Source organism: Amblyomma americanum, chromosome 4 (assembly GCF_052857255.1).
Source record: "Amblyomma americanum isolate KBUSLIRL-KWMA chromosome 4, ASM5285725v1, whole genome shotgun sequence".
Taxonomy (NCBI): Eukaryota; Metazoa; Arthropoda; class Arachnida; order Ixodida; family Ixodidae; genus Amblyomma; species Amblyomma americanum.
The window spans coordinates 220,943,175-221,071,280 of NC_135500.1; the positions used below are offsets into that span (position 1 = coordinate 220,943,175).

The window sequence follows — 128,106 nt, forward strand, 5'->3', positions numbered from 1 at the left end:
ATAGCCGACATGTTTCACTCTGCTTCCAGTGCTTTCTTCGTCGGTGCAGTCCCGCCGACCCGCACAAGCAGCGACGGCTGACTGAGCGGGCAAGCGGCGTGCCCTGAACTGAGGGCTGCACACCGAGGAAGCTACCTATATTAGAAGTCTCTTCTCTCGGTGCAGTCTTCGCAAGGAACCGCATGAGAGGAGGAGCTTTATTTACGGACTCATCGATTAGACATATTCAGCGCGCGGACCTCAGGGGCTGACCTGGCCGACCCTCTGGTGCATGGATGGGGAGAGGATTGCTTTGGATACCACGTGGTTCTATGTGGTTCCCCGCAGTGAAGGCATTCTGGAGGGGTTGCAGTGAGGGCAACACGCTTGTCTAAAAGCCGCTTCCTCAGGACGCGTTCCGGTGTGCTTGCGAGCCATCTAGTGAGGTTGCAATCGATCATGCGCAGCCCTGCACCCACGTAGTCGCATCATCCTTTCTTGCCTTGCTGGCCGCCGCGGCTTCTGCAGACCGAAGCTCGGGCGTACGTCTAAGGACAGCGTATACCATCAGCCTCATGCGCATAGACGCCTTCTCGGTTCCTTGCAGACGTATCCTTGACCTGCACATCGAGTCCTCGTCAAGCATTGTGGCCTCTCGCTCCTGCTCTCGGCATGGAAGGCCTCTCTATCGCCTGGCACGCTCCTCGGTTCCACACGATAACCGCGTTTGGCAGATCAGACTGCATTACAAGGCACCGAGATCAGTGCACGAGTGAGCCGTCTGTAAATATTTGTGACAAAGAGTACATCTTTAGAGATGTAATATCTATATTAATATTTATTAAAAGGGCTGTGAAGGGGGCTCTAATAAAGTTGCGGCATGCCTGGGATATTGAAGCACGCCGCTTCACGAATAGTGTCCGGCAAGGATTGTTTAAATGCGCTTTGTAGAAGCTGAGTCATCTGTAGTCAAAATTTGAATTTCAGCGTCTTCGCGCCTTTCCCTCTCCTCTCGTCACTTTTTGCACGCTGGAAGGTAGGCGCTCCATCGCCGACCCCCCTCTGGAAGCGATGCTTCCCGACCCGCCGGAGCTAAGCGGCTTATTGGCCGCGGCCACGGTAGCTGCCTGACGTCTGAAAGAATCTAACCAATGACCACCTCTCACCTTGTCTACGCAGATGAGGGGGACGGAGGAGGATCCGAGCATGAAAAAGTGGCCGGGAAGGGCTCGCCAACTTCGACGCGTGATAGTGGGTCGTCTGCTGTGTGTAGAAGAGTATTATTTGGCTCTGGTTTGCATGGCAACAGTGCAGTGATTAACTGAGTTAATGGGCTCTCCTCGGAAGGAATTTAACGTTTAGTGCGCTAGCACTTACAGTGGCCATTCCCCGAATTTAGCCGTTCGTTGTGTTTGTCTGAAGCCAGTTTTGTGGCAGTTACACACACACACACACACACACACACACACACACACACACACACACACACACACACACACACACACACACACACACACACACACACACACACACACACACACACACACACACACACACACACACACACACACACACACACACACACACACACACACACACATATATATATATATATATATATATATATATATATATATATATATATATACATATATAAAACCTGCCCAGATTCTCACACGGCAGCCGCGCACAGCCGCGAAACACCAAAATATACCTAAATCCGGTTGGCCGCCTGTCGAGCCAACTACGGACAGCGTTAAGGTTGCCTTTTTTTTCGTCGCTTTTCAACCCACAGTGGTCCCCTCGCTGTATTTCATCTCGATTGCGCTACGTGCATGCATACCGAAAAATCTGTTGCGCACTTTTTCCTTCCTCGCCGTGTGTTTCTTCAAGATTTGCCCCCAATACCGGCCGACACAGCGACGAAATTGTTCCGCGTTGACAGCGCGAAACAGATGCGCGCTTGGAAAGTGGCAGATGGAATATATAGTTAAACGCTCGTCCCCGCCTGTAATACCCCTGTCCCACTAGCAATTTAATGTCATTCGTTTCGAATGGCATTCGCACCCAATGCGATTAATCTGCTGCTACACGGGAACATTTAATGTCATTAGGTTCGAATGACATTCGCTATCGAATGAGTTCACGAAACTCATTCGCATTCGATGTCGAACCGAATCTGTACTCTGCACACCATACGCGCAGCAGAAACAAGCGACGCGAAAAAATCGTGTGCGCACTGTCAAGTTTAGAAATTCTATTTATTTAGTTCTGCTAAAAAATGTTAATTTTGGTGCGAACTTCTTCACACTTGTAGCTGTCGTGGATAGCTATTACTCTCGGTCCCAGCAGCGGCCGACCGTGAAGCAGGGCATTTCCCGCGACCGCCGATCATTTTGGGTTGCGTGTTTCTTGCTGGTTGGCGTTACATGTTCGTTTAGCTCGGAAGTACTTAAAGATGTCACTGAGCACTTCCCCTTTCAGAAGTCATTTCCACGCTCCACGCGTCGCCGCGCGCCACCGTGTCAGCCATTTTGTTTGTTTACAGTTTTCGGATTTTTGGTTGAATTTGTACTTGGCTTGGCTTTTGATGGCTGAAGTGCCTCAGAATGGCCAGAAATAATATTTTAAGCTTATAATATTGCACAGAAATGTTCTCACCTGCTTTTAAAACACTACACAACAATTTGTAACATATTTTATGCGCGTTGATGTGTTTGAATTGTACTATATTTTTTTTCACTGATCGTCACTGCCATCATTTTCGAATGACATTATTTTTTACCGTGTAGCACCGAAAGACAGCGATTGACATTCGAGGCATCGAATGACATTCGATTGGAATGACATTAAATTTGCTAGTGTGGCAGAGGTATAACTGGCACGCGTAATTTTCGCCTAAAGTTCTTTTCCGAACCGGACGTCAAATCACGAGGCACTTACGCAGGCCTCCGGTTCGTGTCTCAGTTGGGCTGCTGACACACGGCAAACATGCATGCACACATACGCAGGCTTTGCGAAACGTGAAGAATGGACGAGGAAACAGAGCACACGCAACGCCTCTCGAAAGAAGACCTTTGGTGAAATTTATTCGCGTATACGCTCACTGACCAGTGCTGCCCAGATGAACTTTTCTGAGGCTGCTTCATCCGTTCACGCATCCGCACACCTCGGTTGCGTCGAAACGGAATGCTAATGCAGAAATGCACTTGACGGCTGCACCCCTGCTTTTGTCCGTAGACGTTTGTGCACAATACGAGAAGGTGGGCATCTCCGCCACTATCTCTGCCGCGTGCAGACACAAAATATTGATGATGGCTTAGCTCTGTTAGGTCAGGATCTACGTAGCGAAAGCGCGGCGACATCTGGTTCGGAAGAGTTAATATATGAAAGGCGCGCATTCACTACGTGCGCATTTATTCATGATCAAACCTTGGGCCGTCGTGGCAGTGTGAAAAAACAGTGGGGTCAAGGAACCCCAGAAAAAGTTGCCGATACAGGGAACAATTGCTATGTAAGTGCCTGAGTCATCTGCCTTCTGGAGAGGCTATACAGGTAGTCTAAAGAAAAGAGCACATTGGAGAAATTAAAGGTGTCAGCAACTTCCTTACGGAATCCCCATAAAGGTTCCTCACGAGTGTGTCCCGTCGGTGCGAATAGGAAATGCATGTTAGGCGAATGTGCACTCCTTCTGCCGCAAAACATTCTTCTTGAAACTGCACACATCCACGCTGCCTGTGAAGGCATGGCTTCATGCTAAGGAGATGCTTGCGCCATGGACGGTGAATTATCGCCTGTGCAATACCCCAGAGACAATTGACCATTGTTTTATTCTGTGCACTGATGCTATATTCTTCTGGGACATTTTACAAAACTACAATTAAGAAGGACATTGACATCACACCCTACAGTATCCGTTTTTTGCCTGTAGAGAAAAACTGTGTTGTGCCATATGGTCTATTTATGTTGCTGGGTCTATTTAGTCTCTGGAAGAGGCGCATGATGGACCGCCATGCCGAATCACCACGGTCGTCGAAATCTTTCTTTCGCGAACACTGTGATTTGGTGCGGGGAGTATATGCTGCCCTGCAAGAGCCGCCTAGCTGGCTCCCAGACTTTTGATGTTTTGGAAGGTGGGTTCGCGCAGGGATATGGTGGCGTGGTGTTTTGTGGCGCAAGCGTGATTAGACTTTTCTTTTCGGCACTGTTTCCATGCGATAAAGAAAAAAAAGAGCCGTCGTGGCGCAGTGGTAGTGTCTCCGCCCCAAGCGCCAAATGCCGTGGTTCGATTCCCAGCCAAGACGCAAGGTTTTTTTTTTCTTTTTACACGTGAGTGTGCGAGGGCCTCAGTGACTCCCGCCACCGACCACGTGTTGGTCACGTGGTGCGGAGAAGCTGTCGGTGGTACAGTGCCGGCGGCGTGGTTCGTCACGCGGTTGGTCACGTGACCAGTCACGTGGTTGGCCACGTGGTGCGGTGCGACCACGGTGGGAATGCGAGCACGGCGAAACTGCGAGTTCGTGGCCATGTAGCTTTCGCTACAAAAGGGAGTTGAAAGAAACAGATGCGAAGGGAGAGACTGAGAGACGCCTCACTGCAGGAATTCATGCGTGCTGCCCAATGTTTTGGTCTCGTGTGCACAACGTGTCTGCTTAGAATCACGGGCGGAGGGATCGAATGCCTGCGGCAGCAGCGAGGGTAAGTGCCGCGGATTTATACTCCTTTTCATACATCAGGTGCAATGCTGTCAAAGCCAGCGCTCTTGTTTGCGCTGCCTGCATCCGCGACCAAAAAGTAGTGGGTCCTTGTGGCGAGCGAAACATATTAAAGGCTTTGCCTGCAGGCTTATTACATGACACATTTGTCATCAGCTTGATTAAATGCACTCTTACTGCTGACGACAAGCTGTCGCTTTCTCGTGCCTTAGAGCACTCGGCCACAGAACAGGCGCGGAGTAACACTGCTCCCTTTATTTTTCCACGCGGACTACTTCCTTACCTTTCACAGCGTTGCACCTGATGAATGAAATGGATTATAGAAAGCGTGGGGAAACAAAGTCGGCTCCAACCGCGCATGACGTAAAAAAATCACGTGAACTATGACGTCACGTGTTACGACACATACGACGTTCCATTTTTGGACCAGTCAACGTTTTCAGCCGAGCTGCCGCTAAACGCCTGTCTGAAAATGGCTGCTCGACCCATTCGTTCTGCGGCTGATAAACCTACCGCCGGCAGCGCTCCGCGCGACGTTTTCCGCTAGTGTGTCCGTATCTTTAGAAGCCATGCATTAGCATTACGAACGCCCTCCCCCCCAGACAGGTGCACACATGAGTGGACCACGTCGCGGAGCTGATTAGTCACTGCCGATCGCGTCGAGGTGTGAGCTGCTTTTGGAACAGTTGTCAAATACGACGGGCCTCGTTCAAACCTCGTGCCAATTATTCGAAAAGTATTCAAACAGCCGTCGCCGTTGCTCAGTTGGTAAGAGCACAGGACGCGATATTCGGAGGTCGTGGGTTCGGATCCCACCGGCTGGCATGGTTGTTTTTTCTACTGCTTGATAAGTAATTTTCTTTAAAAACTAATTGATTGGCACTAGATATTAAAAAAAAAAGAAAACATTCCCCTATGCACCTTGGTTTCGGTGACTGTTGGCTTCCTTAATATGTTTGTCAAACGAGCCCCTCACTTCATTTGCCTTATCTGCTAATAGCTTAATGGGGGTCTCGGTTCTGGCAGTCTTGATGCCATAGGTAGCATAAGAGGGTTCTCGCACAGTTTCCGCCCTCGCCGTTAGATGACGTTCTACGTCACACTTGCGGTATTACAGGACGTGCTACGTCCACCGCTATGGACGAGGGTGGCGCTGGTGAACACTCTCAAAGTTCGCTTACATGCTAAACACAAATAGCCACGAAAGCAGCAGATTGGACAGCCGTCGCCGTAGCTCAGTTGGTAAGAGCACCGGACGCGATATTCGGAGGTCGTGGGTTCGGATCCCACCGCGGCGGCATGGTTGTTTTTTTTTTCTGCTGCTTGATAAGTAATTTTCTTTAAAAACTAATTGATTGGCACTAGATATTAAAAAAAATAGAAATATTCCCCTATGCACCTTGGTTTCGGTGACTGTTGGCTTATTTGATATATATATATATATATATATATATATATATATATATATATATATATATATATATATATATATATATATATATATATATATATATCACCGAAACGAAGGTACATAGGGGAACGTTTATTATCAGTACTTTTTTCATTTGTGGTGCTGATAGATGGGAGAGTAATACTTTAATTAATCTGTTGCCTAAAGGAAATTAATTATAAAGCAGCAGAAAAATAACCATGTTACCGGTGGGACCCGAACCCACGACCTCAGCATTCGGAGGTCACCTAAGATTCACTTAAGATTTGCAATTTTAAAGATAGGCTTCTTGAATAAATATATATTATCACGACCTGAGGAGCCGTGCAGGTAGGCGTCGAGGAGAACCCAAGACTGAGGGCTTTTTAATTAGAGAGCCAGGGTCCAGGTCACAGAGTCAGAGCGCCTCGACAGCAACCACCGCTTCGTCTTCGTTTCGACTAAGCGTGGATGCCGCGCGGCGCGTTAGGCACGTGACATTATTCCCCCGCGAAAACAAACATCGTCTCGATGTGGAATGGGTTATGTACAGGAAGAGAACAAAAAACGAGAAATAGGGGTGAGGTGAACTATACGTCGGGCGCTAGTTGAGAGGTGAGGAGAGTCAAGTTCGCATGTGCATGGGGTAAGAAGATAAAGGTACAAAACGCAGCTTGCACACAGCGCTCAGTAACGCGAAAAGTACGGTTTTAGGCGCACTACATGGACTTCAGGCCGTCGACGCTGACGGCAGGCGACCACAGTTCCATCGAGAACAACTCCGTAGTTGACGCTGTTCAGGCGGCGTAGCACTTCGTACGGGCCGAAATACCTATTGATAAGCTTTTCGCACAACCCCTTGCGGCGCACAGGTGTCCACACCCATACCTGGTCACCCGGCTCGTAGTGCACGCCCCTGTGCCAAAGGTCATAGTGTCGAGCATCGACGGACTGCTAGTCCTTGATGTTCAAGTGATCCAGCTGACGGGCTTGCTCTGCTTGTATTCCACGAAGTGGCCTGCTTCAGGGGGTAGCTCTGCATCGCCGTACGGGAGCATCGCATCCAACATCATGCGGACTTCCCTGCCATAGGCGAGACGGACCGGGGTAAACTGGGTGGTTTCCTGCGTCGCTGTATTATATGCGAAGTTGACGTACGGCAAGATCTCATCCCACGTATCATGTTCAACGTCAACTTACATCGAGATAATGTCCGCTAATGTTTTGTTGAGTCGTTCCGTTAGACCATTGGTTTGGGGACGATACGCTATTGTTGGTCGATGAGCTGTATGGCTAACCGTTGAGACGTCACGTAAGAACCGGGCTGTAAACGCCTTGCCTCGGTCAGTAATGATGGTCGATGAGACGCCGTGTCTAAGCACGATGTCGTGCATAAAGAAGTGGACAACTTCGGCGGCAGTACCTCGCGCAAGGGCCTTCGTTTCAGCGTAACGGGTCAAGTAGTCTGTGGCGACTACGATCCACTTGTGGCCGGTCAACGAGAGAGAGAATGGCCCCAGAAGGTCCATGCCGACTTTGTCGAATGGTATTTGTGGCAGCTGGATGCACTGAAGCAGCCCGGGAGGCTTGAGCACCGGTTTTTTTCCGCCGCTGGCATTGCCGGCATGTCCGGACATAAAGCTTGACGCTTGAAGTGAGATGGGGCTAGTAGTAGTTCTGCCGGATTCGGGACAAGGTGCGTGTAGCATCAAAGTGGCCGGAAGTCGGTTCATCATGGCAGGCAAGGAGAACTTCATCCCGTAAATCAGACGGTATGACGAGCAGGTAAGTTGTCGGACTGGAAATAGAGTTCTTTTTATAAAGCACCCCACCCTGGAGGCAGAACGATGATAGTCCACGAGCCAGGTACCGTGGTATCTCAGGGTGCCCACCTTCGAGATGTTCTATATATGAGCAGGCGCAGCTCGGCGTCGGCACGCTGTCTGGAAACGAGCTGAGATGTGCTGACCGCTTCAAGCAAGCTATCGTCGTCGATGGTGTCTTGTGGAGGAGGTTCGGCGGGAGCGCGTGACAGGCTATCAGCGTCGGTGTGTTTCCGGCCGGACTTATAGGTGACGGTGAAATCTAATTGCTGCAGGCGTAATGCCCAACGTGCGAGGAGGCCGCAAGGGTCCTTTAAGTTTTTCAGCCAGCACAGCGAGTGGTGGTCGGTGACTACGCAAAACGGTCTGCCATACAGGTATGGACGGAACTTAGCTGCTGCCCAGACTACCGCTAAACATTCTTTTTCGGCGGTACAGTAGTTCAACTCAGCGCGCGGCGACAGTGCGCGGCTGGCGTAGACAATTTGTCGACACCGTCTTGCCGCTGGACGAGAACGGCACCAAGACCGATGTTGCTCTCATCCGTATGTATATGTACATACGTACCTCCGTGTCGGCATCTTCGTCGAAATGTGCTAGGATTGGCGGCGATTGAAGTCGGCGTCGAAGACACATTGCTGTTCGTTTCCACAGGAAAATGATGCATCGTCCCGGGTTAGGAGCGTAAGAGGGCTGGCAAGCTGGGCGAAGTTTCTAATGAAGCGACGATAGTAGGAGCACAGGCACAGGAAACGTCGGACTGCTTTTTTTGTGAACGGGGACCGGAAAGGCAGCAACGGCAGTGTCATATATATTAAGGAACCTAAATTAAATTTTAAAGGAAAAAGGTGTGAAGAAGACGACGCGAATTAACCGAAGAATAAAGAAGAGGAAGAAGAGCATTCGGTGAGGTGGAGGGAGATGATTGGTGGAGAAGCATTCGGTGAAATGGAGAGAGATGATTGGTGGAGAGGAGAAGACGACGACGACAAGGCATACGTGGACTAACACCGAGGCTATAAAAGGGCGAGTGAGAGCGAGGCCCGGGGGGGGGGGGGGGGGGGGCAGCAGGGAAGCGGAGGCTCCGGCGGGTTAGGGACACATCGGCTGGAAGAGAGCGACGCCGGCTACTGCTCCGGTGAGCTCGCGTTCTACGACTCCGCATCGTGGACTTCCTGCCGTGCCTGAGCCCGTTCCGTGGAGTCAACGGAGGACGCTACCACCTGCTACGGCCAGGGGTGTCTCCAGCGCTGTTGCCACCCATCCGGGTGGTGCCCCCACGCCAACGACACCGGCATCACCTCCACCGGCGCTTGGACCGGGAGCTTGTACGACGCAGCCAGCGACGCCAGCCCAAGAGCGTCGAACGCCGCCAGCGACGCCAGCTCAAGCACGGCGAACGCCGCCTCGACGCCGCCTTCTGGATCCATACAACGCCGCAGCCACACCGAACCAACCGTGAGCACGAACGCCGACCGCTAATAGTAGAACACTAGTAGTAGACGCTAGTAACAGTGTGACCGGGTCGTGTGGATTTATAGTCTGTGTTTTGTGTTAGTTTTGTTAGTTTTGTGTGCTAGTGTGTGTGTCACGTAGGGTGTATTAAATATGCGTTTGTGTGGGTACACCCGTCGCCTAGTCCATTCTTTCGGTCCGAGTGTTCTCCGGGGAGATCCGTGACAGGCAGCAAGCATCTCTTGGTCAGCTCGGATTCCATCAGCACTAATGACGTGCCCGAGAAACTTGGCTTCGGCGAACCCAAAGTGACATTTTTGTGGTTTGAGGGAGAGTTTGGCGGACCGAACGGCTTCGAGGGCACTTCTGAAACGGTGCAGATGCTCCGTGAAAGTTATGGAAAAAATAATGACATCGTCAAGATAAACAAGACATGTCTGCCACTTCAGACCTGTGAGGACGGTGTCCATCACTCTTTGGAAAGTGGCCGGAGCGCAGCAGAGCCCGAAAGGGAGGACGCGAAATTCGTTGAGCCCGTCCGGTGTGATGAAGGCGGTTTTCTCAAGGTCCCTCGCATCGACTTCTATCTTCCAATAACCGCTCCTGAGGTCTACCGAAGAGAATTACTTGGCTTGGCGAGGACGGTCGAGGGAGTCGTCGATACGCGGCAGCGGATACACGACTTTCTTTGTCGCACTGTTCAGTTTCCTGTAGTCGACGCAGAATCGCAGTGTTCCGTCTTTCTTCTTCACGAGGACGACAGGACTCGACTACGGGCTGCTTGACGCTTGGATGACCCCGTCCGTGAGCATTTCTTTGACCTGTGTCTGTATAGTACTCGCCCCCGAGGGGCACACGATAGGGCTGTTGATGGATGGGTCGAGCTCCTTCATGCGTGATGATGCGGTGTTCAACTATCAACGTTTGTCGCACCTTAGACGACGACGTGAAACACACACGAAACTCCCGCAAGATGTCCTGGAGTTGCCCCCTTTCAGCGGATGAAAGGCCCGGATTTATGTTGATGTCGTTGAGCGCTTCTGTGTCACCTCCAGGTGTGCCCTCCTCGCAAGCAAAACATTCGGCCACTTCCTGAACATGGTCGACGTAAGCGATGGCTGTACCACGGAATAGATGTCGATGATCATTGCAAAAGTTGGTAACAAGGACCTCTGTCCAAGCGTCATGAAGGCAGCCAAGGCCTGGTGGCACCGCAATCCCCTTAGTGAGTACGAGAGAGACATTAGGCTCGACAACCCGGAGTCCCCGATGTGGCTCGTCACAGGTAACTCTAGCGAGAATGCTGGCACGTGGGGACAGCGTAACGTTATCGTCGGCGACTCGCAGGGCGCACCGAGAATCCTTGTGCGTCGGCTTTGCTGAGGCCATTTTGGTAGAAAACGTCACCAAGCGATTCGGGAGGTCCATTATAGCACCGTGCTTGCGAAGAAGTCGATGCCAAGGATGGCATCGCGAGGACATTCGCGCAGAACAAGAAAAATGGCGACGAAGGTGGAGCCTCTAACCGTAACCTGGGCCGCACACGTACCGAGCGCTGCGACAACATGTCCGCCGGCCGTACGTATGTCGGGGCCTTCTCACGGTGTCGTCGCTTTTTTCAGGGCAGTCGCAAGCCGTCCGCTAAGGATGGAGTAATCTGCGCCCGTATCGACCAACGCGCTGACCTCGTTAGGGTCGACGAGAACAGGGATGCCCAAGGAGATCCTGCCTTCAGCGCGGCCTGTCGATGGCTGTTGGGAGTGACTCAATCGGTGTGGCGGCGGAAGCTGGTCGGCGACTGGGGTGGCGGCGTCGGGGCGATTCGGGTGGCGTGTACGGGAAAACTGTGCGGCGATGTGGCGTTCGACGTCAGGGCGAGTCAGTCGGTGCGGCGGTGGAAGCTTTGCGGCAGATCGGCGTTAGGCGGCCTCGCCTCCAAAGGTCTCCGGAGCTAGTTTTCCCGATGAGGGCTCGAGGAACCACGTTGTGCTGAGGCATAACGGGACTCAGAAGGCGAAGACCGGCGTGGTGAAGGCGAGCTCGACTCGCGGCGGGGAGACGGGCGGCGGGGAGGAAGCAGGGAACTACGCTGGCGGGCGACATACTCGGCGATGTCCTGAGGGTGCTCTCCAGGTCGTGGACGGGGACTGTCCAGAGAAAATCCGCGCAGACCCATTTCGCCATATGGGCACCGCCGGTAGAGATGGCCAGCTTCACCACAATGGTTGCAGAGCGGGCGTTGATCCGGAGTGCGCCAGAGATCAGTCTCCGCGCAATCCCGATCCGACTTATGAGCGCTGGGAGGCAACCCTTCATAGCCACAGCCCCCTCGACCAGAAATCGCTGGTTGAGAGGGGCCGGATTATGATGGCGACCAATGGGTTCTCGTACTGAACCCACCCAGTTTTTATGCTCTGAATAAATGTTTTTCCTCCTCCTCCTCCGCGGTGCCTGGCGTCGATCAGCTCAGTAAGGAAGCGGTTGAACAGCATGTACCGCGACCACTGGAGGGGTGTAAGGCGAAGGCCCAGGAAATGGGGCTGGGCGGTGCACGACGTCCGCGTACGTGACTGGCTGAACAGGGGCCGGGTACGGCGCAGGAACGGATGGGGCCGGTTGCGGCGCCGGCACGACCGGAGCGGCTTGTGCACTGCGCGCCTGCTGAACTTCATCGCGGATGACGCTGGTAACGGAATCGATGCGAGGGGAAAATGTTCCTTGAAGGTGGTGCAGCTCTTCGCGGACCACGGAACGGATCAGTTCGCGAAGGGAGCTCGGATTCATCCCGGGATCGGGGTCGAACCGGTCCAAAGTGGACAGCGTCAGAATAGACGCAGTTGCCGGGCGTACTGATTGGACCTCTGCTGCAGCAATTGATCCACGTGCACGGCGTCGGCCAGAAACTCCGCGACTGTGTTGGGCGGGTTCCGTACGAGGCCGGAAAAGAGCTGGTCTTTTACGCGCATCAGGTGCCGCAGTTTTTTTTCTTCACTCATGGCCGGATCGGCGCGATGGCAAAGACGTGTCACATACTTTACATACATTGAAAAAACCTCATTTGGAAGTTGAATTCGAGAGGTCAGGGCACACTCCGCGCTTTCCCGGCGGTCGCTGTTGGCGTACGTGGTCAGGAGCTGACGTCGGAAGTCCGGCCACGTAGACAAGGTAGCCTCACTGTTCTCGAACCACGTGCGGGCAGAGTCTTCAAGGCTGAAATACACGTTACGCATCTTGGTCACGTCGTTCCAGCAGTTGAAGGTCGCAACGCGTTCGTAGGGGTCCAACTAGTCCTCGGCATCCTCGAACTGGCCACCGTGAAAGGGCTTAGGAGTTCGTGGAGTCTGAAGGGTCAGACAGGTGGGGCTGGCTGAAAGTACCGTCAGAGTCATGGCGTGCAGTGGCGTCGCCATGAGCGGAGTGAAAGTCGAGGGTGCGCCGTCACGAGAGAAGACCTCGGGGGACAGGCCTCGGGTCCTCCGGCTGGCACGATGGGCCACAAGAGGCGGGCGCGTCGAGTCTTCCGCAGGAGAAGGGAGCATCGGTCGCACCTCCGCCGGTGTCACGACCTGAGGAGCCGTGCAGGTAGGCGTCGGAGAGAACCCAAGACTGAGAGCTTTTAATTAGAGAGCCAGAGTCCAGGTCACAGATGTAGGTAGGTAGGCCTCAGACGTTGCTGGCACATATCCACTGAGGGGGAGTGGCCAAGACACAGGCGGTTAATTGCTGGAGACAGGAAAGTTTTGACGGGAAAAGGAGTGGTAATAGTATGTAGGCTGATAGATTGGAAAACGCAAGGACAGGGGTCCTGTTAACTTAAAGATCGAAGACGGGACAATGGCTTAATGTGCATAATAGAATTCAATGCATGTAATGTGTCAATGTCAGAGACAGAGCGCCTCGAGAGCCAACCACCGCTTCGTCGTCGTTTCGACTAAGCGTGGAGGCCAAGCGGCGCGTTAGGAACGTGGCAATATATATTTTTTCTGCTGCTTTAAAGAATTTCTCTGTAAGCGACAGATTTTATCGAATTGTTATTCTCCCATTGATCAGCATTATAAATTAAAAAAAAAGGAAACATTCCTCTCTGCACCTTGGTTTCGTAACTGTTGGCTTCCTTCTCTCTCTCTCTCTCTCACACACACACACACGCACACACGCACGCACGCACACTTATGAAGTCAACAGTCACCGAAACTAAGGTACATAGGGGAATGTTTATTATTATTACTTTTTTAATTTGTGGTGCTTAACGATGGGAGAATAATACTTCAATTAATCTATTGCCTTAAGGAAATTATAAAGCAGCAGGAAAGCAACAATGCCAGAAGTGGGATCCGAACCCACGACCTCTGCATTCGGAGGTCACCTAAGATTCACTTCAGATTTTCTGCAATTTTTAAAGATAGGCTTATTGAGTTGCATCGCTTTTTACGACACATCATTGTCGGCGGTGTAGCACATCAGTATAGTAGGCAAGTTACCTAATACTGAGTAGTTACCTTTTAACTATTTCTGTTAGCTTCTTCACTGATGCGGATGCAGCTCACCGTAAGTGATATCCATATAAGTTATTTAGATTTCGAAAACGCAGTTGCCCTTAAAGCTGCGGCCAAACAAATAGTCTATTTCGGCGAATTACGTGCACTGGAGCGGGCTGCTTTGCTTGCAAGCTTCTCGAAAGCGCACGTGTTTCGGCGCGATGTAGACAGATTTTGTTGGGCCACAGCGCCGAGGGTAACTGCGTTTTCGTGGTTCTAAGAGCTGGTATTATGGCTGTTACTGTCTAATTGCAGCAGGCTGCCTAACTCTGATAGTTAAAATCATAATTATCAGGAGTTAGTTAACCGGCTAACTTTGATCCCTTATATGCGGTGTCCGCCGACGCTGGAGTTATTCTGCCGCTGCAGTCGTCTTCATACCTCGAAAAGCCCATTTTTGAATATTAGCGGATGGCTTCCCTGAAACGCTTGGCACATTATCCCGCTGGCGATTATTGCCAACGCTCAGCTCGACATTTCGCAGGCTCTGCACTCTCTGACCTGAAGACGTGTGAGAAGAATACGTCTCCGTAGTTTAAATGACATCATTTAAACTCCGTAGAACCTGACATTCAGTTCACGCTAGAGGTGGAACAAGAAAACTTCCTGCCGTTTTTGGACGTCCTCGTGTCCCGAAACAATACCCTTCAATTCTCCGTACACCCCAAACCAACCCACTCAGGCCGGTATCTCCACTTCTCTTGGAACCACCCGGCAGTCCATAAAGCATCAGTGGTGAAGGCGCTGTTCAGAAGAGTTGAGACACAGTGCAGCACAGAACATTACAGAAAAAAAAGAACAACGCACGATATTCAAAGAACTCATCATGAACGGCTACCCAAAAGGCTTTCTTCAAAAAACCATTCGACGTCAAAAACACAACATTCGTCAAGAAATCAACGCACAAAGACCAACGCCACCACCAAAATACGTCACTCTATCTTATGTCGGAGGTGTCAGCGAAACCATCGCCCGAATCCTGAAAAAATCGGGTCTCCAGGTTGCGCACAAGCCCACAAACACTATTGCGCTTTGCCTATCTGTTCCAAAAGACCGGCCGCCGAGAGAAAGAGCCCAAGGTATTGTCTACAAAATTCCATGCGCCGACTGCGACGCAAGCTACATCGGCGAAGCCAAAAATTTCAAAGAAAGAATTCGGCAACATAAGAACGACGTCCGCAAATTCGCAAGAGAGCGCAATCCAGTAGCCGAACATTCCGAGGACTCCGACCATAGAATCAACTTTGAAGAGACCCGCATCCTCGGAACCGAAACAAATTACCACAAGAGGCTCCTTCTGGAACCCTGGCATATCCAAACCACCCCGAACAACATCAACTGCACAAAAGGAAACCTGCCCCCAGTATATGCCCAGGGACTTCGCTCTTCAACGCAACGAAAAAAAGTCGCCATTGAGCACCTCCCTGCAGTGCGCCAGCGTGACTAACAGCCTAAACCCCCCTCCCCCGCGCCTTTCGCGTCACAGCTGTCGTTCCTTTGACCCCTTCCCCCTCCCCTCCATACTTAAAAGACGCTAGCTACTGCCCTCAGTCACCCCTGATGAAGGAGCCGAGTAGGCTTCAAAACGTTGGGTTAAATTTAAAATTTGGGTTGGAGATGTGCAGTTTATTATAAATAGGAGCCTTTCATTTAAAGTTATGAAAAAATAACACCCAGGTATCTGAACTCGCTGACATAGGTCAAGCAGTTACCGTTATTACTGTAAGAGAAGATTCTTTTTGTTACCGAAGGTCATCGCAACTGTTTTAGTGAAATTAATTTTCATTTGACATGCGTTACTCCATTCACAGAACAGTGAAAACACCTTGTTCAGTTCCTGTTGATCATGGGCGTTAGAAACGTTTCGATAAAGCACGCAGTCATCGTCATATAGGCGTAACCTCACTGCGGTGTCATTAATTACATTTGCTACATCATTACTGAAAGTTATGAATAATAAAGGCCCAAGCACCGATCCTTGGGTCACACCTGAAGTTAGAGTGACTGATGATGACTGTGCATGCTTGAAAGTGACGAACTGGGATCTCAAGTATAAGTAGTCGTGTATCCAGTCGGGTAACTTACTGCCGTTAAATATGGTACGTAGTATACGAAGAAGCTTGTTATGGCAGACCATGTCAAATGCTTTGGAATAATCTATAAATATTGCATCGATTTGATCGCGGTTATTTAATGCGCAAGCTATGTCGTGAGTAAATTCAATGAGCTAAGTGACAATGGAAAAACCGGATCGAAAACCGTGCTGACAGTGTGACAGTAGATTACGACAAGTACTGAATAATGTGCTCAAGAAGCTTGCAGCAAGTGGAAACTAGAGAAATCGGTCTGTAATTACTAATTTGTTGTTTTTTGCCCGATTTAAACACCGGTATGACGTTGGCAATTTCCCAAGCCTGGGTAGGGGAGGATGTGTGCAGTGATTTATTGAAAATGACTAAGATAACGGGCACTCCATTCCGAGTGCCTCTTTAAGAACATATTAGGTATGGCGACTGGTCCCGCACTTTTAGTTGTGTAAATTTTTAATAACAGATTGGGAACAACAGCGTAACTTACTTCGAGGCTTGGTACCTGGTGTTCCGAGCTATGAATGAAAGGAGGATTGGTACTATCATCAAGATGAAAGGCAGAGTGAAAGTAGCTATTAAAGGCTTCAGAAACTGTTACGGTATCAGCGCAAGGCGGATGGTGATGGTTGATAATTAAGGATACAGATTCATAAGAAGAGGGTAATATTGTTTCCCAAAATTTCGATTGGTTCTCTTTCATGAAACTTGGAAGTGTTGTGTTGAAGTAAAACTGTTTAGCTTCTGTCATTTTTGTTTTTAGCTCAGACTTGAGTGAAAGAAGTAGTGAATCGCGGTTTTCGTTTCGTGACCGGCTGCGCTTGCGCATACGCTTGATGCGTCTTATGAGATGAATTATGTCTTTTGTTGTGACGATTCCCCAAGGCTGCAGACGCCAAGGACACCACAGGCGCCTTCTCAGCAGCACCCAGCTGCACGGGGGAAAGGGAAAAGATAATAAACGCTCCCCCGCTTTTCAAGGAGAGGGGCCAGTCTGACTCCCGCCACCAACGTGTACTGTCGGTTTACGGGGCGCTCTTCCCGTGCCTAAGGCACGTCGGTGACCCGTTTCGGCGTTCGCTTCTAAGCTCACCCCTTTACAATACTATAACAATTCTGGCGACGAGGTAAAAGTTTTCCGGCATCGCATCATCTGCAACCATGCCGACCTACGGAGCATTGGAGCCATTCCACGGGGAAGGAGGAGCCTGGACGGAGTACCTTGAGCGAGTCAAGCTGTTCTTCAACACCAACAGCGTTCCAGAGGAGAAGAAAAGGTCCGTGTTCCTGACATGATGCGGGTCCAGTACCTACTCCTTACTACGGAGCCTGCTGACGCCTAAAACTCCAGATCAAGTCTCCATCGACGAGATATTCTCCGTGCTTTCGGGCCGCTACATTCCGCAGCCTTCCGTGGTGGTCTGCCGCTTCAGATTCAATAGTCGCTCTCGCCAACCGGAGGAGTCTGTCAGCGACTACACCGCATCACTGAAAAAGCTTTCAGCAAGTTGTGAGTACGGTACCTTCCTTCCTGACATGCTGCGGGACAGACTCGTTTGCGGCATTAATGACGCGTCAATGCAACGACGCCTGCTTGAAGAGCCAAACCTGACGTTCGAGTCAGCAGTCAAGCTTCTAATTGCAATGGAGACGGCTAAAAGAGACTCAAGCATGTTGATGCAAGCTTAGGGCATGACCGAAGCGCAGACAGTTCACAGTGTGATGAGCAAGCAAATGAAGCAGACGATAAGTTGTTATCGCTGTGGAGAGCCGCACTACGCAACAGTATGCCAGCACGCCAAATCCCGGTGCAACGCATGCAGTAAGATCAGGCATCTGGCCAGAGTATGCCGCTCAAAGGCTGCCGACACGAAGCAAAAGAACGTGCCAAGGAGGCACAGTACGCAAAGGCAAACAAAGCAGCCAGTTCGCAGCCTTGAGGACACTGGAAATCTTCCTGAAATCCAGTCACAGGTCTACGAGACGTGGCAGATGAACAGCGAGAAAACAATTCCTCCGTTTGTAGCAGTTTTGCAAGTCGCAGGCAGGCCTCTTAGAATGGAGCTAGACACGGGGGCCAGTGTCTCCGTAACAGGGGAGACCGCATTCCAACAGCGGTTTCCCGAGCTCTCAGTAGACCCATCAGACGTAATTCTGAAGAGTATTGCGGAAGACTGACAGCCGTTAGGGGCAAGGTTACCGTTTCAGTCCAGTTCGGACGAAGAGAGGCAACACTGCCTTTGTTTGTAGCTCCGGACCAGTGTCCAACCCTTCTCGGACGAAACTGGATCAGTGTGCTTCAGCTCGACCTAAATGACGTCAGATCCGTTGACTCACTTACGAGCGTTGACGAGCTACTTACTTGCTACAAAGAAATATTTTCGGACGGACTAGGAACATTCAAAGGTGTGAAAGCCAAAATTATTGTCAAGGAAGATTCACCTCCAAAATTCTTCAAACCATGAACGATTCCTTTTGCATTGCAAGACAAAGTTGCAGAAGAATTGCAAAGAATGCAACGAGAAGGGGTACTTACACCCGTCAGAACGTCTGATTGGGCAGCCCCAATTGTTCCTGTGCTCAAGCAAGAAACAGGGCCGCGTGCGCATATGTGGCGACTTCAAAGTCACAATTAACGGTGCCACAGTGCTGGAAAAATATCCTGTGCCGCGAGTCGAGGACCTCTGGGCGAAACTTTCAGGTGGAAAAAAGTTTACGAGGCTGGACCTGAAAAACGCTTACCAGCAGGTAGAACTTGACACGAGCTCACAGAAGCTAGTGACCATCAATACGCCTCAGGGCCTCTTCCAGTACACCAGACTACCTTTCGGAGTAGCTTCAGCGCCGGCCATATTCCAGAGAGAAATGGAAAATTTGCTACAAGACATGCGCCATGTCACTGTGTACTTTGATGACATCTTGGTAACGGGATTGGACGACGCAGATCACTTGAGCAACGTAGCCAGTGTACTACAGCGTCTACAGGAAGCAGGCCTCAAGCTCAAGCTAGAGAAGTGTTCATTTCTAGCGACAGAAGTTGAGTACCTGGGCCATGTCATAAACGCGGACGGACTGAGGCCAACGCCAAAGAAAATAGAAACTGTCGTGAATGCTCCACGTCCCAAGGACGTCAAGCAACTTCAAAGCTACCTTGGACTCATTTATCTTTACAGGCGTTTTCTGCCTAACCTTTCGACAGTTCTCCGGCCCATGAATCTGCTGCTTACAAAAGAAACTCCTTGGAAGTGGACAAGCGTAGAGGAACAAGCTTTCAGAGAAAGTAAAGTTCTCCTGACTTCTGCGCCGGTACTACATCATTTCGATTCTCCCAAGCAAATCGTCCTCAGTTGCGACGCTTCACCATACCACCCAGCATCGAACGGAGCAGCGGAACGCGTCGTGCAAACAATTAAGGGGAAACTCAAGAAGGCGGCGCCTGGAGATTTCCAAACAAACATCGACAGGATCCTGCTTTCCTACAGAACAACGCCGCACGCGTTTACTGGGTCCCCTCCGGCTGAGCTCCTCATGGGCAGGCAGCTGCAAACGCCCATTCAGCGAATGCTCCCCAGCCTAAGGGCGCATGCGGACTTCAAGCAATTGAAGCAAAAGATGCGCTGCGACAGAACGCACGCAAAAGCTGTTTGCCTTCGCCCGGCGAGCCCGTCTTAGTTCGAAACTTCCGACCAGGCCCAGCTTGGATTGCCGGAACGGTTCGCCATCCCACAAGTTCTTCGTCGCTTCAAATAGAACTCGAACGCTGTGGAACAGGCACGCGGACCACGTGCGACCGCGAAGGACGCCCGGCGTTCTCTCAGACGACGAGGAGCCTCCTCCTGCACTGGCAGCGACAACGGACACGGAACAGCTGTCCCCACCTCGCTGCTCATTAAGCACCGAGCCGTCTACAACAGCGTCGGCGCGGCAACAGCAGTCAAGTGCGGCCCCTTTGCACCGCCAGCTTCGTCGGTCTACCCGGGTCCGGAAGCCTGTTATCTACTACGGACTGTAGATGCGTAAACAAGACACTGCTCGTTCCCAGTGCAGTGCAGCAGGCTTCACAACAAAGGGAGGGGTGTGACGATTCCCCAAGGCATCAGACGCCAAGGGCACCACAGGCGCCTTCTCAGCGGCACCCAGCTGCACGGAGGAAAGGGAAAAGATAATAGACGCTCCCCCGCTTTTCAAGGAGAGGGGCCAGTCTGACTCCCGCCAGCAAAGTGTACTGTCGGTTTACGGGGCGCTCTTCTCGCGCCCTCCTTAAAAGGCACGTCGGTCTATTTGTATGTGAAATTTTTGTTTTTAAATTTTATTTTAACCTCTTTTCATGTTTAATATTCATCTTTTTTAATGTTTTTTGTTTTTTATTATTATGACGTCAACAGTTTCACAGCTATTGTGTGACACTTTTCTGCGAACATCCCTGCTGGCGAGTCATGAGCCTACAGAGGCTTTCGCCTTAAAATTTAAAAGATAGCCGCCGCGATGGCTCAGTTGTTTAAGCGTGCTCGGCTACTGATTCCGAGTACTCGGGTTCGAACCCGACCACGCCGTAAGGGACGCGGTTCAGGTGTCTGCCGAGATGCAAGACAGACTGCGCCATTTCCTTTCCCTTTTCTTTGCGGCAGGCTTGGAAAGATGGGAAAGCATTTCACAGTGTTTTTCATCGGGTCCTGGAGCGGTTTTCTTGCCGGCAGACAATCCAGCATTGGTTTATTGGAGTGCAATAAGACTATTATATTTTTTATTTGCACCTCCACTTGTTGGGAGTCTGTTTTTCGGCTATGTTTTCGCATTTTAAAAATGATTGGCTATAATGTGAAGAACTTGAAACCGCTGTGAAGTGCTCCCCCAATATGTCCGCCTGTACCATGTGTTGTTAAAAGAGGAATTGTCAAAGGTGAGTAGCTGCCATTTAGTTTTCGACCTTGCTCCAACATTTTTTTCGATGTGGTTTACCTGTTTATAGAAGACAAATAAGCTTTCCATGATGCTTTGTCTGCATTGCGCCGAATATACCGTACTTGTGCTGTCGCATTTTTGAAAAGGATAAGGTTCTTCTGTATTGGGTGTCTGCAAAAGATTCCCCAGGCTTTATTTTGTTGTTATTTTTGCCTGCTTGCATTCTCGTGTGTACCACACTTTGTGGTTATTGGCGGACCACTCTAGCAGATTTTGGAATTGATAGGTGTACTGCAGTAAGAATGCACGTTATGAACATTTCATTTATTTCGTTTGTGCCGAGATTTTCTAAAACAATATTCTCTAAACTGGCTTTTTCTCTAAACAATGCCCAGACAGCTAAATGTAGCTTCCTACGCCATGGTCTGATCACTTCCATATGGATCGTCTGAAATGTGCCATTTAACACAGCTAAAAACAGCGGGGAAATAAAACAAAAAAATCAGAAGGCCGCATTTTCTCCAACGTTCTGGAACTGTATGAGGTTTTACCAGTGTTCAGCAAACAAACATTGCTCTATAGAATAAAATACTCTATCATCTGACCTCTGGTATCTGTTTTCTCACCTCCCCAAATAGATTAATGTGCACTGAAGTCTTCAACTACCAGATAACGCTCTGGCAGTTGCTCTACAAGGTTTTCTAACTCCATGCGAGTTACCTTCAGGCGTGGCTCGAGGTATACAGAGCACACTGTTGTGGTTTTATACGCACAAGCGGACTGGCTGCTGCGGCCTCTAGTTCAGTATTAAGCTGTACCCCACGAGCCGCGACTCAACTCTGTGGCACAATGCCGACTCCGCCCGGTATACGCTGCACGCCTGCTGTCGGTCGCGGCAGAAAACAGTACATGTGTGTGCTGGGGACCTAGGTTCATTTCTTGTGTGCGAACGGCGACGGCGACAGTGTAACAGATTTTTATCACATCGTTTAGCTTGCTTAAAAGTACCCTGCAGTTCCAAAGCGCTATGAAAGCCATTTTTTGCTTACATGTGCATAGTGAAAAAACTAGACTAGGTTTCTGTTGGCCCCGTGGCTCGGAGTCTGTCTTTTTTTGACCGATCCAAGGAATGCCGCCGTCTGTCCGACGTGGATGGCACAGGGCTGCCTTGGGTCGTGTCCATTGCCTCCGCAGAGGCGTTGGACGACGGTGCAGTAGGCACGTAGACGTTCGAGTGAGACCGACCTGTGGGAAGAGGTCTCTAGGCCCGCCGACCTGGGGGTCTGCGCAACCTGCTTTGGGATCGGCGGCTACTCCAACCATGGGCTCTGATGGTCCTGCCATAGGCTCACTCACCGCGTGTGTCCTGGACAGGTGACGAAGCCTAGTGTGGTGTGCCGCGACCACGCACCACACCGGCGAACTTTGTTTTGCAGTGAAAGAGAATGTTCCTGTGGCGTGCGAAAGTCGCATATGCGCTTCTTTGTACGATTTGTTTTCTTCTGTTTTCATGACCAAACTTTCGAAAGTTGAAACATTGACGCGGCTTTGGAATATAATGGCGTGCATTTATCTTCAGGTATCCTACGTTTATTCAATTTGGAACGGGGCTGTAGTTAAACGTGAGGACTAGGTGAGATTTCTTTATTGAAATTTCCGGATTTTAATTCTCTGGACGTCGGTGACCCCCTGAGCACTCAGATTTTCCAACAATTCCTTCTCTGTCAGATGTGAAAAAATTGCTCTCCAAGATAACACCACGGACGATGTCCTGTGAACAGTTAGGGTGACAGGGATGTCCCCTACGGATACTGTAAGTTCGGGAGCTTTGCATGGTGGGCATTATCTTTGAGTTCAGTCAAAAGGTCCCCACCTGTCATTTTGGTTATTTTATATCTTGAGCCCAAGGCTTCTGTCAGACACTTAATAGAGATAACATCCTGTGAACGACGTGGAATCTGGCAAAGGATACTTTTTTCCGAAGAATCTCGCTGTCGCACCAGTCCGCACTCCTTTTTTCTGAGGTTGATCATTTGTGGAGGAAAGAGAAGCCATAAAAATTGTCTTTCGGCCACAGCGCTAGCCACCCACCACGGAGCCCAACGAGGGGACGGGACAGGAAGTTGGAAGCAAGCCCTGCACACGGCAGCTGTACGCCCCAGCTATAACCCAATGTGAAGTAACGCAGGGGAGTTACTCACACGCGGTTAACCCTCGCTGCCTGGAAAAAGTTTGTGAGAGGAGAAGAGAGGACAGTTGTGAGAAAGAAGATAGGAAAGTGAAAGATGGAGGGGAGGACAGGAAATGGCGACTGCCTATTTCCCCCGGTCGGGTCAGCTGGGACGGATGTGCCGTGTTGCCTCTGCCGAGGGGCCTCAAAGGTCAAAACGCTCGGCACTGTGCTATAAGCGCGGATGCTCGGTTTCGTGGTGGCGCACTGCTCACCATCATCCTCTGCGGATGCTCGGGAACCAGTGGTGTCGCAACTCACCAACACCTGTATGTTGCAGACACCCCTGCGGGGTTCGCATAACTTGGCGGCTCATATACTGACCGTGTCTTTTGGCAGGTGTATCTCCGTAAGTTACAGCGTGTCGCCGCTAGAGCGCTTCGCTATTTGGCACGAGTGCTCGTTTTGGACGGTTATTCATAATCACTTGTAGAAATATTCGACTCGGTAGCACAGCTATAAACTATTACGGGTGTCCTGCTTAGCGCCTTTCATGCTTCGGCGTACGCGCTCGTCACGTTCTTTGCTGGACGTCTTCCAATGCTCGAAAGCAGCTAGCGCAATTTTCAATTTTATCGCATCTTTTGTCCCAGCGTAGTTTTTGTATGCTTTATTTTGTGCTCCTTTTTGGGACCTGCCTTCTCTCCCCTTCTAGGAAGAGATAAGTAGAAATTTGAGCGCCGGTCTTGTTTCTGCGTGCGCCCTGCTTAGTACAATGCATATTGAAACCGCGCAAAAAAGACAACGGACGAGCAAGGAACCAACAGTACAGAGCGCGGAACTTCAACTCATTTATTACAGCAGGTTTATCTTTCGTCAGGTTTTATCTTTCACGACCATTGTCAATTTTGAAGGAAAGAACTTCATTCAAAAGCGTGCCGTTTGCACTGGCTCTTGCATAGTTCCTTTTTTGAGTGACATATTTTTGTCATACTGTGACAAGCGAATTGCTGAGCGCCTTGACAAAGCCTAGTCGGCTAAGGTTTTTAGATACGTGGATGATTACGCTATTTTCCTGAAAGGGGTTACGAATGAGCGTGGTACGACTGCGGTTCACCGGGTTCTAAAAATCTTCTCCGAGCGCTCTTTTGGTCTTGGCTACACCCATGAAGTGCCAGCGCAAGGATCCTTGCAATTCCTTGATATCTGTATTGTTGTCCACGAAACCCAAGCGTGTTGGAGGTATCAGCCTCGCTCAAAAAAAGCTATTTTAAGCCACCAGTCCGCCAGGGATATCGCAAAAAACTGCCTGCGTGCTGCTCTGGACAAGTCCTGCAATCGTGAAATGGCACACTGCGTGGGTTTCCAGCTAAAAGGGCTGGCCAGTGCTGGTTTCCCCGGGGAGTTAATCACCTCTGGGCTGCAGGCCCCTGCCAGTGAAGCCAGGGGCGTACCTGAGCACCGCCGCAGCGAAGGAGCGCAACGCAAGAGACCCGTTGCCATCCCACACTACCACCAGGTCTCGCATCGCTTGAAGAAAGTGGCTCAGAAGGGTGACGTGCCGGTGGTCTCACCGCACCCCAAAAAGTGGCCGGCCTGTGCAACAAGGTGCAGGGAGAGCACAAGGAAGAATGCGGTATCAAGCACGCAGACAGATTTGTCCCGTGCAAAAAGGGGGGTCGTTTACCCTATACCCCTGTCCTGTGGCAAAAGCTACATCGGACAAACTGGACATTGTAGAAACGTAAGACTTCAGGAGCACTACGCAGGAGTAGGCGCGCATTGGCGGGGGGGGGGTGGGGGTGCCGCTGCCGTGGTTGCACGCCTCGGTTCCGCGATACCACAATACTGAATAAGTTCGGGTCTAAACTAAGTAGAGAAGTGTATGAGGCCTTCTGTATTAAGAAGGAATCCGGCTCGTGTGTCAGCAAAACCTCGGTAAACCTGTTCGATAAAGAGTATTCATATCTGGATAGCATGATGTCCCGCACACGCCTGCGCACCAGTGTTACGTGATGATCGAGTGTCATGTTACAATGTGATTACGATGATTGCACAATTGTGACGCACTGTTGTAATAAACCAGATGAATTTCCGCGCTCTGTCCTGTTGGTTTCTTCCTCGTCCCTTGCCTTTTTTCGCGGTTTCATTAGCCAACGGGGGAACACCTTTCTGGTTAACATCCCTGTCTTTCCCTCCTCCTCTTTATCTATCTATCTCTCAAGATGCATTCTAATAATAGTCACCAAATAGCCCGCCTCTCTCTATTATACTGTTTAGTACAGCGCTAAAAACCACGCGCACTTGAAATTCTCAGCTCCCCATACCAGCAGCCGGCTGCCCCTAGCACGTGTCAGCTTTTTTCTTTTTTTTCTCGGTCTTTTGCGCACCGAAGGAAGAAGGAAAAGCGAAACGCGCGGCCGCCTAAAAAACGGACCTGCACACCAGCAGCAGCGGCGACGCCTGCCACAACGGAGCGATGCCGCCTCGCTCGGCTACCTTCGGCGCACGAAGAGGTCCGGCGCCGCTCCGCCAGGGGCCTCTGAGTCACACCCTCTCGCACCGCTTTCCTCCTCGCCTCCGCCGCCGTGAACTCACAGCCGCCGACGCCGCCGCGCCCGCTTGCCGTGCTCGCCGATTCGTGCGGTGGGCCAGCCGCCCGCGACGGTTCTCTGTGTCGCGCGAGGGGCCTTTCGTGGCCGCACCATCAGCAGCTAGGAGGTCTGCTGCGTCGACGATTGCGTGCGCCCCGTCTCGTCGCTTGCGAGCCGCACTCTCGGCTGCTTTCCATGGGATTATCGTCGGTCGTCGGCCTCTGACAGCTGCTTGTTTTCCTCTGGCCGCTGTAAGTACCCGACGTTGTAGCATGCTTCGTGGCAGTATTTTTTCTTCTGTTCCTTCTAGCTATGAAAACAAACAATGCATCGTAGCGCGCGATATTTCTTGTGTGCCAGCAGTCAACTGACAACTGACACCCGCTGGCAGCGTAAACACCGCGCATTAGCAAGATTAGCTCGGTCGGTGCCGTCGACCTCGGCTCGCTCCGCGACTCCGAGCACGCAGTCCGTGCTTGGGCCGTCCGGGGCTGGCACCGCAACGAAGCTTCTGTCACCAAGTCAGCTTCGGAAGATGCGGCGAAAACTCTTGCTTTTGCTCAACACCGCCCTCTCGGCCAAACCTGCCTGCTCTGAGGCACGGCCGGGAGATGCAATCATGGGGTTCTGGCGGATGCTGCCGCTAGAGCTATCGCGCGCTCTTCTTCCTTCCACTGTGTACCGACAACTTGCGTTGCGTTCTCGCAGATGCCGACCCTTTTCCTCGTTAACCGGCCGTGCGGCGCGGGAGCATGTTCTTACAGTACAGCCACTGGCTCTGTGTATCCCGTGGCTACAGTATACGACGAACGGGACGTAGAAGGAAACACGCAGGGACACAGTGCTGTGTTGTGTTTCCTTCTCCATTGTCCCGTCCGTCGTGTACTGTAGCCACGGAATATTGTCGACAACCCACCTCAGCATATTCGTTGTGTGTTCCTGTAAGGATCATCCCGACTGAGTGAGTTGCGAGTTGAGTGGGACGATTCGTGTCGCGCCGAGAGCATAATGAAATGAAATGAGCGCTATCTGACTTGCGCTTGATAGGCTTTATATAGTGGGTGCTAGCAGGTAAAGCGTTTTCACTTCGGGGGTGGTGGCGACAGATTTGGTTGCCTTCTTTTTGTTCTTCTCTTTCGATGTGTGTATCGTCCCCGCATGTCGTTTAGCAGGGAAGCAGGACAGGCTCTATACGAGTCTGACCAGCCTGCTAGGCCAACGTGCAAGCTCGCGTAGTTTTATTTCACAGCTGTGCTGCGCAGCCGTATTCAGCCGAACATGCGTCGAGCGACTCTTTTCGTATCATTCATTTGCTTTTTTCTCTCTCTTTCTCAGCATTTTGTTCGCGGCTGCGCGACGCTGTCTCGTTGCCTTGGCTCATCTCAGCCACGTCCCATTTTTCCAGCGTTCACTGAACTGCGGCGCGTTTGTCTAACCTACGCGGATCCTGCAGCTGCAGGCGCGTGGATTCGGATGCTCCCTCGGCGGACAGCCCAGCAGAATTCCAAGAGATTTCTCTCGCTCTAAGGCATTGCTGTGATAGCAAAAAATGAGGGGCTCGTTATGACGTACGTACCGAAACCATGCATCGCAAGGGATTGTTTCTTTTTTTTTTGCCGTTGATAATGATACATTAATAGCGTAACTGTCTTATTGCTGAAAGGTAATTGATCAGAAAGCAGAAGAAATTATATCTACATTCCGCCGGTGGGATCGATCTGAACCTACGGATTTCGAAATTCTCCCTTATTTCAAATCTAGAGCAAAAGCTCGTTATATCCGTCGTAGTGCAGAAAAATCTTCTTGGAAAAATTACGTGTCGTCGATAAACAACTCAACCACATCAAAACAAATGTGGGAGAAGGTCAGAAAGCTAAAAGGCAACTACTCTCCGTTCACAGTCCCCCTTCTTACCGCCCCCGGTGTACAGACTAGTCTAGAACAACAGGCAGATATTTTAGGCGAATATTTTTCCGAAGTTTCCAGCTCATCCCACTACAGCGATTCATTTTTAAAATACAAAAAGACAGCAGAGAAACAAAGACTGCCGACAGACTGCGGTACAAACGAACCGTACAATAGTTTAATTACAATACAAGAAATCCAAACAGTACTTTCTGCCGGTAAACATACCGCCCCCGGCCCAGACCAAATACATTACCAAATGCTAGCCCATCTTTCTGAACCTGCCGTAGAGGCGCTTCTAAAGTTTTTTAACAAAGTTTGGGTATCAGGAAAAATACCCAAAGCTTGGAAGGAAGCTATTATTGTGCCGTTTCTTAAACCCGGGAAGCCACCAACCGCTCCGAACAGTTATAGACCCATAGCCCTTACCAGTTGCCTCGCCAAGTCCTTTGAAAGTGTCCTAAACATAAGATTAACTTTTGTCCTTCAATCCCGTGAACTTCTCGACAGCCATCAATGTGGTTTTAAAAAAGGATGCTGCACCACAGATCACCTAGTCCGCCTTGAAAATACTGTCAGAGATGCGTTTATACACAGACAACAATGTCTTGCAGTCTTTTTTGACTTAGAAAAGGCATACGACACAACCTGGAGGTTTGGGATTCTGCAAGACCTTGCCGAGCTTGGCGTCCGCGGCAGGATGTTAAATTGCATAAGACTTTTTATCCAATCGCTCATTCCATGTGCGCCTAGGCTCGACCTTTTCAAAGAATTTTATTCAGGAAAATGGGGTACCCCAAGGCTGTATTTTAAGTACAACTCTCTTTGTCGTAAAAATGAATTCTATTAGGAAAATAATCCCAAGGTCCATTATGTATTCTGTTTATGTTGACGATCTTCAGATAGCATGTACATCCTCAAACATATCCACTTGCGAAAGACAAATACAGCTAACAATAAATAAACTGGCAACATGGGCAGACAGGAATGGTTTCTAGTTCTCTCCACAGAAAACAGTGGCCTTACTTTTTTCACTGAAACGGGGTCTACAGACAGACCCCACATTATACCTAAACGAAAGCCAGTTACCTTTAAAAACTGAACACAAATTCTTAGGCATAACATTTGACCGAAAACTAACTTTTCTACCTCACATAAATGCCTTGAAAAAGAAAGCTTCTCGATCGCTGAATATACTCAAAGTGCTTTCACACAAACACTGGGGTTCTGAAAGGGCAAGCCTTCTACACATCTATCGCTCTGTGGTACGGTCCTGCTTAGACTATGGCTGCCTGGTGTATGGTTCTGCAAGGCCATCCTACTTGAAACGACTAGATCCAGTGCATAATTTGGGGTTGCGTCTTTCCACTGGCGCTTACAGGACGTCGCCCATAAACAGTCTTTATGTCGAAACAAACGAACCATCACTTACAGATAGAAGAAGCATGCTTACATGCTCATACGTCCTAAAAATCCGTTCCCTTCCAAAACACATCTGTTATGAAATAGTTACAAAATGTCCATCCAGAACAATCTTTAACAACAAACCGCAAACCACCAGGCCACTGCTCTTGCGCTTTGAAGAGATCTGCCAGAATCTCGGCATACTGAACACATTACCCAGCATTGCGCAAAGACGAGGTCCACTGCCTCCATGGTATGATTTTCCTACATTGTGCGATTTCACTCTCACACAGTTCCGCAAAAAGCAAACTCCACAACTCCAAATAGTACAAGAATTTCTGGCACTTGAGGAAAAATACAATGGTTTCACAGCCTTTTATACTGACGGTTCGAAAACGGATACTTATGTAGGAAGTGCAGTGGTGCGAGGGAATTCGGAGACAACAATACGACTTCCACAGTGCGCATCCATCTTCACTGCAGAATGTTACGCAGTATATGTGACCGTAGAAAAAATACTCAGCGAGAACCTCGAAAACGCTATTATTTACACAGACTCTTTAAGTATACTTACAGCCCTCCACTCAAGAAACGCAATCACTCCTATACTTGGTGACATTATACACAACATAGTAACAGCCACAGCTAGAAGACAAAACATTAAACTCTGCTGGGTCCCGAGTCATGTCGGCATAAAAGGCAATGAGCGAGCAGATTTCTGTGCTGCTCAAGCTCGTGGCAAGGAAATAAAAAAAGTAAATATACCCTTGAATGACTGCATGAAATTAGTACAAAGGAAGTTAAGGAAAAAATGGCAATCGGCTTGGAACAGCGAATTGAATAATAAACTACACTTAATAAAGCCGATTTTAGGTGAATTTAAGTCATGTGTGCACCAAGAATGTTTTAAAGAAGTGATTTTATGCCGTCTCAGAATAGGCCACACGCACCTTACGCACAACTTCCTGCTAACAAAACAAGATAAACCTGTTTGCGAAGAATGCGGAGGTGAACTTACAATTAACCACATTTTATTCTCATGTATAAAACTAGAAAAACTAAGAAAAAAGTACTTCACTCAACTTTATCATGAATGCATTCCTTTCCACCCTACATTGCTTTTAGCTGATAATGCCATTGTTAACATACCTTCCATTTTTAGCTTTTTAAAAGCAGCAGGCGTACTTGAAAAGCTGTAATTTTTTTTAACCACTGGATCGCCTTTATACATGATACACCTCAGCCACTTTCTCATTCTTGAGAAGTAGGCTGAGGCTGTTTATTTGATTGGTTGGAAGCCTCAGGATCCTTGCTAGCCAAGGAAAGTCGCTTATGCTGCCTGACCATCTTTAAGGCTTTTACCATTAGCCATTTCCAAATTTCTTCCCTTTTATTACTAGGCAGTACAATCTTTTTAAGTCATCTGCACCATCGCCTCTTTTTTATACTCCAAAACATTCTGTAGAAAAGCAATTCTATACCTTGTGCTTGGCGCATGATGGCCTTAGCTGCCTATGTGCCATAAAACCCAACACAACACTTATTTCAAATCTACTTCACTGTGGGGGGTTCCCCTAAACATTTGGCCAACATTGTTCCCACTTCGAGCTGATCAATTCGCTCTCGCACTACCATAAGGTTGCCGTCCCGGTTAGCTCAATTGGTAGAGCGACTGCTCCGGTCAAGCGGTGGTCCCGGGTTCGAACCTCGGACCAGGACGAATTTTTCTTTAACTACGAAGTTCCCTTGTAGGCGTATGGCGGCGCTTGGGTGGATTCCGGTGAGTAATTACTCCCTTATTATCAGTGTACTCCACCTTGGTGGATTCCCCTAAACATCTGACCAAGCGGCACGCGAAGAAAACATGCTTGCGGAGTTGGTTTGCTACCTCAAGTATGGCGGCTGTGCATACCACCTATATGATGCGTACCATTCCTGTCGGCCCAAAGTAAACCTGTGCAGTGTGCATAGAGGAGGCGGGCAGCAGACACTGTTCGCAGCTTGATTGAGCGCGCGCTGAAGTGTGCTGCGCATGCGCAGTGGATGAAGTCCGCCAATCAGAACGCTGCTGACCAGTGGCAATACGGCTGCGCTCGAGAGAGCAAATGTAATCGGGTGTGTGCTGACAGGCAGTTGTGGTGGATGCCTTCATTTGTACGGGGGCGAAGGATCGACAAGCGTATAACTTAGCCGCGGCCATATACATAAGGGCACCGTTCGGAAGCATTAGATAAGCACGAATGAAGGATAGGTGAACGTTGGGCTTGCAAGTATACATGGAGCTCCTTGCGGCGTTGTTACGGGTAGCAGCATCCCACCGCTGCCACCAGTTGTTGTGACGCATGCAGGTAGCGTGGATTGGCCGGAGAAGGGACTAGGGGGGATGGAAGCTTGACATTTGGAAACGAAAACACAAACACGTTTACTGTCCCTTTGAAGAAACTTATTTACATATTGTTACGAGCAATTCGAAGGGGAACCTCCGGAGAAGACACGTAAAACTGTGGCGGTTCCTAAGTGGTCCGAGCGCGCGAGCGAGAGAGAACCATCTTCTTTTTCTGCGAATGCAGGCGTTGCTACTTCTTCTACAGTGGTACGTATCACTGCCCCCTCTTCTGCAGCATCGCCACGATACGGCTAGGAGGGAAATGTTCGCGAAAACACAGCTGCAGTGAACCGCTGTTCAGTCAGGGAGTCTGTCGTGGTAAGGCTCCATGCGAACAATGTGCACGACTTCAGTACGATGTGACCTGCGCAATGAGCAAGCCGCTTGGGCAGGAGCAACTGCATACGTCACATCACTGATGAGGCGCACTACTTCGTAAGGGCCGAAGTATCTGCGCAGCAACTTTCCAGAATGGCCGCGGCGACGAACAGGTGTCCACACCCACACCAAGTCGCCAGGCGCGTAAATGACGAAGCGGCGTCCGAGGTTGCACCCAGCGGCGTCAGTCTCCTGTTGGCGGTTAATTCGCAGGGGTGCCAATTGCCGCGCTTCCTCAGCGCGCTGAACGAAGGTGTCTGCGTCGTGGTCAGCTTCAGAGTCGCAGTAGGCGTCAACGGGCAACATAGCATGCAACGGAGTGGTCACGTGCCGACCAAAGACAAGCTGAAAGAGGGTCAGTCGGGTTGTCTCCTGCAGGGCGGTGTTGTATGCAAATGTTATTACGTACGGCAGAATGGTGTCCCAAGTTCGATGCTTGACGTCAACAAACATAGAAAGCATGTCGGCTAGTGTGCGGTTGAGTCGCTCTACCAACCCGTTTGTCTGTGGGTGATAGACCGTAGCACGTCGATGGCTGGTGTGCGCCAGAGTCATCACAGACTGGGTTAAGCGGGCAGGGCAATGTTGTGGACGAAGAACTGCGCCACTTCAGCAGCAGTGCCTTTGACAAGAGACGTGGTCTCAGCGTAGCGCGTCAGGTAGTCGGTGGCAACGACGATCCAACGCTTTCCAGACGAAGACTTCGGAAAATGGCCAAGGAGGTCCATGCCCGCTTGGTGAAAGGGGGTCTTCGGTGGTTCGACGGGGTGAAGAAATCCGGTTGCTTTCAACGGAGGAGTCTTCCGACGTTGACAGTCACGGCATGTTTTTACGTCGGCCCGCACCGATGGGAGTAACCTGGGCCAATAATACTTTTGTTTAATCCGCGCGATTGTATGACTTACTCCGAGATGGGCGGCGGTGGGTGCATCATGACAGGCACTTAAAATCTCTGGCCGCAACTGCGATGGTACGACAAGCAGGAACGTTTCTTTGTTGCTGGCAAAGTTGAGCTTGTAGAGAACACCAGAGTGTAAATTGAAGGTGTGGAGCCCACGACGAAAAACACGCGGGATGCGAGCGTCGACGCCTTCGAGGTAATCGATGAGCGGCGCGAACTCCGAGTTCGCCCGCTGAACTTTGCGCCATTTGGGTGGTACTAACAGCGCCCAGGAAAGGAAAATCATCGGCGGGCTCTTAGGGACCGGTTGTGATAGGCGCGCGCGACAAACAGTCCGCATCCTGATGCTTACGGCCCGACTTATAGACGACTATTAAGTCGTATTCTTGCAAGCGTATAAGCTCCACCTAGCCAAGCGTCCTGAGGGGTCTTTGAGGCTCGCCAGCCAGCATAAGGAGTGGTGGTCGCTTACCACACGGAAGGGTCGCCCGTAGAGGTACGGCCGGAACTTGCTGATGGCCCATATCACTGCAAGGTACTCTTTCTCTGTCGTAGAATAATTGGTCTCGTAAGTGTTCGGCTGGCATAACTGATGACCCGCTCGGCACAGTCTTGCCACTGGATTGGTACCGCAGCAAGGCCAACATTGCTGGCATCACTGTGGATTTCCGTGTCAGCGTGTTCATCGAAATGGGCGAGTATCGGAGCACTTTGTAGACGGCTGCGAAGCTCGACAAATGCAGCCTCTTGGTCGCTTCCCCACACGAAGGGCGTGTCGTCGCGAGGCAGTGAGTTTAGCGGTTCGACGATTCGCGAGAAATTTTCAGCAAAGCGCCAATAATACGAGCACAAACCCAAAGAGCGGAAAACGGCCTTCTTGTCAGTTTGGCGTGGAAAACCTGAGACGGCAGCGGTCTTGTCAGGGTCCGGGCGAACACCTTGTGCGCTGACAACACAACGTGACCAAGAAAGCGAAGTTCCTCAAAGCCAAAATTGCATTTCTCGGCTTTGATGGTGAGTTGGGCGGATTTGAGTGCTTGGAGCACAATGCGCAACCGTTCCAAGTGTTGGTCGAACGTGGTCCAAAATATAACGACATCGTCCAGGTACACCAGGCAGATCTGCCACTTCAAGCCGAAGAGAACGGTGTCCATCATGCGTTGGAACGTGGCCGGTGCTGAGCACAGACAAAATGGGAGCACCTTAAACTCATAGAGGCCGTCGGGCGTCACGAAAGCTGTCTTCTCCCGGTCTCTCTCGTCCACTTCGATTTGCCAGTACCCGCTTTTAAGATCTAATGACGAGAAGTACCGGGCGTCCAGCAGTCGATCGAGCGCGTCGTCTATCCTGGGCAGTGGGTAAACGTCCTTTTTGATCACGTGATTAAGTTTTCTATAGTCAACACAGAAACGCAGAGCGCTGTCTTTTTGACAAGACCCATGCACTGGCGATGCCTATGGGCTGGTGGACGGCTGAATGACATCGTCCGCAAACATTTCGGCAACCTGATTCTGAATGGCTTCTCGCTCCATCGGGGAAACACGGTAGGGGCGCTGGCAGACTGGTCGCGTAGTCTCATCAGTGATGATACGGTGCTTGGCGAGTGGTGTGCGGCCGACCTTCGAGCACGTAGCGAAACAGTCCGCAAAGTCTGCCAAGCGGCCCGACAAAAGATCTCTCTGAGCCGATGGCAGGGCTGGATTTATTTGGACTGACTGAAGAACGTGGTGTGGTCCAGCATTGTATGGAGTGGGTCCTCCCATGGTGCTCAAACCTGGGACCTCAGCAACGTTGTGAAGGAAGGCAATAGCCGTGCCTTTGACGAGGTGCTCATATTCGTTGGAAAAGTTGGTCAGGAGGACGTGGGTACGGCTGTCACGTAGTCGGACGAGACCTCGTGCAACAACAAGGCCCCGCTCAAGCAGCAGTGGAGTATGGCCGTCCGCCAGGCCCTCGTAGTCGTGAAATAGGTCGTTCCGCACGAGCACCAGGACACTGCACCGCGGCGGCACCGTGACGTCATTCCCGACAATGCGCAGAGCGTTGCCGCAAGGATCTCGGGAGCCAGAGCGGGCCACGGCCTGTTTGGTCGAGAACGTGACACGCGCGTCTTTAAAGTCAATCACAGCGCCGTTCGCCTGCAGGAAGTCGATCCCTAGAATCAAGTCTCTGGAACACTCGGAGAGCACGACAAATTCACCAATGAACGTGAAACCCCGAATTCCAACTCTAGCCGTGCACTTGCCAACAGGGGAATTTAGGTGGCCACCAGCGGTGCGCATGTGGGTCCCCGTCCACGGTGTCAGAACTATTTTAAGGCCTCCAGCAAAGGCACGGCTCATAACATATCAGCACCGGTATCGAGCAGTGCGGTAATCTCAGTGCCATATCAATTGCCCGCAAATCGGATGCAGCGTACCGGGTACTGTCGCTACCACTCTGTCCAGGTATCGTCGGCTCGATGGTTTCGCGATGCAGGATCTTGACACGTCTCGACTTCAGCGGCCTTGCCTGCAGAGGTCGCTGGTGTTAGTTTTCCCGACGCGGACTGGACGAGCGACGGCCAGCAGAGCTACTCTGGCGGCCGGAGCTGGAAGCACGATAGCGGATAGGCGAAGGCGAACGGGTCTCGCGCCTTCCAGGGTAAACACGGTTCTGGCGCGCCCAGAGATGTTCCGCAATCTCTTGCGGTCGTTCACCGTTCTGAGGACAAGGTGCGTCGGGACGGAAACCACGAAGACCCACTTGGCGGTACGCACAGGCTCGGCGAAGATGACCGCGGGCTCCCCACAGTGGCAGCACAGAGGTCCACGGTCCAGTGTACGCCACAAATCCGACTTCCGAGGACGTGGCTCAGCTGCAGCAGGTGCAGTTGCAGAATATGGGGCGGTGCTACTGACGGGAGACGCCGAGATGATGCCGTAGCCAGGTGCGGTTGCGTGACATGTACCGATGCTGCTCATGGCAGGCGTCGGAGTAGCGGGACCGTAGCCAGCCGGGCGACGTACAACGGACACGTATGTGGGTCTGGCATCGAACTGGGGCGGCGCTTCGGGAACAGGAGGTGCCTGCGCGACCTGCCGCACTTCGTCCCCGACGACTTCTGTCAGCGCTGCCAGGGGCCCAGGCGCAACCTGGGGCAGACGAAACCGTGGCAGTTCCTCCCAGACAACTGACCGAATCAGTTCGCGCAAGGTGTCTGCACTGCCGCCTAGGCACGGCGAAAAGGTTTCGGGCGCAATGCTGTTGTCCCGATTGTACTGGCGGGCCCGTTGTTGGAGCGTCTTCTCCATGGTGGTCGCCTCGGTGAGAAATTCCGCTCCAGTGCGGGGTGGGCTCCGTACGAGGCCTGCGAAGAGCTCCTGCTTAACCCCTCGCATGAGGTAGCGAAGCTTGTTCTCCCCCGTCATGTTGGGGTCAGCACGCTTGAATATAGACGGGCCATGTGCTCTATGTACATGCGCACACTTTCGTTCGTGCGCTGGTTGCGGGAGTGCAGTGCAGCTTCAGCCTTCTCCCGGTGGTCGGCGTATTCTCTTAAAATTCAATTCAAGTTTATTTGCATCAATACATGTACAGTACTCACGGATTGAAATAGGACATTCGGAGCGCGTGGCCGTCGCTTCATGGAGCGCCGCCCGTAGATGCTCATGGAACCAAGGTGGTGCATTGTGGTATGGCGCGAGGGGGAGAACATCTACAAAGCAGAATTGTTCCTTCCAGCCGCCAACGAGCCGGCCTGTGGTTTACCACATGCCTGCGTGGCACTGCAAGGCTTGGCTTCGAATGTCCTATTTCAATCCGTGAGTACTGTACATAGGACGTGTGTACAGACAAAAAGCCAAATGAATTCGGCTCTACGGAGTCTGTACCCCTTACAGAAATGGCACTGTGCACAATAAAGAGAACGCAAACATACAATAATGGATAAACGAGAAAAAAAGCATTAGTGAACATTGTATAACAGAAATACATACGGGTAAAAAATCAACGATAGAATGCTGCAAGGAATTATATTACAGAAAGCGAACATATTACAGAAAGCGTTGGGAAATGTAGCCAGGAGATTCCGGTAAAACGTCTCCCAGGTGGGAAGGGTAGTCTCGTGGTTTTCAAACCACGTCCGGGCAGACTCCTCCAGAGTAGATTATACATTGTGGGGCTTGCGTTCGTCGCTCCAGCCGTTGTAGCGGGCGACCCGCTCGAAGGTCTCCAGCCAATCCTCGGCGTCTTCGAACACGTCACCGTGAAAATATGGCGGTGTTCGCGGCGGGTGGCAAAGGATCGGCGCCAGGGGCCGGGTGTCAGTGGTCATGGCAGTTGGACTCAACGGTCTGGGCTGGGTCGGTGCCGGGGACCTGGTGTCGGTGACCATGTCAGACTCGGTGGCCGAGGCTGCGTCGTTCTTTTGGGCGGGGGAAGGGGCCCAAATTCAGGCGACTCTCCGCGGCTACGGCGGCTGGGTCGCTGGTGGACAGGTGTGAGGGCCGCAGTGATGCTGTGCGGAGTGCGGTGGTCGGGAAGCGTATACCCAGCATTGCTCCACCAAATGTTACGAACAATTCGAAGGAGAACATGCGGAAACAAGACGTAAAACTGTGGCGGTCCCTAAGTGGTCCGCGCGAGCGAGAGAGAACCATCTTCTTTCTCTACGAATGCAGGCGCTTCTACTTATTCTACAGTGGCACGTATCAATATTGTACAAAGGAGCAAACAGTCAAAGATTAAATGTTCGTAGTGTCGAGCGACTGGATGAGCCTTGTCGTTCGTTCTCACTTAGGACGCTTGTTAAATACACGAAGGCTCCGCCCCTTTGACCAGGTGGTGGCCAGTTGAACACAAGGCACAGATCGGAGTAGTGGCACAGCACATAGCACGCGGAGGCACCGTGGGAACGCGCGAGGAGGACTCGGAGGTCCGCTGCTACTTCGCCCCAAGCTGCACGTGTCCATCCAAACACAGCTGCGGCGCCGCGGCCACAACCTCGGCGGGCTCTCTCCGGTCGGGACAGCTCTTGTCAGACACGGTTAATTACTGGAAGTCACCGTCGACTGTCCACCGTCGGTCGCGTCTTGCGAGGAGCCAGACAAAGCGAAGGTCATTCGCACCGAGCCGAGCGTGGGAATAATTCCAAAGGCTGCTTCCCAGGGAGGCATCCTTTTTCTGTGCGGTCGTCGGCCACCTGACGCTGTTAATGCTCTTCGGCTGGTGTGCATCCCGTTCATAACAGCGTCCTATAGGCTCCGTGCGCTGTAGTTTGGCGGGCGCGAGTGGCGCCGCCTGGTTAACAGCGGGGGCGAAAGGCGGACGCAGCCAACGCGGCTCTCTGGTTCAGTTTGCAGTGAGCGAGGCGAGCGGTGAGGTGTTTCGTCCGATGGCGAAAACAAACTTGGATAATTATGGGTGCTCGACCAGCTGCTGTGTTTACCAACGCCATAACAGCTGTAAACACACTGCAGTCAAGGTACCGAATATATTTTAACGCTTTCCTTGGGCCTCGTGCATGCTCGCTCATGCACAGAGGGTCTGCTGGAAATGAGTGCACTGCGGAATTACATTCACGAGTGTGAACTGGGAAGGGTTTACACTGATTGGGGTGTTTTGAACGTGCCATCATTAGTAGGAGTTGCTTTGTCTTTATGTAGAGGGAAGGAATGCGTCAGTCAGTCACAGGAAATGGCCTACGGTGAAGTTCTTGGAGCTAGCATCTGAAGTATAAGTTTTCGTTTGTTATGCTCATCTGTGGTTCAGCGTGTCAATTTTGTTTCTAGTTTTTTTTTTCGTGCGTGTGTGTATGCAGCGGGAGCGACGTCGTACTTCTGAGAGTGCTTATGTCGTTTTTCACATTGTTTCACCTAAGCTTTTGTGTATTTATTTGCATCATTTTATTTCCTTCAGTGGTTTAAAATTTTGTATCTTTATTTGTTGCATTTATGAGATCTCAAATCCTGTTGTAGACGAATAAAAAGAAAAATAGAGAGTGGTTCAAATTTCTCTCTATATATATTTTTTGGATTTTACAACATCACTAAACCCTTAATTTCGGGAATTAATCTTTTGATTTTAATTAGGTTTATCGTCCCATTGCAACGAAGACTATAAGGGGCGCCATAGTAGAATGTTTAAGATAATTTCAACCACATGGGGTTTTTTAACGTGCACTGACATCGCGCAGTACGCTGGCATCTAGAATTTCGCCTCCATCGAAATGCGACCGCTGTAAACAGGATCGAGCCCGAGTCATTTGGGTCAGCAGCTGAGCACCATAACCACTGAGACACCGCGGCGGCCTTTCTAGAGTTAAATATTTACCAAAAGAAAAACATGACCAAAATAATTCATTTAATTGGTGCCTTCATGAAATTCCTGAAATGAAAGTCCTCTAACTTTGGAAGATACTTAGCACGAAACCCATCGTCTTTTTGTATGCTTAGAGCTATGCTTCTGTGAGGGGAATACACAAAGTAAAGCAGTGTCGAATCCTACAGGATGTAGAGCACTATCATCTGATATATATGTGTAGTAAGTTTGCGCTCTTCGCAATTCTAGCCTTCCGTTCACATAGTGGATGTCTGACAACAGTGGATGTAAATTACATAGCTGATTTCATTATCTCAGTCAGAGACTTGTTTCTCAAACTGTAAACGTACTTAATTAATCTCAATAAGCTCAACTGCGCTGCCGGATATTGCAATGCCGTCGGGACTGGAACACAATCATGGTTGCTAGGAATCGTTGATCAGCCCAACCCGAGAGCAATTGAAACTAAATGTAGCAGCGGTGGCGTCAAATCTCTCAGTGCGTTGAAATCCGCAGAGAAGCAGGCGTTGACATATAATGGCGTCGCGGTCAGTGCGCGTCTGCTATGCGGCCGGGCTGACGCGAACGCATCGGGCATGGAGGAAGGCGCAGGATGTTGTTGGTGGGGATCGGGGTCGCTTCTCGACGCAGCCTCGCTCCGACCCGGACAGGAGTGCCGCTGAGCGAAGGTGTTCGTTAGCGGAGAAAGAAGACTCGGTTTTAATTACATATTTACAAGCATCGGAGATGAGAAGTGAGCTGCTCCAATGGTACCCGCCGTCCAGCTTTATACACTTCTTCCCTAAATTCCCAAGGTTGAGGACGCCCTCGCCGTAGTGCGAGTAGCCGGAAACTCACTCGCACGCACAAACGGACACCTCCGCACACGTGGACACGCCCCTGGCATAAGTTGAGCCCGAGAGAGAGGGGGACGCTGTCGGGAACCCGCCGGGCCGCGGTAGGTGACGTCACTGGCCCGCCTAAGCTCCCACGGTTGGCGGCCCCTATTCTTCAATCGAAGCGGTAGGTGACGTCACTGGCCCGCCTAAGCTCCCACGGTTGGCGGCCCCTATTCTTCAATCGAAGCGGTAGGTGACGTCACTGGCCCGCCTAAGCTCCCACGGTTGGCGGCCCCTATTCTTCAATCGAAGCGGTAGGTGACGTCACTGGCCCGCCTAAGCTCCCACGGTTGGCGGCCCCTATTCTTCAATCGAAGCGGTAGGTGACGTCACTGGCCCGCCTAAGCTCCCACGGTTGGCGGCCCCTATTCTTCAATCGAAGCGGTAGGTGACGTCACTGGCCCGCCTAAGCTCCCACGGTTGGCGGCCCCTATTCTTCAATCGAAGCGGTAGGTGACGTCACTGGCCCGCCTAAGCTCCCACGGTTGGCGGCCCCTATTCTTCAATCGAAGCGGTAGGTGACGTCACTGGCCCGCCTAAGCTCCCACGGTTGGCGGCCCCTATTCTTCAATCGAAGCGGTAGGTGACGTCACTGGCCCGCCTAAGCTCCCACGGTTGGCGGCCCCCTATTCTTCAATCGAAGAAGCCGACGCGCCGATCAGGAGCACCAGGTCGGGAGAGAAGCCAAAGTGTCATTAGCGAGGCCGGCGAGCGGCGGCATCGAAAGGGTTGGTTCCCACGCTGGAGCACTGCGCTCGTTCGGGATCCGGGAAGCCATGAAGAGATGCTGGAGAAGATTTGCGGACGGAGGCGTCGGGGACTCAGAAAGGGGATGTTCTCAGAATCCTGCCCCGCGCTTTTCGGGTCCCACGCCACGACCGGGCGAAGCTCGGTAATAATGGCACCACGCTGACACATGGCGAGAGTTGCTGTCTCGGTGGCGAACCACGAGACTTGCTGTCGCCGATCCTGATAAGACTTGTCTCGAGGGGGGCGCGCGCTCTGCCCATGAGAGACCGGCCGTGACTGAGCGTCCGGTTAACGCGGCGAGCGCCACGAGGCGGCGCTGGCGATGTGGTCGCTGCAGGCGCCACCGTACCATCGCACGGAGCCCATACCACGTGCACTCAAAGTGAACAAGGTCGCAGTGTTCGTCCTGTGTGCCATTAATGATGTACAGGTGCTCCCTCGGCTTTTCAAAAATGTTTTCCAACACACTGTCGTAAGATCTGTTCTGAGCGTACAGCAACACTGGTGTGCTGATGCAGCGGGGGCGCCACCGGCGAAACCCCGGTTCGCTTCCTTCGGCCTTTACGGCTATGAAGCCGATTCACTTCAATAACTTCCAAGTGCGCATGCCTTCATTCCGAGTAAACTGGACAAGGAAAAAAGAGAGCGTCAGGGATGCAGAGTTTGGGATATCGTTCAGCTCGGCCCCCGAGTACTGTGCTCGATACAAGGCTGTGCCCGGAGTGCAGCTTCAAACGACATATTAGGGCAATTTTTTTTCTCGTTTCCTTCCCAAAATGCATGTATTGTATTTTAAAGCAATGCATGCTCAATGCATTCACTAGACGAACAGGGATCTGGCGATTCGGAAATGATCCATATACTATGAGCATATATTTAAATACGATGCTCTGAGTGCAACGAATGACCAAACGAGCAAAGTAAATCACAGACATAGATCAGCACTTGTAGTAAAACAACGACGTGGGTGTCAATGTATTCAAGCGTGCGCTTCTTTCTTCACGCTTTAATCACGCGCCGTTTTTCTTTTATTAAGGGAGAAGGGCTTTCACCATGCACGAAACGAAGGCTTGCGGTGTATTGAAGCTTGCTGGCACGATTTGTAAGTTGGTCTTGAGCCCCGAGAAGTGATTACCCTACACTCGTTGTAGAGAATTGTAACCCCCCCCCCCTCTTCACATTGTTTTTTTCCGAAGACACCCCCTTTAATTCGTAAGGAATTTTTTTGTTTTGCCCACGACAGGGAAATTTTGTCATCTTTGTCCTGAGTGTTAGTCGTAACCGTTGCTCTTCCTATGCGACGCATCAACGACACAAATAAAAATGATCACCGCTTCTCCTCCTCTGCCTTCAACCGCGGCAAAGTGATCAGGCAAACTCGCCTATGCTTTTTGACTCCAACCGAGCGAGTGAATCTGCAAGCAATCGCGAGGCTATCCAGAGCAGCAGGTGGGGGGCCCCATTGTCACACAGGCTGGCATGTGGCTTAATTGAACGGGTGCCTCCGAATAACGATAGCACTCCCTATAGCGTTTACGCTGCACAGCATGCTACGTAGAAAATTGTTGACGAAGAAGGAGCGCCGACCAAAGAAAACAAAAAACATAAACAGACGTTTATGTTTTCGTCGAACTCTCGACTTCACGTAGAAAATTATTTTGATAGCCTGAAGACATGGCCTTCAGTGACAAATCTGCAGTTTCTTTCGATGAACTGCTCTTCGAAGGTGCATTCGCACACAAGGCGGAGTGCGGTACGTACTTATTTGTCAACCAGATGGTAGACAACTCGCAGTTTTTAAACAATTTGTGACACCACGCCACAAAAGCAATAAAAATTTAGGCCTCTTCCTCGCTGGTTTTAAGCTGGCTATAAGCTTCTTTCCTCCAATTTTACCGCAAAGCACCGGGTCTGTCGCGAACTGCATTCTGCTTGAGCCGACGGAAAGGAGAAAATAAATTAGCTTCTGTGCATTAAAGTTCAAATAGGGAATATCTGCTTCAGCCCTAGCGTCTAGTGATAACCAGCAAGTTGTGAGCGAATAGCAATCGAGCGAGCGAATAGTAATCGCGACGAGTGGCAGCAGGCGATCCGCACCGGCCAAGCGCCGGGTGGAGAACACAGCGCCAGTTTTGTTGTTATGAGGCGGAGGCGCGCGGAACTATAAGCTTTGTCCCTTGCCGGTCAGCGCATTTACTGATCGAGCCACCGTACTAGTATGTAGAACAGCGCTTGTTTTAAAATTTCAGGATAAACATGCGCATGTTCGACGATGGTGGCAGCCTCGTGCGAGCGAAGCAGTCACTTTATCTCCGGGTTCTGAAAGAGAAACAAGTGAGAGATCGCTGTCTGGCCTTTGAAAACGGCCGGCGGTAGGTGGTCAACATGCGCTATGAAGTGATTTTAAAACTGATTACATTTAGGATGAAGACTCTTTTACAACGAGCAAAAACAGAAGGTGTGGTAAGCAGGGCGCTACAATTGTTGTCGCTTTGCAATGCTGCATCGCAGAAAAGAGGATAGCTAGCCACTGTCCGGCTTGAATTTTAACTCATAAGGCGACCCCCTTAAGGTCTTTCTCGTGCTCAGGCATTTTTCAGCCATGTGATACTTTAGATATGACTGATATCGTCGTGCACAGTGGCCTTCTCGGAGCAAAGAACCGCGCTGTTTGTTCGCGAGCGGTGGATGGAAGGCGCAGCTGTGACACAGTTATCTCATTCAGCTGTATTTTTGCCCGCGTGTTTCATTTCATCGACAGCCGGGGCAATTAAAGTGCGACAATCATCAGAATGACACGAAGTCACCCTCTCCCCATTCTCCGTGGTTCGTACTGCCACTACACGCATGCCGCGCTCGTGAACCTGTTTTTTGTGTTCCCTTACTCTGTCCGTCGTCTGGTTTTTTGCGCTTCCAAGTTTACAACATGCATCACCAACTAGCCCGGCAGCTTGCTCTTCTGAACGTACTTATAACGACTGCATGCAGCAGCGACAGTCAAGCAAGGAACCCTTGGCGCTTAAAATGTGCCTTTTTTTTTTGCATGCAGCGCCTCATAGTCACAATTCTTATTTTGCGCACACAAAGACGACACAATAAAGACAGGACAGAGGGCAGTTCAGGGATTTTGGCATATATGATTATTCCTTTTTTTTTGGTATAAATGTCATGAATAAAACAGTTGCAAGTTGAACCAACTAGCCCCACAACGCATATTACTGGAATGCCTCATATTCGCTTCTAGTCCAGGAAAATCGTCTTTTTCGAAATGTATTCGCTTGATTCCTGGTAAGAACTGCGCTGTCGTGGTCCTGCAGGCGTTCTACTGAACCCTTCCCACGGTCTCTCTATATGCAGCTGGTGGCACCAGAGAGCTTCTCTCGCCTTCGCGTGCTAACGTTCTTGCAGCAACACCCCCAGTGCATATTTTTACAGAAAAACTGTGACAATGTCTCTGGCAGCGTGACAGAGAGACTGCCAAGCTTTGTCATGCACTTTACTGATAACACTGCTTGATACGACATCCACCTGGAGGTCTCTTCGAGGCTCGAAATTGCGATGTTTCGCTTTCAAAATGCGTAGTCCATTTTAGCCGTCTGTTCCGCCTTCATAGCTTGGTCACTTGTGCTGTGCACGAGACGGGGAACAGTGTCCACGGATGACTGCTTCGGCATCGAATCTCAACCGACTGACTGAGCCCTCCGGCGACGGAGACAGGCCTGTGAGCTATTGTCAAACTGCGGATATGCAGATATGGTCGTATCTGGAACTCGAGCATCAATTTGCTACATGTCACTGGTTTATTCAACAGAACTCGGGACTCTTTCTGTAATCGCATCCTACGAAAGATAGCAGTACAAATGCCCTCTCTGACATTTCAATTTTTGTAGCGGGAGCTACACTAGGCTACCTACCAGTCGAGCATTACGCGGTACATGGTAGAGGACAATTGTGCGCATGCGCCGTTACCATGGCAACCGAAAAGGAGCAAAGTGCGGCGTGCGCTTCGCCGCGGCCGCGCGCACCGCTCCACCGTCAAAGCCGAGCGTGACATCACGCGGATGAGCAGTTGTGCGCATGCGCCGATACCATGGTAACCAGAGAGACTTGCGCCGCGTTCTTCTCACCGCTCTATCCCCCGAAGCCCGCGTCGCATGCGCAAGATTGCGTATAAAAGGCGGAGGTGTAGTGGGCGTCTGTATCACCACGTTTGACATGCATGCAGAGAAGGAGAGTCCAGCCGCTGCTAAACGGCGGTACAGACAAGATAAGGTTAACTCTTCCGGTCCTGAGGTTGTCGCCAGGCAGTTGGCTTGAACCAGGTAAGAACGCTGGAGTCTGTGTGTACGTGAAACAAGGTATCACCGCTGTCACACATCTCACTTCGATCGCGGTGAATAATATGGTGAAGCCTGTTGCGTTTGGCTTCTGGAAAGCGGCACTATCATCCAAGGAGTCTACGTGGCACTGGGAAAATCTGTAAAGCAGACTATTGATGTTGTTGCCACGCGTATACGAGCCTACGGCACGGCTTCACAGTTGTGTGTGACTTTGGGTGATTTCAACAGGAAACAGGACTGTCTTAGTCAGTGTATGAAAGAAAAGTTTGACTAATTTAACTTCGGACCCTCACATCCAGACTACGCAATGGGGAACTACTATAGAGTTGTATACTAAAGAGGCTGTACCAAATCTAAATACTGTATCGACAAAATTCAGACCGCTGCATGGTACTTCGCAGATCATCGGGCAGTCTTCGTCTCTGTCAAGCAAAATAAGAGATGCGTATACCCAATGTCTCTCATTGCTAAGCGTACAGTGACCACAACAAGCTCAGCCAGGGAAACGTATACCTCTCGCTACGTATATCATGGCATAGCCGAGCTAAGCCTCTGCCAATTTTTTTTGTGCTCTTCGGTAGAGCATCAGATTAACAGCTCGTGTTCTGTAATATCTGGCATGGCATGGCATTATGTTATATATATATATATATATTTTTTTTTCACTTCAGGCTGTTGCCTCAGCGGTTCTTCGTTCGCAGACAAAAGGCACATTTTCTGCTTGACGAAAGTTCTCGTGAACTGCAGACGGAAAGAAGTATGACTTTCTTAATCTGTACACGCTGCGAATTGCGCCCGCCGGCAGCTGCATTGATTCAATGAGCTGCTGAGTCCAGTGGCTGCTACCTGTACGCGTCTCGTCATCACGTCTCGGCATCGCTGGTGCCAGTCCGCTGGTTTTGCTGCGAGGGTGCTCACTTCCGCGTATTACCGAGTACTGATGATTCCACCGTTTATACGCAGCATGCAGAACTGACTTTTATCAACTCGAGTGCCGTTCTACTGCACAGTCTCAGCTGTCGAATGCCGAGCGGACAGAATGCCCGGCTTATATGAATGAGCGTAACATGGAGAACCCTCTTTCTTTAATGAAAAATGTATCGATTTGCTGCCCCTGCAGCCGTGCCTTTCCAGCAGCGCCATGCATTCAAACTTGCCCATCTGCATTTATTTGCCTGTCTGCAGTACATTGGGACAATCTTCAAAATATTGCGTTACCTTTCCCCCTTCTCCTTGAAATGTATTCACCTCAGTTTTGTAGACGTTACCGCATTTTTCGCACTTTTACATTTTTTCAAGAACTTTTTAAATTTTCAAGCCAGAATTTTTTCAAGCCAGTGCATAAAAACTACCAAAACGTGTTGGCAGTTTTTATGCACTGGCTGCCATTTTTTATTTTTCATTAAAGGGCCCTGCAAATACCTCTCCCTCACACTGAGCTCTGCTCCGTTGCGACCGCAACGGCTCCTTTAACCCCCCCCCCCCCCCCCCCCCCCCGTGTCTCCATTGCCCTCACCCCATCGCTTTCAGCGGCAACCCTGGCGTGTCGGGCTTTTGTGTTCTCGTTCCATTTGATCGTGGCTGTTCATTGTGCTTATTTGGAAATCCCAGATCGTAACCGGTTGGTGCTGGACTTCCCCCTGACGATGCGACGGCGCTTTTCCCGCCCATTCTGCCACGCCGCCTGTTCGGCTGACGAGTGTGGGAGGGGGCAGTGCTTGGGCGAGAAAAGCCCAGCAGCTTCGCCGTGTTCTAAACCCTGGTGCTTCCACTCCTCTTCCACAGGCGACAATCTTATCGGTGCCCCGGTATTACTGCCCGTCTGGCTTCGTTGCATCCAGTTCCATCTTCTTAATGCTTTCTTGGGACGGCGTTGCGCGAACGACAAGACGTACACAGGAAAAGTAGAAGACGACAGATAGAGCGCAAACGCAACTTGATTTCCGCTAGCCAACCCGGGTCTAAAGCGTAACAAAGCGAACGCAACAGGTCTTGAAAGCTGCGTACTTGACGCCAAAGTTCTTATCTAATGTACCTGCAAATGCGCTTCAAAAGGCCCATTCTTGGTTTGAGGAGGCCGAACTCGCCCAGCAAGAAGTTCTTCTGCATTGCTTGACAAGCACTGAGGGCCCTTTTTTGAATGTTCCTCCTTCACCTCTCCAAGTCAACGCCTGCGTGGACCTCGTTGTCAGCTCAACGTGCCTTGCCAGGTACCTCGCCTTCTGTTTGCGGAAGGGTCACATACCTGAAGATGTAAGTGCGATGTTCGGCCTCCTCAAACCAAGAATGGGTCTTTTGAAGCGCATTTGCAGGTACATTAGATCAGAACTTTGGCGTCAAGTACGCAGCTTTCAAGACCCGTTGCGTTCGCTTTGTCACGCTTTAGACCCGGGTTGGCTGGCGGAAAAGCGTTTGCGCTCTATCAGACGTCTTCTACTTTTCCTGTGTACGTCTTGTCGTTTGCGCAACGCCATCCCAAGAAAGCTATGCACCGACTCGCCCAGCAAGAAGTTCTACATTACTTCTTAATGCTGTGCTCACATTCTGCCGCACGCGCGTATTGCTCGGCCTCTCATTAGACGTGTTTAGCATACCGGAGACGTACTAGCTGAGACCCCTCGTGCGCATGCGCAGTGGCATTGTTGGGGTCAGGGGGCGCCACTGAGCGTGCGCAGGAGGGGTGCGGTAAGCCGGTATGTCTCAGCTAATACATCTCCGCTATGCTAAAAACGTCCATTACCGAGTTCACGAACGCCCCTATGCGGTCGGCGTAACTGTCCTGACCACTTTTTACTGCTTGCCTAATCACATGCCGGCGCTCGAACGCAACGGCTACTACTTAGGGGAAGGGCGTTGGCGCCCAAACATCCTCTTCCTCATTGCGTTTATCTCTGCCGCCCTCTCGGAGGACGGGCCAACTGCCGCTGGCTTTGATCGCGCGTGCGCCGTGGTTTTGCCTTTCTCTTGGCGCGGAAAAAGAAAGTGCACAAGAGAGGAAGGGGTTGCACAAATGGGCTTCGGATCCCCTTCGCGGAGGCCTCAATGTGCCTGGCTCGTTTTCGGAGAGCCGCGTAACGATGCAAACAACTGGCGGAGGCGGAAAAGCGGCACTGTGCGTCAGGGCAACGCGACATTTTAGCAACCTAGCTTGGCCGCAGGCAACGATGTTCTTTTAACGACTCTTGCTGCCTTCTCACGGGATGCAGCCTCAAGCACGCGTAGAGGAGAGAAACGTGCGTACATCCCAAGTGCGGCAATTTTCCTGCCAGTGCAGACCTTTCTAGAGCATTCCTCGCAGTCCGACGAGCGTCATCAATTTCACAAGGCATCTCCACTCTTCGTTGTAGTTCCGTCCCCATGACAAGTCATTCAGACGACGAGCAGCGGCTGCAGGCTTTTTTTTTTTTTTGCTAAGCCTTTGCCCGCCACATCGTGACGTTTACCTTTCGCCAGGACGAACAGCCGACGTCTTTCTTCTTAAACGAGTCAGAGATCGATGCCTACAGCTTCTATTGCCAACGGCAGCGCTACCCGAGCGGGAATTCAATTTTAGGAGCTTAATTTTGACTCCCTCACGGACATCGCATTTTGCTTCCATCGAAACTCGGCCGCCGCGGCCGGGATCGAAACAGCCGAGTGCTCCACTGAACAACGGCTTTTGCATTTTCATCGTATACGGCCAACTGTAGCGGACTGCATTTCTTGACAGGTGCTGCTTTGTCTTTATACATCTGCGGATCCTTCCTAGCGCTTCTAGGTATACAGAGATACTTGTGTACGTTGAACTCTGCGAGTCGGACTGTTTGTGGCTTGGAACCATGGCGATGCCACGTTTTTCAAACGCGCTGCTGGACCCCATAAACAAAGCCTGGCTTTTCGAAAGACAGGCTGTCGCGTGACACACATGAGCGCGAAATAGGGAGAGCGGCAACGCAGGAATGATGCGACAGTGGAAAGGTGTCCACGGGCGCCGCTCTATGTACGTGTATAGCTGATGAGTATACAGCGCTGCAGGCAGTTGCTGTAACACACAGCCGTGCGAGAGAAGCAAGCATCTTTTATACGTGCACCTGTCGCAAACGTAAGCGATACACTCGGGCCCTTTCGCGGCCGAGCGCGGCGTTCCACGCCTCCGTTAGATGGCGTTGCGCATACAAAAAAGAAGTAGCTGGGCTAGTGCCCTGCGAGATTTGGGGGCAGTCTCGAAGGCCATTGCGCCTCCGATATAGATGCGCCGAGAGCAAGCGCCGGCCGTAAAGTCGGCCGCGGGCAGTGTCCTCTATCATCCAGTTAGCTGTATATTATACTCTATGCCCGTATAGTGCTTTTTCACGCCGCCTACACTTGCAGGCATTGGCATCGGGTACAGAAGCACCGCCGCTGTGCCGATGGAGGAAGGAACCTGGGTCGGAGACGGGGAGTAGGAGAAGCGAGGGAAAACTGCATTCACATATTCCGCAAGTTCCGGAATTATGCATGCAACTTTTGCAACAAAACCGGACATGTCGAAACAGCTTGCATCGCAAAGCAACACCAACGCAGAAATGCTGCGCGTCAGATCGAGAAGCCGCAATACAAGCATGGAACAGTCGCCCAAGGGCCAGCACGGAACCTCAATTCCTGCAAGGATGCCCAAAGTGGCGCTGTCGGACTCTCGTGCAACACATTCGCTGATCATCAAGGAAACTCTGCGATCGGAGGTGGCCTACAAAACCCCTAGCAGGATCTTGAACCTTCACACGTGGTCAAGGGAGCACTTGAGCCTCGTTGCACAACTGAAGAACAAGCTCGGCGCAGGTCGAGGGATCACGTTCTTCCGCGGCATGTCACTGAACGCAGCGCGGGTTCTGGGTTCAGTGCACCGAACATCCGTCCGCAAGGCGTAAATCAAACGAAAGTCGTAACGCGCACCGAGCATACAGTGCTTCACTGCCTGATAAAAAGAGCACATGCGTGTTTTTTGATGAAAGACCTGATAAGCTACGCGAGATCACCAGTTCACATTGAGCTGGACCCAAAAGTCCCACTATGCTTTTGCATAGCTCGACCGCTTCCCCTTGCACCCAGACCAGCTGTCAAGCAAGAGTTGGATCGTTTGGAGCAACAGGACATACTACAACCTGTTCAACATTCCGATTGGGCGACACCCTTGGTGCTGGTTCAGAAAAAGTGTGGGTTAAGGCTGTGTGGCAATTACAGAAGCACGATAAATGCAGCGTCCGTGAAAGCCGCCTATCCGCTTCCAGCCACTGAGGAGGTGCTGGCCACACTCAGAGGTAGAACACTTTTCTCAATGCTCGATTTCCTTCAACCATATCAGCAACTTTCGATCACTGAAGACACAACAAAAGTACTGACCGTGAACACGATGAATGGAGTGTACGCAGTCAAAAGTCTTCCGTTCGGAATATCAGCAGCACCGGCGATATTCCAACGGCTCATGGAAACAACTCTCGTTGGAATTCCTGGCACCAGCGTGTACCTGCACGATATAATTGTGTGCACAGAAACGCCGCAGCAGCACTGTGAACGAATGGGGCGAGTGCTGTCGAGACTAAACAATACGAGCCTGCGACTACAGAAAGACAAATGTGTTCAGGCACACCGCATTGACGACTGAGGTGTGCATACAACTGGAGCGAAGGTTAAAGCCATCATGGATGCATCATCATCATCATCTACTACTAAAGACAATATTCATGAGCTCCATTTGCTACAAAAACGTGCCATCCGCATAATATGCACAACACCCTATTTAAGTCACACGCAGGAGATGTACAAACAGCTAAATATTGTGAGCGTAGAATCTATGTATGACTACAGACTTTCTAAGCAGTACAGATTAGAAAGAACTAAAGGGAATGGCACCTTGAGGTTGCTGGCAAATCTTGAAAAACACACTCTTATATACACAATGCGCAACCCAGATGAATGGAAATTGAGCAAATGCCGTACAGGATATGGAAGGCAAATGTTAAAATTTAGACTACCAACGTTGCTGAATGATTTCGCGAGGGGCAGAAATAGATTTTGACTCATTTCATCGAAGAGCCTGCGAAATATGTATAGGACTGAAATGTCACCACGTCTTAAATTTTGGAACTGTTTGCGTAATTACTTTTCCTCTTTTTTCCTTTTTTGCTGTGTTCTTTATTGCTGATGTCTTTGGATCATGCTGTACGTATGGGTAATCATGTGTACGTTTCACCATGTTAACTAATAATTTCATTACAGTGCGCTTTATTTTCATGTATGCTCATGTTTGACTTGTGTTTCTATTCTCATATCACACCCATTTTTTAATTCTTTATTTTTAACCACTGCAGCATGTAGCTGCACACTGCTTGCCATGTATTGGGGTACGGGCCTTAGTCGAGCCTTCTTCTGGCTTTTTGCCCGTGCTCCAAACATCCCTGAGATGTTGAATAAACATTGTATTGTATTGTATACAAGGTAACCAATTTTAAAGATAACTGTCGGGGTTCTGAGAGCTTACTAGAGTTAAAATGACTACCACGTTAAATTGAGACGCAAAAGGGGACAATTCGGCTTAAAATGTAGCTGGGACAGTTCGAAAGTATTATCGATAGTGCTATCTATATTAGTATCGATAGTACTATCGATAGTTTTTTTTTTACTACCGATAGTGCGATAGTGACACAACTATAGATAGTATCGATATTACTATCGATAGTCTTGCATCACTACAGGCAGCCAGCTCGGCTGCTCGCGTGGTCGCACTTCAGCCGTTTGCCGTGGCGTTGCCTAGCAACGACGCAGCCGCGCTCCAACAGATGGCGCCGCCGTCGCCGCTCGCTCCACCAGATGTGCTCCGCTGAGGTAGAGGGAGAGGAGGTGCATATATATATATTCGCTTCGCCTCAGTGTATTGTAGTCGTTATGGGGAGCCCGAAAGAGACGCAATTAACAACGACAGAACCAAGCGAGGAAGCGACAACGCGTTCAAGAGACGCCAGAAGAACGCGCCGCACGACTCGAGAAGCATCGTAACGAAGATGCGGCTAGAAGTAGTGTCATATCCCGGAGTGACTCTTCAACTGCGGAAGAGACCGGGACCCACCGCGGTGGCTCAGTGGTTAGGGCGCTCGGCTACTGATCGGAGCTCCCAGGTTCGAACCCGACCGCGGCGGCTGGTTTTTATGGAGGCAAAACGCTAAGGCGCCCGTGTGCTGTGCGATGTCAGTGCACGTTAAAGATCCCCATGCGGTCGAAATTATTCCAGAGCCCTCCACTGCGGCACCTCTTCCTTTCTTCTTTCACTCCCTCCTTTACCCTTCCCTTACGGCGCGGTTCAGGTGTCTAACGATATGTGAGACAGATAGTGTGCCATTTCCTTTCCCCAAAAACTAATTATTTTTATTTATGTAGTGGGAGCTACACTAGGCTACCAGTCGAGCATTTCGCGGTACAGGCGAGACGCCAGTTGTGCGCATGCGCCGTTACCATGGCAACCGGGGAGGAAGAGTGGGCGCACCACGCGCTTCGTCGTTTCCCTCCATCCTTTATCCTTTCCTTTACGGCACGGTTCGGGTGTCCACCGAGATATGTGAGACGGTTACTGTGCTTTGCGCGCTCGCGGCACCATCTGACATGACGTCACACCGCGTGGCTCGCCGCCGCCGCCGTTTGGTATGACGTCACACCGCGTTCATCACCCGAACCGCGCGTCGTCGTATTGGCAGCATTGCGTATAAAAAGTGGAGATGTAATCGGCGGCTGTATCGCAACACTTGATATGGATACACAGAAGGACAGTCCAGCCGCTTCTAAACGGCGGTATAGACAAGAGAACATTAACTCTTCCTATCCTGAGGTTGTCGCCTGGCAGTTGGCTACTCAACAAAGAGAGAATGAGTGTCAGAAGGCGAATAGAGCAGCGGAGACGCTTGAACAGAGAGAGGAACGCCTTTCCAGACGGAGACGCCAGACTGCCGAGCGTAACAGCCGCCGCATAGCTGCCGAGATGGAGCCTATGGAAGGAGTCAGTCAACGGCAACGAACCGAAGAGGATGTGAAGGCCTGTCGTGTGAATGATCGCACCATTCGAGTTCCCGAAAGTGCATCTGCGACCCGGACTTTTCAAGCGGACATGTCTCTCATTGCTAAACATACAGTGCCAACAACAATCCCAGCCAGGGAAACGTACCTTCCGCTACGTATATCCTGGCATAGTGGAGCTAAGCCACTGCCAATTTTTGTTATTAAGAGACCGGTTTGAGTTCCCGAGAGCGTCGGAAAGAGACGCTGCATAGACGAAGTGCCGAGGATACGAAGCTTTCGCAATTCAACTAGGGCTAACCAAAGCTAAACCACAGCCAATTTTTATTTCAGTTCCTGTTTTCCACTTGACATTTCGTCTTTTCGCCGTTCTCGTCTTTTCCCACGACAATGTTCACCTGTGGCAGCGTAAACTGCATGAGGAGACCAACAAAGTATTCGGGGAGGACGTTTAATAAATAGGGGTCAATTGCATCGCAATGGGGCGACACTAGCAGACGACAGAACGACGCTACACTCAGTACGTGCGGAGCCTCGTCTGCTCAGCTCTGTGTCGTCCCGTTGCGCATGCGTCGCCAACGCTGCTCTTTGTTATGATGCACCTTGTCGCGCTCTAAGGCCAAGTGGAAGAGAGAGAGAAAAACGTTTAATGCATAGAATGTGTGGGTGGGCCGTCATTCCAGGAGCTCATTGGCTTTTGCCGCCACTCTTGCCCGGTTCGCCAGCGAAAGCTGGTCCTCCGAATGTGGGCTGGACAGCGCCGCCTCCCAGTCCTCAGTTTTTGGGTTAATAGAGAGTTTTAGTTTCACGTACGTAGAGGGTTCACGCACGCAAACGTGAGAAGTCTACGTAGCCTGCACGTAGGTCGTTTGAAACCCTTATAGTTACACGTATACGCGAAGCACGCTGCGCGTTACGCCTAGCGTCACCTACTAAGAAACACAGACACTGGTTGTAGCCTAAATCATCCAAGACAAGTCTTTAAGCCAAGCCATTCATAGCGAGACCGTTGCTATGACGACGACCAACGCTACTTCGTCAGGCTTAGCAGCTGAAAAATCGCCCTTCTGTCTGAAAAACAAAAGCTATTTGTCGCTTGAAACCTTATGCGAGGGTAAGAATGGGAAAATCGAAGGCGAATACAGCAGTTTAGAACACCATATCGCCTCGAGGGATTAGCGACGAAGCTGTTATCGCTGTGAAGCGGCGGGCAGGGCGCCGCCATGTGTTTCAACGCTACGTACGCAAGCAACGTAAAGACCGCAACGTAAAAATCCGAATCTCACGTACGTACGTGAGACTCGCGCAGACCCTTTGCGTTCTGCGCATGCGCACTGGTCACCCGTAAGAGCTCTACGTACGTGAAGCCTCTACGTACGTGAAACAAACTCTCTAATGATTCTTGGTACAGCTGGGTTTTCCTCGTTTCATGTCGCTTATCACAAGCGCACAGCTAGTGTAAATCAACAACACAGCCATTCACATTTATTTACTGTATGTATAAACATTTGCCCAAAACACATTACAAATGCTTTTCCTGTCAGTCACTGTATATGTGTTCATTCTTACTATGCATTCACTGTATATACCTTCATGCATATTACTGCTCTCTTCATTGTTTCTTTTGTATAGAATTATCGTGACTAGCGCCGTGACCCATTATCGTGACCCATGGCGCCGGTGGGTCGTTTCCCCCCTTTTTCCGGGAGTTGTCTCCGTGGGAAGTCGAGAGGTGGTTAGGAAGCAAGCAACCTTGCCTCCTAACGGCAGTCAACGATACAGCCCGCACCTTGCTGTCGTGGTGTATACCTCACCCACGTAACGCGGGCCAGAGCAGGCTGAAGCCACTGAAGCAAGGAAGGCAGCAGTTAACCAAGAGCTGCACTGCAAATCACACAGTGCGCTGCACTGCAAATCACTGCACTAACCCCCAGACCTCGGTACAACGCAGAGCCCGAAAGCGGAGCCGCGCGCGTGAACGGTATCGCGTGGCGCACGGCCAACCGAAGGGTTCCATCGGCCGGGACACAACACGAGGGAATGAGCGGAGCTATTTGCGACACGGGACATCAGCAGCGATGACGGCTGTTAGATGTGGGGCTGCGATCCTGTAGCAGGAAACCGGTGTTGGGGGATTGCGCTTCGATCCCACCGCTGCCACCAGTTGTTAGATGCGGGCCCCTGGTTCGCCTGTGCCGTCTCTCGCCAAGGTCGGTGTCCCCGGGTTCCGGATCGGGAGACTGCTGTTGTGGGGGTGACGAAGAGATGAGAGGGGCTCCGAGGTGAAGAAGAGACTGAAAGGGGTTATTTACATTTTTACAAAGTTCGAAAGAGTGAATCGGGAGCTGGCTGATCACACGCCAGATCGTTGCTGAAATAGGGTCCGCTGTCCCCAGGTCCCTAGTTGGGGAATCTAGTTCATTAAAAATGCGTCGAATCACTGTGATGTAGATCACGTGTCCAGTCTTCAGGGTCCGCCTTCCAGGACGCCCCCAGCAACACACTCTTGCCACTTCTGGCAGATTATGGTCCACGCTGTCCAGGCTACAGTGATGAATAGCCCGAAGGGGGTCCCATGGCAGCGTCGAAGGTCAGTCACCTGCACCTCACAGCGGTAGCGTGGGAACAACCGGTTGCCACCGCAGTTTGCAGAAGGTTCCTCGTGGAGCGTGGGAACTAAAGGTTGCCACTGCAGTTTGCAGAAGGTTCCACGTATAAGGAAAAGCACAGTCTAAGACGAAGTTGTTTCCGAAGCACGAGGATTCCGGCGACGTTGGCTTAGTCAAGCGCGGCCGCATTTGCCACGGCTCATTTGCAGTCCCGCCGCTCGCAGGCTTCCCCGTCGTCCCCTCCGGGAGAAATATGTCCCAGGTGGGTCCGGCGTTGAGAACAAAAGACAGGTTCATCAAAGCCGTTCTCAGACAGCGGAGGGCCGTTTCACCCCGTAAACAGCGGGGGGGGGGGGGGGGGGGGGGGGGGGGGGAAGGTCCCTTGTAGACGCCACCACCTGCACTCGTGGCGCCGCAACCCCGTCGACGGCTCTTTGAAGCTTCTGTCGATTGATGACTCCCAGTGGCTTGAATATTCTTGTCATGTTGGCGTCTCCAAACGTAACACGGCCTTCCCTGCTATGGAGACAGGCGGACTCCTTCTCTGGGGGATTTTTCGCTCACGGCCAACGGCGCCAGATTTTCTGCGACACGAGCTCCTTAAGGCTGTCAAAATGAGTTATTTGGAAGGAAACTGAAAGGTCCTGTAATCAAGGGCCGTCATCTTTGGCGACAGCACGGGGAGAATATTTAGAATCTAACGTGCTGAGCGATCTTGTACGGCTACGATAGCCGCGAGGAGGATGCGCATATATGCGAAGGTCTCATGCTGATGAGGGTCGAACTTGTGTGGGAATGGAAGCCAGTTGTATACTTACCCTTATTTATCTCCGTGAATGAACGAGGCGCATCTCGCTCTTGGAGCCATCCAGAGGACTCCTTATGCACAATGCCTCTTTCTTCCGCCGTCTCCTTTCCTCTTAGTGGCCACGGCTACTGAGTACCCGGTTTCAGTCCCGGCCGCGAAGGGCGCATTGCGATGGAAGCGAAACGCAAAAGGCGTCGGTGCGCTCTGCGATGTCAGCATATACCTATCGTGGTCAAAATTACTCCGGAGCCCTCCGATACCGCTCCTCTTTCGTTCTCCCTTCACTCCCCCACCCCCTCTTCTCTCGCTGCGTGGCTGAGGGGTCCACCTAGAATTGAGACGGCTACTGCGCCTTTCCTATTTTTTTAAAGCCATTTTTTTCGCTCGCCATGTAGTTTCGCTTCACCGGCCGGACAAGCAGAGGGCCACTCTTCTCTGTCCTCAAAAGCAGTTTTCCGATGTGCAGACAGTGGCACCAGTTTAGCCCGAAACATAAGCGCACGGGGGCGGATATCTGGGCCGCCAAGTGAACCCACACTCCTTCAAAGAGGGGCGCGTGCCGGTCTGCACGTGTGTGACCAACACAACCCAACTCTGACTGACGAGGAGGAAGTGTTTGTCCTCCCGAAGCAAGCGCGGAAGTAGGCCGCACGCGGTTTATATTCGGTCACGGCCCCCTCACTCGCCCCGGCCCAGCTTACGGGCGCGCGGACTGAGCCGCCCGGCGGAAGACCAAGTGGTGTCGCCCCGCGGGACTGCCTGCTCTTGCGACCCTCGGAACGGCTTCGGCCACCGGCTGAACGCGAACGGCTGCGCTGGCGCACATGGGTCCTCCGCAAAACTCAGAGTCTTGGTCGGATTACTTTTTTTTTCAGGGCGACAGCGTTAAAAGCCTCGTTGTCCAGAAAATCCGGCGTGGGCGTTGTGAGCGAAAAATCGCGAGCATGGCTGTGGCTGCAGGTGCCCCCAACAGCTCCACAGCAGGCATGCAGGCGGGCCACCTAGGTCACGTGACCTTGCGGCGTCGTCACAACTTGCCTACCGTGGCAGTTAAATTGAAGACTGGTCGCTCGGGAAGGGTAACCTGGGCCGCACGTACCGAAACCGAAGTGAAAACCCAAGTGAAAGCGCACATTTGGCCGAACCACGCTAAATCGTCCGTCATCGTTTTTTCATTTTTTTTTCGTGGCGTATCAGCTACGGGGCTTGGAGAAGCTGAGACTGGAGAGTAGATCGCGCAACAATTATACGCGTCAAGGCTGAGCTCCGTGTACGCGAAAATTCTCGCCGTCGCGCGAAGCATTTCTGCCTCGGACCAGCACCAACAGGTCCTTCCCCTCCGAGGTCTGTCTTCACCTCAACAAGCGCGTCGTCTTGGTCATCGCCGCCGCCGTATTGCTTTGCTGTAGCTGTGAGGCAGACCCGCAACATTTAATTGCCGAGAACAATCTGCTAGCCGGCCACGGAGGGCTAACAACATTTGGAGCGCACTGCAGGCAAAGATGCGTGTGGAGCTGCGGGTGCCGGCGCTGGATCCACTGCGGCGCTTCAGCTGTGCAGAAACACTCGCGGCGCGTACTCGCACTTGCACATTATAGTTTGCTCACTGACAAGCAGACTGCGGTGGCAGTTTACGGGAGCCTTTTTACTAAGCCGGAGTGCGCAGGCACCGGACGAAAGTACACCTCCACCGTGAATCCGTGATGTAACTTCGCCTCCACAAGCATGCCGGCTGGGTCATGGCCGCTGATGTGGATTTCCCGCTTGTAACTACAAACGATCGATTATGTTCTGCTAACCTAGCTTGTTCTAGTCCTGTGTCCTTGGCTCCGAGAATTCGCGATACGAATCGCGTCGTCGTTCTGAAATCGCTGTTGCACATTTGAGGACAGCGTAACTTTCGATGGGCACTCTTCAAATATTAGGGGACCAAAACCTTAGACCGTAGTGAGAACGGTTGCGTATATTGGCGGTTTTTAGCGGAGACTAGCCGACTAGCGATCGAACGAGTTGTGCCACGAACGCGGTGTGATGCCTTTTTTTCGCTTTCTGAAGCAGAAATAGAGCACACTTTAATCGTTTCTCGCCACGCTGTTTCAGATTAAGCTCGCCTGTGGCTGGATTTCAACCGCGTGACTTTGGACCGATGTTCGGTTGCTGAGCGTGCCCATGAAACATGGCCCAATGGTTTGCCAGCATCATGCGTACTTTTTCTGCAGCACTCAGCCCCAACAGAGATTCGCTTTGCTTCAACGGCTCCGTATCCTTTCACTCCCGGCAACAGCAACAACAGCTGGACGTAATTCGTCGACCGATGCGCGCGGTGGGTGACGTGCTTGGAAAGAGTCGTTGCTCTCACCTTCCACGATCAGTCACCGTCATGCGATGGCGGTGCCGTGATTACGGCGCGTGCGTTGAGCGCGGCTTCGGCGTCAGGCTGCCATGCGTCCGCGCATTTGGGGGGAGGAGGAAGCGGGGCCTTTTCCGGCGCTCGCGGTTGTTTTCCTTCGGGCGAACACGTACTCCGTTGGGCTTTTCTCTGCCGCTCTCGTCGTCGCTCGCTCTGCGTAGCCCAGAGCAAAATAAGCGCGAAGGGGGAGCCAGGAGCACTAGGAAGCAAAGGCGGTTAGCTGTCGTCCGTTATCGGTTTCAGGTTCAAGCAGAGATTAGCGTAGCAGTGTTGCGACTGAGCACGCGACAACAGCACACAGATAAGGAAAGTTTTTCACCCGTAGCAGGAAGCGCCAGCAGATATCTCGTCAACACTGGATGAAGGGATGCCTATCTGGCCTTGTAATTGCCGCAGCTGCGAGTTGCCCAGGTGCAGAAAAATCACGCGATCGCCTGATGAGCGTGTTGGAAATGGATTATCCAAAGTGAACGAAGCAGTATCTCAGCTTGGTGACCCGGGGCTCCACACATGCGCGCGTGACCTGCTGTGACCTTTCCTTGACGTAAAAACGTTGTCGGAGCTCGTTCGTAGGTTTGGAACGGATGGTGGTTTGGTCTTGTGAGGTTAAACGTCCCAGAGCCTCAGGCTGTGAAGGACACCGTAGCCAGTGCGACCACCTGGAGTACCTTGACGTGCGTGGTTGTCGCGCAGTGCGCGGGCCTCTAGCATATCGCCTCGTCGAAATGCGACCGCCACGGACGGGATCGAACCCGCGTCTTTCGGGTGAGAGCAACGTAATCACTGAGCCACTGCAGCGGCCTTTGGACGACTGAGCTGCAGAGGTGCTCTATGGTGTCTCTTACTTGTATTGTTTGTTGTCTCCTTAAAGTTTCGCTCTCTTCGTCTCTGTTCCCTCTAGCAGCGTGTTGTGCGTATTTGATTCCTCCTCGTTATTAACAAATATTGAACTTTGTTAGATGCGTCGCTTATTCTATCAGAAACTGCCTCATATATCGACTTGGGAAATGGCTGGATTGTACAGTTGCAAGTACTCTTTTCGCCGAACCTTTAACTTATGCTTCAGCCCTCCCACCAGCTGAGTGCTGCACACGGGATCTGTCATGCTCATGAAGTTTTCGAAAGATGGCAAAATTCATGGAAAAATTCTGTGTCATTTGATGTGAACCTACGCCATAGTTCCCATGCATCAGGGACATTTCTGCGAGTGCTCCTCCTCTCCTTCCCGCCTCAGCAAATCAGTACAGAATGGGCACCGTGAACGGAGAGGCTCGCGAGGTATGGCTGAAACGCAGCTGGCACCCGGGAATTCGCGCAGCAATCTACAGATATGGCCACACTGGTATAGAATTATAGTTAATGTTAATGTGCGACCAAAACAGTATTCGTGTGTATGCATTTTTAACCTGGTAGAACAGCCAGAAAATGTAAGGCCAGAACAATAGATAAAAAAAATTGCTGTGGATTAGCCCAGCTAATCAAGGATACACAAAGCGAAAACGAGACTGCGGTCTCCACTGACCCACGGAGCCGGTTGGGCACCTTTCCTGTCGTGAAAATGAACGACCTTTGCAATGTTGTCAACGCCAATGAACTCTATGGACGCCGTTGGCTCACTTGTTTTGTTTGGCTTTTGAGGAAAGGAAATGACACAGTAACCGTCTCACATATCTCGGTGGACACGCGAACTGCGCCGTAAAGGAAGGGATACGGGGGGGGGGGGAGGAGGGATAGAGGAAAGAGAAAACTGAAAATTTAAGTTGAATTTTGAGTAAAGGCGCGGCGCTGCGCAGCGGCGGAACACCTGTGGCTCGGCGCAACTAGTGGCGCATGCGCAGTAGTGGCTAGGGAGCGAGAGAGAGAGAAAATTGGCAGTGGCTTAGGTCGGCTATGCCAGAATATACGTAGCGAACGCTAAGGCATAGCATGCTTAGCCTTGGTCAATCTCGATTGCAAGTCCAGGTTAGTCTGGTTGTCTATAGCTATGTTATTGTCGCATTAAGGACGACACAGCTGTGGTTGCGGCGCACGTGAGCTCCCCTTTTCAACCCTCCGACATGCGATCAGGCGTGCGACGCAGCTGGCGAAGCGAGAGGAGGCGAGTGCAACGAGGAACGCGGTGTGACGTCATATTAAACGGCGGCGGTGGCGAGCCGCGCGGTGTGACGTCATGCCAGATGACGCGGCGAGCGCGCAAAGCACAGTAACCGTCCCACATATCTAGGTGGACACCCGAACAGCGCCGTAAAGGAAGGGAGGAAAGGAAAGAGAAAACTGAAAATTGAATAATTTGTTTTTGGGGAAAGGCAATGGCGCAGTATCTGTCCCATATATCATTGGACACCTGAACCGCGCCGTAAGGGGAGGGATACAGGAAGGGTCGAAAGAAGGAAGGAAGAAAGAGGTGCCGTTGTGGTGGGCTCCGGAATAATTTTGGACCACCTGGGGATCTTTAACGTACACTGACATCGCACAGCACACGGGCGCCTTAGCGTTTTTCGTCCATAAAAACGCAGCCGCCGCGGTCGGGTTCCAGCCCGGGAACTCCGGATCAGTAGCCGAGCGCCCTAACCACTCAGCCACCGCGGCGGGTCTGAAAATTGAAAGTTGCTCGGCTAATGATCCGGAGTTCCCGGGTTCGAACCCGACCGCGGCGGCTGCGTTTTTATGGAGGCAAAACGCTAAGGTGCCCGTGTGCTGTGCCATGTCAGTGCACGTTAAAGATCACCAGGTGGTTGAAATTATTCAGGAGCCCCCCACTACGGCACCTCTTTCTTCATTTCTTATTTCACTCCCTCCTTTATCCAGTCTCTTACGGCGCGGTTCAGGTGTCCAACGATATATGCGACAGATACTGCGCCATTTCCGTTCCCCCCAAACCAATTATTATTATCATTTTGAGGAAGGGCGCGGCGCTGCGCAGCAGCGGAACACCCGTGGCTCGGCGCTACTAGTGGCGCATGCGCAGTTGTGACTAGGGAGCGAGAGAGAGAAATGCGCCGTGTGTCGTCACTGCTACTCACGCATGCGCAGCACGGCTCTCCAGGAATCACGCGTAACTGCTCAACCTGCGGCCACTAAAGCGTTCGCTTGAAAATATATATTCAGGTCGCTAATCTGTGCACCAAGCGTCTACCAAACAGTGAAATACTGAAATAGCGGGTGGTCGAAATTGTTCCGGAGCCCTCCGCTACGGCACCTATTCCTTCCTTTCTTCTTACACTCCCTCTTTTATCCCTTCCCTTACGGCGCGGTACGGGTGTCGGCCGATATGTGAGACAGATACTGCGCCATTCCTTTTCCCCAAAAACCACTTTTATTAGTTTTTCAGTTCAGAAAACGATCGAGTATTGCGGAGGCGCTGAATTATTCAGTTTTGTCCTGTGCCAGTAGTGAACAGAGCGCTGTTCGGGATGCGCTAATCTGCAAGGGAAAATAATGAGTCTTTCGTCAGACAGTGCATCTAATTTTCCACTTTCAGCCAGGTATCAACAAACGACCATGCTCGCAGCTCAGCAGTAATGAGTGCCGTAGCGAGATATGCACAGTCTGCTAGTGCGGCTGTTCAAACGTCTGGATAGCTTTGCTTTTCTTCGTCGTCTCGTGTATTTTGTTGCGAAAGCAACACTACGCCAGCCTGCTTGGCTCGTCGCGCGGTCGCACTTCAGCCGTATGCCGTGGCCCACGAACGACCTTGAGCCGCCTAGCAACGCCGCAGCCGCGCTCTAACAGATGGCGTCGCCGTCGACGCCGCTGCAGTGCCGTCACCGCTCGCTCCACCAGATGTGCTCCGCTTGGGTAGAGGGTGAGGAGGTGTCGCCTCGCGGGGAGTATATATATATATATATATATATATATATATATATATATATATATATATATATATATATATATATATATATATATATATATATATATATATATTAGCAGACAAGGTAAAGGAAATGAGGGGCTCGTTTGACAAACATATTAAGGAAGCCAACAGTCACCGAAACCAAGGTGCACTCAGTGCGTTCTAGTCGTTATGGAGAGCGCGAAAGAGACGCAACAACGACAGAACGATGCGAGGAAGAGACAACGCGCTCAAGAGACGCCAGAAGAACGCGCCGCACTACTCAAGAAACGTCGTAACGAAGATGCGGCTAGAAGTCGTGCCACATCCCGCGGAGTGACTCTTCAACTGCGGAAGAGACCGGTTTGAGTTCTCGAGAGCGTCGGAATGAGACGCTGCGTAGACGACGTGCCGAGGAAACGAAGCTTTTGAAATCCAGCCAGGGTTAACCAGAGCTAAAGCACAGCCAATTTTTTTTTTAAACACTGAACAAAATTTTCAAAACCTCGCATGACCGTGACGCGAAAGAGGCGAACAGTCTTTCAAAGCGCCGAATCAACATCTAAACGCTAAGCTTAAAACAGAGTTGTAGAAATGCCCGAGTTGTTTTTAAACTTAAGCTGTCAATCAACTGACGCACCAAAATTCCTAAGCACTGGAATTTCGAAAATAATTCTTTATCATGTAGTTGTAAAGAGAAGCGTTTGACTTGACGGCTTCATTGTGATATATCGTGATATACCAAGTGTTTGTCGGCGAACAGCTGTCAGTGCAGCGAGATAAAATTGTCACAATGCCATTCCGAGGCCCCAGGCAGAGAGAAAAAAAATAATAATTGGTTTTGGGGGGAAAGGAAAATGGCGCAGTATCTGTCTCGTATATCGTTGGACACCTGAACCGCGCCGTAAGGGAAGGGGTAAAGGAGGGAGTGAAAGAAGAAAGGAAGAAGAGGTGCCGTAGTGGAGGGCTCCGGAATAATTTCGACCACCTGGGGATCTTTAACGTGCACTGACATCGCACAGCACACGGGTGCCTTGGCGTTTTTCCTCCATAAAAGCGCAGCCGCCGCGGTCGGGTTCGAACCCGGGAACTCCGGATCAGTAGTCGAGCGCCCTAACCACTGAGCCACCGCGGCGGGGGTAGAGAGAAAAATTAAACAGATACATTTTCACGTTGTCGACAAATACTTGTTCAAAATTCCTTAACATTCCTGGCATCGTCCTGAAGGGGAGCACGCGGAGAATTGGTCCGTGCGTCTGGCGCCAAGTCTGCAAAGGCCGTGCTTGTGGCGCTGCTTTAGACCCGGGTCCAGGCGCATTATAACACAGGCGCGCTTTCTTATGTCGTATCATAGCAGGCCATTATATGTTTGCATGCGCATCGCGTTAGGCACATACCGAGCGTCGCCAGTATATGGAATGCTATGAGCCACTCTTGCAGAATGCTCTCAACATTGGAATAGGCGCAAAAAGCGTTTTCATTGTCAGATGTAGACCTACTCTTGAGGAACAAAAAAAAAATCACTCTTCGGGAATAGGGGCGAATTTATGGGTCCCTCTTGGAAGGGGTATTCCATTGAAACATCTATGGCTTCAACTTTTTGGCTAAAAAATAAAGGGGGGGGGCGGGCTTCGGCATTGTTTTCCTATGTAAAATTTACCTTACAAATTCGCCCTGTAGCGCACCGACCGTAAGAATGCGCTGACCACGTCGTTCAGTAAGGCACATTCGATCTTGCTGCAGAACATGTTCCCGTGTGGAAATGGCGTTTCAGAAACTCAAAAAACATACAAAGGCCCTTCTGTGTGTAGATGGCTCAAAAACATGTTACTGCGTCAGCGAAGCTGCTGTGCAGAAGGACTCAACGGGTTGTACCAAAACAAAGAATTGGAAACCCTCTTCTACTGCACTTCCAACAACACCTTTATTAGACAGTGAGACGCGCATTGTCGATTGGCTCGACCTAGAGAAGAACTGCTCCCGAGGTCAGCCCATGTGGAATTGCGCTCGTTTTAAAATTTCACAACAAATGATTGGATATCAAGAAATCAAAGGTGCAGCAACTGTCTCACTTCTGGGGTCAAATGATTGTCGTTTTAAAAGCGATTCTCCGAAGTTACACATTCTAAATAGCGAATCGGACACGCTCACCTAGCACTCTGCTTGCTTTTAGAAGCACAAGTAGTAGTAGTAAGTGGTTTTTTTTTATTAAAATACTAATAAAAAGGAAGGAAAAGATTTTTGCTAGCCCCGGCATCTACCATCGATACTGAAGCACCTGGGCTGGGGCAGTGGAAATAAAGGATAGCAGGCACAATGGAGAAATGAAATGAAAGAGGTGAGGGGACAGGAAGAGAGGATAGGGGTAGAGGTAATATACACAAACTATTTACGCAATAAGAAATGTGTCTAGGTTGTGCGCGTGATTAGTTCATGATGGGGCAATACAAACACACGCGCACAGCACTATGCTGACTACAACTGGAGTGAGGCGTCCAGTTGTCAATCGTGCAAGGTAGAACTCGCGGAGCGTTCGGTCACTTCGTGTAAATACCTGGCGGAGAACAGACGGGACAGAAGTACCATTGCCCGAATGCGAGCTCTGTATAGTGGTCCGCCTTCAGCGGTTCGTGTCCTTTTAATCTGCCCGTTTTATAAAACTCATTGCCGCGCTCATTTTGCAAAATATTACAACTACCGTATACCATTCCATCCTTCCCCGTTATTTGTACTGTGAGATGTCAGTGCACGTTAAAGATCCGCAGGTGGTCGAAATTATTCCGGAGCCCTCCACTACGGCACCTCTTTCTTCCTTTCTTCTTTCACTCTCTCCTTTATCCCTTCCCTTATAGCGCGGTTCAGGTGTCCAACGATATGGGACAGATACTGCGCCATTTCCTTCCCCCCCCCCCGAAAAAAAATTATTAAAATCAATTATTATTTCCTTTGTTCGGGCATAGCGTGTTGAAAGTGCACCAGACAAGGGGCACCGTAGCCAAGCCAGGCGGGAGGGAACTTCTCGCCCACTTGCTTGTGGCAGGACATACCAGTAAGCTCGTTACTCTGCCTTGTCCGATTTGCACGTCGTGGTTTCATTCTGGCCCTTTACACTGAGTTGGAAGTCTCGTTTAATTCTGTCTTATAGGCCACATCACTAAATCACATTTTCACCTTGTATACCGAGAAGAGCCCGATTCAGCAAACATTGGTTTAGCACTCTTGGACCGAAGTCCCCCTGTCTAGTAGAAATCAAGATGAAGAAATGGGCTTCGGCGGGGCATGTAATGCGAAGGCCAGATAACCGGTGGGTATAACGGACTGGATTCCGAGAGAAGGCAAGCGTAGCAGGTTAGGTGGGCGGACGAGATTAGGAAGTGTGCGGGGATAGGAGGGCGAAGTAGAGATTTAGGGCACAGTCAGACTGGGGTTGATGCCCTTGCGCCAATAAACTCCTGACAGACCGGACCAAACCGAACAAGCCCGGACTTTCAGTTAATGTTTGGATGCGCCACAGTCGAAGTTTGAACATTGTCAGTGCAACGCTTAGCACTGCGCAGATCTTCCGTACAGTCACAGCGTGAAAGACAGGACAAGAGAGGACGACAGAACACAGCGCTGACTGTCATAATCAGTCATAAATGAATGCGTAGCCATAAACAGGAGCAGAAAAGAGCTAACACGGGAAACCATTGAAGCTAGGGAGATAAGAAACCTGAGAGATGGTTGGTCAGCACCCCTTGTGTTTCGCTATGACTGAGGACGGAGATGATGTTTCCTGGTGGCGCGAACGAAACCTGCAAGTGGGGACTGCGATGTATTCACGTTCTCGCAGTGTACAGGGAGCCGTATACTGCTTTGAAGAGAACGCAGTTAGCGCATGGTGGTGACCTCTTCGCTTTGTCCTGTCTGAACGAGCGCTGCTTTTCGTCATGGCACTCGAACTCGCCCAAATAGCTGCCCTCATGCTACCCTGTAAACAGGCGGTGAATAGCATTGGCGAGATCAATCAATCAAGCAATCAATCAATCCAGTGTTTTATTTTCTCTGTAATAGAGAAGACAGGACTAAAAGCTCGCAAGCTTGACTGAGGTCCTACCCTCTTTTTCAACTTGGCGGTACAGCAGGCAAACGGCAAGATATTTTTACACATTAACAGAAAGTAGAGGTACAAAATAGAAAATATTAGGTAAAAAGCAGCGCTATTCATTGCAGCACACTCACAAAAAAGAATAACAGGCTATGAGAAAAATAATAGTGTGATTTTAAAATGCGTACAATATCAGCTCATACACTTGTTTAGGAAAAATTGCTTAATAATGTAATTTGAATGTTCGAAAGGGAAAAACGATTCTTGTTTTAATTATTTAATAATACTGGCGCAGTGTAACAGATAGACTGTTCGATGTAATATGTTCTAGGAGTCGGCACTAACCACATTTCTTTGTTTTGTTTGCGGAATATGGGTATTTCTTAACAAGCTCTGCCAAATAACCAATATAATTTTCATCACTGCGTGAAGAAAATTTGTAGCTTATTAAAAGTCTGTAATCGTATAAAGCAAACACTGGAATGATTTCATATTTCAAAAAGAGGTCATGTGTGGGTGAACAGCATGGTACACCAGCAATGCACCGTACAGCTCTTTTTGAAGAAGGCGCAGCCTGGACAAATTACTGGCACCCATAGTGGCCCAAACGGTACAACAATATTGTAGGTGAGATAGAACTAAGGAGTAAACAACAGCTGGTGTTATTAAATTAGTGTTAACATTTGTAATCAATACATTCAATAAAGGTGCACTTTCTAAAGTCATTCGCGTCGGCTTTGGTATCACGGTAAAGAAACCGTTCGCGGCCATTAAAGCCTGCAGTTCTTTTTGCGGTTGAATAGTTCAGAGCACATTTATGTTGATATCACCGCCTAGAACCATATCTTCAGATTGATCAGATGCATAACTAAAAATCGTTTCAAGGAATTCGGAAAAACGACTTCGTAGCGTGAGCACTTCGTAATCAGCAGTTGTTATGTATTCTGCGACCATTTCACAAGATAGTTTCAGCAGAAGCGCTACGTCGCCTCCCCTGTTTTGTAGCGATAGCTACACTACGCCAGCCACCTCGCGAGGTCAGCGTGGCTGCGTGCTGAGCCGTGGCACCACCGCTCCGCCAGCTGTGTGCATGCGCGGAGTGACGTCATAGCTCGCAGCTGGTGCGCGCGCCGCGCGCCTCTCCGCTGCGCCGACAGCGGAGCAGACGCCGCCCGCCTCGTCAGTTGTGCGCATGCTCGGATTGACGTCAGAGCCCGCAGCTGGTGTGCGCGCCTCGCGCCTACATTACGCTAACATGTCCAGCCTTCAGCGTGGCGACTGTTAGAGAAGATTCATTTTGTTACCGAAGGTGATCGCAACTGTTTTAGTGAAATAAATTTTCATTTGACATGCGATACTCCATTCACAGAACAGTGAAAACACCTTGTTCAGTTCCCGTTGATCATGGGCGTTAGAAACGTTTCGATAAAGCACGCAGTCATCGTCATATAGGCGTAACCTCACTGCGGTGTCATTAATAACATTTGCTACATCATTAATGAAAGTTATGAATAATAGAGGCCCAAGCACCGATCCTTGGGTCACACCTGAAGTTAGTGACTGACGGTGACTGTGCATGCTTGAAAGCGACGAACAGGGATCTCAAGTATAAGTAGTCGGTTATCCAGTCGAGTAACTTACTGCCGTTAAATATGGTACATACTTGTCGTAATCTACTGTCACACTGTCAGCATGGTTTTCGATCCGGTTTTTCCATTGTCACTCAGCTCATTGAATTTACTGATGACATAGCTTGCGCATTAAATAACCGCGATCAAATCGATGCAATATTTATAGATTATTCCAAAGCATTTGACATGGTCTGCCATAACAAGCTTCTTCGTGAATAATGTGCTCAAGAAGCTTGCACCAAATAGAAACTAGAGAAATCGGTCTGTAATTACTAATTTGTTGTTTATCGCCCGATTTAAACACCGGGATGACATTGGCAATTTTCCAACCCTGGGGAACGGAGGATGTGTCCAGTTATTTATTGAAAATGACTATAATATAACGGACACTCCATTCCGAGTACCTCTTTAAGAACATATTAGGTATGGCGACTAATCCCGCACTTCTAGTTGTGTAAATTTTTAATAACAGATTGTGAACCCCAGCGTAACTTACTTCGAGGCTGGGTACCTGGTGTTCCGAGCTATGAATGAAAGGAGTATTGGTACTATCATCAAGATTAAAGGCAGAGTGAAAGTAGCTATTAAAGCCTTCAGAAATGGTTACGGGATCAGCGCAAGGCTGATGGTTGATAATGAAGGATACAGAGTCATGGGAAGAGGTTAATATAATTTCGATATAATTTTCTAATAAACAGAGCCACAATCCCTCCTTTAGCAAACTGTCTGTCGTTTGTGATAACCGAGTAATCTGGAGGCAAAAATTCTACATCTGATAATAGAGTTGTCCAACCATGTTTTATTGCGCAAATAATTGACGGACTGTAGCTCTCTACAAGCCAATTGAAATCTTCAACCTTATTAAGCAAGCTTTGAGCATTTATGTTAGAAAGAGTTAGTTTCTGCTCATTAACGAGTCACCCTGTGTTCGTAGGCACTGCAGCACGTGGAGCCTTAACAAGCCTTTTGCAAACATCATCCCAAGTGTAACGAACACTGTCGACTATCAGGGAATCGTACTGCAATCTATACTTATCTGCTTCTTTGCGGATATCAGCCGAATTGTCCCAGAGAGCCTTTCGAATTTGCCGTACACGCTCAGAAAAGTCTTCACTTATGTACGTATCAGATCTTTTTATTTTTGTGGCGTTTTTAAGGATTGAAAGCTTGGTTCTAAAGTCTAGAAGTTTAAAAATTGCAGGTCGCGTATTTTCATTTCTTTGTGTGTCAAGCCTGCGACAGCGTTCAATACATCCACATTGGATTCCAAGTTTGGAAGACAGCAACTCTGATACAGAAGTTAATAGCTCTTCAGAAGTTTCTGTTGATGGTTCCTTCAAGCCGTAGATGATTAAGTTATTCCTAGGGCATCGGTTAATTTCCAGGTCATCGCTTTTGCGGCCAAGTTTGGTGATGACATCTTCAAGGTTCTCAACGGTTTTCTCAAGATCATGAACGCGCTGAGGAGCGTCGTTTGCAGTTGAGGCCAACGCCTCTATGTGCGTAATACGCTGTTCAAAACAAGCCATTCTAAAGTGGAGCGCGGAAAGCTCTGCGTTCATTCGTGCTTGTCCGGCTAGCAGCTCTGTTAGCATTTCCTCTGACTTTGGGCCTGGATTAGTCGCGACATCGCCGGGCAGTTGCAACAGAACTCTTAAGGAATGCAGTACACAAGAAAAAATACACACGAAGTGCTGAGGGTCTGGCAGCACCAATAAGAAACGATTATCGCTCCTATAACATTTGAAAGCGTAATTGTGGCCAAGCTGCAAAATGAAGCACGCATGTTTCCAAGAACCGTTGGCCATGTCGCTGCCAGACCCACTGAAGAGGATTGGCCGGTGCGTCGCTTTTATGTCCCACCGGGTCCGTGTCGATGACGTTCGGGTGTTGTGCCATGCGCAGTTGAGACAGGCGAGATCGACGAGAGATTAGGATATGGGTGCATTGTCATCTATCGGTTGACAGCAAGAACTGAACGGAGGGCCAGTGAGGGGGCAGTTTCCGCGAAGGAAGCTTGAAGAAGAAACGTTGCCCAGGATGTATGGGCCAGCGATGCTTGTGGCTATCTGCAAAATGAAGCACACGTGTTTCCAAGAACCGTTTGACATTCCGCTGCCAGACTCACTGCATTTTCTTTGCATTTGCCGCTCCGAATAGTTTTTTTGATGGCAGGACTCATATGCTCATTGATGAAGATAGGGGTCTTTGTCTTGGGTTCAAGTTCAATGTTATCTGATGATATCCTCTGTTTTCGAGCTTTCTCAAGAAAGGAGTCACGGGATGATCTACGAGTAAGCTGGACCACTATATTTGGAGCATCTGCATTTCCCTTTGTTCGAACACGTTGACAGACCTCGATGTAATCACTTTCAAGGGACATTTCAGTGGCCTTTGCAATCTTTTTTTTTTGTGATTTCCATGACGTCGTCATCCTGCACCTTCGGTAAACCTTTCACTTGCACATTCTAGCACCGCATATGTTGTTCGCTTTGCAGAACTTCACGTTCTTTCATTTGTGCGCGCAAGGCGTCTCGCTCCTTCTCCGGGTTTTTCCACGGATGTTCTCAGCTCCCGATTTTCCAATTGAACGCGGTTCACAGACGGTTTCATTTCTTCATAGCTCTCATTGGTGAAGCCTAGGTTGTTTATCTCGCGGATGTCCTTTCTTACGTCCCTTTCGAGACTTTCGCGTAGTTCACGGAACCGTTCTTTAAGCTCTCGTTTCAGTTCTTCAAGAAGTCTGACAAGTTCCTTCGACATTGTCACAGATCAAGAAGAAACACATGCCGTTTGAAGAACGACAATACAGCAAAAGCGAGTAAGCGATACAAGGTGTGCAGCAGCTGCAGTCACGGTAAAAGCATTGAAGCTATAGTAAGGAAATATTTGACCAACCTGCAAATGTATGCCAAGGCGCTTAGAAGAGCGTGCGTTCGCCTTGACTACTGCTGCCTGCCTGCCTGGCACCCTTGACGAGGATAGCGACATAACGCCAAAACAGTGTTGCACGCACAAAAATAGACGTGGAGCTGAAGAGGAACTTTTTTCAGCATAGTTGCTTCGTGTGTTCAATGTCAGGGGAAGAAAATGTTATTCGCTGCAGTTGGCAGTATGGTGCCGCTAGAGATTTCACCGGCGAGTGACCTTCCGCGAAGCTCGTGCTAGCAACTGCTTCTTCATTCTCTCGTAAACAGCTGCCTTTCCGCATGCCTCGTGTGGAGCCAACTTAGTTCACATGCGTATACGCTCTCGGGCTACATTTGCATTTGTGGCAATCGTTTCCCGGTTAGCAGGAGCCCCCCCCCCCCCCCCTCCCCCCCCCCCCCCGTTCGAGGACGCCATCTTTCCTCCTCTTTTACTCCGGCAGGCATCCGCGATAGGAAATGTTTTGCATCTTTCCGTTCTCGGCGGCACTTATTTTCCATTGCATGGCTATTCCGACTGGTGATGATAATAACCCCTTTGTAGCGGGCTCGCGAAAGCCTACAGATTAAATATATGTGAGAGCGACGATTGTTGAGCTAGTTGGTTCATGACACTGGAACGAAACAGGAAGTGCACACACAGTGCTGTGCCTGTGTACTTCTTTTCTGTAGTCCCGTATTTCGCGCTGTTTTGTTCCAGTGCTGTATGTGTGGTGTGTGAAATGATATAAAACAGGCACACAATTAGACCGCCAACATAGCACTCTGCCGCTAACTGCTGTTGGTGTTCCCGCTATAAAAAAACAGCAAAAAGACGTAATGATTGCCCAAGGTAAGTTATCCGATTTTTTTTTTATTTGACAGGGTACCGCGTGCAGCAGTGTGCAAAAGTGTCTACATGTGCGTGCCTTGGTGTGTATGCACACGGGAGCAGGGGTTGGGTTGGAAGAAGGTTGGTTTTGTTTAGGGGGTTTAACATCGCAAAGCGACTCAGTATGAGGGACGACGTAGTGAAGGACTCCGGAATAATTTCGACCACCTGGGGTTCTTTAACGTGCACTGACATCGCACAGTACACGGGCCTCTAGAATTTCGCCTCCATCGAAATTCGACCGCCGCGGCCGGGGTCGGACCCGTGTCTTTCGGGGTAGAAAGAAGACGCATCTCCACATTAGACTCGCAAGTACGCGCGTTCTCGTCATAAACATACCGTAACTTCTGGTATACAGACCACTAAACCTACATGCTTAAAGCCAGAATTTTGTTGCTTTGCAGGTTGTGTACAGGTGCATACTATGCAGTATTTTTGTTTTGAGCATTTTCCATTTATTTATTTCGTATGCTGCGTGAGGTATGATAAGTTTATGACATACCATACCCCACACAGCATCACGATGTTTTTTTTTTTGCTTTTATGGCAAAATTTTCGCGGTGCTATCCATCGCACAGCTCACAGGTTTTCCACCCGGCATTTATTGGATTTCGAAGAGCACTGCTTCTCCAGCTTCCGCTTAAAATGATCCACGTTGCTGGTCATGCTCTGCTGCTGGCAGTTTCGCCCCGCATCAAAGAAGGCATTGAAGCATACGCGTCTAGAAGAAGAGTCGCGATGCCACCGAAAAGATTACTGTCGCTTCCTGCACATTCCTGAGGTGGGCCGTGCAGACTAAGTACCAGATGCGGGAAATCAAGTAATCTTTTTTTTTTTTCTTAAGCGGAATGGAGCCCGGCTGACAACACACAGGGTGTGGATAAACAGCGCAGGCGGCCCGTGCAGAAAAGCTAAGCTCAAGGACCTCGACACGGGGAAGCCAAGGTAAAGTCGCAAAAAGGAGAAAGCAAAAAATGTGGGGGCTCCGCCTTATTAAGGGTACGACGCTGAAACAGATGCTTGGGCGAGTTGGTACGACATATTCCTGAAAAACAGCGCGAACTTGAACACGCGACAGCGGCCCTTTTGCCCACGCGGACACGATTTGCTCTTTCACCGTCACAGCAATTCTGTGACGGTAGCGCAGCGGTGCGGTGTCTGACTCGCAACTCGAGGGTCAGGGGTTCGATTCCTGTAGCAGCTTGAGAGACGACGCCTTCGTGTGTTTATGTGGAGGAAGGCGGCGCGTTGGTCGCAGTTGCTCCGATCGTGTTCTTGTGTTGTCTTCCAGGCACCTCGCTACGTGGCAAGAGAGAAACTGCCATTTTGTTGCTGCTTTCGTCTTCGTTCCCACTGATGGACTCAAGCCAATAAAGTCCTTCGTGAGATGCGCGCGATAGATGGCGCAAGCTTTAAAGAATGCTGCTGCAACTGCTTGCCACGCAACAGCTGTGTAGTAAGTAGCGGTCGGCCGTTCACCCCCCGCTGCTTCGCTGGCGTCATTGCGGAGGGCCGCTTTCCCTCGCCAAGAACCTCCTCGCGCGTGACTTTCCTCTGGCGCGAATACAAATGAGGGAGGAGCGGCAAAAATTTCCCATCGTTCCTTCGTATTCGCGATGGTGTGCTCTTGCCGTGTGCTCGTTACTTCTTGCGTTGTGTTTAGCTGGAGGGCGAGCTGTCTTTTTCCCGTCGCCAGGCCTTCTCTCCGCCTACTTTTCCTTCTAATACGAAGAAACGATCTCGCCGTGCGAAAGCTGGCTTTCCTCTGGCGTCATTCGTTTATGTCACGGTATTCTGGCCACTGACGTCACGCAGCCAACTGGCCTGCCCGTGGGCTGTCGATACCGCAGGTAGCTTCTGATCGCAAGAAACAAATTTTCATTCCGCTGGAGTGTCTGTCCTCCTCATGCATGCTTGTGTTCGCGCCTGTGAAGAAAGTCCGTTCCTCTGCAAAGAAGAAAGCGGTAGGCAGAAGAAGACCGTGAGGCAAATTTCGCCTGCCCTTGGCGTCATCAGCGTCGTACTAGGAAGCTCCTGTTACAACTGGGAAAAACGGTAACCAGTCTCAATCCTTTTACTGTTCAGCTTGTTTTTCTTGTTTCAAATTTCCGCACGCGTCTGGGGCCTTCATTGCATGCAATGCTCACCATTGCGAGAGTACAACTGATTTCTGAGATATACTGGAGCAATGTCTGTGAACTTAACGATGAAGAAAGCGCTTGCGACGGTTTTATGAAGCTAATTCAGGCAGCTTATCATAGGAGCTTTATCATTAAAAATAAAAACATAAAACCGAAAGCCTTGGATAGCAGCTGAACACTTAAAGCAAATTGTTGATAAAAGCGGTCTTTTTAAGTGTTTTATGGAAACTAAAGACCTGGCTATTTTATCACAATTTAAGAAATTTCGAAACAAGCTTCAGCGGGAATTGAGGAAGGCAGTGGAAACATGCTACGAAAACTTGTTGTTGCCAGAAGGCAAACTTATACCATATGGTATGGGCTTGTCAGGAAAATAGCAGTATTGACATAATAAACCAGCCAACGTGGGAGGTGGCCCTGTCCAGCGCGGACCTCGAGGAACAACGAGCCCTCGTAACTAGAGCACGGGCAGCGGCTTTTACCAACGGTGTCCCGGACTAGGGAGCCGATCAGCTTTCCCTTAATCTGTCATTCTGGCTTTAAATCATCATCATCATCTTGTAATGGTAAGATGGATCGGACTTGTAAAATTTTTAACAGTTTGCCTAACAGAAAGAAGCATAATATTCTGCCAGCAAAAGCAGTTAGAGATAAGACAGTTTTAGCGTAGCGGTAAATGCGGCAATGCGTTGCCGTTGCTGACGCTGCCAGGCTTGCCTAGCCACGTTTGGCGTACGGCAGCAGTTGCCGTGTTTACCGTGCGGTGGCGCTAAAACTCTCTAATCATTCGTAGGTGAAGATGTTGTGCGGGCAGAGCAGGCAACACAGTTGGCGCTCAGGTCTCGCGGCGCGTGTCTGCTCCGCAGCGGCCGATCGTCTTCCTCCTTCCTGCAATAACGCAAATGACTTCATATCTGCGTTCACGTTCTGTTACCGATGGGTATCTTCATCAACCACCATACGTATGTCCCCTGTAATCGAGCGACCAATTAAGTGGCAGAGGTATCCCGCAGCCTCAATAATAGCCGCGCTACCGACTGCGACAGCATTCAGGTAAGACTCGTGAAGCACGTCATTCATTTTACGGCCCCTGTTTAATCTTCAACCTAGCGATAGAACAGGCCGTATTTCCAGCTCGGACTAATTACGGTCGACAAATGCTGCATGATCTGTTACCGCGTATGTTAAATGACTATATAAATCAAGGTATCGAAATTTATAAACTGCAACTTTCTGTTCTCATCGCCATGTTCATCCGCTGAATCTCACTCTGTTATTTTGTGTACCGTGTGATATGCGCTCAATTGGTGCAGTGTGATGTAGCTTATTTTGACAAGTTGAATGTTTGTACCACTTGCTGCGGTTCCATTTTTTTGCTGTATATTTTGCTTTATACTGACTGAGCTAGCTGCGTCCTAGGACATTGCTTTTTGTGCTTTTCTCGCTGCTGCCTGATAAGTGGGGCCAAGGACAACTCAAGCCGTGCTTGAACGGATTTTCCCTTGGCTCCTTTTTTCACTGTGTAGCGGGAAAAGTAAATAAAGAATGAAAGAATGAAGTTGCAAAAGTATTGCCCACTTATCAGGAAGGAGACAGGAACAACCTCGAAATTTACTGGCCGATATCCATTCTTCCGGTGTTCGGAAAGGGATCAGAAAAGCTGGTGTTTATCAGGCTGACAAATTTCGCTGATAAACACAGCATTTTCACCCCAGCGCAATATGGTTTCCGCACGCACCGATCTACTGGACTTGCTCTCCTGGATCAAAAATGCAGTAGAAAAAAAAAAACCTTGTGCTGGCTTTATTTATTTATTGACTTGAGGAAAGCCTTCCACTCTCTGTCACATGCTAGGTTGTTCAAAAATTCGAGGTTTACAGCTATCGGGGCACACGCGCTAAATCTGTTGAGGTCTTACTTAAGAAACCGCCGCCAATACGTTTATATCGGCGAGAACTCCTCTGCAACTAAGCCAATAAAGTCAGGAGTGCCGCAGGGAAGTGTCTTAGGGCCGTTTCTTTTCAAAACCTACACATTAGTGATATTTGTTTATTTATTTATTTATTTCGAATACCCTCATGACCCTGCGGGCATTATTGGGGTGAGTGGAGCAAGGCGTGTACACAATAGCACAGGTGGCAAGAAATGGGAACACGTTAATTCACGGATTACAGCGCTGCGTGTGGCTCTTAGTCGCACTGAGTATTACAACACATTTCAACAATTGTGCAGCTGCATGGAAAGTTGGAAGAAGAAGAAAAAAACCCAACAAAAAAACTACATATCATCAGGACACGTGGCACTACGACTCGATCGAAGGGCCCACATGTCATGGGTAAGAAAAGCAGGCACTTAACGTTCCTCAAAATGCTCGAGATCGTCGGTGATGAGTGCCACATCTGGTGGAATGTGGTTCCACTTGGATCCACGCTACGTGTAGCCGGAGTGAACGAATTTAAGCGATCGGTATCTTCTGCAACACTCTAGACGCATAAAGGCAGACAAGCACAAGGACAATCGCTTGTCCTTGTGTTTGTCTGCTATTATTTTTTTTCCTTCTCCAATAGTCTGCACCATCTGGGCCAAGTTGACGTTCTTTTAAACCTTCTACAACGCTTGTTTCTTTTCTTGATAGGCGCGTTCGTCTGCACGAGCGCTGGCGTCATTATATATATATCCGAGGCATGTGGCTTGTAGGAAGAGGGCACTGGCGAGGACACTGGTATTTATGCCGGATATATATAAATATGATAAAGTGCTTTTCGCCAGTGCCATCTTCTTACAAGCCACATGCCCCGAAAACCAATATATATATATATATATATATATATATATATATATATATATATATATATATATATATGTGTGTGTAAAGACGCAAATCAGACGCACAATAAATGTGGACAGGCAAAATCTTTGTCGACACAGCGTAGCTCCAAGCCAAGAGTTCGAGAGCGTCAGCTTCGTCTGCTTCGCAAACTGAACTGCGTCAGCTTCGCCTTCTTCAGCTTTCTCTCCTTCGGCGGCACTGGCCGCTGGAGCAGCAAACCACAAATGTAGGTCTTTATATATATATATATATATATATATATATATATATATATATATATATATATATATATATATATATATATATATATATATTGTATGTGTGTGTGGGGGGAGTTAACCTCCCAAAGCCGACGCCGTAGTGACACCAGGCTACCCGAGTGCCACCGATGGCAGCACCTTCCATAGAAGAGCAGTTGCGCATCTTAACTTGACCGCTGCACCACTGTGCCAGGAATGGTGGGAAGACTCCCAGGGATCTAGGGATGCATCTGGTAAACTTTAGCGTGGAGTGAAAGTTTGCCTCTTTCGAAGCGTGGCCTCTGCTGGTGGTCCCGCTACCTAGCGGTAACGTTCCACAGTCGCCGTGTCACTGTAGCTGGGCCATTCGTCAGGGCTGCATGTGCCTGATGAAGGCGGGCCGAAGCCGGGGGGCCGCGGCACGCGATTCACTTCGTGCGTTCAGCTAAATACATTACGAACCGGTAAGCGTGAATGCGGAGCGCAATTTTTCTTTCCATCAGTATATAGTGTTCCCCTGGGCGACAAATACCCGTACGTCAATTTAATAATTAATAATAAAATTGGTTTTTTGGGGAAAGGAAATGGCGCAGTATCTGTCTCATATATCGTTGGACACCTGAACCGCGCCGTTAGGGAAGGGATAAGGGAGGGAGTGAAAGAAGAAAGGAAGAAGGAGGTGCCGTAGTGGAGGGCTACGGAATAATTTCGACCACCTGGGGATCTTTAACGTGCACTGACATCGCACAGCACACGGGCGCCTTAGCGTTTTTCCTCCATAAAAACGCAACCGCCGCGGTCGGGTCCGAACCCGGGATATGCAGAAATTACCACGAAATTTCTTGTGCGCGAACTGATTGCTCCTCGAGCATCCGCCCCGCATTCTGGAGGTGCGAAGTTTCATGCCGCAGCAATGCGTAAAACCTTTCCCCCGGGCCTAGTGCGTGGCTTCTCTGGGGTGAAATGCTCGAAAAATAGGTTTTAATTGGACCGCACCTTGTGTAGTGCGTGTAAAGCAGGATACGTACCATGTTGGCCGATCATCAACTGGTGGTTCTATTTCTCCCTGCCCGCACGTGGAATTCACCTTATTGGCTGCGAACCTGTCTCTGCAGAAGTCTCTCTGAGTAAAGCCCTTCGTTTTGCTGGCGCTGCGTGGAGAGATGTGCCCTATTCCCTTCCCGCTGTGAGCACAGCTCGACGCCGGCCAGCAGCCGTGGCGTGACAACTGTCGTGTGTGCGAGCTTGCATGCATGCCTCTAGAATCGCGCTAGCCTGGCGTGCAGATTAGCCGGAGTTGCTGGCATTCAACGGACAGCAACAGTGCTGATAAGCGGACGGAAGATAACTCTGTGTGTGTGTACCACGCCGCGCACCCTTTCCGTTCAGAGAGCGGCAAGATATACGTGACGGGCGAAGTGTTACTTGTTGGATTTCAGGTTGACTATTTACGCTGGGAATTTGGACTTAAATTGGGGACAACGCGCGAAAGAGAGCTGAGTGCACAGTAAGGAAGCAAACGCGGGCTGTGTGTAGTCCAGGTCAGGAAGAAGAAATGGTTCGTGATGCGAAGGCAAACTAACCGATGATCGTTGCGGGTAAAGGAGTGCATCCCAACTTCTAGAAGGCACGCGTACAGCAGAGGCGGCAGAATATCAATTGGGCGAATGAAATTAGGAAATTGCGGGGATAAGGCAACGCGGCTTGCTCAGCACAGAGCTATACTGAGGGATTTTGAAGCGGCATTTGACCTGCAGTGAACATAGTCGGCCAGGTGATGATGATTTACGTTTGAAGCCAGCTGGGACCAAAAATAACCGATATCTAATGCAACGAAAGTTTTCAAATCTGCAGAACACTACAAACTTTCCGCGGAACTTGGGGCCAGTTTGCGGTCTTTATCGGAGCAAACGAATCGCGCGCGTCTATAGCGGCTCTGTGGATATGACGTAGTTACGGCTGCTGAGCAGGAGGCACCGAATTTGAGCCGCATTTACCCCAGCTTTCGGCTGTTGCTCTTTTTGTCATTTTATTCTCTGAGTCAGTAAGGGGGCTTAAAGTTCCAATTTCTTTGCCGCCTTCTCTTCTAAATTAGCTGTGAACAGCGCGCTGTGTACTTCGGGTGCTGCAGTAATACTTTCTTTACAGCTCTATATCACTGCGATTATCGCTCTGACAGTGATATCAAGTGTCAGGCATGTTGATGGGAAGTAGTTTATTAATTAAAGGTTCTTTGCACAGCAAGAACCCGTGTTTCCTGCTTTGCCCAGACTTGCCTTCCATTGGAGATATAAGACCACGCCGAACGGTGGGGAACAGCTTCGTGCACCCTCGGTCAAGTCTAAGAGGCCGCAACGTGTAGTCTCTTGAATGCTCCTTCACACTTCACGTCAAGCAGCAAGCTTCCCTACAGCAAGAAGAAGACTTTCCAACACTTCAGGGCCATCTGGTGTTTAATTATGCCGCTCCATCCTAAAGCGAAAATCGGGAATCCTAAAAGCCAGGACTGTACATTGCTGGGCGAGTTGGTGACTTAACGAACAACAGGACATAGATCGTGTGTGTTCTGTGTCCTGTCCCGTTTTTCTTTTGCTCTCTTTCACAAAAAGCCTCAGTGTCGCAATTAAAAGCAAAACCACGCGTGCACTTGATTGGCAACACAAACTGGTCTGTCGTAGGCGTGTTTGTACCATCGCTGGAAGGTCAATCCGAGCTTGCAACGCGAGTGTTCTTTCACGAGGCCAGCAGCGCGGCGCCCTGAGAGGGAGATCGAGAGGGAGGACGTGGCTTTTTCCTCGCGGCTGAAAGCGCGCGCCGCGCCGGTGGTCACGCCTCCACCGGACAGCCGACGCCCTGTACACGGTCGGAAACGTTTTTGTAGCGAGAGCTACACCGGGCTATCAGTCGAGCATTTCGCAGTACATGGGAGAGGCCAGCTGTGCGCATGCGCCGTTACCATGGCAACCGGAGAGGAGCAAGGTGCGGCGGGGGGTTCGCCGTCGCCGCGCGCCGCTCCACCGTCGAAGCCAAGCGTTACATCACGCGCATGCGCTGATACCATGGTAACCAGAGACCCCACAGATGCGCCGCGTTCTTTGTCTCCGCCTCGCCGCACGCCGCTCTATCACCCGAACCGCGCGTCGCATGCGCAGCATTGCGTATAAAATGCGGAGGTGTAATGGGCGGCTGTATCACGTCGTTTGACATGCATGCAGAGAAGGAGAGTCCAGCCGCTGCTGAACGGCGGTATGGACAAGAGAAGATCAACTCTTCCGATCCTGAGGTTGTCGCCTGGCAGTTGGCTACTCAACAAAGAGAGAATGAGCGTCAGAAGGCGAATAGAGCAGCGGAGACGCCCGAACAGAGAGAGGAACGCCTTGCCAGACGGAGATGCCAGACTGCCGAGCGTAATAGACGGCGCATAGCTGCCGAGATGGAGCCTATGGAAGGCGTCAGTCAACGGGAACCAACCGAAGAGGATGTGAAGGCCCGTCGTGTGACTGATCACACCATTCGAGTTTCCGGAAAACAAGCTCAGCCAGGCAAACGTACCTCTGGCTACGTATATCCTGGCATAGGCGAGCTAAGCCACTGCCAATTTTTCTTTCTTCCATTTCAGTCCTTCTAACGCAAGATGCGTGGTGGCTCGCGGTTTTCGCGGTGTGTGCTGTGCTCTGCGGGGCGGAGTTTTCGACTGCTCGCTACCGGCCGAGGTGGCTGCAGGCATTTCGATGGAGTGCAGAAACGCCCGAGGTGAAGAAGCGCGGGTTGTCAAATTAATATCTCGTGCATGCCGTCCGCTGTGGCGTCCTTCACAGCGCGACTTTGTTTCACTGAAAACAAAATACACTAGCGTCTTTAGGTTTTTTCTTCGTAGTCAGGGGTGAAATCTCTGTCTTAACGCTGGCTATAAGACCCAACTTTCAAGCCTGTAAAGGAGCAGTCGGAAAAAACCCTGCATCGGCAGCACATCTACATGCATTTTCGGAAGAGATATTGCCTGCCTGGAATGCGCTCTTCATTGCGGGCGAAAGTATGCTGGGACGCAATTAGCTTTAGTGCTTTCGGCCAGCTGGAAGAGGTTCTTTTTTCGCGCCGGCTCTTTTAAGTGTCGCGTTGTCACTGGTGATGTAAACGTAAAGTTGCTTGAGACTGTCGGCCAGAGTTCCAACAGGTGAGCTTTCGCTCACAGCTGGTCAAGCCACCTGTGGAACAAGTCGCGCGGTACTGCTGAATTTTGTTAGTTGCAGCGCATCTGCATATACATTTACTGTCTGTGCAATTTCTTTGTTCCACTTTCCGAAACACCCAACAGCAGCGTCACGCACTTACGAGCGCAATCCAGCCGACGCCATTTCTGTCTCATGCTTTATAACTCACTGCATGCGTCAGTCCCCACGAAATGGTCCACGTTCATTCAGCTGAAATGAGCATATGCTGGGGCTTATTTTGAAATATCAAGCATTCAAATGGTTGCTAAGGACATTTGCTTCACAGTATTCAAAACTCAACGCATGTATTTAGCATTTTTAAAAAATAAAATGCAGTAATTTTCCGCTGAACTTCGCCATTCAATATGGCCACCGTTGTGAACTGAGTGAGTTCATCTGTGTGCTGTGCACTTTTTCTGTTGCAATTGCCTCTAGGGTGGCAGGGAATTCTTCCGACAAAATACTGTCTGAAATTATCTTGTCAGTTTTTATCTTCAGCGTGTCTAGCTCCGTTCGGTCTGTCACAGGAGCAGGACGTTTCGCGCACGGCTGAACGTTGGGGTCCCGTATTCATCGAAAGGCACCCAGCGTTTTTTGTCCTTCGATATGCTGGGTTTTTAAGTAGATTTTCAGAATTGTGCTGTTTTGTGAAACAGCGAACTTTGAAGCAGTACTCTGATGTTTTACTAAATGCTCGCCGAACTAAAAGTTGCAGGGTGCCGAAATTCGGTTAACAGAAACCCATTTGCAATCAATACGATGGTGCTTCGGCGGGGGATTTGGCAAAATTTAGGTCATATGAAGTCCGTTCAAGTTACATTTGACTGTGCAACCCACCGAAACAAGTGGGGGGAAAAAGTGATTGCAGCGTATTACGACAGTTTCATTCTTGTCATCGATCGCAGAGAGGCATCATGTGGTCCCGGCAGTGAACACTGCCCGACTGCGCAATTCATTGCGGCGCCTGGACCGATCTGAAACGGCCTATTTAAGACAGTAATTTGCGCATGCGCAGTGAGGGCCGCCGCAGCGAAGGGTCCCGGATTGAATTAGACCACCTGGGGTTGTTTAACCTGACTGACACCGGCGGCCTTGGGATCAGCAGCCCAGCGCCAAAGCGTCTGAGCCACCACGGTGGTGGATTATCTTTAGAACCTATTCGTGAGATGAGTGAATCACGGCTACCTGCTAATGTTGGTTTGGCCACAAAGCAGGGATGCACGTATCAAGGCCGTACGAGTTCGGCCCCTCAAGAAGAAACTGTCTGACTACGTGCAAAGCAAGTCGAGCACAACGGCCCGTCGGCATGCATCGATCCGGTGCTTAGATACAGGCACAGACAGTGCAGGCGCCAATTAAGACGGCCCCGCCGTTTGCGAGCTCCTCTTCGTGTGGAGGCAGTGCGTTATTGCGCCCATTGTTTGCGCGCTCCTTTCTGCTGCGCGTCACAAGCGCATGGCACGAGTTCACCAGGTATAGAGTTCGAGGTAGCACAGTGTTGCCGGTGGCGATGCGGCGAACGCACATCGGTGCTCATTGGTTCTTATTGCCTTGGTTCTTCGCGGTGTTGCCTGTCTTGCTTTCCTCTCCTTCTGCTTGATGCAGGCAGAAGAAAATGTGCTTTCATGCTTTTCGATGACGGGGTTACCTGTTTCTGGAAGCAACAACGGCAGCGACGTGTCTGTCTACATTTTGCTCTATTTTAATCTACGGCTGTTCTCGCTTTCTTTTTTATGTGTATGTATTTTGTATCAACTCGATGGTGACCTGCTTTGTGTTAATACAAGGTCAGTGTTCCGTCCTCTTGGCTGCTTTGATCTTACGCAAAGCTTTTTACGGGCCAATCTTGGAACATTATGGGGACATGCTGAGATCGAGAGAAATGAGTCTGGTTCATCAACGGGCCCACGAAATTAACAACCCCCTGGTCAAATCCAACGTTAGCGCAAGACGCTGCAGCATAGGTGAATATCCGCGCAATTTTGCCCCAACCTCACCCGTAACTCAACAGGTGTCCAACGCTCCGCTGCAACTAATTGGGAAGGCGGGACAGCTTTGCTCGGCATTTATTATCAGCGGGAAAGCGCTCTCGATCCTCCGCTTTGAGATAAGACAGAAGTGCCACACTGCGCTTCGTGTTCTTCCGGCAGGCCTCGTCGCCATGGGCAGCACCCGACGGCTGTTCCAGATGGCCGTCGCCGGCGGAAGGGTGTCCGCCCACTGTCGCTGGCCGATGGGCGCCGCCCGGCGGAGGGGCCTCAGCAACGCGCCGCTGCGCTGCCAGATACAGACCACCGAACTGTACCGAGACGAAGCCATCCCGCTGCACAAGACCGAACGGACGGTCGCGGAGGCCCACCAGGAGCTCTACAAGGAACGGCACATCACGGTGAGCACCAATTCCCGATATGGTCCAACTACTCTGCTTTGGATTGCAGCGTCACGTGTTTACCAGGGCGTACTTCTTGACTAGAGCGTTCAGGTATTTTTCTCTCCTAAAAAAAATCAAACAAAATGGCAACGCTAGGGGCCGCTGTATATAATCACACATTTAATAGGGTTCCAGAAGGGTCGTCGTTCATGCTTGTTCGACCACTTCTCTAGGTGTGAAAGCTACGGGTAGGTACATACTGCTGAAAAGCAGACCCTGTGGGCTGGGAACTTTTGGCGCACCCTGTGCATAGGGCTTTGCTTGAAGTTTGCATAAGGTTTTATGTTGTTCCGGGGGGTGCGGTTGAATGGTATATTCATCTTTTTCTCTGCGCATTGACCGTCTAGTTAAGCATCACTCAGCCGCTGCTTCACGAGGGTAACGTTCTGCAGCCGATGAAACTAAAACCCCACACTTCGGCAATTACAGCAAAGATTGCATGGCGGCAGGGGACAACAAACCTGGGGGACGTGTAATCCAAACGGAATTATTACAAAGAATATAGCAGCCTTTGTCTTTGGTCGACCACTTCTGTGCAACCTGCAGTGAACGCCTCCGCGCCCTTCGAGATCTTTGTCAGTCAATTAGCGCTGGACTGTTCATTTCTATTTGTTTATCCTCGCCAATAGGCCAGGTTGCAGTGCGTTACAATTATCAGGTTGTGTCGGCGCAGCCGAAGTATACACACCCACGGAAGCTGGTCACTCTGTCCATCGGTGCGGGAATCATCCCCTAAACGAGTTTTTGATTCGCTCGAAATGCCGCACATTGGAAGCGCATCCGGTAAGAAACTCAGCAAATGTGGAGAGCCGACCGCTTCTCAATTATTACGGAATTCTTTGAACGAATACACATCGACACACGACAGCTTCTGAACGACAAATTATCATCACACGAACTCGAGTCAACTAGCCCAGCCTTAATCGTTTTCATATTATGCAATGGCTCGTCCTTTATCTGTTTTCTTTAATCATAAACCGTCTGGACTGTGCCCCGGTCAGAGACAGGCGCACCGATGTGTGATGCGCGTTTGTAGGCGTGGCTGTAGTGCTCTTGCTTGCTGGTCGCCAAAGTTGCTTGCGCTACAGCCGCGCCGAGAAATCTAAATGCTGACATGAATATTACTTACGGTGGGATACAAGGCTCTCGATAAATAAAAAGCCTGTATCAGTAATAGTTAAAAAAGTTACATATTCAGTGTTAGCACGTCTTGTGCCCCTCTCACACGGGCACATTTGGTGTCACTTTCAACTAGCGACATTCGCCTTTAGTGTCATTCGCACAACGATCAGCTTTAGTGTCACTCGCTGTAGAACGCACTCGCCCCGTTGTGAGTTGGTCCAGTGAGCAGAGGTGGGCATTCGACCTCAAAAAATCTCGACCTTACCTCAACCTAAAAAAAAAAATTTGCCGACCTCACTCAACCTTAACCTCATCAGCTGAGGTTGCGGTCTCCTGAGACGCCCTCACCTCATTTTTCCTGAGGCCACTGCCGACCTCACTCAACCTCACCTCAACCTCAAACTGCGAGGTTGAGGTCGGCTGCCCGACCTCAGGAACAAACAAAACAAAAAGAAAAGGCGGTTAAGAAGATTTTTAGTTAAAACAATTCTTAGAAACCTGCGAGACAGGAAAGCAAAAGTGATTATGGTTTTATTTAATAACGTGTGTACACATGCTAGTTGTGTGCACGCAACAGGAGAAGCTTATTATCTGGGAGGAACACTCTGGGAGTTTATGGCCTGCGGGCAGGGGTGTCCCATACGCTGTTACTACCAGTATGACGGAGAGTACTCTATATGTGTCAATATTTGGCAACTTGCTTCGTGTATACTTGTTCGTATTGGAAGCATCTCGCTCATTCACACACTAATCGGCAGTTGACAAACATAACCCTTCTACAACGTCTACCAGAAATCGGGAGGGGGTGGGGAGGTATTCACGATACTCTCTTTAGACTTAAGAATAGTTAGCGAATGTAAAGAAACTGGTAGTCGATGTACTTCCCAATGCGACGGCTACGCAGACGCATATCAGTATATCTCGATTTTCTAGTTCTTTCCGGCATAGCGAGATGACTCAGCGCAGATAGTAATTTTGTCACCCAGCAAACCCTCTTTTCAGCCCTCTCTATGCTGCCTTCGAAAACACTTAACAAGCTGCGACTGTAGTACATCGACAAAGGCGCGTTATATCTGTGTCTGTGTAGAAGCGAGTGGCTTCTTTTATTAGTGCGAAAGCATTATATGGCTCACTTTCAAGGTCATGTCCGCAAAAAAAAAGTTTCCACAAAAAACGGTACCATGTGACATCACGAGCCGACGAGTCAGTCGACGAAGGCGATGACGGTACACAAATAATTGATGCTAATTAATGTAATTACATAAGGCTAAGACTAATTACTACAATTAATGATGACATCATATCGGTGTAACGTCATACCTGGTCACGCGACAGCGATGTAATGTGACGTCAAACCTAGTCACGTGGCGATGATGTAATATGACGTCACACCTTGTCACGTGACAACGATGTAATTTCACGTCATACCAGGCCCCTACCCACTCCCATTTCCAGATCTATATGCATCCTACATTACTACACATGAGCGCATGACGTATTACAAAGAGTGCCCACCACCCGGTCCATATTAATGACATTCGGATTGTCCAGCAGTTAAACGCTCCAGTTCTCATGTATGACATACTGCAATGATCATGCAACGTCACATGCCGTTAGCCCTCGAGATGATGGCGATGATCATGATGATACTAATAATGTCTTTATAAGTCCGATGTACCGCTACTAAATTAAAAGTTGCCATAATATTGATTAAATATTGTACATTATACCCAGCAACCGAAGACAATTATTCTGCAGGAAAACAGGAATGCCTGCGACTAATAATTAAGGGTAATGATGTTGATGTTCCTGGGAGGTCAAGACCCTCCCCCGTTTCCGCCACTTCCCTCCAGGTGGCGATGGTAATGGTTTCGAAATCCTGGGAATTCTCCAATGACTCGGTGACCCCGCGGCATTTTGGAAGAAAGGGCTAGACGACGTGTTTGAACACTATGCCCGCTATTAAAATCACACGGGTCAAAACAACTGGCCCAATTAAAGTGGGCAGTGTGAACCGGTCTCTCTCTCAAGAGCACCACGGCTCCGCTCAAATTTCGCCGCAGCGAAATCTTTTTTAGAGCCCCCCCCCCCCCCTTTTCAACGGAGAAAAAACACACCACCTAAATACTCATACTCCTGAACAGAATTCGGGGTACCATTTCGTCAATCAGTCTGTAAGACAAGCTGCTTTAAGTCAGTCACTTGTTTTTCGTCAAAACTGAGCCACGCGAGCATTTTGCGAAGCCGTGTAAGGTGAACGATGGGTCTCTGCAAAATAGTTAAAGGAAAGATAACGGGTAGTGCCTGGCCGCCAACCTAACTGATCCCATACGAGAAAAGAAAAAAATAAGCAGAGAATGATTGCAAACGTAAAAACAAAAATCGCACACTAAAAACAGAGCATCGCTATGCTGGTACGTTCACTTCGAGCTGCAGTGTCTCGGCATAATAAGTGAATTTCCGAGAAGGAACAAGAAACCGGAGACCAAAAGAGAGGTTATCCGGAAGGATATAAAAGTGAAATTATATATTTATATCTGCTTGCGTTACGGAATGGGAATATACAGAAGCAGTGTGAGATTCGAAAGGGGAACACACCGATCAAAGCTTCGACGGCGTTATACAGGTTTTTCTGGCTTCGTGCTTTCTTAATCAAATCAGCAGGTGTCCTTGTTAAGAACCGCCTGAATCACATTCTCTCGCCTGTGCCTACTGCTCCAGTTTCTGTTAAGTCGGCCTGTAATGTACAGGGGTAATTCAACAGTGCAAACACACACAAACCAAGTAAGAGACGAGACACACAAACTTTTACTTGGTCTGTGTGTGTTTGCGCTGTTGAACTATACCACTATGCATCAACACAAACTAGCCCAATCTGCAGTTCTTTTACAGTTTGTAATGTACAGCAGGATCCCCTTTACTCGACTGCAAGGCAAGAGGCGTGGCGTTAGTGCCGGCAGCGAGCATGAACACAAAGCAGTCTTGCTTGGGGCTATCCGCGCTGCGACGAATTTATTGCGTGCTTGTTGGACTGAACTTATTTGTTTGCGGCATCAAACAAAGCTACCGCAGGTCAACGTGAGTTATGTGCTTAGCGCCCTCTCTGAAGTTTCATCCGCCGGCAGGCAGCTACTGCTGCTGTGACAGTAACACTCCTTCCGGGAAGACCAGAGGGGTGGGTCCTCCCGTAGGCTCAGGCTCAACGGACATTACGGCGCAGCACCAAAAGCTAAGAGCGGACTGCGGCATCCGGTTGTCTGGACAGCGGGAGCCGAACACCGAGCGTCATTGCATGAACACTGCGGTGGTGCGCTGAAACTCCACTTCAGAATCGGCACTCGTCGGAGAAGTACACGGCAACTGCAGAAAGTCTCGACCTCAAAATTTCGACCTCACTGAATGACGACCTCACTCAACCTCAAACTCACGCGTGAGGTTGAGGTCTGATTTGCTGACCTCACTCACAGAATTTCAAGCCGTCGCCGACCTCACCTCAACCTCACCTCACGACGTGAGGTTGAGGTCAACCTTATGAGGTCGAAACCTCATGAGGTTGCCCATCTCTGCCAGTGAGGCGTAGTTTTTTTTCCGGAAATTAAAAGGTCTCACAATATTTTCTTAAATGTGTCTTTCAGTGGGCACTTCTTTAAAGTCACCAGCAACTACAAATAATGCGCACGCTTGAACACCTACTCTCGCTGTCAGTGCTATAGCGCGGTCAAGCTGTTTCGCTCGCTGATTTGCGACTCGCTTAATTGCAACTCGATCTCAAGCCGCATCAGTGCAGTGAGTTCCTGGGTTCGCATGTAACATGTTGCTGCTACGATACACTTGCATCCTTCCATCTGCAACGAAGTTGCCCGTCTACGCATTTCGCCGTGCTTAATTCGTAGGTGTAATCTGGATTGTCTGATGATGCTTTTTGTAGTTCACATTTTATCATATGCTCAAATAAACTCTGAAAAATAGCTTGGAGAAACTATATTCGCGATGAAATTATATTATTGAAATATTTTCGTGAAAACAAATTAATTTCCACAGAGGGCTACAACATCCATCGTCACTGCCATCATTTCAAAATTGCACTTGTTTTGAAGCGAAGAGCTTCACTACGCTAGGTGAAGCAGTCTCCGGGTGGGCAGCACAACGACCTTGAACGACCTTCAGGACAACCAAGAATAGCTGTGCATGGCCATATGTGGTACAGTTATAGTGTTGAACCCGTGACCTCTGACCTTTACCCCTTACCCTGACCACGACCTTTAGTTGACCTTTGACATTTGGTGACCTTTGAGTTGACCTCTGACCTTAAGAACATCCGATTGGGTGATGTGGAGCCACGTGATGACATCCAAGGGGGTGTCGTAAGACCATGTGATACCACGTCATGGCCACATGGTCGTGTAGGTATATATAGAACGACTGTCGCGAGCGTGTAGCGGAGCTGCCATGGACGAGCCTCAGACGCTTACCAAGCATGCTTGCTTTTCGCTGAATTCCCGGGTTAGCCAAGTTAAGCCACTGCCAATTTTTTTTTTCCTGCTGAAAGTGTCATTCGTTAAGTCGTTAAGTCATTCGTTAAAATTTCAGTAAACTTGCTCGTGTGACAGGCGTATTAGGTGTGTTCTGGTGCATTACACCGCCAACAATTAATGTTGTGCCGAAAAACCGCTCTTGTAACTCGAAGCGTATTTTTAAAAATTCCTGACCATCTTTTATACGTTTTCTAGGTGACTGCAGTACGTTACTTGTTGTCGGAGCAAAATCGTCGCGGTACTTGCTGCTTCGGACGTATGCAATAAGTGACCAGGCCACATTCAAACAGGAACCATCCTGTTGGTCACAGAGCCGGCAGACCTTGGACAAACGAAGGCTGGCCCGTATGAATGAATCGCCTGCGACTAAAGGCAAAGAGACTGGTTTCACACGAGCTGAAAGAGAGCGACATTTGAAAGGCAGCTGTCGCCGCTGTTTCCGCACGCACACACGGTGTAGGGCGGCTGAATCTTGAGTACCGCTCGCACAGCTGTTGCGCGAGGAAAATGAAGACGAGCAAGGTGTACGGGTGTGTGCAGGTGCACGCGTGCGACGACCTGTTCCGCGAGTGGAAGCGCACGCGTCCCGGCTACAAGTACGTCAGCGAGGCCGGCGTCAGCGTGCCGCTCAGCTACATCCACACGGGGCTGGACCGGCAGGCGGCGGCCGACGCGCCCGTCGTGTTCGCTCTGCACGGGGCTCCCGGCTCGTACCGAGAGTTCGACTCTCTCGTGCCCGTGCTCGACGCCCAGGGGGCTTCCGTCATCGTGCCCACGCTGCCAGGTGCGTCTCCGGGCCCTCTCACGTTGCACTCCGAGAAACTTGCTGGCTCACCTTGAGGCAATCTTTTCGGGTTATTTATTCGCAATTCACAAAACAGAGATGTGCTGTACATTTGCGGCGGTCTAGAGAAAATGCAAGTCCCTTCGGAAGCACGTTGCTACACTGATGCCTCGGCGGCGCGGTGTATCCTGCCTTCGACGTTACACATGACAGTAAAAACTACTGCTCAATATTGTGTGCATTCTGCAATTTCACAGGCAGCGGTGAAACATTGTTCCCCTTAATGGACAACTGTGGCTGTGTCATGAAGGAAGGAAAAAGCTTAAGGGAGGTCCTGACTATCTGACAGTCACATGTTTTTGCTAGGACTCTTTGGTCGTCTGCACCACTCGTCTGTCAGCAGCCGGCGAGATCATCTCCCGGCGCTGAGACGGCGAGGCGAAGCCCTTAATTCCGGCTTCATAAAATGTGCGTCTCCTTCCGCCATGGCGGTGTGTGAAGCCTCAACCCACCAGCTTCCAGGCTCCCTCCATTCACCCATGCAGAAGCGGAACAGAAAAGCCAGGGCGAAATCAAACAATGGGAAAGCGATCAATGTAAAAGCGAAACGTACAAATAGTGCCGCTAACTCAAAATTGCCACATCACTTCGTATGATCGCCTGCGCAGCATTGCATCCTATAGATGGAAAATAATAATAAAAAAAGAAGCTATACTGTTCGTACGATGACTGCAAGATAAAGTGTTCCCTTTTTTATTGTTACGAGTTGTAATACGAGTTGCTTACTGTGCACAGGACATGACTGCTCACGTCAACACTTGGCCCTTTTGCTAGGGTGTAGAAACGCGGAGAGCGGTTCCTCATTTGTGTAAAGTCTTCATGCTTCAGTGCATGTGCCGATAATATATGCGATCGCCGTCACCTTCTGGATCAAAAATCTTTGTACCCATGATTTGTGGTTAGCTCGCCAAGCATCTTTACATGGTGCTCTACAACTAAAAGAAAAAATTGCGAGGCAGGAGTAAGTATAAGCCTCTCAAGAGAAGCTCTATTTTATCCATTCAGTCAGCTCTATAAGCAAGCCTCTCTCCGTCTAGTGTATCACCAACAAGAAGTTGGCGCATAGCTCTGTGAAGAAGCCGACTGGCAGACTTTTACTATCATTTTTGTTTCAACCAAACATACGTAATTTGAATATAAACGTTAATGACTGCATTTTACGCCAACACGCTGGAAGTTGTTCAACATTTCTGGCGTGTTTCTTTCAAACTTGTAATAAACCTTGAAAGTCGTTTTTACATTTCGGTAAGTTAGCCCAATTTCTGCGTTCGCGGTGCCCTAGGAGATGAAGCTGTGTCAACTGCCGAATTACACTCTCTATTCTGTTGAAATGTCATTGAGATCAGCAAGCAACCTTCTTCGCTGTTTGTCACCATTTCACTATCAGTATACTCCTTGGGAAGGCTCTGTAAAGAATCAGGTTAATAAATTTTTATTTAATTGAACATTGATACGAAGTAAAACGACCTTTTCGTTGTAGCGTCGCTCGGTTTGGGGTACCACTAGCGGGTTCATAGCTCGCTGCGCTCCACTTCACTTGGCCTTTCTCGTTCCAGACCTGACGTTCAGCATGAAAACACAGAGTTTCTGGCATTCGGTAGAAGAGCGGACGGACCTGATCAGGAGGTTCCTCAAGGCCATCAACGTACGAGAGTAAGGAATCCAGCGTTTTGGACTGCGCGCGCAGCGGTAGCCCAGCTCCTGCAAACGATAACGCATAACGGGTTGGCAGAAAGGGTGTGCCAGAAACTTTTGTAATTGAGCGTTTTGTTGTGAAATCTAACTATGTGCAAGCGAGAAAAATTTCGATGCGCTTCCCCGAAAAATGATAGTGTGTGCTTCTGAGAAAAAGTACGAACAAAGTGTTCCGTCTAATGCTGAAAACAAGTTTCAATCTTGCGTCCATGACGTGTCCAGATGGGAAAAGTACTACAGAAGTTATACAAATTCGGCATGACTGACTCTGTGCCGTTCCACATACGTAACATTAACTCATGTAAAGTGCAACACATTGATATAATATTGCACATTAGAAGTAATTTTAGCAGTTTAGAAGTAGTGTGCACAGTACAAAACGAAACACCTTAGATATTTTTAAGCCGTCATCTGCAGCGATTGCTTACACAACAATAACACAAAAAGCAATTAAAACATTCTGTGGCTAAGTGCTACTTAAAAAGAAGGTTATATGTACCCATAAATTTTTGTAATATGTAACAAGCCCTCAGCAGTAAGTATCGTGTGTTCAGTTTATCAAGTTTATTAATGATGGCTGTGTGTGGCACAATATTTGGTGTCCAGAGACGGGCTAAGATAGACCTAGCTGTCCCATTCGCGCAGTCCTAACCTTTTTTCTAAGACAGACAAGCTGGTTCTGTAATAATGTGAAGCACCAATTCTGCAGATGCAGTGCTGCACTGACTGTCGAATGAACAGTACTCACATAAATTTGGTGTTTAAGCACAGTAGTCTAATCGACAAACCTATTGCCTTTATGCTTTATTTTTTATATATGTAAGCGTCTTTTTCATACATCATCTCGCAAATGCCATCGTGGCTGTGTTGCTTCCCCTGAGCATGTTTAGACCCTCTGTTTCTTTCTTTTCAGAATCGACATGATGGTTGCACACAGTAGCTCCATGTATCCAATGCTCCATCTTGCTATGCATAACTCGGAAATTAAAATCAATTCCCTAGTATTCATCGCCCCGTCTGGTTGCCGAATGATAAGGTGAGTGTGGCCTCGTTACCGCTTGATCATCGCGGTCAAGACCTCAGATTGTCTTTGTCGATAAGTGAAATTGATGCAGCGATTGAGAAGAGACAGGATAGTGAACAGCGCCATTGTGTCGCTTGTTACGAAGCTGGTGGGATGTGGAAATCGTCTGCGTCCAAATGCGTATCGCCGTGGTTAGGTTCCAAAGCGGTAGCGCGACTTTGTGTGGCCACTTTACTCCTTGTACCACTTCACAGTTGGTACCATTTTATTGCTACTACCACTTTAATGTTTGTACCACTTTATTAATGTGAAAGCATTAGATGGCTCATCGGCATGAAAACCCGGCGTCGCCCAAAAAGGGTTACAAAACTCACGATTGGTCAGAATGGTGTGGTGTGATGTCATCAAAGGAGGAAAAATACAAAATGTTAACCGGCAGTAGTCAGTACTAGTACTTACATCAGCATCAACTACAAAGGAATAGAATATAGTTATATAGAATTGGATTAGAATTAAAAGAGAGTTGTAATACGATGGAATTGGGATATAATTAGAATTACATTGGAACAGACTTGCAATGGTTCACATTACTGACATATACGTCACCTTCAGTGCCCCGCTAATTTTTGCTTGTACCACTTTACTACTAGTGTAGACTGCCGTGGCGCATTTTCCGCCGCACTTTTAACAACGTTTGGGAGAAAAGTTGTGTACCGTATTGCATGTGACTGCGCATAAACTGCAGAAGAACCGAAAACTGAGCGAGTTCTTGTCCGTCGTCGCTGCGCTGTTATTTACTTTTTTGAACATAATTGCTGTAATCCGGTTTGAGAGCCGCACTTCTGCAAGAATTTACGAACGGATGGAAATTTGGCCGAGTCGGTTGTGGCACCACGAGTACGAAGACGCTGGATCTTTCTGCCCGAATCGAAAATAAAATGTGGACAAGGCCATGCGAACCACCAGACTGTCTGTCTTGTTTCTGCGCCTTCATGCTCCGTTATCAGCAACTTTTGTAAAGCTGGACGCAGTTTTTCAGTCCGAGAAACTTAAGTGCAGACAAAATGCAACGCATGCAGTTGTTTTCTGCGTCTTGCCTGTGGTGATTTCCTTTCACTGCTTTATGCGATCTGCGAGTTTGTGCTATTCCATTTAGGCCCAGTCTGAAAACTTGCAGCTGTGCACTTGCATTGCATGATAAGCTGTCGCCTGGCGTGTTATCGTGCTGACAGTATTGGATGCAAACCTCGTTCCTCACCAACTGCGGCCTCAAAAGATACCTTATATCTTTGTTGTCGGGGCATGACTGCCTACACAGTGGCTCTTTACGGAAGTCTTATCGCGTGGAGACGAAACCCGCGAACGTACCCAGGCGTTCACACTTGGGTCGCGACACGATAACAAGAGAAATTAGGCGCGTGGTTCTCAAGCGCTGTATCTGTCGCGACGCTATCTGGCGAGTCCTTGATTCGACTGAGTCGGTGCATAAACGTTCGGCGATTAAGCGGCATTGCAGAAAGCTATACATGGCAACATCAAGTACGGGCCTCGGCCTCGATCGCGCCACTCTAGAAGCAGCGCTCTGCTTTGTTGAGCACACAAAGATCTGTATGCGATATAACGCGGTGAGAAAGCGCACTACACCGGTACCAGTCGATACGGTGGTGCATTTCACTGCGACAGCCCCGACGCCAGGCAGTTTACGCAGTTGTGTGACCTGCACAACGACGACACGCAGAAGAGTGAATTCACTCTTTACAATGCGTGGATTCTGAATCCTTGAAGTTGCCGCATGACAAGCATAGCAGGGAGGCAAGGGGCGCTATCGCGACTAAAAACGAAGTGCCATGTAGTGTGTTCACTGCTGGCTAATTCCGATACAAAGAAAGATACTTTGATAAGAAAAAAAAGAATGCAAGACCATGAAAACCTCTGTTACGAAGGGCAAGGTAGGATCTGCAGAACTGCGGAGTTTAAGCAGGGGAAAGTAGGTAACACCCGGAAGGATATCGTAAAGGAACTCGAGGAAGCACTAAAAATTGAGCTTCGGCAGAAACAGCAAGAATACAAAGTTTAATTAGAAGTGCAGGGAAGATAGCTAGGATGACGGCAACAAATTCTCGAGACCCATTTTGCTGTACTTTGTGCTGAGGTAATCGCAAGGATATGTGCACCCAAGTTCAGTGCATTCTCCTGAAAATGGATTTTATCCTTGCTCGATCGTCAGCATGGGATCACTGCAGCAGGCTGCTTCGTGCCGAGTGAATTGCGTCTCAAACTGCAAAACTGCTCTGAGCTTCTAGTGAGAGGATTGCACGGCCTCAGCTCCCAGCCTTCCCTAGACCCACTACCCCTAATCTAGCACATATAGCTGTAGCTATGCGGCAGACCCGCAGCACTTAAACAATCTGCTTGGCGTACTGCAGGGAGAGATGCGTGTCGGGTACCGGCGGCGCTCTATCCACCGTGCCGCTGCGTTCCAACTCTATATATACGTGCAGAAACACTCGCGGCGCGTATTTTCACTTGCATGTTATAGCTTGCTCAACTGCAAGCAGACTATGGTGAGAGTTTACGGGAGTGTATTAACTAAGCTGGAGTGCGCAGGCACTCAGTGATGACTTCGTCCCCGACTCATTCGACCAAAACTAGAATACGCATCTGCTATCTGGAGCCCGCAACAAGCATATCTCATCAGTTCACTAGAATCTGTCCAAAATCGCGCCACGAGGTTCATTCATTCTGCCTATTCATACGACATCAGTGTATCGTCACTTAAACGACAATCAGGTTTATCAACTCTTGCCCATCGTCGTCGCATTGCTTCTCTTAGTCTGTTTCATAAGTTTTTTTACAGTTACCTCGGACAACCACCCTACATCACACCGCCCGCTCGCATATCTCATCGCACCGGCCATCCACTGCAAGTGTCATGCCAACGCTCCCGCACCGTCACTTTTTCCGCATCCTTTTTTCTTCGCACTGCTAAAGACTGGAATGGCCTTCCCCACGACGTTGATGCCATCACCTGCCAATCAAGTTTTGTGAACAATTTAAATATGCATTTCATAAATATCATGTAAGCAACCATATTCAACCCATATTTGTACTCCCACCCCTTATGTAACACCCCCAAAGTGGGGTCTTTAAGGTAATAAAGTGAAGTGAAGTGAAGCAAGCAGGCCGGCTCGGTCATGGCCGCCGTAGAGAAAATGTTTCTCTTGCCATGAGGCACGCCCCACAAAGAGAGAGAACAGGCTATGGCCGTGTTGACCAAGCTCGAGTGCGCAAAGCACGTCGCCGGTATTACCCACTAAGCGACGGAGTGAATGCCGCTGCAAGACCGCCGGTGTTTGTAGCAACGTTCGAGAACTCGACATGGCGCGACTGCCGAGACGCAGTACTGCTGCTCGCGTTAACAGGAAATCGTTTTTGTATTGAGTGGGTCCCACGGAATCTGCTAACCTCTCAAAGCCAGGCAGATTTAGCGACCCGCCTTGCGAATCCAGACTCATCACTGCCTCGGCTCCTTCATTTGGACAACTTTGCCCTCCTTTCATCAAGAAAGCAACTCCTCCGGCGCTGCATACGTGCGCTCATCCCTCCGTGTGCGGCAACCCTCCCCCGCGGTCTTACCCGTGCAGAGGAGGTTGCGCTTGGGAGGATCCGGGTCGGGGTTGCCCTCACACCTGCCGTCACTCGGAAGTGGCCTCAGTACCGAGAATTGTTTCCTCGGCCAGGCTGTCCGATATGTAAACACGAGGACATTGAAGCCGACATTCATCACTTACTGTGGGACTGCCCAGCTCTCAAGCCTACAAGGATCCGGCACCTGAAGGTAGCGGGTCTTACAGCAAGCAACCCTGCTTCATATATTGCCTGGACGCAGGGACCGTACCATCGTTCTCTACTGGGCTTCATCAAATCAGCTTGCCTTTTTCCATTCATTTAAACACTACATCTTTCATCACACCTTCACCCATCATTGATGCCCTGGGGCAATACATTTCGCTTTTAAAAAAATCGTTTTTGCCGAGCGCGTGCTCAGAGACATCGGGCGTCACAGTGTGTGTCTTGACGGCCGGGCATCTCGCGGAGGCCACACAGCGACGGCCATCTTTGCGCATTAGCGTACGTGGCGCTCATCCCGGAAAAATAAGGGCCAAAGACGGCGCACGGTGTCTGGCCATTGTTTTGAAGCAAGCAATTTAGTCATTCGCCGATATCGCTAGAATTACAAACTCAGGCCGTCTGGAGCTTCCCTTTCTTTCTTTCTTTCTCTTTCTTTCTTTCTTTGCTTCTTTGTTTTTTGTTCGTTTCTTTGTTTCGTTCTTGCTTGCTTATTTCTCCTTTGTTTCTTCTTTCTGCTCCTTTATTTTTCTTTTTCCTTCTTTTCTGTGTTCCTTTCTTTTGTTTCTTCATTCCTTCCTACTTTCTTGCGCACCTGTGGGTTCTTTTCGTGCCACCAGCAATGGTGGGTTTCAGTGCTGTACCGAGTAGTTCCGGTCCACTTGGTGCTTTATAGAACTGCGTCCCAATTAATTTAGAGCATTTTTGTCCGGAGTTCCGTGGGGCTCTGAATCGTTGTTGGCGCTGCTGTAGCAACGCGTGGCGCACTCCTGCGTTTTTCTCGTGCAGGCAGATGAGCCCGTACTGGATGATGAAGGCCTTCGACGACTGGTTCCGGGTTCCGTGGCTGCAGAAGTTCATGTGCGGCCTTGCGGTCTACATCGTGCGGGTGCTGGGCAAGCCCAACAACAACGAGATGAAAGGCACCATAGTCTCCATGATAACCATTAGGAATTCCAGATTCGACGAGGTACGCGCGCGAGGTTGCATTGCTGGCTAACGGCCCTTGTGGTCAGCGCCTGTATGGTGATCGAAGGCTCAAGCACGACAGAAGCGAGCCGTTTCCAAAGCATGCGCATCGTGTGTTTCGGGAGCATCCTCGTAGCATTCCGTCTCTTTATCTTGTTTAGCTCACAGCTATCTTTAACGAAATATTCCAACGATGTGCGTTATGTAATATTGTGGATCGGAATAAATTTCCCGCCCTCTTAGAGAATATAATCCAGAAGTGAGACAGCCACTGCGCCTTCTGTTGTTAATTCTCTGCCGTCTTTCATTCCTTCCTCTACCCTTTAACTCAAGGCGCTTGAAGTGTACATTAAAAAGTGAGGCAGTCACTGCACCTTTTTCTTTCCTTCTCTTCCGTCTTTCATTCATTCCTTAACCCTATCCCCCACGGCACGCTTGAGGTGTACATTGAGAAGTGAGACAGTCACTGGGACTTTTTTTTAAAATTTCTCCCGTCGTTCATTCATTCCTTCATCCCTTCCGCTTGAGGTGTACACCAAGAAGTTGTGCAGTCAGGAGGCGCATTTCCTTTCAGTTTCATTTTTTTTTTCAAATAGCAACGACTCTGCTAATACTATCGCATTAATACAAGCCTCTACGTCTAACCGATGGCGGTTCGCTCTGCGGTAATTAGTGGCTTTTTGAGGAAAGAAAGTAGCGCAGAACTTTCTTTTTGGTGGACACCTGAACCACTATGTGAGGGAAGGGATCAAGGTGGGAGTGAAAGGAGGGGGGGATAGAAAGAAGTGCCCTAGTGGAAGTCTCTGGGGTCTGGAGGTCTGGGGACTTCGGGATCTTTTAACGTGCACTGACATCACATAGCACACGGGTGCCTTTCGCGTTGAGCTTCCATCGAAATGCGGCCGCCGTGGTCGAGTTCGATGCTTGGTTCTCCGGCTCAGTAGCCGAGCGCACTAACCACTGAGCCACCGCGGCGGGTACTCTGCCAACTGAACGCGCGGCCACTGTTACCCTCCCGTGCGTGGGGCAGAGCTTGTCCCTGTGCAGGGCGCTGGTTTGTAAGAATCTCTTGCCTGGCTACAGGGCGCGATCTGTCGTTTTTCGCCTATCTCGAGGCTTGTGGCAGGCAGTTAATTCAAGACAGCGGCAGAGGCGCGAACTTATCCTGCAGCTTTTTCTCGGGAGATGGCGCCACTGCTTCCTCCTTGCCGTGGTTGCCCAGAAGAAACACTGACTGGAGTGTGCTCAACTGCCGCGCAGGCAGGAGCCATGGTGTGCGAGCTGAAGCGCCGAGGAGTGCCAATGCTGATGCTGTACGGTGAGAGAGACAAGCTCATCGAGCGTGAGGTGAGCGAGGAGATGGCCGCCATGATGGGCGTGAGGCCGGCCCTGATGCACGTCTACCGGGGCAAGGACGACAGCGAGGCTGTCCTGGAGCAGAGCGGTAAGTCTTGGAAAAGCAAGAGACACTTGTGGGGAGGGAGACGCAAAAATCAAGGGACTCGCCCAAAAAAAAGTTTTACGGAAACCTCGCCATGGGCGGACATCGACTTGTCTCTGGGTGGAGAAACGTTCAGGCTGTGTTGGCCTGCCACGCATAAAATTCAAACGAACGATATGATTTGTTTCATGGGCGTAAGGAGATGCCTTATAGCAAGTTTCATCACAGGCGTTGAGTGGAACATAATTGAATATGATTTTGAATGTTGCTTTCCCCCGGATATAGCAAACACGAATATAGTAATGTGCAACTGCGGTTCCATTTCGCCTTCTATAGACGACTGCGTATTTTTTTCTTTATAGTAAATATTTTTTTTGCAAGAAACGGCTGTAGTAAAGAGCGTCTTACCGTGACCGTGACCCGCAGAATTATGTCATCGCGGCAGGCGTGAAGTTGAGGATCGCGAGGTCAAAATTCGGAAACGATAAAACGCCCCCCCCCCCCCCTTTTTTTTTTCTTTTTGTATGGCTTCACCAACAAGCTAGAGAGCGCAAGGAGAAGTCAACTTTTCGAAGGTATTGGTGCCGTGATGCAAAGCACGCGGCGCGCACAAAAAAAGAGAGAAAAGCTGGCTATGAACGTTGAAAGAAGGCGACGCTGAGAAAGGGACGCTAGTGCAGTGATGAGCAGAGAAGGGAGGGAAAGGGCGAACGTTCGCATCTAAGGCCCCTTGATAATTTGAAAGTAGTGAGACTCTCCTCCGCGCCGCGCTTTCCTCCGGCCGGCCGCAGCAGTGAGTGAAGCGCGTGTTTTTGGGACAGGTCTGCGCTCCAGGAGTGCACAAAATATTTGAAAATTCCGAGAAAAGCATTGAGGATGCCGAAAGTAACTTTCATGAAGAGATTGGTTTCTTCCTAGAACTGTGTGAATGGTAAATACTGACGTAAACAAAGCTTTCGGGCGAGTTCGGTACGGCAGACACTTAAGTCACATGATCAGGTGTTTAGCTTTGTGCTCCTGATCTAGTACTGCCTCTGACTTTGTCTGTGTTTCTTTAGAGCGTGAACTCTGTCGCCGCAGTAAAACTTCGGAAAACGACCCGGGCTGGTGCTTTGAACTTCAAGGTCAGAGAAGGTCAAAGTGGGACTTAGTCTGTTTCGCTACTGTCAAGCTATCAGTCTAGGCATAGTATATGCCACGTGGTAAACCGTGAGTTTGGATCATTGGTTAATTATACACTTATTTGACCAATTACTGGGGCCAAATTTATCTATATTTAGTAAATTGCAATTAAAACCCAAATTTGCGCTGCAGCATCGAGTCATATACCGTTGGAAAGATTAGGCCAAGTGTAATGGCACTGTGCTAGTCAGCGATCCGCATTAATCTGCGCTAATTAGTTAATTTTGTATAAAACCAAACAATGAGCTAGACGATGAAGTCATATACGTTATGGCAGGAACAGCGCAGCACGAGACAAAGAAGGGACAGGCGGGACACGACACTTTGTCTCGTGCTGCGCTGTTCCTGTCACAAGATCATGCACCAACCAGCCCAACTTTCCACCTTGCTAAAGTCATATACCGCTGAAAAGCTTAGGATGAATGCAAATGCTCTGAATTAGTTAGCGATGCCTATTAATTTACGTTATTGAGCTATATGCAATCAAAACCACCCTTTGCATTATAGCATCCAGTTGTATACCTTTTGAAAGCTTAGGTTCAGTGCAAATGAGGTGTACTAGTTATCGACCCGAATTAATTAGTGCTAAATATTTAACTGCAGTTAAATCCAAACTTTGCAATATAGATATAAAACTAAGGGCAAGCGTAAACGGTTTATGCTAGCTAGTCAAACTTAAAGAGAAACCTCACAGCAACAGAGCTAACATTCTAACTATACTTAACACGAACTGCTTCGAAATGTTTTTCTTTGCTTGTGCATACAGTTGCGCACTTTCATTGCGATCAAGGAGCGCGGACAACCATTCATCGAACATTATTAGGCACTGGTGTCAAGGAAGCTTAAGAATATCCTCGTTATACCTATGAGAGAATGCATTCTATATCTCTAGGCAAGATGAACGCCTCTCGATAATGTATTACTTGACACTGAAATTTCCTTCCAGTATGTAGTAGGAGATATAAAGCTAGTGTTTTGATTAGGCATCACGTAAAATGTATCATTAAAGAAAATGAGAGCATGGTCAGCAGGATGATTTATTTTCGCGCACGCAAAAGAACCTTGATTGACACGATACACGTAACAGACGGGAGTGTCACATAATATTCAGCATCTATGCTAGTGCAGAAATGCGCTATGCAGTATTGATGTCAGTTGAGAAAAACATGCTCAAGGAAATACAACAGTGGTGATGTCATAGCTCAAATCAACGGCATCTTTGTACATCTATACAGCCGTTTCATGTAACCGAAAGTTGATGGACAATGGGATCTTACGCTAAAAAACTGTCTGTTAAAAATTGCAGATTTGTTATAAAGACGACGCTGCAGGTGCAAGAACTAGCGCGTTTTGAGCCCAGTCGCAATTTGCAGAGAAGATGCAACGCGCGGATGCTTTGGAGATTCGTTCCGTTCTGGCCTCGCATAGAAAATAACCTTAAAATGAAGCAGCAAACAACCCTCGAAGGATGCCTTCCAACCAACGGCTTCAACCATTTTTTATGACGTCGTGGTTAATCCTTAAAATCGGCTGCCGGGCGAGTCGGTATTTCATGCTTACATCCACAGCGCAAAGACGAACACGGACACGAGGGGAGACACCACAAAGCGCCGACTTCAAGAACGTTTATTGCTGCGCGCAGCGAATACATATAGAGTACAGCGGGGATGCGCAGCAGCGAAAAGGAAAGCCATGTGAGACCGGTAGCAGCGCCAAACCGCAAGGGAACACATCATCATGGGTACAAGAAAGAAAACATGACCTCCCCTAACTTGAAAGTCCCCTAACGTGAACATATATGGTATCATTAATACCGCATAACCATCATCAGGCCGCTTGCTGCTGTTGTACGCGCAATAGCACGCCATAGCATGTGCACGTTGCAATAAAAGCACGGCGCTGTAATATTCGCTCGCCGAGCCTAGGAGAAAAATGGCGCGGAGGAAAAATAAAAACACAAGCAAAACGCCGGACCCGCGCGTTTCCAAGGGCAACGGCAGGGAGACCAATCGTCGCTCAGGAAATCGGGCGGAGAGCCGACCCTCAGGAAAGGGGAGCGAAAGAGGCGACGAGGAGGTGAGGAGGTCGCGCGGCGGCGGCAAAGTTCAATGGTTGGCGGAACTTTCATATTATCAAGGGGTTTTATTCGCAGCATGGCAGCGGCGACCCTGCCGGGGCGGTTTTGCCGCGCTTGACAGTGCCTGAAAACTAAACATGTTGACAGATTTGCCTGCCTGGTTGGGTTTGATGACTTGTAGTAAACTCCGGTACGTCGGCAACCAAAAAGTTTTTTTAAATTTAAAACCCAACGTTTCGAAGCCGGCTCAGCTCCTTCTTCAGGGGCGTCTGCGGCCAGTAGCTAGCGTCTGCATGGAGGGGAGCGGGAGCAGGAGGTCGAATGTCCCGCGCGTTTCTTAACTATTGACTCTTTAATGACGCTGAGGTTGCGGAACACGAGACCATGTTCACGTAAAGCTTTGTTTTTTACAGTCACGTTGTATTCGTTCAATGCAGTACTGCCACAAGACGTAAACGAAGTCGAAAACACGATAACAAAATCTGATAACTGAAAATAATCACAAACGGCCAATAAGAGCAAGATGGAAGGTATTTTTGAGTTTCTTTCATAAGGCAACACATTGTATTTATGTAGTACGTAGTCAGAAAGCATGCTAAGAGCCATGCCATTACCAGCAACTGATATAGTAAAGATAGGCCTTGATTTTTTCTGGTCCGAGTGACTCTTCTATATGGGGGTTCCCCTGTATTGTCCGACGACATCAAGTGATGTCAATGTGCACTGGCCCCAAATATTGTGACGTCACCGAACCCACTGGAGTTCTCGGGAACAAGCAACGCTTGCCAGCGGCGCCGATGTCATTAGGATTATGGTAGTCCAGGTTGGCCGGTCGACCATGACCTTGGTGTACATGTGAGTGCTGGCGCCTATTGGGATCGAGACTGCCGGCGGACAATAGTTTCTAAGAGAGAGAGGTAAAGAGGGTGTTATGGATGGCTACCCGAACACACTGGTGTTTTGCACAGTGTTAATAATTTAGAGGCAGTGTAGGCAAAAAAACACACCTGAAAACTTCGTGTCTGAACCCCTTTAAGCTCGCATATTCATTGCTGAGGGTGCTGTGCTTTCTCTCACTCTCACATTTTCTGTTTTTTTTTTTTTTTTTTGCAGGCAAACTGGACGGAAACTGTGAAGTCGTCTGTTTCAAGCAAGGAACGCACTATGCATTCAAGAAGTACCCTAACGTTTTTAATGACATCATACTTAAGTTCTGGAAGAGGAATCAGGAGGCCCGCGTTTGATGTAATGTGCATCCTTGTACAATAAGTCTCTATGTACGTATAACAACTTGACTGGTGCCTTCAGGTTTGCCAGGTTTTTGTACATGCATGTTTCTTAGCAGGAACGTTTGACTGTTGTGCAATTGTTTACAGCATTTGTTTGCGCAAATGCATAGTCAATTATGGTTTGTGTAACCTAATTGCAGCGGCATGCTGGCTATGCAATCGCTACATACTAACAGGTCATACTTCAAAACCGTACTAGGCGAGAAGAGTTCTGAGCAGATGGCCCCTGTTAGAGCTTGGGCAAACTGATGGAAAGCCCTTCATTCGGTAGCCTCACATGCCATCTGACACCTCTTAAAAGTGCTGTCACAGTGAATTGACAGATCCTCTGGATGAATTGTCAGTAGTACTCTTACTGGGCCATTCATTTGTCGAATGCCACCTGATATGATAAACATATGTATGATAAGTTAGAAGTGTGTGTTGTGTATCACAGATACCACATACTAGTATATACACGAACCAATAAGAGTATGTCCATGCTGTTATCAATGCTATTTTAAAAAGTTTGTTATTAAAGTGTTGCTATGTTTTCTTGTTCATGCACGTTATGTCATTAGCAATAGGGATAAGATAGTTAAAGTAGCCGAAGAAATCTACACAAACCTATACAGTAGTCACTGTAATCAGAATGGTAATGAGAGAGGCAGAATGGGACATGCCACCAGCAACGAAAGAGGAAGTAAAGAAAGCCTTAGGAGCACCGCAAAGGGGAAAAAGCAGCTGGTGAGGATCAGGTAACAGCAGATCTCTTGAAGGACGGAGCGGAGATTGTGGTCGAAAAACTAGCCACCCTGTATACGCAATGCCTTATGACTTCGACCGCACCAGAAGTTTGGAAGAACGCAAACATCCTAATTCATAAGAAACAGATGTCAAGGACTTGAAAAATTAGACTGATCAGCTTGCTGTTCGTTGCCTACAAGGTGTTTAGTAAGGTAATCGCAAATAGAATCAGGACAACCTTAGACTTCAAGCCATGGAAAGAAAAACGATAGGCGCAACGTTAAAAGATCGGAAGCGGGCAGAGTGGGTCAGGGAACCAACGCGGGTTAATGACATCCTAGTCGAAATCAAGAGGAAGAAATGGGCTTGAGCAGGGCATGTACTGCGAAGGCAAGATAACCGCTGGTCCTTAAGGGTAAAGGAGTGGATTCCAAGAGAAGGCAAGCGTAGCAGGGGGCGGCAGAAAGTTAGGTGAGTGCATGAGATTAAATAGTTTGCAGGGATATGGTGGCCACAGCTGGCAAAGGACAGGGTTAATTGGAGAGACATGGGACAGACCTTTGCCCTGCAGTGGGTGTAGTCAGGATGATGGTGATGATGCACGTTATAAGTGCGTCAGAGGGAAACAAACTCGGCAAGAGAGAAAGGTACAAAGAAACGGGCAGCCCCAGGAGCTTATATAGCACGAGTGGCGCGCCGAAGGAAACGGCGCAAAGCGACGAGTGTATTCAGTGGGGAAACATGAAGCGTGCGTACAGAGCTGTCAGTATTTACACAGAACGACAGAAATGTCTGCCTGCGCTTTGCGCGGAGGGAGGGGCGATAGAAAGCGCGTTGTGACGGATGATGACTGGTTTCATTTGTGGGGTTTAACGTCCCAAAGCAGTTCAGGCTATGAGGGACGTCGTAGTGGAGGGCTCCGGATAATTCCGACCACCTAGGTTTCTTTAACGTGCGCTGACATCGCACAGTATACGGGCCTCTAGCATTTCGCCTCCATCGAGATGTGGTGGACGACAGAAGCAGCACGCATGTGTGAAAACAGATCAGCAACGCGCCTGATCGCAGCCGCGATTCGAGAACGACGCTGCGCTCGAAGCGAAAGAGCGCCCGAGCGAGTTTCCCGAACTGCTGTAGTCTCCGCTGTTCTCAGAGCCAGAGTTTGGCGTTTGTTTTTCCTGCTCAGCTCGCGCCTCTGTTGCTCAAATGCGATCACATGGTTCGAAAGCATCCATCCAGTGCGGAAAAGCCAGCACCTCCGCATCGTTTAGCACTTGACTGCAGTTGGAAGTCCGTTGGTTGGCCTATTCCTCTCGTGCTTCGCGGCGTTTCATTTTGTCTCAGTGACAATGTGTTCGTTGAAAAGCCGCTTTTGTATCTAAAACGTGCGATTTGATGACAAATTTTCTCTAATCGTTAAAACGAGAGCACCACCCATCCACATGGCGAGTATTTTAATAACATCGTGTCAAACCAGAACCGAACCTTAACAGCGAACAGGATTAAGGAACCGTTCCGAGCCGGTTCCGGACTCGGTTCAGTCCCACTTTTTTTGCAACCTGGCATACTTTTTTTTTTTTTCAAACGAAATGAGACCCCACAGAAAGCTGTCTGCGCTACACGTTTGAGAAAATGGCACCCTGTCTGTGCGACAACAAAATTGAAGGACGGCAATTGTGCCGTGTATCCCCGCATAGTTTCGTTTTCGCGTGCTTGGGTCGTTCGCGCTAGCGTCGCAGCGGCGGCGGAATTGTGTCAATAGCCGCACCAAAAATCACATAGTCTGTAAGCGTGCTGGCGCTTAATTGACGACCGAATTAAGTCACCGAACACGGCGGCGCTCAAGCGCCTTTTTGGGACTGGGGCACCTCAGCCAGCTGCCACTGTTGCGCAGAGCTGAGCGATCAGGGCGACGGTGAGTCAACGAAAGTGTAGACTCGGGCGCCGCCGTGAGCATCTCCTCACCGCTGGATGTTTTAGCGCCGGCCTCCTCAGCGGTGGCCGCAACGTTTCTCTCTTGGCTCTCACGCGCGTGTGTCTATAGTGGCGCATCTCGCGCCCCCATAGAAACATTTATGTACAGCAAAAACTAGGGCGTATCGGCACAGGGGCCGGGAACGCAACGGGCTCGCACAAAGGGCGGCGCGCCTGGAGAGCGTCTCTCTCGCTTGATGCCTCCACCGTCTGCTGCTCTCGTCCGGTGAGGATTTCACTCAGTGAGGTGAGGGAGGATGGGCGCATGAAAATACGCGAGGACGAGGGTGAGAGAGGAAAACATAGTGAGGGGAGAGGGCGAGGAGGGAAGACACGCTAAGGTGAGGGAGGACAAGATGCGCTGTCTGAGCTTGGTGGCCGGAACCGTACTCCGGGCTAACGTTTTTTGTCTGCAGCCCGCTTTGAATTCCGGTTTTAAAGCGCTGGTTCTGAGGGTTAGGGTTTCTGGAAAATACGTTGTTTCTGCAGTCTGGAGGTACACGAGGCGAACACGAAAGGCGGGGAGCCGCACGCCTTCTCCGTCGCCGCGATGTACTACACCGCTGACAGTGCTATGCCGAAAAAAGCGTTCTTCTTACTCAAAAAGCCTATTTAAAAAAAAAACTGTAAAACCTTGGGTGAAACACCCTGCATAGTGCGCTAACAAAGCGGCACTGGTCCGGCCGTGCAGGTGGCCGCCGGTCCAACGGGAACCGTGGTACTGCAGTCAACATTTTCATTATCAGCCCCGAGTCGGTCAGATGATCATAGTGCAGAGTAAAACACATAGAAATTATACCTGGTAAGGCTGTTGAATTTCCTAATTCTAAGCCTTGTTTCCCGGAACAAGTCCGATTTCAGCTCAGTGAGGTTCCAAACAACTGACTGCAGCTCAAGAAATGCTTCTACGAAATTCCACAGTCAAATAAAAGCCTGTTGGCGGCGTTGGTGTGGAATTTTTCATTCACACTGTGAGTAGTTCAGTACAGTCGTATCTTCTATTTTCGGTGGAGTTGCGGATTAGGAAAGCGGTGCCATATTGTGGTGGGCAAAGCCAACCACTGTAGTCTTACCATACATAGAAATAAGGCAGCAGCTTAACCACCTCGCTCCGTCTTGCATTGTACGATATGCTAAAAAAAGAAAAAGTTGTACTGCTCTCCAATTAACATAAACATCTCTTGGTTTATTTCCCTCCCTGGTAAGACTTGTGACCTCGTAATCGCGCGTCTGGTTTTATGAACCAAATTTCTAGCAGGAATGGTAGGGAATTGACAGTCAGTGTTAGGGCGATGCGTAGACGTGCAAGCAAAAAAAAAATCATGGGCGGTTTAGCTTGGGGTTAACCACGAATTACGTGCTCTAGCACCGTTAACCACGTGCTCTAGCACCATTAGCCCTGGTTTTGCGTGGTTTATCTTGACTCTATGCTTTTGATTGACCTAAACTGGCTTACTTTGGTTTATATATCATATGATGTAAGTTTGCGTGATATTGCATCATTTTAAACTTGTACCGCGATAGAATTGCTCATTCTCTGCATTCACAGATCCCTGTGAGTCATCATTCCGCTCCAGGCGCAGATGTGCAGCGGTTTTTATAGCCCCAGGTGACCGTTACAGCAACCAGCCGTTGAACCCTCCAATCAGGTCACACCACTGGTCACCGTTTGAATTTGACGAATGGACGAGGGGGCTCCGCGTTTTCAAGTTTGCAGTCGGGAAGGGCTGCCGGTGAAGCGTCCGTTGCGTCTCCAGCCGGTGCTAGCAAAAAAGGTGGGGGGGGATTCCGCCGGGCGAGCCTGGATGAATCATGCTGCAAGCCGCGACATGTCCGAGAGTCCGGGCTTGCTTTGCGCAATGGCGGGTGCACGGCGCTGGCTTCCACGGATGCCAGCGGAATGCGTGCTAGGGCACAACACCCCCGCCGCCAGACAATGCGCCACGAAGACGAACTGCTTCCACATGGCTCGTACGCCAGGCGCCCCCAAGTTCTCGTCTGGTGTTCCGCCGCGGGTGGCTCCACCCGCTTTTACGTGAACAGGCCCCGCTCGTCAGGCCAGGATCACTACTCCGCTGCCTTGTCGCCCGGGTGTCTCGACCAGCCTCGCTCGGTTCTCCTGACGGTTTTGCCCTCTGCCAAAACACCAGGCTTCGTAAACGGTCTCCTGGCAATAGTTCTGTTGCATTTTCGCTCCCCCTTCAACAAGAGGCACATGTTGAAATCGGAACTCTTAAAATCGGAACTCAATGTGTCAAGCACGTGTAACACACAGAACGAAAGGAGTAAAAAGTTAATTTGGTCCCTGGAAATCACTCGGGCCGGAAAACACGTAAGCTGAGGCTGCAGATAAGCACATTAATTTTGCCACGATCTACGAGCGAACTTGATAACTGGATGCCGCTGTGGCTCAGTGGCTATGGCGCTCGGCTGCTGACCCGACAGACGCGGGTTCGATCCCGGCCGCGGCGGTCGAATTTCGATGGAGGCGAAATTCTAGAGGCCCGTGTACTGTAGCGATGTCAGTGCATGTTAAGGAGCCCCAGGCGCTCGAAATTTCCGGAGCCCTTCACTACGGCGTCCCTCATAGCCTGAGTTGCTTTGGGACGTTAAACCACGATAAAAAAGAAACTTGATAAATGTCGCGGGCTGACAAAATGTGAGTCACGAGGAGGTCGAAGACAGCCTTGCTCAAAACGCACGGCTTAGTGCCTTTGCGTTCGCGTTTATAACTTGCCTTTCTTATAAAGAACGGCAGGATTGCACCCGTCCGCTTTTAGGCGACGTTTTATTTAAAGAAGTCAGTGTTCGGTTTCTACAACGAACTTGGAACCGGCGACGTAGCTGGCGAGCTACGTCGAACGAGAACGAAGACGAGACGCTAACTCACAACTGAATTTTCTTGAAGCCAGGAAGCACCTTATATAAGGTGAAGTTTTAAGGGAAAAGAAGTGTGACATGGAGGAGAAGGTGAACAAAGGCAACCATCTGGGAACGCAGAAACAGTCAGGCAGCCAAAAATCACAAAAAAGAGCAGTTACTTGATAGCCGAATCTAAAAATTTGAACTCGGAGTCAAAATAGATAAACACGGAATGCTGACACACCTACAGCCAAATTTCTTTATGTAAAAAGCCTCCAGACTAACACGTGCCGTTTCATCTGTGCTCTTGCCAAGAATTTTCGTCTCATTTAACCGCGCCTCGCAACCGTCGCAGTTCATTACGTGCGCAACCAAATGGGCGTACTTATCTTTCAAATCTGACAAATTTCGGGCATGGTCCCCCAAACGCTCGTTCATGCAGCGGCGAGTCTGGCCGACATAAAACTTCCCACACGTTAAGGGGATAGCGTAGACCACTCCTATGGAACACTTGGTAAACGGAGTATCGTGCTTCATCTGGCAACCCCGCTTTCTTGAGTTGCAGATTCGGCGGCACAACTTTTGCAACTTATTAGGAGCGGAAAAGGCGACACTCACGCCATAGCTGTTGGCCACTTTCCTCAAGTTGTGCGAGGTTTTCTGTGCGTAAGGCGCAACTAGCGGCTTCTGTGTCCTGCGACGATCTTCTGCGGTGTTTCTTCGTGTTCCGTGCTGAAGTTTTCGAAGGAAGGTCTCGCAAACAGCAACCAACACAGAACAGTGGAACCCAGCCGCCGAAAATCGGCTAATATGATTTTAACGCGGTAGCGTTAAGGAGCTCGTGTAGCAGAAAAGCCGGTGTTGGCGTCGGCGGCGTTGGCCGTGAGCGAAAAATCCTCCTCCTCCTCGCAATGTGCGCCACTGCCCCAACAGATAGCGTTGCTCCTTCGCTCACTCAAACCCCCCTCTCCCCCACGACGCGGCACGCGGCGAGCACTTCCCCTCGTTTCTCTTCCACTTCCTCCCCCCTCCCCTACAGTGTAGCGACCATCCCCTCAGAACAGAGATAAATGCATGCGCTTTGACCCCTTTTCCACAACTCGCGCGACGGCAGCGTCTCCCGCTCGTCTCATTCGGGCGTAGTGGGGCCGTGCGGGCACGCAGGAATCACGCGGTGAGCGGCGAACAACGCAGCGCACATCCAAAGCGCGTTCACCACGAAGCTTGTGGCTTGCTGCCCGTTCGTTCGGCGCGGAAGCTATGTTCGTGGCATCTGGTTTGTCGAGAAAGATGTGCCGACGAACTACGGCTGCAACTTGGGTCTCGCGCGTTTCGGCAAGGCGCCTGGCAGCGCTTCTACGTGGTTTGCCGCTGCGCGCGTCCGTTTCACCGTGCTTAGCAGAGATATTTGTCGAACGGAGAAGGCGTCGCGGCGAACGGGCGATGGCGTTCTGTGGACCCCCTGGCAGTTCTGGAACACGCTGCCGCGTTTCACTCTTAAAGGCGTAGCTTAAGCGTCCTACATTTTTTTTTAAAAAGCTATCTTGCAACTGATGCGAGCACGATTTCTTGAGAGAAGACTCCAGGCAATGCGACGCTATTGCTCTTTTTACAGCCTTGGAGTATATAGAATCGTAAGGCAAAAGATTTTTTTTTTTGCACATGGGTAATAACCCCAGCAAACGTGTCTTCCAAGGAAGGTTAGTTTTAAGTCTAAAAACGGTAAAACATTAGTGTCGGGTAGTTATGGGTAAAAGTGAGCCCAAGTCTATGTTTGCCAAAACCATTTAAAACTTCACGTACTGTAGAGGAGTAGGCGAAGGACGTCTGCTTTTTTAAGAGCACTAAAAAATCATCCACATACCTGAAAGCCTTTAACCCCCCCCCCCCCCCCCAATAAAAAAGTTTATCTAATGATTGATCAACCTTTGTTAAGAGAGAGAGAAAGAGGAACGGAAGGGCAGGGAGGTTAACTAGGCAGCGCCCGGTATGCTACCCTACACGTGGTAAGGGGAACGGAGGAAGAGATTCAAAGGGGAGAGAACAATAATAATAATAATTGGTTTTGGGGGAAAGGAAATGGCGCAGTATCTGTCTCATATATCGCTGGACACCTGAACCGCGCCGTAAGGGAAGGGATAAAGGAGGGAGTGAAAGAAGAAAGGAAGAAGGAGGTGCCGCAGTGGAGGCCTCCGGAATAATTTCGACCACCTGGGGATCTTTAACGTGCACTGACATCGCACAGCACACGGGCGCCTTAGCGTTTTTCCTTCATAAAAACGCAGCCGCCGCGGTCGGGTTCGAACCCGGGAACTCCGGATCAGGAGTCGAGCGCCCTAACCACTGAGCCAGCGGGTATGATAACTTTTCCACATGTCTCTTCGGCCAAGCATTCGCAGATGTCTCGCTGCGTCGGCTCTTGTCAACTGTATCTGGACAATGTTGGCACTGCCGTGAGCCGCTCGAGCTGCAGCGTCAGCTGCGTCGTTTCCGACAATGCCAGAGTGTCCCGGTATCCACTGGAAGACGATGTCATGACCCTCTTCCTGCGCCTGGTGTTGGAGATGTCTTAATTCAGCTACGAATTGATCGTGATAGCCATGGCGCAAAGCAGAATTAAGACACTGTAGGGCTGCTTCTGAGTCGCAGAACACAGCCCATTTGTGGGGTGTTTGTGCACCGATGTACTGCACAGCCGCACGAAGAGCGGCCAATTCTGACCCGGTGGACGTTGTCCGATGCGAAGTTTGCTGGATAATACTGGTCTGTCTCGCAGGAATGACCACGGCGTAGGTTGAACTTGTACCTGAGACCGAACCATCTGTATACACATGAGTGTGGTCACTATATGCGGCGTGGAGTAGAGTGTCAACTGTTTAATGGCCGGTGTCGATAAGTTCGATTTTTTCGTTATGCCCGGAATTGTAAGGCGCACGCATGGCTGCCGCAGACAACACAGCGCAGAGGAAGGCCGTGCTGCCAGGGTGAACTGTGAGGATGGACGACTGGTGGGCTGCTATAACCTTTGAAAACGCTGCATGTGGTCTTTGATCCGCCACTGACACAAGGTGGTGCTGGGGAATCCTTGTTAGATGTCGTGTGTGGATCTGCAGGGTGTCAAGGGTTATATACGTCGAGAGTGGGTAGTCCTGGGCGATTGCAATGGCAGCAACTGTTGATGCGCTGCGAGGCAGACCCAGGCATGTGCGAAGTGCCTGACCTTGTATAGTTTGGAGGGCACGCAAATTCGTCTTTCATGTGCTTGAAAGCACTAGTGCACTATATATATATATATATATATATATATATATATATATATATATATATATATATATATATATATATATATATATATATATATATATATATATATATATATATATATATATATATATATATATATATATATATACCGAAAAAATAAAAAAGTGCTCTGTAGAGGTTCAGCATTGATAGAATCGACAAGCCCCATGATTTTCCGCCAAGAAATCTGAGCAGGTGTGATAGAGATTAGCTTTTTCTTTACAATGCTACAATGCGGGCTCCATGATAAATTCCGATCTATAACAATTCCTAAAAAACGATGAGATACGCGATAGGCAATGACTTGGCCGCCAATAGTTAGCGGATAACGAGTCATACTTTTGCGCGTAAATGCCACTATAGCGCACTTCTCGGCTGACACGCTCAGACCTTGCTCTCGGAGATAGGAGGACGTTATGGTTGCTGCCCTCTGAAGTCTTGCTCGCACCTGGAGACACGTCACAGAGGAGGCCCAGATGCAGATGTCATCGGCATACATAGAGATATGGACGGTATTAGGTAGGTACTCCTGGATTCTTATAGATAGATAGATAAAGAGGAGTTAAGTGTTAGATTAAACAAAGTAGGACTGAGCACTCCGCCCTGAGGCACGCCCCGGTAGGTGTAATGCACGGGTGTGGAGCGATCTTCACACATAAAGAATGTCCTTTTGGTCAGATAGCTTTGAATCCACCTAAACATCCGTCAACCGATTCCAACAGCCTCTAGCGGATCAAGGATGTGCTCATGTGTCACGTTATCGTATGCACCTTTGATATCAAGAAAAAGTGCCGAGCACATGCGCTTCTGTTGCTGTACTGTGGACACAAAATCAATGACGTTGTCTATAGAGATACGACCCCGTCGGAAACCCACCATGGCATTAGGATACACGTTATTGTGTTCAAGGTACCACTCAAGACGCGCCAGAAGCATTCTTTCCATGACTTTTTCCCACACAACTGGCCAAAGCTATTGGCCTGTATGATGACAGGTCGAGCGGGGATTTCCTTGGTTTTAGTAATGGTATCATGCGACTGGATTTCCGCTTGGGAGGAACAACTCCGTCTTGCCACGAGTGGTTGTAAAGGCTGAGTAGCTCTCTATATACACGCGTCGTGGCCAAGGTGGCACAGCGCAGCATATGTAATGCCGTCTGGACCTGGTGCCGACGAACGCTTACATTCTGCAAGAGCAGCATCAAGTTCCTCACGAGTAAAGACATCCATCGCTGAATTCCGTGATGCAGGAGGAACACGCTGGGAACCCGAGGTAGTCACTGCACCAGCGATTGTCCTGCAGAAATAAGTTGTAACTTCAATCTGGTGACGGTTTTAATGTAGAGACAACGCATAGAAACGCTGTCTTTGCTGTGGAAGCGTTCGAAGCCCCCGCACTATCCGCCAAATGAGGGACATGGGCATTCGAGGATCCAGGGATTGACAGCAGGACTTCCAGCGCTGTTCCGCCAGCGTTTCCATTCGTCGCTTGATTTTCTTCTGCACACGACGCAGCTCTCTGAGGTCCCTTACGCATTTGGTCCGTCTGTAACGTCTTTCTGCACGCCGACGAATAGCACGTAGGTGGTCTAATTCGGCATTAAATTCGGTGCGCATTCTAGTTGACGTGAGGAAGCCTCTAGCAGCCTTCATTGCTGTTGCTACAATGTCCTCCAAACTGGAAGTGAGGGTTTCTTTGCACGCCTCTTCCATTCGAGGTTTAAAGGCTGTCCAATTGATGTGCGCATGTTTAGCTGGGCCGGACGCCCCAAGACCTGGAATCTTGAGGTAGGTGGGTATGTGGTCACTCCCGTGGGTCTCCACATCACAAAACGCAGAGACCGCTAAACTAGCGCCAGGTCTAGGCAACTGCTGTATGAACTGCCTCGCAGGTATGCCGGGCTGCCGTCATTCATTACGTAAAGTTCATTTCCTGAACCAAATGAGGCAAGATTCCTCCCTCTGGCGTTGATTATAGGACTTCCCCACAGTTGGCGGTGGGCTTTGAAATCACCGCTAAAAATCCAAGGAGCTCGGGTTGCCTCCATAATTGTCTTCAACCTCTCGCAGTCCAATTGAGAGGAGGGAGAGAAATACGCCGCAATCAGTGTGAACTCAATAGGTCCTTTTTTGACTACGAAACACACGTACTGATTGTTATTGTGGGGTTGAACTGGGCAGCAAACGTACGTTATGTCGGTGCGGATGTAGACCAGAACTTTGCTGCGCTCCCCGCACGTCGGAGCAAAGAAGGGCTCGTACCCGGAAAGCCTGATTGCTTGGGATAAGTTAGGTTCACAGATGACTAATATCGGGAAGTGGTTGTTGAAAACATATTGCCGAAAACTTGCGCTTCGTGACTTTAGGCCTCTTGCGTTCCACTGGAAGACAACAGCGCCCCTGACTTCCTCACGAAACGTGGGAAACTGGCCAGCCATTCTGTTTTAAATATCTTGTAGTGCTGGAACCAGAGAGTCCAGCACCAGTAAGACGCTTCTGGCGGTTGACGATTGCAGGGCCTGTATCAGAGGACGAATGGCGTTGACCACCGTCCTAAGGATCACGAGGGCTTGGCGATCTTGCTCTGGGAGCTCTTTAACGACAGGTGAGCTTGGCGATTGGAGTTTGCGCTGAGGAGGCTCAGCAGGACGTAACGGCGGAAGCGCTGGCCAAGCATCCGCACAAGAAGAGGTCTGATTATCCTGGCGATATTTCGCGGACTGGACACACTTGTACGTGGTGGCACGGAGGAGGTATAGAAGGAGGTGCCGTGGGCGCGTCGATGTGTTTGGTTTTTTCAGTAGACCTTCTTGAGTTCTTCTTGCGGAGAGAACGCCTTTTCCGAACAGTCGCGGCAGCTTCACGGTGCGTAGAATTGTCCCGAATCATTTGCTTTAGAACGGCACGCTCGTTTTTTATGCGCGGACAACTCCTAGATGAGGCGTCATGAGGCCCGTTGCAGTTGGAACACTTAAGCACTTGTACATTACAGGGCTCAGCGCTGTGAGCTCCGGCACAACGAGAGCACACTCTCGTGTTGTAGCAGACCCCGCTCACATGACCCAGTTTAAAAGATTTGTGGCATTGCAGGGGTTTCGGAACAAATGGCCGCACGGCATGACGGAAATGGCCCACCTTCACGTGTGATGGTAGGCTGTCGCCTTGGAACAAAATTTTCACACAACGGGAATTGCCCAGACGTGATGCCCGTAGAATTACGGTGTCTTCATTTGCCGGCCTCTCGAGTATGGGCAAATCATCTGGCGTGATAGCCTCGTCGACGTCATAGATTACGCCGGAAGAGGACTCATTCCCGCCGAGCGGGATACTGATAAACCTGATAGTACGTACTGATAAACCGCCGAGCTGAGTTATGGCCCGCAGTGGTTCCAGCGCAGCCGCATGGTGGACATCAACGGCTACAATGTTCTTCCGCGCATTCACTCTAACATCTTTGATTTCGTTTGAGGGCCTCGATTTGAGGGCCTCGATTTCTACAGAGACGACTTGCCTGTTAAGCCGCCTCATGTTCGGTTGGCTGCACAGGAAGGACGAGGATGGTGTGTTGCCACTTGTTTTTACAGTGGACTCACTGGATGACGATCCGGCTCTTAGAAGTCTTCTCTTAGTCTTCCGGCTAAGGTAAGTCTCAAAGCCGTCCTCACTGCTGGCTTCGCTGAGGTACTCGATGGTGTCATTGCTGTCGGGGTAGCTCGGACGGCTGCACCACTTCCTTGACGAGCTCGAGGAGTACGCCAGGCCATTCGGATGCCCAGGAGGGTCCAGATCCATCGCCGTATGACGGGGGACGGCATCCCCGCAGTATACACGCAAAAACACAAAAAAGCTGGAGACTGGCTGAAAGGAAGGAAGGAAGGCCTCAGACATTGCTGGCACATACCCACTACGGGGGAGTGGCCAAGACACAGGCGGTTAAATGCTGGATACAGTTAAGTTTTGATGGGAAAAGGAGTGGTAATAGTATATAGTCTGATAGATTGGACTGAAAGCGTTCCACAATGATGCACTTCGTCGTCTTCTTCCAACCTTTGTTAAGAAAATGTCGCAAATGAAGGGGCCACGCAGGACCCTGTGCACACACCGTTGCGCTGCAAAAAAAGGCAGGTTGTTAAGATGTATAAAAGTAGAACTTAGGTAAAACTGCAATAAAGCGATAAAACAATCAACCGACAATCCTGAAGAATTCTGGAAAGACACGTCGCCGTTTGCTTCTATCCATTCCTTTACAGCCAAAAAAAAGCTGCTCTTGAGGAACAGAGTAAAACAAATCTTGCACATCTACCGAAAACCCAAGGCCGACGTCATTGGTACTCTGTGGGCACTCAGCGACAATTGTCGAATTTTTTGTGAGGAAGGGGTCGTTTTTTCAAGAAACCGCTGATAATTTCTTGTCAAGATCCTTCTTCGCTGCCAATAGTCCGGAAAGGTATCTCTGGCTTGTGGGTCTTGGCTATAAAGAAAGCATTTAGGCTATTACCTCTGCTCTTGTCTCTTTGCCTGTTCGCGCTGGAGGCGTTCTTGTTCCTCTGCCTCTTCGCCCTCAAGGCGTTCTTTTCGCCCTGCTTCTTCGCGCTGTTCTTGTCGCTTTACCTTTTGGTGCTGAGGGCCTTTTTCCGCTCTGCCTCCTCGCGCTGTTCTCGTCGCTTTGCCTCTTCGCGCTGAATGCGTTATTTCCCTCTGCCTCTTCGCGCTGTTCTTCTCGCTTTGCCACTTGGCTCTGAAGGCCTTCTTGTCGCTCTGCTTCTTCGCGCTGTTCTCGTCACTTGGCCTCTTCGCGCTGTTTTTGTCGCTTTGCCTCTTGGCCCTGAAGGCCTTCTTGTCGCTCTGCTTCTTCGCGCTGTTCTCGTCACTTGGCCTCTTCGCGCTGTTTTTGTCGCTTTGCCTCTTGGCCCTGAAGGCCTTCTTGTCGCTCTGCTTCTTCGCGCTGTTCTCGTCACTTGGCCTCTTCGCGCTGTTTTTGTCGCTTTGCCTCTTGGCCCTGAAGGCCTTCTTGTCGCTCTGCTTCTTCGCGCTGTTCTCGTCACTTGGCCTCTTCGCGCTGTTTTTGTCGCTTTGCCTCTTGGCCCTGAAGGCCTTCTTGTCGCTCTGCTTCTTCGCGCTGTTCTCGTCACTTGGCCTCTTCGCGCTGTTTTTGTCGCTTTGCCTCTTGGCCCTGAAGGCCTTCTTGTCGCTCTGCTTCTTCGCGCTGTTCTCGTCACTTGGCCTCTTCGCGCTGTTTTTGTCGCTTTCCCTCTTGGCTCTGAAGGCCTTCTTGTCGCTCTGCCTCTTCGCGCTGTTCTGATCGCTTTGCCTCTTGGCCCTGAAGGCCTTCTTGTCGCTCTGCTTCTTCGCGCTGTTCTCGTCACTTGGCCTCTTCGCGCTGTTTTTGTCGCTTTGCCTCTTGGCCCTGAAGGCCTTCTTGTCGCTCTGCTTCTTCGCGCTGTTCTCGTCACTTGGCCTCTTCGCGCTGTTTTTGTCGCTTTGCCTCTTGGCCCTGAAGGCCTTCTTGTCGCTCTGCTTCTTCGCGCTGTTCTCGTCACTTGGCCTCTTCGCGCTGTTTTTGTCGCTTTGCGTCTTGGCCCTGAAGGCCTTCTTGTCGCTCTGCTTCTTCGCGCTGTTCTCGTCACTTGGCCTCTTCGCGCTGTTTTTGTCGCTTTGCCTCTTGGCCCTGAAGGCCTTCTTGTCGCTCTGCTTCTTCGCGCTGTTCTCGTCACTTGGCCTCTTCGCGCTGTTTTTGTCGCTTTGCCTCTTGGCCCTGAAGGCCTTCTTGTCGCTCTGCTTCTTCGCGCTGTTCTCGTCACTTGGCCTCTTCGCGCTGTTTTTGTCGCTTTGCCTCTTGGCCCTGAAGGCCTTCTTGTCGCTCTGCTTCTTCGCGCTGTTCTCGTCACTTGGCCTCTTCGCGCTGTTTTTGTCGCTTTGCCTCTTGGCCCTGAAGGCCTTCTTGTCGCTCTGCTTCTTCGCGCTGTTCTCGTCACTTGGCCTCTTCGCGCTGTTTTTGTCGCTTTGCCTCTTGGCCCTGAAGGCCTTCTTGTCGCTCTGCTTCTTCGCGCTGTTCTCGTCACTTGGCCTCTTCGCGCTGTTTTTGTCGCTTTGCCTCTTGGCCCTGAAGGCCTTCTTGTCGCTCTGCTTCTTCGCGCTGTTCTCGTCACTTGGCCTCTTCGCGCTGTTTTTGTCGCTTTGCCTCTTGGCCCTGAAGGCCTTCTTGTCGCTCTGCTTCTTCGCGCTGTTCTCGTCACTTGGCCTCTTCGCGCTGTTTTTGTCGCTTTGCCTCTTGGCCCTGAAGGCCTTCTTGTCGCTCTGCTTCTTCGCGCTGTTCTCGTCACTTGGCCTCTTCGCGCTGTTTTTGTCGCTTTGCCTCTTGGCCCTGAAGGCCTTCTTGTCGCTCTGCTTCTTCGCGCTGTTCTCGTCACTTGGCCTCTTCGCGCTGTTTTTGTCGCTTTGCCTCTTGGCCCTGAAGGCCTTCTTGTCGCTCTGCTTCTTCGCGCTGTTCTCGTCACTTGGCCTCTTCGCGCTGTTTTTGTCGCTTTGCCTCTTGGCCCTGAAGGCCTTCTTGTCGCTCTGCTTCTTCGCGCTGTTCTCGTCACTTGGCCTCTTCGCGCTGTTTTTGTCGCTTTGCCTCTTGGCCCTGAAGGCCTTCTTGTCGCTCTCCTTCTTCGCGCTGTTCTCGTCACTTGGCCTCTTCGCGCTGTTTTTGTCGCTTTGCCTCTTGGCCCTGAAGGCCTTCTTGTCGCTCTGCTTCTTCGCGCTGTTCTCGTCACTTGGCCTCTTCGCGCTGTTTTTGTCGCTTTGCCTCTTGGCCCTGAAGGCCTTCTTGTCGCTCTGCTTCTTCGCGCTGTTCTCGTCACTTGGCCTCTTCGCGCTGTTTTTGTCGCTTTGCCTCTTGGCCCTGAAGGCCTTCTTGTCGCTCTGCTTCTTCGCGCTGTTCTCGTCACTTGGCCTCTTCGCGCTGTTTTTGTCGCTTTGCCTCTTGGCCCTGAAGGCCTTCTTGTCGCTCTGCTTCTTCGCGCTGTTCTCGTCACTTGGCCTCTTCGCGCTGTTTTTGTCGCTTTGCCTCTTGGCCCTGAAGGCCTTCTTGTCGCTCTGCTTCTTCGCGCTGTTCTCGTCACTTGGCCTCTTCGCGCTGTTTTTGTCGCTTTGCCTCTTGGCCCTGAAGGCCTTCTCGTCGCTATGCCTATTCGTGCTGTTCTCGTCGCTTTTTTTCTTCGCGCTGAAGGCGTTTTTTCCCTCTGCCTCTTCGCGCTGTTCTTGTCTCTCTGCCTCTTGGCGCTGAAGGCCTTCTTGTCGCCCTGCTTCTCCGCGCTGTTGTCGTCGGTTTGCCTTTCGCGCTGAAGGCGTTCTTTCCCTCTGCCTCTTCGCGCAGTTCTTGTTGCTTTGCCTCTTCGCCTTTGGGCAGCAGGTTACCCTGTGTCGCTTTTGACAGCTGTGGCCGAGGCCCTGATCCGGAAGAAAAAACCAGAGCGTGAAAAGAGGGCGGCCGAATATGAAACGTGCAGGCCAGTGGTGATGTCTTACCTATTTAAGGTCTCCCACCAACTCAAGAGAGTGGCTAGCAGGCATGGAGTCCCTCTGGCGTTTTCTGCGCCGAACAAGATTTCTAAGCTGTGCTCCCGCACGTGTGTTGACGGAAGGCATGGCTGCCAAATCGGGCATGGGTACAGTGCTCTAGAATATTGGTAGTGGGTTCAGGAGCCGGCGCGCTCCATGCGATGCGGTGAGGCGGCGAGTTTCGACAGGTCCCGGATGTAAGCGGTGGCGCTGTTGTAGCGTGGGCTGTAGGCTCGGCGCGCCCGCGCGCGCGGCTAGCAGTCCCGCCAAGCTGCCTGCAGCTGTTTGTTGATTTTTGTGCGGTGCATTTTTCCTCTTTGTGAGTTCGCGGCGCTAAGACTACGGTCATGCCGAATCGTCGGCGTCAACGGCATTGTTTTGCTCCCGGGTGCAAAACGGGATACCAGTGGACGAAAGACGATCAGCCGCCGCTCTTCGCTGTGCCAAAGGATGAGAACCGACGGAAGCAGTGGGAACGCAACCTTCATCGAAAAGATAAGGTTTAGGACGAAACCTGCTGTGTGTGTGAGCTACATTTCGAGCCATCATGCATTGTGAGGGACTTTATACACATAATTGACGGCAAAGAAGTCCGCATCCCGCGTGGAAAGCCGGAACTTTTACCCGATGCGGTGCCAACTTTGCTGCCGAACGCGCCGAGCTATCTGTCAAGGAAAACACCGCTACAGAGACCACCTAGAAAGAGGAAAAGCACAAGTACATATCCTAATGAAGCGAAAAGACCACAAAGTAATGCTTCCGACGTTAACAAGGAATCGAGGTGTCCGGGCATTGACACTGAGAGTAGCGTGTTGGCGAACGACCAAGACCCTTGTGAAGTTGACGAAGCATCTGTGCCGGACGATTTTTCTAAGCTGGATGTTCCTTCAGAATACTGGAGCTGCCATCGCATACCTGATTACAGTGGTACTGTGTACTGCAAGCTAAGAATGGGCGAAAATCAATGCGTGGAGTCAGAGAGGGTGGTGATGCTTTCACGCGATGATGGGCCCGGCGCCGCATATAGTGCGCTCCTTTGCGGCCACTTAGTAGAAACGGGGCGCATTGCCAGCCGTGAGGAAGGAAACAGACTGCTTCGAAGTGTCGACCTATACCGCCTATGTAAAGGAGCACTCTCCGTTAGCAGCATGCCGAAAAACAGCCTTACCAATGGACTTCAAGCGCAGTTGACCCTACACGACGGCACATATTTCAGTAAACGATGCGCCGAAAAGGAGCCATCTGAAGGTGTGCAGATTTCTTTCAAATTAATTATTTCAATTTTGCTTCGAACTTCACAATGTAATGCATGTACGATTAGAGCCGACGTTGTGGTCAGTTATTTTTCCTCTGTTTTGTTCTACTTCGCAGGACAGGCATGCGTATCCTGCCGCTACCTCAGAAAGGCCTTACTGACGCGGTGTTCAAGGGTAAAGCGGTCAATTAGAAAGACTGTGCAAAGTACAACGCAGAAGCTGCGTTCAGTGCGACAAAAGAACCGGAGGCTATCATCACGAATGAGTGACCTGAAAGATGAGCTCTGCAAGATGCAAGAGAAAAATGCTTCTAAGCCTATGGAAGTGATCGAGGCAGAGATCTCAGCCCTGGATCCTAAACAGCAAGAATGCGTGAGACAATGTTTCTCGGCAGCGAAAAAAAAAGCAGCAAGGGAAATGTGTACAGTAAAGCTTGGATTCTAGAATGCATAATAATGAAGATGAAAAGTGCCAAGTTGTATGAGCATCTCCGAAATCACAACATTATTTGCCTGCCAAGCAAGAGTACACTAAAGCGCTATTTACGGGCTTACAAAACCACTTTTGGGTTCAGCCACAGAGTGCTTTGCCAACTGAACAAAAAAACTCGACGCATGGATAGCTTCAAACTTCGTGGCGGCCTTGTGGTTGATGAAATCAAATTGTCTGAACACCTAAATGTGACATCATCTGGCCGTATTGAAGGATTCGTTGACTTGGGCCCGTTTACAACTGGCGGACAGAATGTTCCATCTGACCATGGGATGGTCGTAATGTTTGTGCCCTTTACTGGACGATGGTCGCAAGTTATTGGCACTTTTGCTACTAGTGGCAATGTCAAGGCTGATATGCTGGCAAAAATTCTAATAGAAGCCACAATTGTCGCCGAGGCCAGTGGACTTCTGGTTGATTTCATTACATGTGATGGTGCGTCATGGAATCGTCGTATGTGGAACCTATTGGGAATTGGCGTAAAAAAATTGAAATATTACGTGCAGCCGAGAAAACCCTGTGGACCCTTCTCGACAGATGTTTTTCCTATCGGATTTTCCGCATCTCCTAAAATGCCTGAGGAACTCTCTACTCAAAGGTCCTCTGAACACTCCAACTGGTATGGTAAGTGCCCATCCTTGTATAATAGCAGTTGTCCTAGCAAGTCTTATGAAAGCTGCGTTCTAGCTACTGCATTTTTTGACAGCTCAACATGTGGTATGTTAACTGTTCCAGGTTTCCATCCAGCCTGTAAAACAGGCCTTCAAGCTCGACTCGAGCCAGCTCACTCTAAAGGCAATGCCTGGCTTGACATCTGCACACTTGGAACCTAATGGGTTTGAAAAGATGAGGGTGACACTTGCATTCCAGCTATTTGGAAATCGTGTTATCAATGGCCTACACTTCTACAAGGAGAAGTTAGAATCGTCTTGGGGCAACATTGATGCAACAATATCATTCTTCAGGTAAGCAAGCGCTTTTTCAGAAACATCACTACCTATTCGTAATTGGATTGAAGGGCACTAAGATATTATCGCGAACCATTCAAAGCTCTGTTTTTTAGCTGGCATCGGCATGTGGCCTTATCAGTGTGATTGTAGCGCGCGGATCATTTATATATGTATTCTCTGTTCGACGGGTAAATGGGTATTCTTTGTTCGATGACCAGCGAGTACGTTTGTGGCTATCGCCAACGCCGAGTAGATTTGCGGGCGCGAGTCAGCCCCCATAAAAAAGTTCATACGAGTGCTACACCTACCTGCCAGTTCATTTGTTGCCTGCGGCATTGTCACCACCACGTGACATTATAGCACTGACAGCAATAGCATTTGTTCATGATTGCCGGACAAGTTAACCTCAATGTTAATTTCTCACTTTTCCGCATAACTGCGTTCTTGCTCCTATGCTTATTTAAAGTATCGTTTCGACAGCAACGTAATTTGGTTATGTCTGCACTAAAGTTCGCTTTTCATTTTTTCAGAACTGTCAGCAGTCTCATAAGGATCATGACGTCTCGGTTTACAGCGCAAGCATTGCGTCCAGGCTCTCATAGTGTACAGCAAATCAAGGACTTCCAGCAGCTGTTATCACGCTGGGAAACGCATGCAAATGGTGCAGGATTCATAAGCTTGTCAACAGCAGTTGGCTTTAAGGTCACACTTACTGCCACCATCGAACTATTGGACTTCCTGAGTACACAGGGCTTTAAGTATTTAATGACATCGCGCTTGAGTCAGGATCCATTGGAGAACTTTTTCGGTATAGTTAGGCAGTCCTGTGGATCTAACGATCACCCTACACCAACCCAATTTTTGATTGTAGTGAATTGTCTTTCGTTTTACAATCTAGCGGGAGTAGTGAGATCAGGCAACGCCGACAGCAATGAGCCACTTAGTTCCTTGCTGGACGCATATAATGCCAACACTGCAGAGGAAGACATTGACAAACTCATAGAGTCGGGCAATCTCTCATTGGCTGAAGGCAAACTACGCCAAATATCTCCAGATCACAGCGGTTATGTTACTGAAAACAGCGATGACCGGCTAATACACTACATCGCAGGTTATGTAGCGCGCAAGTTCATTGCACGCAATGACTGTGTCGAATGCAAAAACTTGCTTCTACAGGCGCCAAATGAGGAAAGCCAGGACAGTGAGTTTACTGCAATTTGTGACAAAGGAGGGTTGCTCTACCCGTCTCGTGTGCTTTTTTTGATGGTGAGAAGGCTGGAAAACCTTTTCACAGCTTTTTTTAGTCAGGAAAAGCTGTGCTGGGAAAATCTCAGATTTCATGTGGTGTAGGGTGCAGCCAGCACTCACAAGCGCTCACAGTAAGCATTCTCAAGTTTTATGTTTTGACAAGGCTGCATTTTTATGTTAAATCAATCAATGAGTCGCGAGAAGCTCGCAGGAAAAAGAAGCTTCATGCTAAGATGGGCAAGTGCTCATAGTCGCGCGGCTAAATGTACTGTGCAAACAAGAAAACACGGCATTCCTTTGAGAAATTCAAGAATATGTCTCACACTGTGCATAGTTGGAGCGCTGCAATAAAGGAGTGCTTTGTTTTATAAAAGGTATTTTATCTTGTCTTGCATTCATCAGCGTTTATACATCGGCGGCAATTGACCCTTCGTTTTGATGAAAAAAATGCATGCATCAAAACAACAATTAAAACAGGGGCATGAAATCTAAAGTTCGACGAAAACTCGTCCGGTCAGGTAGAAGATTCATGTAAAAAGGAAAGGAACGCCGACCAAAGGTTGTTAGAAAAAAAGACGTTTCGGCTTCCCTACGGAAGCCTTGATCAGAGTTATCAAGGCTTCCATAGGGAAGCCAGAACGTGTTCTTTTTTCACAACAACCTTTGGTCGGCGTTCCTTTCCTTTTTACAAAACAGAGGCATGCATACCACACTTAAAATTATCGCATTCACATATAGTACGCTGTACACACAACGGTCTCTAAGTGAAGCGTTTTTTTTAATTCCAATTTCTTGTTGCCCCGCCCCTCTACTAAAACACTTCCGATGGCTCAAGCTGGAGTACACTCGGCCACGTTTGCCGACAGCTTCGAGTTGGCCGCAGGATAACCCCGATGATCGATATAATGTTTGCTCCTCTCCCTGTACTCAGCCTTTCCTATGGGCGGCGATAATACTAGTATGCACTAACGTTGAAATATGGGAGCCGTACCTGCAAAAGAGCACGATCAGCGTTGCGAAGCATTAACGGGGCCGCTCGTCCGCACCACCGCGCTATCGGCTGTTGGCTACTACTACATCTAATTTTCTTGATTCGCCGACAATATCTGTGTACAGCTTCACCTATTTGTAGGACCTGTTTTAAAAGACAGAGCCTTGCTTATTTCTCCGACGATTCTATGCACAGCGCGCATCCACGGCGGCGCCTCATTTCATACAGCCCATGCTCTGGTGGCGCCATCTGGTATCGTCGACACAAGTCGCCTCACCGCTGGCCGCTCCCTGAACCCACTACCCCTATTCGAGAGCACTGTAGCATGGGACAACCTTCGTCCCTTGCACCACCGGAGTCGTGTATGCTTTCCCACTCTCGTGTGGAAAGACGTACATCGGGAAAACGGGGCGCTGCATAAATGAGCGACTCAGGGAGCATGCGCTAAATGTAAGGAACAAAAGTGACACGTCTTGTGTGGCACATTATTAACTGCAGAAATTGTGCACCACGATTAGAAGAGACGGCGATTCTGGACAGGAGCAGAAATGAACACAAGCGGCTGGCTCTCGAAGCATTTCATATAAAGAAAAAAGCTGAAGGATCCATATCACTTTACTCAGCCGAGTTGAAGTTTCTGTGCTTGCGTCGTTGCCAGTAATCTCATGAGTTTTTTTGTTCGCTTGCGCAGGTGTGGCTAAGGATAATATATATGCGTTGGTTAAGAATATAGTCGTTAGTGTTGCACCTGTCCTTGTGTCTCTCATGTATGTGGTTTGTCTAATGTTTTGCTCACATTGATCATTCCTAATATTACAATCATTCGCTTGATCCCAACTGTTCTGAGAACGACACGACTGCTGGCACGTTTTGCGGAAACGACCTCACTGACATAGCCAAGTAATGCTTTCTCTTTAATAAAATAAGAATGGAAGGAAAAGAGGTTGCTAGCCACGGCATCTGCCATCGAAACCTGAAGCACCTGAGCTGCGGCGGCGGGAAGAAAAATCTCACTGCACTTAAGTCTGCATTAAGTCTGAGGGCACTTACGTCTGCAAAAGCATGTTTTGAAAAAAAAAAATGAAAATTGCTTCTTGGGGAAGGAACCAAGTAATGTCGGCTTTGTTATATGGGTGTTTGCAGAGTATTGAGAGTGCAGTCTGGTGTACTTGTCCTTTCATAAGGTTCCTGCAGGCGTTCTGGAAGTCTGTTAGGATGTTTGAGCTGGGTCTGGTAGCAATTAAGCGCTATGACTGCCTCTTCTGCGTGAATGGGGATCGTAGTTTTGATGGATGCGGAGTTAGACATCCTTGTGGGTTGACAACGGCCAGCGTCATCCTTCATAACAATGGTTGCACGGACGAGACGGGAGGGAATGCCGCTGCTCACAGGCATGCCCGAGCGCTTCTCCTCCGGGCCTCTCCCACGTTTGACGAGACCGCAAAACGCGATCCACAACCAGTGACCACTTACAACGAACACCTTCAACACCACAGGTTGGCGAGGCGCACATACCCTCTGCTGCACGAAGACCTAAGCAAGGCTAAGGAACACACACTCGGATGCCTTCAAATGAATACCTTTATAACACCCGTCAAACTAAACATTTCGTATCCCACACTCTATGAACCGCAGTGCCCACACTGTGGAGAAATAGCCTCGGCTTATCACATGGTGTGGGCTTGCCAATTAAATCCCGCTATCGACCCTACACCAGGGGCAATGGGACGCCATTCTGCTCAGCGGAGACCCTGATATCACCAGCACCGACCGGCACGCAGTGCCCTCGCTGCCACGCAAGCCAGTGGACTGGCGGAATAGGCGGCCCACCCAGACCTTGAATCTCCTTTCTTCGGAAAGTTTTCCTCTCTCTCTCTGGAGAAAGGAAATGGCGCAGTAGCTGTCTGGCATATCTCAGTGGACACCCGAACCATGCCAAGGGAAGGGATAAAGGAGGAAGTGAAAGAAGAGGTGCTGTAGTGGAGGTCTCCGGAATAATTTCGACCACCTGGGGACCTTTAACGTGCACCGACATCACACAGCTAATGGATGGCTTTTGCGTTTCGCCTCCATCTAAACGCAGCCAGGTTCAAACCCGTGAACGCCGGCTCATTAGCCAAGTGGCCCAACCACTGAGCCACCACGGCGGGTTCACATGGTAAAGATTTCAGTCGGTGCAGAGTGAGCGGCTTTTAATAGAGAAAATATAAATGTCAAACACCTTATGACGTGCTTATTTTATAATCGTGATTAATCTTAATGAGCTGTCGTGCAATTTATGCTGATAAAACATTTTTGCTGTTTGCACTCGTTAACAGATACGCAATAAAAGCAGCCAGCCTGCTTAAAATGACATCTGGGCTATTCGCAATGATCGCGCCGATGGAGCGGCAGTGCGACCAACTCGTTGGAAGTCAAAAGGTTTGCGACGACACCAACATGCCATTATGTTGCAAAACGTAGGAAATCGTGCACCACTGCGGCTACAATTGCATAATGTGAAACAGCATTTACTGAAGCTGGCTCAAAACTTGCAGTGGTGATGAGTGATGGAAAATGCATCACTCATCTGCTTTATTTAACTACGGCAAATATTTCCCAGTCCCTTTCATAAGTGAATACTCAAAAATGGCATGTTTACACCATGCCCCGTTTCCCTTTTCTGCTTCAGTTACAAACCCACAAATTGCTTTTTTGGTTTATGAGTGTTCAACGTCCCAGTGACTCAGGCT

The 128,106-nt window shown here is 49.8% G+C and overlaps 1 protein-coding gene across 3 annotated transcripts; it reads left to right on the plus strand.

Annotated features, from left to right (window-relative positions):
• Positions 1–25,690: 25,690 nt before the first annotated feature.
• On the plus strand, positions 25,691–104,570 carry LOC144129425 (uncharacterized). 3 transcript variants are annotated; one of them, XM_077663572.1, is made up of 8 exons: positions 25,691–25,943; positions 83,721–83,959; positions 90,199–90,442; positions 92,059–92,155; positions 93,111–93,233; positions 97,860–98,040; positions 99,300–99,483; positions 103,853–104,570. In XM_077663572.1, exons 2-8 carry the CDS (start codon positions 83,732–83,734, stop codon positions 103,981–103,983), a joined length of 1,188 nt encoding a protein of 395 aa, XP_077519698.1. In that variant the 5' UTR covers positions 25,691–25,943; positions 83,721–83,731; the 3' UTR covers positions 103,984–104,570. The 3 variants fall into 3 exon arrangements, with proteins under 3 accessions (XP_077519698.1, XP_077519697.1, XP_077519699.1); XM_077663571.1 differs by lacking the exon at positions 25,691–25,943 and adding an exon at positions 59,431–59,566; XM_077663573.1 differs by lacking the exon at positions 25,691–25,943 and adding an exon at positions 73,818–74,204.
• The last annotated feature ends 23,536 nt before the right edge of the window (positions 104,571–128,106 follow it).

What these genes read in the sequence shown, in the direction of transcription:
- LOC144129425 (XM_077663571.1), top strand. Translation starts at nt 59,527, where the DNA reads ATGCGACCGCCACGGACGGGATCGAACCCGCGTCTTTCGG. An exon ending in ATCGAACCCGCGTCTTTCGG is followed by an intron (nt 59,567 to 83,720) that starts GTGAGAGCAACG and finishes TTCTTCCGGCAG; the next exon opens with GCCTCGTCGCCATGGGCAGC. An exon ending in TCTGGTTGCCGAATGATAAG is followed by an intron (nt 93,234 to 97,859) that starts GTGAGTGTGGCC and finishes TTTCTCGTGCAG; the next exon opens with GCAGATGAGCCCGTACTGGA.